Source organism: Talpa occidentalis, unplaced genomic scaffold, assembly GCF_014898055.3.
Source record: "Talpa occidentalis isolate TD23 unplaced genomic scaffold, MPIMG_talOcc4v2.1 talOcc4.18, whole genome shotgun sequence".
NCBI classification, from domain to species: Eukaryota; Metazoa; Chordata; class Mammalia; order Eulipotyphla; family Talpidae; genus Talpa; species Talpa occidentalis.
In genome coordinates, this window is record NW_023601851.1 from 454085 (window position 1) to 598263 (window position 144179).

Below are 144179 nucleotides of genomic sequence, written 5' to 3' on the forward strand. Positions count from 1 at the left end.
ATCAAAATCTCAATGGCATTCTTCAAAGAAATAGAACAATTATTGATGAATTTCATATGGAATCACCAAAAACCCCGAATAGCCAAAGCTCTACTGAAAAAAAAGAAGGAAATGGAGGCATCACACTCCCAGACTTCAAACTATACTACAAAGCCATAATCATCAAAACTGCATGGTATTGGAACAAGAACAGACATACAGACCAATGGAATCGAATAGAAAATCCAGAAATAAACCACACAGATTTATGGTCAACTAATCTTTGACAAAGGAGCAAAGACTATGCATTGGAGCAAAGAAAGTTTGTTCAATAAATGGTGCTGGGAAAACTGGGGTCGCTACATGCAAAAGAATGAAGCTTGACCACTACCTCACACCATACACAAAAATCAACTCAAAAATGGATTAAAGAACTAGACATAAGACCTGAAACCATAAAATACATAGAAGGAATATAGGCGAAACACTACGGGATTTACACATCAAAGACATCTTTACAGACACATCACCCAAAGCAGTGATAGTGAAGAGAAATATAAACAGCTGGGACTACATCAAATTAAAGAGCTTCTGCACAGCAAAAGAGACAATAACAAAAACAAGAGAAACCCCACCAACTGGGAGAACATTTTTGCACCCAACACTAATGATAAAGGACTGATCACAAAAATCTGCAAAGAGCTGATGAGACTCAGCAACAACAAAGAAAATAATCCAGTCAAAAAATGGGCAGAAGAGCTAAAAAGAAACTTCTCTGAAGAGGAAATGCAAATGGCCAACAGACATATGAAAAAATGTTCAACATCACTTGTAATCAGGGGAAATGCAAATCAAAACTACCATGAGATACCATCTCACACCAGTGAGAATGGCACATATTAAAAAACTAGCAACAACAAATGTTGGCGAGGATGTGGAGAAAAGGAACTCTCCTGCACTGTTGGTGGGAGTGAAAACTGGTCCAACCACTGTGGAGAGCTGTGTGGAGATTTCTGGACCTACTAAACATAGAGCTTCCATATGATCCAGCAATTCCACTCCTAGGTATTTACCCAAAGGACACAGAAACATCAATTCCAAAGAGCACCTGCACTCCTATGTTTATAGCAGCACTGTTTACAATAGCTAAGCTTGGAAACAGCCCAAATGCCCAAAAATAGATGACTGGATCAAGAAGATGTGGTACATATATACCATGGAATATTACTCAGCATTCAAAAAAGATAAAACACATGCAATTTGCAGCAACATGGATGGCACTGGAAGGGATCATGCTCAGCGAAATAAGCCAAAAAGAAAAAGAAAAATACCGGATGGTCTCACTCATAGCAGGAATCTAGAAAAACTTAAATAAGGGACCAGGAAAATGAAATATAAGAAAGTGAAATCAAAATCAACAAAAAACTATGAACCAGAGACACTTTTTGGGGGGTGGGGGGCGGGAGGGGAAGGATTGGGGTCAGAATGGGGCGTTTGCAATTGTATGGGGGAATATAAAAATAAAATTTAATATTAAAAAAAAATTCTTTGAATTGAATGACAAGGAGGACAACCGATTTCCTAAATGTATGGGATGCAGCAAAAGCAGTAATAAGAGGAAAATATATACAATAGAAGCTCACATCAAGAAACAAGAAAGAACTCAAAGAAACAACCTAATCTCGAAGCTCAGAGATCTAGAAAAAGAACAACAAAAAAAAAAACGGAAACTAGTAGAAGAAGAAATAATAAAAACCAAAGCAGAAATAAATGAAATTGAAACTAAAAAAACAATCCAAAAGATCAATGATACCAAGAGCTGGTTCTTCGAAAAAATAAATAAAATAGACAAACCCTAGCCAGGCTCACAGAGGGAAAGAAGGAGAGCACAAATAAACAGGATCATAAATGAAAGAAGAGAAATCACAACGGACACAGCAGAAATCAAAAGAATAATCAGTAACTACTATGAACAGTTATATGGAAACAAGTTCAACAATCTAGACGAGATGGACAAATTCCTACAACTCTACAATCACCCAAAGCTAGATAAAGAAGAAATAGAACATCTAAACAGACCAATCACAAGCAGCGAAATTGAAATATAATCAAAAACCTCCCCAAAAACAAAAGCCCAGGACCTGATGGATTTACAAATGAGTTCTACCAAACATTCAGAGACGAATTAGTGCCTATCCTTCACAAACTCTTCCAAAAAATTGAGAAGGAAGGGACAATAGCAAACACGTTCTTTGAAGCCAATATTACACTAATACCAAAACCGAACAAGGACAACACAAAAAAGGAAAACTACAGCCCATTCTCCCTAATGAACATGTATGCAAAAATCCTCAATAAAATTTTAGCTATCAGAATCCAACAATGTATCCATAAGATAATTCACCACGACCAAGTAGTATTTATTCCAGGGACACAAGGATGGTTCAACATCCGAAAATCAATCAACATTATCCAACACATCTACAAAAAGAAATATAAAAACCATATGGTAATAGCAGTAGATGCTGAGAGAGCTTTCGACAAAGTGCAACACCCATTCATGATAAAAGCCCTTGAAATTCTCGGGATACAAGGAACATACCTCAACATCATAAAGGCCATCTATGACAAGCCAACAGCCAGAATCATTCTCAATGGTGAAAAGCCGAAAGCATTTCCATTAAGATCTGGAACAAGACAAGGATGTCCACTCTCACCACTGCTTTTCAATGTAATACTGGAAGTCCTAGCCAGAGTAATAAGACAAGAGAAAGACATACAAGGAATCTAAATAGGAAAAGAAGAAGTCAAACTATCACTATTTTCAGATAATATGATAATATACATAGAGAACCCCAAAAATTCCACAGAAAAACTAATTCAACTCATCAATCAGTTCAGTAAAGTGACAGGATACAAAATCAACACGCAAAAGTCAGTAGCCTTCCCATACACAAACAATAAATCTGAAGAAGAAAAAAAAATAATCCCTTTTATTATCAAAACAAAAAAAATCAAATACTCGGGAATAAATCTAACAAAAGAGGTAAAGGACCTATACAAAGAAAACTATAAAACGCTGTTAAAAGAAATAGAAGAAGACACAAAGAAATGGAAAGACATCCCCTGCTCATGGATTGGAAGAATAAACATTATTAAAATGGCCATTCTACCAAAAGCAATATACAGATTCAATGCTACTCCAATCAAAATTTCAATGTCATTCTTCAAAGAAATAGAACAATTGTTGATGAAATTCATATGGAATCACCAAAATCATCGAATAGCCAAAGCTCTCCTGAAAAAAAAAAAGGAATGGAATGGAAGCATCACACTCCCAGACTTCAAACTGTATACTACAAACCCATAATCATCAAAACTGCATGGTATTGGAACAAGAACAGACACACAGACCAATGGAATCGAATAGAAAATCCAGAAATAAACCCACAGATTTATGGTCAACTAATCTTTGACTAAGGAGCAAAGACTATACATTGGAGCAAAGAAAGTTTGTTCAATAAATGGTGCTGGGAATACTGGGTCACTACGTGCAAAAGAATGAAGCTTGACCACTACCTCACACCATGCACAAAAATCAACTCAAAATGGATTAAAGAACTAGACATAAGACCTGAACCCATAAAATACATAGAAGGAAGTATAGGCGAAACACTATGGGATAAGCACACCAAGACATCTTTACAGACACATCACCCAAAGCAGTGATAGTGAAGAGAAAGATAAACAGCTGGGACTACATCAAATTAAAGAGCTTCTGCACAGCAAAAGAGACAATAACAAAAACTAAGAGAAACCCCACCAACTGGGAGAACATTTTTGCACACAACAGTAATAATAAAGGACTGATCACAAAAATCTGCAAAGAGCTGATGAGACTCAACAACAAAGAAAATAATCCTGTCAAAAAATGGGTAGAAGACAAGAGGGAATAAACAGATAACATTCAAAGGAAAACCAATCAGACTGACATCAGACTTCTCTGAAGAAACACTACGGGCAAGGAGAGAGTGGAGGGACATAGTCAACAGACACCAAAAAAACAGATGCCAATCAAAAATACTCTATCCCGCAAAGCTCTCCTTCCTCTATGAAGAAAGAGTAAGGACCTTCCCAGACAAACAGAAACTCTGGAATTTCATTACGACTAAACCCCCACTCCAAAAAATACTACAAGGAGTCCTAAAACCAGAACCTCAGAGGGACGAATAACAACGAAAGAAGGCCAAAAAAAAAAAAAATGGGCAGAAGAGCTAGAAAGAAACTTCTCTGAAGAAGAAATGCAAATGGCCAACAGGCTTATGAAAAAATGTTCAACATCACTTGTCATCAGGGAAATGCAAATCAAAACTACACTGAGATACCATCTTACATCAGTGAGAATGGCACATATTAAAAAAACTAGCAATAACAAATATTGGCGAGGGTGTGGAGAAAAAGGAACTCTTCTGCACTGTTGGTGGGAGTGAAAACTGGTCCAACCACTGTGGAGAGCTGTGTGGAGACTTCTGGACCTACTAAACATAGAGCTTCCATAGGATCCAGCAATGCCACTCCTAGGTATTTACCCAAAGGACACAGAAACATCAATTCCAAAGAGCACCTGCACCCCTATGTTTATAGCAGCACTGTTTACAATAGCTAAGCTTTGGAAACAGCCCAAATGCCCAAAAATAGATGACTGGATCAAGAAGATGTGGTACATATACACCATGGAATATTACTCAGCATTCAAAAAAGATAAACACATGCAATTTGCAGCAACATGGATGGCGCTGGAAGGGATCATGCTCAGCGAAATAAGCTAGAAAGAAAAAGAAAAATACCTTATGGTCTCACTCATAGCAGTAACCTCGAAAACTTAAATAAGGGACCAGGAAAATGAATAACTATAAGAAAGTGAAAATCAAAATCAACAAAAAACTATGAACCAGAGACACTTTATAGGGGGTGAGGGGCGGGAAGGGGAGGGATTGGGGTCAAAATAAGGGGGTTGCAATTGTATGGGGAATATAAAAATAAAATTTATTTTTAAAAAATCATCTACATATTGTAATAGGAAGCTCTGGTTTAACTGAACCTTCCTGAGATCCCTGGCTGTTATTTCCCTGAAAATAGTTGGGGAGTTCTTAAACCCCTGTGGAAGCACAGTCCAGCAATACTGGAGAGTGCTTTTGGATTTAGGGTCTTGCCACTTCCCTCCACCATTAGGATTGCCTTGCCTGATGTGGCACCTGCATGTTTGTAGGGGCAGGATGGGCCACTGAGCAGGTTTTCTATGATGGGAGCAGACCGAATAAAGGAGAGTCGTGGAGCTCTCAGTGGCTTTCTCAGGCTTTTACTGAGCTTTCACATGTCGTGTGGCAAACAGGTATACGGCAGACAGGGGTGCCAGGCGGGCCAGGAGTCCAGTAGGCCTCCAAGCCCCTGGCAAGTCTTCACTCTGGGCTTCTCTGTGGTCTTTGTCCCCTTCTCTCTCAATATTGAGTCATGGCCCACAGAAGAATATCTCAATATTGAGTCATGGCCCACAGAATTAAGTAACACAGCTTATAACAATGTAACAACTGCTGGTGCCCCATTAGGTAGAGCAATCCTAATGGTGGGAGGGCAGAAAAGCCTGAAAACCATTTACCTTACAATTCACCCCCTCAGGGTTTTCTGCTATACAGTCTATCTATCTAGCTTAGCTAGCTAGCCATCCATCCATCCATCCATCCATCCAATTTTCCCTTAGTAATCATAAACATTTGCAGCCATGGCCCACAAAAGAATATATAACTGAAAAATACAACAGAACACAAAAGGGTCCAGGCAGGGCACCAACTGAGTGGCAAAGGATGATTATTGGCACCAGCAGATGATCCACCACTTTTGCTGCCAAAGGCACTACTCATATGAGGGAGGGGAACCACTCAGGCATGCCATCACACATCAGGAGCTGTGAGGCTTGCTGGCCTTCTCCAGCTGTGGTTTTGGCCACAAGCCACAAACTATATCCATACCCAGGATGCACTCTCTTGGATTGGCGATTCTGTATTCTTTGGGGGTGATAACCCAATCCTCAGGGTTTCTGTCTGTGGTCACACCAACCCTCGGCTTTCTAGCCACCAATGCAACACACAGACCCTGGCACTCGGGCCAACCCATTGCACAAGCACATGGGTCATGGATCTGTGGACATAAGCTCCATATGCAGCCTCTCTGGGGTCCCCTCTTTGGCTGTGGGCTCCACCGCAAGCCACAACCCCACCTGTCCCCCACCTGTCCCCCAAAGACAGGTTCCTTAGCTCCTCACTCTTACTCAACAATTAGCAGGGCATCACCCACAGGTGATTTTGAGAGACTCACTGCCCTTCTTCAGTATACTTAGGTGGCTTAACAGCTTCTCAGGGCTTCTTAATCTCAGAACCAGCTTTTGCCTTTCTAACTGGGCTTTTTCTCTGCCTGACTGCAGAAAAATTGACGGGAGCTTCCTCCCTCAGCCCATCTTGGGCTCTTCTCAAGTCCAGGCTGCTTTTGGCCACAAAAACCCACTGGCCACCCCCAAACCCTCATCTCCAGGGGTGTACAAACAATATCATCCTTCAGCAGGGTCCCCAAATCATAACATCACCCTGCCAAGTTCCTCTGCCTTCCAGCCGGATTGTCAGTTCAAGTCCATCCATCAGCTTTTTTCCCTGCATCAGCACTGGCGAGCTCCGAATCATGGTCCTTTCTTCCCTGAGATTCTGCTGCTGCAGGGGCATCGGCTGGTCCATTTTCTCTTCCACTTGAGGTCTGTCCCATAGCTCCTGGACCTTGTTTACCTCCTGTGCTCCTGCAGCATCTTTATCTCTTCTTGCAGCTCCTGAATTCTGATCACCTCCTGTGCTGCCAGATCATAGAAACATGCTCCATGCCCTTCTTGGCACTACACCATTAAAAGGCAAAAAGGAGTTGATCCTGGACATCAACTGGGATACAGAAAAAGGCATGCTTGGGCCTCCCAGCGGTTGAGCGCTGGGTTGTGAAGCTGCCCGCAGCCTCTGCATCGATGGTTCAATCCCCGGCCCCTGGGTGAGGGTCTCACATAGCACACAGAACTCTCCTGCTGCCCACTGCTCGCCTCAGCAGTGTACTTTGTCAGTCTGCCTGCTCTGCTCTGCACTCTGGTTCTGGTGAATTCTCTCACCCTCCCGCGCTTCTGACTGTGCCCAGTGCTTGTATAAATAAATTAATAAATCTTTAAAGATATATATATATATATATATATATATATATATATATAAGAAAAAGTCACCTTAAGGTCTTAAACCGAAAACCACCCAAATTCACCAAGTATGGCAGCTAATAAAGTGTAGGGATTAGGCATAATGGTACATATATCCTGGACAATGTCATTAATAAAATCTTGAACAAAACAGTACTTGCCTGTATGGGTGTAGCGGCAGGACAAGGACAAAGCAGGTTCTCTATGATCCAGTGGATGGGTAAAGGAGAGTCCTGGAGCCCTCGGTGACTTTCTCAGGCTTTTATTGAGCTTTTACATGTAGTGCAGCAACCAGGTGCACGAAGGTATGGGTGCCAGGAGGCCAAGAGGCCTGCACGCCTCCGGCAAGTCTTCACTCAGGGTTCCCTGGCACTCTCTCCTCTTTTCTCTCCTCTTCTCTCCCTATCTCTCTCCTCTATCTGCTTCTCATAGTGAATATCTAAATACTGCAGCCATGGCCCACAGTAGTGAACAAAATAACTAAATATAACAATGTAATAAAATGCCAGAGCCCACCATCAGGCAAGGCAATCCTAATGGCGGAGGGAAGAAAAGCCTGAAAATCATTTAGCCTATGATGGGGTTTCTTCACTGGCAAAATCAGAGTGTTGCACGATGGGTGGCAGGGCCCAGTGAGTCCAGATGGAAGGAAACTTTTCAATATTAGTTCAATTCCCTTCAAGGCCTCCGCCTTTAAGGGGTATTGCTTCCTCCTGGGTGTTCTGCTCCCCTCTATCACTTCTGTCTTTACAGTCTCGCATTTTTCGCATGTCCTGGGGTTCCATCAGCCCATACTTGTTTACTTACTCATTCAACAGTTTCTGAAAGTAAAACATCATCTTTTGGTGGAACATATAGAGTAAGTAACATCTGGAACCGCAGAGCATGCTCTGGAGGTAACTGTGGGTGAAGTTTCTGCTTTTTGGTGAGAACATAATTCTTGCGTTAAGCTTGCTTAAAATGTCATGACCAAGCCGAGAGACTGGACACTCTTCCATGTACTGGAATCTGTCCTGGAGCTGTGTGGTGCCGAGCTGGCACTCCAAAGGTTGTAAGGTGGCTTTCTGTTGTGGCCTTCCTGTCATCCCAGTGACTGATATTGTTCGGGGGAAAGGATGTCCTGAGAAAACTCCATACAGGCTTTGTGGAGTCCACCCCAACTCCATCAAGACACTGGGAACCACAAATCCCATGCTCCCCAAAGGGAAGGTTGCGAGGACCTGAGAGTGGAGTTAAGCAACTAGGCTCTCAGTTTGAGTATTTAACTGGCCATGTGGCCGGGGGTTGCTCTCCTGGCTATGCAGCATGCTGGTGTGTAACCTTTTATTAGTCTTTGTGTATATCTGCAGTTTAGCAATAATTAGCCCCCTCTGAGCACACGGGTGAGGACCTACAGTCAGGCAACCCGTTTTATATTGAGGTTTGCCCTGTAACAATATGGTCTCTTTGCTCACTTTAGTCTATTTAGAATTCAAAACCGAGTATGTCGCTCCATTGTCCACCAAGAAATCAATCAGGTCCCCCACAGTGAGTGTTACCTGGGGCTCCGAGGGGATTATTCTAAAGGGCTTCTTTAGATCAATTGGAGCCCCTGGGCACCACTATCCTTCATCTGAACCGTCTCTATGCACAAACATTTGTCTCCCTTCCTCTGTATTTGGCTCTTGATTCCTTATTTTTGGTCCGTATTCCCTCCTATCTTCATCTGAATCTCTACTCTGTGCTACCATTTGTCTCCTTTCCTCTCTCCTTGGTTCCAGGTTCCTTGTACTCCGTCTATATGTATTCTGTCCAGTGACCCCTGCATGAATCATCATGTTGTGGTGTCCTCAGTCTTCTGTCCTGTCTCCTGTAATTATTTTGTCTTCTGTTTCCCTGTAATCTGGGACAGCTGTACCTCCAATGTCACTCTTCCCTGCAGTGAGTGCACTGATTTCTCTCTTCGGTTCACTTCTCATGGATTTACTTCTCATCCTGTTACTGTTTCCCTGCAACCCTGTCCTGTGCTCTCTTTGTAGGTACACAGTTGCAGGTTTCAGTCTCGTGTCCTTGCTATTATTATAAACCTGGAATGCCAAGCCCACTACCTGGGACAGACTCATCTCTGTGACACTGTCCACCTTTGCTAACTTTTCCCTTATGTCTGGGGCACTATGTGTAATGAACACCATAGTGATCAGACGAGCATTTTCTGGGGCATCTGGGTTTATGTCCGTGAGATTGGTATACGTCTGAATAATTCTTTCAAGGAACTCTGATGGATCCTCATCAGCTCCTTGTTCAAGTTGTAGTATTTTGTTAAAATTTCTTTGTTTGGGGATTCCCTACTGCAGTCCTACCAGTAAACATTTTTTTGTACAGATATAACATCACCATTCCCCCATTGTTGGGGTCCCACCTGGGATCTACCACTGGGACATACTTCTGAGGTGAGCTGTGCTGTATTTCAGAACACTCCTATGGTTCTGGCTGATGGCAATAGGGTCAGGGTTGCTTACCTGAGAGTACCTAACGTTCTCAGAAGGAGTGTAAGACAGTCCCTGGGGCCTGGACTGCCCATGGAGAAAACAATTTTTTTGTTGTATGAAACTACATTTTTAAGTCTTTTTAATTATTCATTTTATCAATGTATACTGTTGTTTTACTTATTGAACAATATTAATACTGTCTAAGAATTTAATTGATGAAATAGTGCTTAGAGTAGAACTTAAAATAGCTAAAATGATTCTAAAATCCAATAATTTTAGAATCATTAGAGTTCAAAAGTTTATTTTCCATAAGAACTTTGAAAGAGTTTGTAAGGAACATGAGTTAAAATCAGGTTATTTTTTGCCTTCCATGCAACAGCCAACCAATACCAAAAGGTTGTTTTTCACGTCTCTGACATCTAGCAAACAAGAGATGGGCCTTGCATTTGCAACAATGCATCAGTTGTGTTGCTATGGCACTTAACAGTGTAAGGGGGACCAGGCAGGGGACTTGCTGTGCTTGGACTTGCTGCCCTACCTCTGTCAGTGTTGGGGTCTCTCTTGCTGTGGCTGTCTCCCTGTGTATACAGTCCTGTCACAGCATGAAAGGCCTACAGAATCCACCAAATGAGCCAAATTAGCTTATCATCTGTGAACCGACAATAAAACTACCCAGCCTGGGATGGCTGCATGACAAGTAGTGTAGTTGGCAGGATGGCTCAACACAGGCAGATATGGAGTCCTCTGAGACCTGGGAGAGATTGAGTGGTGACAAGCCACAAGCAGGTAGCCAACAGTATCCAGCCTTCTCACCCAGTAGGCACTTACCCATGAATGGACACTTACCCATGAATGGCAGGAGGTAGATGTGTCCCTGTGGCAGCTGGCACAGGCCCAGTGCAGAATAGAGAGACCTTGGACAGATATAGTGCCTGTGAGGCAGCAGGAATTATGGGATGGTTGTTTCTCATGGCTCTTTAAGAGTGTACATGGAGTGGAAGCCAACACTTGGATGTGTAGAGAGAAACACAGGCCCTGCAAGTATATGTGGAGCAGCAAGAGGAGGAAATTCAAGATAGCAATTCACTGCTCTGGAGGTGCCAGTCTCCCCCTATGGAGAAGAGAGGGAGGTTGGTCCCGAGTTGTGGGCTCCCCCAGTGGTGACAAAGAATATGAAGCATCAGCAGCCCTAGAGGTCAGGCTGCTGGGCCACCACAGATGAGGGAGTTCACCATGCACCCCCCCATACACCCGAGCAGAACTGGTGGACTTGGGTAAAGTGTTCCATCAGAAACCAGGAGAGTCCCTGGCAGCCTGGCTTCTGTGTTTGTGGGACTGGGGTGGACGGAACTGTTTGCACAACACAGGAGATGGAAAAACAGGTTTCCGTGACCCTGCACCCATTGTTGAGAGAGAGGTTGCAGAACAGACAGCAGGATGGCCAGGGTGATCATGCCCTGTTGGATTGGATAACAAGTGCTGTAGGAATAGAATGGTTTCATGTGGGAGGTGAGCCAGAGTCTGTGAGTCAGTGGCAAAAACACCCTGAGCTTCAGCAGGTACTTTGGGAACTGGGGATGTGGCAGGCCATGTTTAAGGTAAACACTCATGGTCCTGACAATGAGGGTCTTACTGCTGGGATGAAGGATTTGGTATTGCAAATGCTCTTGTCCTCATTTGTGTCCCTTAGGGCAAGTCTGGCATCCTGTGTGAGATGCCACATAAATGGTGTGACCACAATGGCAGCAGGCTTGAATGAAGCTAAGAGCCGGACCTCTCAGAAGGGAATATGGGTAGTTGTTAAGCAAAAAGAATGCTGAGAAAGACAAATAAGGCTCTTAAAGTCAGCTGAGCCCAAATGTGGGTGGGTCTACTAAGATCGGATGTAGCTTGAACAAAAATGGATGCACAGATCAATGCATACTTGCTAGAGTTACAGAGAAAACTGAGAGAGGACCAGAAGCTGTTGCAGAGGACAAGAGGGGCTACAGTGAAGGGGAAAACTGGGGACTCCAGGCCCCAGGCATGTGCACTGGTGCTGGAGGACCATTTGCTGCCAATGCTGGCTTGGGGGAGGTCCTGTTTGCTGTTGAGTGGGATGAGGGCTAAGGGGTTAGGTGGGGACCAGAGGCCACATGTGAACTTACTATCCACAGGTCCCAACACATGTGGCCTTAGTAGATTCGGGCACAGAATTACTCTGTTCAGAGAAGTTCCAGGGGTCTGCTTGTTATACTGATGACTATGGAAGCCAGCAAGTCAAGGTGGCAGCAGTGAGACTATGGTGGGGATTGGTCGTACTACCCAAGGGAATATTAAATATATGTGTCACCAATCCCAGAGTACATACTGGGGGTGGATGTACTAGGTGACCTATGTCTACATGCCATGAGTTCACTGGGTTCCAGTGTTGATGCTGCAGTTGCCTTGCACTCACTCACATTCTTCTCCAGCCTGCACAACCCTTGGGCTTCATGCCCTGCTCTCTCAAGTCCATTCCATGATTTAGAGGTTCATCTCAACTGCCACCCCCCTCCCTGCAGCTCTCAATCCTGCTCATGCAGCTGTGGTGTAAGTCTCTTTTTAAATGTCCATAAAAACGTGTGCCATTAGTAGTTTATATCTAGCACCATGCCTTCTTAGTGTGAGTTCCACAGTTGAAACAACTGAAGTCAGCACAGGCTAATGCAAAACCAAAAGAAGTTTTTGGGAAGGACATGAGGGATACCAGCTGACATCCATGAAGGATGTCATGGACAACCTTCAGAGTGTTACCGTGGTAAGCTCTCCTCCCAGCTCAAGACTGTCTTGATTCAGGGCAGTGGTCACCCCGTGGTCAACGGGACACAGGCCAACAAGCTAGTGTCTTATGAGGTTAGGTGAGTCAGTCACTAAGATTGCAGTCAGGGAAAAGGCAAGTGTTGTGGACAAAGAGAGGATGGGCATCAGCCACATGCAGCCCGCCTGTGCACTACTTGCTATTTGCTGGTATTTGGCCAGAGAAGCCAAAGTGCACACCTACATCACAGATATGGAACACCTTGGTTAAGTAGTTCCTGGCTGCCTGTCCCTGTGGGTAAACCCTGAAGAGTAGCAACTGAGCCATGTGGTACCCTCACCCTCCTGAACCTGACATCATTCTGTGCAGCCCCCCAGGGGCATCATCCCAGGATTGTACAGTGCCATGCATGGAGGAGGAAGGCAGGCCAGTCATTCCTCTCTATCCATCAGTCAATGCTGCCCTTGACAGGGGACCTCACTTTGCTCCCCTGGCATTTCTTGCATTGGATGGACTCAGCATCTTTTTCTTTTATATCAGCAAGTGTCTTTTCCCTGTATTTATATTTCACTCCCAGCCCACAGTGAAACTGTTAGCTCCCCAGCAGGTAGAGACTTGTGAGGCTGTAATTGTGGTACAAGGTGCAGAGCCCTAGTCGTGGTCTCGTGATCCTCACCCTTCCACACTAGGCTAACCACGTAGCAATCATGAGTTGGGGGTCACAATTACATCCTGTATCTCCTGACTGCATCAGCCACTGTCCTCTGTGCCCCTGTCATGTTAGACCCATGGAGTGAGGGTTGGGTTGTGGCAGACCCAACCCACAGTGCCTGCTTCCTCCCCCACTCCCCCTCACTGCCTGTGTCACCTCCTATGTCACCTGAATTATGTCTCTCTTACTTCCTATATCCCACAAGACAGGGAGGTCTACTGCACCATATGAGATTAGTTCCCTGGCCCAGGATTCACTTCCTCAAGGGTGAGATTTTCCCTCATTTATTTCAGTAGAGGGCACCACTTCACTCCCTCTGGAAGGGTGTCTGGATTCATCTACCCCAGGGGTCAGCACACTAAGTCCCTTGAGCCAAATAGGGCAGCCACTGCACATTGTCTGTGAAAGGCAATCCTTTAAACACGAGTGGCTCTGGGCCTTTCTCGCTCAGCAATTAAACTAGCTCTCTTCTGCTAAATCCCAGTAATTGTGTCTTTCAGTGGGCTGTCCTGTCCTGGAGTAAACCCAGTCCTGGCTGTTTCTGGAATCCACAGGTGCTGTGGCTGAGACTCAACTGCACTCACTTTAGAGACTTGGTCACGGCCTGCCCTCAGGGACACAGCCACAGTAGGGGAATTCGGGTTATTCCAGGGAGAAGCAAATCAATTGCTGCCCAACACAGAACCAACATGCCTAGGGCCATGCAGGCCTGGTCATCTCAGAGCTGGCCATCCAGGTGCTTTTCACTACAGTGGCTGGCATGTTTTAAGAGACTATTTAACTGTTTGCACAGTGATATGCAATAATGAAAGCATTGGGGGAAAACAAAATCATCACCAAAACACCATCACAGCAGAGCTAGACAAACAACTTGTTTCTTCATGAATCAAGGGGGTGGGAGACAGGAGTAAAGGTGGGGGGAGGGGTAGTCCAGCTTTACTGCCTGGAGGCCTGAGGACCAGAGACTGAGCCTGACAGGGGACAGAAGTGGAACTGTCATGTCCTGGCTGTAACAGCAAACCGTGCACCTCTTTGAATGGACTTATATTCATATTGTTCCTTCTTTTCTTTTTATTTATTTATTTATTTATCTGTTTATTTATTTATTTTTAAGATTTTATTTATTTATACAAGAAACTGGGGTACAGGTCAGAGGGCAGGAGGGTGAAAAATTGACCAGAGACAGAGCAGGGAGCAGAACAGGCAGATGGACTGAAGACACTGCTGAGGGGAGCAGAGGGTGAGTGAGAGGAGGTCTGCTGCACCATGTTGGATTCTCCCTGGCCAGCCTGGAATGAACCCATGCTGCAGAGGCTGCGAACAGCTTCACAGTGCTGCGCTCAACCCGCTGCATCACCAGGGAGGCCCTTTATTTTATTTTAAACATGGAGAGTTACTCTCTGTGGAGTGTTAACATTATAATTTCGGACCCTAGATCCTGAAGAATGAAGTGAGGATGAAAATAATCCAATGTGCTGTGTCTCCATCCCCTAACACACATGTGTGCTCTGTGGGTTCAGATGAGGAGAATGGAAGGTCCTGCCTTGTCAGCAAGTTCCAGGTTCTGGCCCAAGCTGCGCCCCACTAGCTGGGGATTGAGTCAGGACACTCTCCTCCCTGCCTGGCAGGGACAGCTGTGTGGGCACCTCCTGTCCCACACCAGGCAAGCCACAAGGCCCCTCTTCCAGCTACAGGACCTTAGACATAGCACAGGGTCCCTTGTTCAGCACATTGTGAGGTCTGATAAGATCCATGAGGGTTTAAGATAAAATGAAGTGTTTCTCCAATCAGTCGTCCAAGCAGGTTTGACCCTTTGGCCAGACCTTTCCCTTCATAGAATGAGGTCGCAGGTAGGTTAACATAGAAAAACCCCAAAGTTACCGACAGTGATGATTTAGGACCCAATGGGTTGGAAATATTGATATTTTGTGACTTGGCAGCACATCGAGGAGACACCACCCTGGGGTGTGCATTTTGGACAACTGGTCATTTTTAAGATTTTGGAGAGAAGCCTGTGGCAGGGGAGGGGAGACAGAGTTTTCCTCCTGGCTGAGGACCTGGTGGTGATATGTTTCACTCTATCTGGATCCTTTGAAGATAAACAGTGAGTGTGTTTGTGTGTGCGTATTTGTATGAATGTGTGTGTGTGCTACCAAAAAGTGAATAATGTTTGTTTTCATTACATTATTTTTTACTGAGTGGGTTATTGGTAAAATTTGGGGGTACAGGTTTTTACCTCCTCATATGTATGTGACCACACCACACCCTCCACCAAGGCACTGATAGTATTCCACCACAGCCTCCTGGGGCCCCTCGGGACATTGGTTCTGCAGTCTGAGTAGTGGGTTTTGTTTTGATTTAGTCTTATCTGTTTCTTTGTTTTTTTTGTATATTCCACTTAAGTGGCATCATTTGGTCTTTGTCTTTCCAACTTATTTCATTTAGAATAATCACCTCAAGTTCTGTCCATTTTGTTCCCAAAGACATCCTTTTTCATGGCTGAGTAGCACTCCTTTGAATATATATCCCATAATTTCTTCATCCAATTCTTGATTATTAGGCATTCAGGTTGGTACTATGATTTGGCAATTGTGGGCAGCACTGCTCTGAACATAAATCTCTTGGTATTATAGAATTTTCATATTTGTGTAAACACCTATCAGAGTTATTGCTGGATCCTTCAGGATTTTTGTTTTTGCTTTTATAAACTCTCTCCTTTATGTTTTCCACAGGGGCTGCACCAACTTGCATACCCAACAGTGCATGAGCTTTTTTTTTTTTTTTTTTACCTCCACATTCTCCCTACATTTTTCTTCATTATTTTTGATGTGGACCATTCTCACAGGACTGAAGTGAGGATATATCATCAGAGCTTTGATTTACATTTCCCTGATAATATGTGGGGTTCAACAATTTTCCATGTGCTAGTAGGCCATGTTAATGTCTTCTTTACTAAGCAACTAAGTATGTCTTCAGCCCATTGTTTCATTGGGTTGCTGGTTTCTTATTTGTTGTTGGAATGCATTAGTACTTCATGTATTTTGGAAATTCATTTGGTGTGTGGTGTGCCTGCCTTTTTGATTTTATGATGGTTTCTTTTGTGGTACAACACAAAGATTTTTACAGAGGACTTCCCCACTACAACATCAGTATAAGTGAATGTTCATTGAGGGTGGTAGTAATGGGATGGGAGTAGAGCTGTAATTTCACACCTTTTCAGTGTGCTCAAGAGATAGACATGCTGGTTCAGATTGTTTCTGAAAACCCTATAGGGGGAGGAAACATAATTTCTCCTTAACCATTTGGATTCTTAGCAGATCCTATAATAAAAGGCAAATTAACAAAAGTATGGCAAATAGAAGCTTGCTAACGGAGGCAACATGTTTTCCTTATGTACAGGTTCAATGTACCTAGGGAAAATGAGGACCACAAACAAGGTGGCATAGAACTCTGGTGGATAGAGCTTCTTGAACAAAGACCAGTAAACTTGTTAGAAATGGCAGGCCAAAGGAAGGTGGTTTGAGGATCACAAGGGTGGAGATGAAAACTATTTAGCAGAATTTGTTAGCTAGATTCCTCTGGTGCCTTCTGAAGACTGATTTGTCCTTCCTGGCCTGCATGGCGGAGGGACACTTCAAAATGTATGTTTTGCTTTTAGTCAAACAGTAGGAGAGCAGGGAATTTTTTCTGGGGTTACTGCTTCTCTGTTGCCCTCAGTTCAAATGTTTATGCTGAAGTATTACATTTGGGGATGACATAATCTGCTGACTGATAATGGAAAATATGCAGAGTGTCTGAATTTATTTTGACTAACTATGACATTAGGTTTTAAATTGGATGGCAATTATTTAAAAAGAATAATTTCCCTTTTCAATACAAATGAAAAATCAAAATAAAATGCTGACAGATTTTATCAAGTGTAGTTCCCAAAAATAATAACCTATAATGAAGTTTCAAGATTGATATCAATATAATTCATGATGATGAAATTTGAAAAAGAAAATTCCAAGTATATAGTCCTTACAAGATAATTCTAAGTGAAATGGTAAGGAAAGTGCTTAAATACATAAATATTATTATCTAGAAATGACTGATCAGTCTAACTGAGATGCCGGAAACTTTGTAGCCTTGTTAGGTGCAGGTTGGAGACATAAGTTTCATCACCCTTTTTAAACTCTTCAGTTTAGATATTAAAACACAAATGAAGATGGTAAATTTATTCAACATCAGAATAATTTCTATTTGCAGACTGGTTAAACTAAACTATTACTAGCAAGCCTTATCTAGATAAATTACTATTAATATATGTTAAGTATATAAATCAAAACTGTTTTCTTTGAAAACAATAAAAAGTCAACAAATAATAACTTGAAAATAAGTTATCATAGAAATAAAGGAAAGTTTAGCATTTATACAATTTATATAATTTATACAAGAAAATTTAGGAATTTATACAACTGCACAAAATACAAAATACTTGGATAAAACAAAATACTTGGGTATCTTATGTAGCTATAACCCATTGTTGATGATTTTAATTAAAACACAAATATGTAAATTCACTGCATTCCAGTAAAATACCAGTTAGTGGAGAAAGGATGATACAGTCCTCATATTCCAATAATAACCAAGGATATTGTGCTAAATTTTGTGCAGTGATTTGTGTGTGCACACAATAGTGTAATTTACCAGAAATTAAAACTAGCCATAAAATTCTTGTAATTAAAATAGATAAAATTGGTGAAGTGATGGATAAATATAGTAAAGAGTAGAGATTACTGCTAGAGGTATGCATACACATGCAGGCCCACACATATTAAATACATCACACATAACTCATGTACATTTGTAATCAGTGAGAAATGAACTATAGTAGCACTTTTTTTTAAACTAGAGAGAAGTTCTGTTATTTAAAGATTTATTTATTTATTTATACAAGCACTGGGTACAGTCAGAAGCATGGGAGGGTGACAGAATTCACCAGGGTAAGAGCAGAGAGCAGAACAGGGAGACTGATGAACTACACTGCTAAGGGCAGCAGCGGGTGTGGCAGGAGAGGTCTGCGTACCATGTGGGACCCTTGCCCATAGCTGGGGATCGAATCGATGCTGCAGAGGCTGCAGGCAGCTTTGCAGCCCAGCACTCAACCACTGCACCACCAGGTGAGCCCCTGATAGTAGCACTTTAATTAATGTTCTGTCATCATTGAATATATAGAATAACAACAATAATATTACATTTCTATGTCTTAATACGTTTACACACAAATTTCAGATAGATTTACTAATTAATTTTTACTAATTTACTAATATGCTATTGGAATGAAAACTGAGCAGATTATTGTGTTGATTCTGGATAATTTATTATCCTTATTTTTAAGTCATTTTGTATTGGGTTAAAAACAATTTCATTGAGCACAAAGAAACATCTACCTCCCAGAGCCTCCAGCTCCCAAAATTTTAATGCTAGTTTTTATAATAAAAAAAACTGTAAATTTCATATTTAAGAAGTTCCAAACACAAATTATTCAGGTACAATTACATACACATCCATTTAGGATAAAAATGAGAGACAGTACTTCCAAGTCAGTTGATAGAGATGACCTAACTAATTCAATTCAATGTACCTTGATTCTGAAGAGGTCTCAGCTATGTGATTTGTGCCTTTAACAAAAAAGCACACAAAACAGAAAAGTGATAGGTGAGGGATGTTAATAAAAGCATTTGTGAGTAAGTAGCCAGGAAAGATACAAATCACAGCAGGAAAGGCAATTTGCAACTTGACACAATGCAGAAAAGAATTTGAATGTCCACATCAAATTCAGTAGACCAGGGAAAGGGGGATGAATAAAAGGATGGGGATTTAAAAACAGGAAAATCCAAAGCTGGATGCTGTCAAGTAAATTTATACCCTAACACATCTCTCAGTGGCTGCATAATATTCCCTGAATATACAGAGTGTGGGTCCAGATGCTGAGGGAGGTGGTGGCACAGAACAAACAACATCAGCCAGTTTTGTGGCTGTGTGTGTATGGGGAGCTGTGGGGCCAGAACAAGACCAAAGTGGTCCTTCTCTCCAAGAAGAGGGTTATGAGGGGGCATCCATTCAGAAGGACAGAGTTACCACATTGGTCGTCATTTGTACATGAAGAGCAGCATAAAGATGGCTGTGTGTATACTTTTTGAAGGATTACTTGCCAAGGCAATGGACACTCAGTGAAAAGCATTGGAAAAGTGGAAGCATGGCTTTGAGGACTTGGCCCGGTGCTGATTAGGTGGTTGATTACTTCCCTGTACTGTTTCAGTCATTGTCTGTTTTTCCTGGACTTATCAGCCATCAACTGTTTTGCCGCGGACTAAATTTGTCAGCAACTATTATGCCCCAGGCTGCCTCAGCCATGAACCCTTTACCCTGGGCTGACAGGACCTCCACTACTTGGCACTTGCCTGTGTCTGTCAATCCCTTTTCTCCCTGCAAGGCCATTCCTGGACTGACCAGTCATTGACAAGTTATGCCTGGACAGATTAGTCATCGGCAAGTTAGTGTTAGACTGACTCTTTCATGGCTTGTTTTTCCCTAGACCACTGTGGACTGCAGCCCTTCTCCTCTGCTGTCAATGTGTTTTTGCCTGGAATGACTTGCTCATTGACTATTTTTCTCTGTATTGAGTCAGTCATGGATTGCTTTCTAGTCTAGAAAGGCGGGTATGACTCATTTGAGCCAGAATGCTCGGCCATTCCCTGTTTGCCCCGGACAGACTCGGTCACCAACAAGTTTCCCCGCTAAGACGGGTCGCCCACTAGTCACTCCTGGACTCGGCATCATCAACCAGGCTGGACTGGTACCATCAGTCTCCAACTAGCTGGGCCTGGACTGATCACTGCTGGACTAACCGGGCCTGGGCTGCCTCCGTCTTCTCGTGCACTGCCCGGTCCAGTGGGCCCTGTGCGTGAACAGGGTCACCCGCTGGTTATGGCTCCGCTGAAGCAGTCATCGCCCTGGGCTGCCAAAGATTGGAGTACTTGCCCGGTGTTGCCAGCGGGCGCTTGGCTGGGATGGCTTGCTCATGGGTATTTTTCTCTGCATTGATTCAGTCATGGGATATTACAGTCTTGAATGGGGGCTGGTGACTCATGGGACCCAGAATGCTCGGTCCCCTGCTTTTCCCTCTCTGGACAGACCATCAGGAACTAGTTATGCCTGGTTGCATCGGTCATCAATTAGTTGTGCCTGGCGTGATCAGGCCTGAACTAATTATACCGCTCACCGTTAGGCATCGACTAGTCATGCCCGGTTACATCGGTCATCAGCTCACTTGCCTGGCCTGATCTGTCCTGGCCCATACCTTCAGCAAAGAGTTCATCCCAGTAAAATTGGTCATCAACGAGTTAGGCCTGGACTGCTCTGGCATCAGCTGTTTATGCTTTGTGAGATCGGTCATCAAGCATCTATGCCTGGTCACATCTGTCATCAACTAACTGGGCTGGAAGTGACGTGACATCATCAAGTAGGTGCCCGCATAACATCGGTCATCGACTCTTCGTGCCTGGCCAGATCTATCTTCAACTTGTCATGCCTGGTAATATTGGTCATCAACGCCTTAGGCCTGGTCTCCTCTGTCATCAAGAGGTGCCCGGTAACATCCCGCGTCAACTAGTTATGCCTGGCAACTTTAATCCTCCCCGAGTGCTTCCTGACTGAGCTGCCATCAACTGCTTATGCCTCCCGAGCTTGGTCACCCGGAGTTATGTCTGGAGAGGGGCCTCGAGTCCTTCTGGCTGCCTGATCGCTCTGGGTTGTTTGCCCTGGGCTTCCCGGGCCATGAGCCGGGTTCCCTGATGCTGGGCCCGCCACAGCGTGCAGGGCGAGGGGCCCCTCGCCTGCTGGGCTTCTCAGCAGCGGTGCCCTGGCCTGCCTGCTTCTCAGGCTGCTTGCCTCCTGCGCGGCTTGCCCCCGGCTGGCGGGGCTGCCGTTATCTTCCCGGGAGTTGGGGGGCGCTGGCCCATCTCCTGGGCTGGCTGGGTCAGCGGCCGGGGCCCTGGTGAGCGCTGGGCTTCCGCTGGCGCGTATTCCCAGCAGGGGTCGCCCAGGATGTGAGAATCTATGCGAAGCCCCGTACTCGGTTGCAGTCCTTGCTGTCGGCTGGGCTGGGCTGAGCTTGTGGCGTTTTGGTTGTCCCGGGAGAACTATTTAAATTACACTGGCCGTGTGGTGACGGGTCAAGCGGGACTTGGTGGAGGGGATTTTGCAGGGGCTGTACCTGAGAGGAGACACAAACATGGCTCAGAAATGAACCACGATGCGAAATGTAAATACTTAAAAAAACACACTCCACTGGCAAGGTGTCGCTCTGTGCTGCCCTTGCAGGTTTATTTACAGCCCACAATGCTCCAACCAGGGTGTAGGAAAACCTTCCGTGTAAGTAACTACACTCTTTGCAAGGACACAGGTTGTGGAACACTATTTAAAATGAAAAGGAATCTTTCTGTGAGACAACCTGTAAGACAACACAGCACAGCTGACATGATGGAATTGGGTCTTCTAGTGTCTCCGTATCCCATTACCTGAACTTTCTTGGAAAGGGGACAAACATCACAGATGCTTCATGAGATGTGGGTATCTTTTCTGTGACCCTTCTCATCCATAGTCTGTGATGCTGTACTGTCCCATTCAGGGAGAAGCACGAGAAGAATCTGTTACTTCTCATTCCTTTCATCTGCCAAGCAAAAAAAAAAAAATCCATCTTCTGTTAAAAAACAAACGAAGAAACAAATGAAATTCGCACACATATTTTTTTTTTTAATTCCCACCCCATTCAACACAATGGGTAAGGCACTGTGGTGGCAGAAGAACAAAAAGCCTCACACTCATGATGGTTAATTTGGCGGTGTGGTTTTCTCGTTTGAAAATCACTAGAAATGCTTCAACGTGTTCATCAGCACATTTTAATACTAGCGTAAATTGGGAAAAAGTCAAAACAAGTGCTTATCCAAACACTGGAGCAAGCTGTAATTCCCTAAGACCCTCAAGGGGAGTGTGCCACTGTCCCGACCCATGGGATTCCAGAGGCACGGAAGAGGGACTGGGGATGAAATGAGAGGCTTACACACTGGACGAGAAGCTGCAAAACGGGGGACCTTTATTTCTTCTAGCACATGCCTTATATACCCTGTGCCTCATGTTCAGGCTACGTGCTTCTTTTTGGTTGGTACTTTACCAGGATGCCTGGCTCGTGCACGTATCATGCTGTACACATGTGTTCATCCCATTGGCGGCTTTGTCCCATTGGCTGCTTGCTTAATGATACACATTCTTACTGCGCCACAGCTCGTGGCCGCTGTGGACATGCCACCTGTAGCAGGATGGAAAGTTCTGTTCAACAGAACTTTGTCCTTCCAGCAAGGCAAATGTCGGAGATACACTTAACATTTTGTGCCACATACACTCAGGCATTCACATCATGCCTGAACAAAATGACATTTCCCTGGAGGGACAAAGGGCGCGCTACTATCACAAGCATGAACTTTATTTTCCTCTGGCACGTTCTTGACTCTGGTGCAGTACATCCAAAGCTGGTCTCCAGCAAGCTGCACTACCCTTGGTGTCACCAGGAGTATTGATCATGGATCAGTTGACATTTCTTACTATTGCATGCATAGTGCATTCCCCATTCTCTCTAACCCCTGGCTATTCCTTGTAGAATCGCTGTGGGGATGTTTTAAAAAGTGTTAAAAGGAGTTTGAAATTAAGTGGAATCTTACAGATTATTGCAGCAACTGATAATTATCCATCTTACCAAGTGACAAAGATTTCAGATACCCATGGCAGTGTCACACGGTCTTGAGCAAACTTAGCACTTTGCATTTCTGAGACTGGATTGACAGTGAGCCAAAGGTCTGATGGTGAAATTAATGCAAAACACCAATTCTTTTTTAAGTACATTGCTTTCAAGGCAAAGAGATTCCTTTACAACACATTGTCATGAGCAACTCAATAGTCCAAGTAAACAGTCACTCAGCAGCTGAATTAAAATGAAAATTTTATGTTATAAGTGTATAATTTTCATATTAAAGCTTAATCTGAAAATCCCCATAACAAATTTATTTTCCCAATACTGGCATTAACTATGTGATTGTGCCGTTAGCATGAAATACCACAAAAATAGAAAAGTTATAGGCAAAGGCTGTTAATGAAAGCATTGGTGAGTCGGTCCCTAAGAAAGAAACAAAACATAGCAGGAAACACAATTTACTACCTGACACAATGCAGACAAACCTGAATGCTCACATCAGATGCAGTACATCAAGGGAAGGGTTGTCAGTGAAAGGATGAGAAATTGCAAATGGAAAAATCCATAGCTGGAATCTGACAAGTTAAGTAATATCCTAGAACAGCTCTCAGAGGCTGCATAACATTCCCTGAATGTCCACAGTATGGGGCCAGGGGCTGAGGGAGATGGTGGCACAGAACAAACATTGTCCAGTTCTGTGGCTGTGTGTGTGGGGAGCTGCAGGGACAGTATAAGATCAAAGTGGTTCTGCTCTTCAAGAGGAGTATTATAAGGTGGCATCCACTCAGTAGACAGAGTTCCAACTGGTTCCAGTGCAGCTCTCCTTGCAGTTGGCCTAGCCATGGTGGCTCCTGATAGCTGGGATTGGAGAGCTCGATGCCTTCTCTCCTTGGGCTACCTGATGCTGGTTGGGACATAATTGTCTTTAAATGCCTCGTAAAATTAACCTGCTTGTCAATATTCTCTTAAGCTTGTTCTTCTCCCTCCCTTCCATATGTTGGGTCTTCTCCTCTGAACTCCAGGTGACTGTGGTTTGAAAGTGGAGTTCTAGGGCCTCCCCGGTGGCACAGCGGTTGAGCACTGGGTTGCAAAGCTGCCCACAGCCTCTGCAGCACTGGTTCAATCCCCGGCTGCCAGGCGAGGGTCCCACAGGTGCGCAGACCTCTCCTGCCACGCCCACTGCTCCCTTCAGCATAGTGCTTCGTCAGTCTGCCTGCTCTGCTCCCCACTCTGGCTCTGGTGAATCCTCTCATCCTCCCGCACTTCTGACTCTACCCAGTGCTTGTATAAATAAATAAATAAATCTTTAAAAATAAAAGAAAGTGGAGTTCTAGATCCTTCCACAAAACCCTTCCACCCTTTGGTGTGGCAGCCTCTGCCACTGAACACCAGTGAACTTACTGAAAAGAGGGAGGCTTTCACTCAGACACATCTGAGTGAGTAAGACCCCTTTCCCCTGTACGCTGGACTGGACAGTCAATGACGGGTAAGATCGGGGGCAGACTAAAGAAGACACTGGCCAGCCTCATGTCTGTGACTCCTGATGACCTAAGACAGGCGCAGTCCCTGAGGGGCTTCATCATGATAAACTTTGGCGTTCAGATCAAACAAGGTCTACAAGCCTATAAGCCTAATTTAGGCAACAAGCCCGCAGTAAATAACCCCTCCTTTGATGGAAATAAGGCTGCTAAGAGCGTCACCTGCAAACAAGCCTGATGGAATTACCTACAAAGCAGTTTAACCATCAACCAGATAGTCATTGTTTCAGAATAAGTAGCAACCTAGCAACCTGTCTATAATCATACTACTTTTTCGCTTATTTTGCTTTTTCCTTATATGTGTACAATCAGTTTCAGGAAATGCATGATAAAGAAAATAGTGTGTGGCAATAGTAGTTTTATAATAATCACAATACTTCTCACATGAGACAACACCATAAAAATCAAAATGCTTACGTAGAGAATATATTGCTCGTGATCACTAAAAGTAGAAGGTGCCAGTCGGTAAATATCAATGTTTTTGATCATTGTGGTTTTGGGATACGAATCAAGAAAAGCTAGCTTAAAGAATGCTGTTCTGTGTAAACAAAACTGATTGTGTAGATTCAGTACTTTGAGATTGTTTGCTGTGCCATGTCATGGAACGGCGATCACATGAACATGAATAACAAAGTAGATGTCTTATGCTGAGAAAGAATTAAATTGTATGTAATCATCTATTGTTAGAAAAGGTATAAAAGTCTATGATGATTCTGAGCACATTACATTCAGATCTTCACTCTTGAAGTGTGTCTGTCTGTCATTTATGCGCCAATTCCTTGAGCATCCTCACAGTTCCTTAATCCTGAGACAATCCTGCTAGTCTACCGCTGCACTAGTCCGCAGCACTTTGGGAGAAAGAAAGCTCTCTAGTCCAACTCATGACAGGTGGATGCCAGCCCCTTGATATGCAGCAGGACAGGCTCGAGATGTTTGTATTATGGCAAACATGCACCTTTTCTGAGGAGAGATGTATGCATATGTGGGGTCCCACCCCAGAAATACCTGACATGTGCCAACACTTTTGTTCCTTAGAATGGGAAAACCCAGAGCACTGAAAGAGAAGGTAGATATCACTGCTCACTAAAGCCCCTCCCTGACTTCCCTTCTGATGTGACTGTACCTAACTGTACCTTTTGCTGATAACTGGTCAAAAATCTAAGCTCCAGGGGGCCTCCCCTGTGGCACAGCGGTTGAGCGCTGGGTTGTGAAGCTGCCCGCAGCCTCTGCGGCGCCGGTTCGATCCCCGGCTGCTCCCCGGCCACTGGAGGAGGGTCCCACATGGCACGCAGACCTCTCCTGCCGCCCGCTGCTCCCCTCAGCAGTGTACTTCGGTCCTTCTGCCTGCTCTGCTCCCTGCTCTGGCTCTGGTGAATCCTCTCACCATCCCGCGCTTCTGACTGTACCCAGTGCATGTATAAACAAAACAAACAAACAAACAAATAAATAAATAAATAAATAAAACATGCGTCTATTAAAAAAAAAAAAATCTAAGCTCCAGATCCTTATCCAGTTCATAAGCATGATGATTGGGTGTTCATGCAGCTATGTGAGATGTGCCTCCCTTAAACCTTCTTACAACGTTGGCACATTACCCTTCTGAAAAAAAAAAATCTAAGCACCACCATGTGCATAACCAGTATCATGCTCCAACTAGGTCTGATGAACTTGCCAAGACATCCTGTGGTTACCTTCATGATTAAGTCTGTATTCATACCCATACTGACACTAATTCCAAAAAAGACAAAGTAACAACTTGGTCTTCTGCTACCTTGGCCTTCCCCTGATCTCTCCCAACAAATGTGTGTGTTCCGGGCATGATTAACGCGTTGTACTCAGCTCTTAGCCACTCCAGTGCAGCCCTCACTTCCGACTGCTGGATCTGCATGAAGCCAGGTCCTGTCTGCTATACAGGAGTCATACTAGACCAACAAGTGTTTCCTCCACAAAGACTTTACCTAACTCCCCTTCAAATCCTGTCCTAGGTCCAGTGCTCTTGTTGGGAAACACCACAACTCCTTTAACTCATAGGTCCTGGATCTGTGCACCAAAGGGTACTTTCCTAGCTGTGCTCAGGGGATACATCAGTGCATTATCCCATGTAGTTGGTCATGTTTCCTTGTCACTCTGATGCCTGACCCATTGTCTTAATGTGGAGGGACGCAACTTGGTATAGAAACCCCATCATCATACAAAAAGAGCCCCCATGGCCATCACACTAGTAGGGGGTCTGCTGACTGCTTCCTGGGCTACTATGAAGCTGGATTAGAATCATCTGAGGTGTGTTATACCCAACTCACGTCAAACTTTGACCCTCACCCAGTCAGCTTTAGCCCTCCAGCAGCACCTTGACGCCCTGGCATCTGTGGTACTCCTAAATCAGCACCACTTCCTAAGGAGATACCTGTCTATAATACAAGAAGAATGTTGTTTTATGCAAAATTGGTCTGGGGTGGTTCAGGAGAGACTCCACCAGCTCCAGGACTGAATTAATTGAAAGCGGAAAGCCCTACATCAGTCAACCTGGTGGGATTCTATCACTCAGTGGTTCCTGTGGCTGATGCTCTTCACTGGGCCCTTGGCTTCACTGTTCCTGGTGCTCACTTTTGACCCCTGTTTACATAATATGATCACAGAATTCGTATCTGTGCAAATATAAAAATTAATCTCCAGTTGCTTCTCACCCCATACCAGCCACTAGGCAACAATGCTGTTACCCCTGAGTTGGAGGATGCCTTATGATATCCTGGGGCATAAAGAGGTACCAAAGGAGGGAATGAAAATGTCCCATCATGCCGGGGACCAGCCTCCATCAAAATGTCGTGTCAGGGGTTCCTGAAATAATGAGACAGCATCGGTGAAAACAAAAGGGCTGAGGGGAAGGGGATGAGGTAGAATGAGGAGACACTGACACTTGGTGAGGTGCTGGTATCTTCTGCCAAGAGACTCAGCAGGTCTTTATTTATTCATTATTAGTAATAAAAAATACATTATCATGTGTAAAGCAGAAATAATTAGTGTATTATATTCCCATAGACTACTGGCTCCTACAGGTCCCAGCTAGACAGTAGCCTTCAAGGTTAATAGATAAAAAGCCAGGCTTAACACTAAAACTTATTATTTCAGCTAGACAATTACCTAAGACAGTGGATAGCTGCCAGTGCATCCCTATCAGCTAAAACCTAAGCATCAAGAGACTATTCTATTCACATGGCCTTCAGCCGGAGACCAGGTGCTGCTCAGCTATCAGAACTTTTTCTACCTAGAAACTCCTAACTCAAATAGCTACATTTAAAAACTTTCCCAAGAAACTTCAAGGGAAGGCAAAAGAAGGACCTACTATAACTATTGTACTGTAATGCTTGTCAGGCATGTTCAATAAATTGTCTCCCATTGTCAAGTGGCCCAAATTGTTTAATAATTAATTTCTAACAGATAATTTTCCATGCCGTTTATTTGCAGTATACTGATGCATATAATGTAGTGCCTAATGTACTTTTTGGGAAATTTTTCTCCTTTTATGACCAAGAACAAAAAGTGAAGGAATGTTAGATCTTCAGCCCCACGGTGTGAGGCACAAGGAATCTCCGGCCCCACAGTGTGAGGCCCTTTAACTTCAGCCCCAAGGTGTGAGTCCCTTTACCTTCTCTGCTTGCCAGTGTCTTATCTGGCTGGGGCAACAAGGCCTGCTGCAGCACCATCAGATAAACATTCCAACCCCAGTGCAAGTAGCAAGTTTGCTTTCCCTTTCGCTTTCAAATTCTCTTTTTGTCTGATGGATTTATGACTGGTCTTTATCTAGCAAGGCTGCATGCTAAGAGGAGGGTCATGATAGCAGGGCCAGCCTGCTCTACTACTCTTCTGCTGCCCCTTCCCCCTTCCATGTCACAGACCCCTGGACTCCCCTTTGCTCTTCCTCCATCTGAAGGATAAATAAACATAAATCAGTTGAACCTACCAATGTAACCTATGTTAATGTGAGTATAAAAGGAAGCCTTGATGTATGTTCTGGGCCCAGATCTTTCCAGGAGAACCCTCCTGGAACTCGCTTGTTCTTGGAGAGTTGTGTGCTCCTTCCATGCTCAGGCTGAACATGTTTTCCATAACAACCTGAACCTGGATATTGGCATGTGGGCAGGTGGGCTAATCTCTCAATGCTGAGCCCAATCTCCTCAGACTGAAAGGCGAGTCCTCTCCTCCTCCAACACTGCAAAGCAGTTGACCTTCACTGCCCCAAGCACTTAGACTTCCCATCTCTCACAGCACAGGCCTGCCCCAGGTCACACAGCTGATCGGGTCAGGGCCCTGGGATTGCTGTCTGGGTTATCTGTAATGCTTCAAACTTCCTGTCAACTGGAAGGCAAATTCTGAAGCCAAAAAGAGTAAAATTGAAGTCTATTTCTCAGTAAACTACATCACATTTATTTGAATCTGTGTCGCTCAAAGGGGTGGCTTTAAGACTGATCAGTAGTCACATCCAAGGGCAAGGACTTAGGCTAAGGGCTTATTTGTGCACACACCAGCCTGGGCCACTGACCCCCAGGTCCTGGGGCCATCTCCAAGGGGGCTCAGATTCCACTGGAAAACAAAGAGAGGAAGACACTTGGAGCCCTTGAATTCCCCATGGAATTCAATTCCCCATGTGTGGAGTGCCACAGATGCCATGCCGTGGGACAGTAGAGGGACTGAGGTCTTCTTGCACAGGGTGACACTTGGCCAGTAAACTCCTCTAGGGACACCCATGTGGGAGCCCTCATTCAGTGTTGGTGGAGATGTGGGCAGCTCCAATCCCCGTGGAAGACACTATGGAGGTTTCTCAAAATATTGAAAATGGATCCCAGCATTTTTCTTTGGCTCAAGGCATCTATCTGAAAATACAAACCAATTAATTAAAGGGGTATCTGCAAGCCTGGGCTCTCTGCAGCACTGTTGACAACACCCAATTTATGGAATCAACCAAAGTATGGAGGAAAGGTAAGTGAAGTGGACTCTATAAACAGAGTAATACTATGGAGCTATTAAAAAGCTGCAATTTTCTTGCCAAGTGTGACAACTTGAGTGGAACTGGAGGGCATGATGCTAGTGAAATAAATGAGAAGAAGAAAGAAAAATATCAGATGGTTTTACTCATACACGGAATATAGTGAGACAAAGCAAAGGGGTGAGTATAACTAACGGCCACGAACCCTAGAAATGTGACAATAGAATCATGGCTACCAGAGAGCATTGGAGTTGTCTGTGGGAGAGGATTCTAAGGGCTTTGGTGATAGGTGTGGTGTGGTCACAATTTTGAACAGGTTTGAACCTATAACTCTAAAATGTCTTGCATCCACAAAACGCAGTGTTAAACAGAATTAAGTATTTTGAAAATTCCCCACCGACTGGGAGAACATTTTTGCACACAACACTAATGATAAAGGACTGATCACAAAAATCTGCGAAGAGCTGATAAGACTCAACAACAACAAAGAAAATAATCCAGTCAAAAAATGGGCAAAAGAGCTAAAAAGAAACTTCTCTGAAGAGGAAATGCAAATGGCCAACAGGCATATGAAAAAATGTTCAACATCACTTGTCATCAGGGAAATGCAAATCAAAACTACCATGAGATACCATCTCACACCAGTGAGAATGGCACATATTAATAAAACTAGCAACAACAAATGTTGGCGAGGGTGTGGAGAAAAAGGAACACTCCTGCACTGTTGGTGGGAGTGCAAACTGGTCCAATCACTGTGGAGAGCTGTGTGGAGATTTCTGGACCTACTAAACATAGAGCTTCCATAGGATCCAGCAATTCCACTCCTAGGTATTTACCCAAAGGACACAGAAACATCAATTCCAAAGAACACCTGCACCCCTATGTTTATAGCAGCACTGTTTACAATAGCTAAGCTTTGGAAACAGCCCAAATGCCCAAAAATAGATGACTGGATCAAGAAGATGTGGTACATATACACCATGGAATATTACTCAGCATTCAAAAAAGATAAACACATGCAATTTGCAGCAACATGGATGGCGCTGGAAGGGATCATGCTCAGCGAAATAAGCCAGAAAGAAAAAGAAAAATACCAGATGGTCTCAGTCATAGCAGGAATCTAGAAAACTTAAATAAGGGACCAGGAAATTGAATAACTATAAGAAAGTAAAAATCAAAATCAACAAACAACTATGAACCAGAGACACTCTATGGGGGTTGGGGGGCGGGAGGGGAGGGATTGTGGCCAAAATAAGGGGGTTGCAACTGTATGGGGAATATAAAAATAAAATTTATTTTTTAAAAAATTGATGCAAAAGAAATAAAAAAATAATAAAATAAAATGCCTAGCCATCAGGGTTGGAAAACAGCAGCATCACTGAGGCCTGGGAGTCCTGACCAATTGTAGAGCACCTCCTGCTGGGACCCAGAGGAAAGGGACAGAAGGGAACCAGCAAGTCTGGGACAGAAGGAGCACAATCAAAATCAAATAAAAGCTGCCCTTATTAACCTCCCCATGTGACCCTCAGGCACATCTACTTCAACCAACACCTGTTTCAAGACCAGGAAGCAAGTGCAGCTTCTTCACTGTTCTCTCTGCTCCATGTTCCTCCTCCAGGTCTCCCTTTGCTCCCCATCTTTCTTCCTTCCTTTCTCTAGTCCTCTCTGCAGCTTCTCCTCCTCCTCAGCTCCATCCTCCGTAGTTGATGTTGAGAACCTGGAACCTCCCGTTTTCCTGGGGACTTCCCTGTTACAACATCAGTGTGAATGAATGGACATTGAGGGTGGCAGTAATGGGATGGGAGTAGAGCTGTAACTTCACACCTTTCCAGTGTGCTCAGGGTGAGAAGTACTGGTTCAGATTACTCTAGAAAGATTTGTAGGGACAGGTAGCATCATTTCCCCTGAGCCCACCTGAGTTCTGGATGACATCCCTGTAATAAAAGGCAAATTAACAGAATAAATGGCAAGTAGAATCTTGCTAACACAGATGACATGCTTCCCTCATGAACAGGCATGCCAGTACCGGGGAAAAGGAGGACCACGAAAGATGTGGCTTAGAACTGGTCTTCAGAAATGCTAAGTCAAAGGAAGGTGGGGGCCTTCCCTGTGTCACAGGGGTTAGAGATAGCACTATCAAGCTACTCCCAGCCACTACAGCACTAGTTTGATTCCTGGCCCACCAGTTAGCTTACCCAGATGGCCCAGCTGACCTCTCCTGCTGCTCCTATCAGCAGCATATTTCAATACATCTGCCTGTTCTGCTCCCTCCTCTCTCAGTGAATCCTCTCAGCCCTGCACCTCTGGCTTATACCCCAGTTCTTGTATGCATAAATAAATAAATATTTAAAAAAAAAATAAAGTAGGGTCCTCCCTGGTGGTGCAGGCGGTTGAGTGCTGCACTGTGAAGCTGTCTGCAGAGTCTTCAGGCTGGGTTCGATCCTGGCTGGCAGGCAATAATCCCACATGGCACAGCAGACCTCTCCTGTCTCACTCGCTGCTCCCCTCAGCAGTGTACTTGGTCAATCTCCCTGTTCTGTTTCCCGCTCTGTCTCTAGTGAATCCTCTCACCCTCCCGCACATCTGCCTGTACCCTGATTCTTGTATAAATAAACAAATTAAAAAAAAAAAAAAGAAAACCAAAATAATGTGGTTTTAGTTTTGCAAGGGTGGAGATGAAACTTTAGCAGAATTTGTTAGCTAGTCTCCTCTGTTGTTGTTTGCAGGCTGATTTTGCCTTTCCTGGCATGAGTCGAGGAAGGACACTTCAAAATATAAGTTTGGCTTTTAGTCCAAAGGAAAAAAAAGTGGAAGAGCAGTAATTTTTCCTGTGTTTACCACTTCTCAGTTGCCCTCATTTCAAACGTTTATGCCAAAGTATTAAATTTGTGGATGACATAATCTGCTGACTGACCACGGATAATATGCAGATTGTCTGAATTTATTTTGAATATAAGTTTCACATTCCATTTTAAATTTGATAACAATTTTTTAAAAAAGAGAATAATTTCCCTTTGGAATGCAACTGAAAAATTCTAAATAAATGTTGACAGATTTTATGCAGGTCTACTTCCCCAAAACAATAAGTTATACTGAAGTTTTAAGATGTATATCAATATAACTCATGGCAATAAATTTTTTTATAATAAATTTTATTTTTTATATTCCCCATACAATTGCAACCCCCCCATTCTGACCCCAATCCCTCCCCTCCCACCCCCCACCCCCCAAAAAGTGTCTCTGGTTCATAGTTTTTTGTTGATTTTGATTTTCACTTTCTTATAGTTATTCATTTTCCTGGTCCCTTATTTAAGTTTTCTAGATTCCTGCTATGAGTGAGACCATCCGGTATTTTTCTTTTTCTTTTTGGCTTATTTCACTGAGCATGATCCCTTCCAGTGTCATGGCAATAAATTTTGATAAAGACAAATCCAAGTAAGACAGTCCTTAGAAAGTAATTCTAAGAGAAATGGTAAAGAAAGTGTTTAAATATGTAAATATTATCCAGAAATAACAATGATCTCTCTAAATGCAATGCTGGAAAATTTGTATTCCAGTTAGTGCAGAAATAAGACAAACTAGTTCATCACCCTTATTAAATTCTTCAGCTTAGATAATAAACACCAATGAAGATTTATTTATTTATTTATTTATTTATTTATTTCAATATTAGAATAGAAGACAAAATCATTTATATTTTCAGACTGCTTAAACCAAACTAGTATTAGCATGTCTTAGCTAGATAAATTACCATCAGTATATGTTAAGTATTCAATAAATAGGTAGTTTTCTTAGAAAACAATTAAATAGCAAGTGATAATAACTTGAAAATAAGTTATCATAGAAGTAAATAAAAGAGAAATTAGCAATTACATACAGGAATTTTTACAACTGTACACACAAAAAAAACCTTGGATATCTTATAGTGATATAACCCATTGTTTGTGATTTTAATGAAAACACAAATATGTAAATTCCTTGCATTCCACTAAAATCCCAATGAGTGGAGAAAGGATGAAATAATCCTCATATTCCAATAACAACCAAGGATATTGTGCTAAATTTTGTGCAGTGATTTGTTTTGTGTGTACAAAGTAGTGAAATTTACCAGAAATTAAACCCCAACATAAAATCCTTTTTAATTAAAATAGATAATATTGGTGAAGTGATGGATAAATACAGTAAAGAGTAGAGATGACTGACAGAGTTATGCATATACACATACAACTATCCAGACCCAGACACAATAAATAAATCACATGTAATATATAGCAAGTACATTTGTAATCCTTGAGGAAAAAACTGATAGGATCACGTTCTTTAATAATGGTCTGTCATCATTGTATATGTGTAGAATAATTTAAAATGTATTCCTACATCTAAACACATGTACACACAAATATCAGATGGATTTAATAATTAGTGAATGATATATGCTTTTGAAAGAAACACTGAGTAAATAAACATGTCTGCATGACTCTTATCTGGCTCATTTTCAAAATTAGTTTAGTTTAACCGGACCTCCATAAACTGTCTAAAATGTGTCTTTCTTATCTCCCAGAGTCCTGACCTTTATTCGGTTTAATCCTTCTCTTCAGTTGTTTTGCTTGCTCTGTGTTGGGGCATTTTTGTTATCCTGAAGTAACCCTTTAATTATACTGTCCCAACCAGGGCTATAGGAAAGCCCCATCCAGGGCTATAGTAAAATCCATGTTTGTAAGTAAATTATACTGTAATGCAAAGGAGCATGTTGTAGAGCACAATAAAAAAAATGTAAGGGATCCTTTGTTGGTGTGAATATGACCTAAAAGAGGAGAAATCACAGCTGAAATGATGGAAATGTATCTTCTAGGTGATTCATATCTCGTTATCCTGAACTTTATTGGAAAAAGAAATTTAAACAAATATAAAGAGGTGTGACCTGTGGGAAACAAAAATGAACTTTTTTTTAAGATTTATTTATTTATGCATACAAGACCTGGGGTACAGGCCAGAGGTGTTGTGGTGGGAGTGAGAAGATCCACCAGAGACTGTGTGGGGAAAGAACAGGCAGAGTGACTGAAATACATGTCTGAGCGGAGCAGCTGGTGAGATAGGAGAGACAATTGCACCATGGGGGTAGCTCCCTGGTTGGGGGTAGAACGTGTGCTGCACTGGCTGTGGATAGCTTTATAGGTAGCTTCTTAACTCTTTGTGCCAACAGGGAGGCCCAGCAAAAGTGAACTTTTATGCACCTGGAAAATATTTAAAATATCAACATGTATGCCACTCACAATATTACTGAAAACAAGAAAACTCTCAGGCAACAGTGATGGAGCCACATTCAAGTTGTTAACTCACAGAGCAAGGACAGTATAATTACAAGGTTAAAAGTGGAGGAAAACCAAAAAACAGATGATTTCATTTCATTTCATTTGGTAAGATTTATTTATTTATACAAGAACCCGGGTATAGTCTAGATGTGTGGGAGTGTGAGAGGATTCACCAGAGATGGCATGGGGAACAGAACAGGCAGACTGACAGAAAATACACTGCTGAGGGGAGCAGCGGGCAAGACAGGAGAGGTTTGCTGTGACATTAGGTTGCTCCTTGGCCAGCAGGGATCAAACTGGCATTGTAGAGGCTGCGGACAGCTTCACAGCTCTGCACTCAACTGCCTGAGCCACACGGGAGGCCCCCCAAAAACACCAGATGATTTTAAAACCACATTTTGGTTGATTTAATAGAAAATTCGTAGAGATTACATATAATATGCAAATAGTAACTATTCTATCACCAGTGTTAACACATTAAAGGGATGAGAGTTTGTGTGAGAGAAGCTACCTCTGAGAAAAAGTTAAATTTGAAATCTAATAAAACTGTAATGTGAACCCCATAGATTTCACAACTGAAATCGTCCTAAGTATAATTCCAAATATCATTATTCTAAATAAATATTTCTCAAAAGAGTTTCTAGGAATGGGAAAAGAAGGGTAAATAAATTTGTTACATATCAAAGCCAGTGAGATCCCACAATCAAATAGAGGGAAATTTATAAACCAAAAGACTTTGATTAGGAAAACAAGGGGAAAACGTTTTTAGGAAATAAAATGTGTAGAAATGAATGAAATAATCAACCAATATAAGAATAGAGAAAATAGGGCCTCCCCGGGTGGCACAGCTGTTGAGCGCTGGGTTGAGAAGCTGCCTACAGCCTCTGCAGCGCCGGTTCGATTCCTGACCTCCAGTGAGGGCCCCAGATGGCACGCAGACCTCTCCTGCTGCCCACTGCTCCTCTCAGCAGTGTGTTTCGTCATTCTGCCTATTCTGCTCCCCGCTCTGGCTCTGGTGAATCCTCTCACCCTCCCTGGCGTCTGACTGTACCCAGTGCTTGTATAAATAAATAATCTTAAGAAAAGAATAGAGAAAATAAATAAGAATGAAGTGAAAACTAAGGACTTTGGGATTTGAATCTTTCCTGCCCACTTTGCAGGAATGCATGTGTTTATCATATGGCTTCTCCTGATGGGAACTTATGGGGATGGAAACGAGTGATCCAGAACCAAAGGCCAAGTTGTGAAGAAGGAAGCACCCAGCCCTTCTTTCCCTGACCCCCAAGCAGTTGGAAAAATGGGCCAGGCAGGAGGTTTGTGTCCTCCCCAAATTCACTTATTTCCCACTGCATGACTGGCATGTCTGGAAGTTTGTCTAGGCAGCTGAGCATTTGCCAGGGGTGGCTGAATTTATCTTGCAAAGATATTAGCACACCCAGGCCCATGCGAACGCCCTGTGCACAAAGGACAGATTGTCAGCTACAGGGAGGCCAGAGGCCTAGGTGCCAGAAAGGAGGTGTTTCTGCACCTCACTGTATGTCTATAGCCTGGCCCTGGCCCTGGATCTCCACCTGGCAGATGCACATGCACAGGTACCCAGGCAGAGGAGATCAAAAGGAAGAGAGAACTCTGTGGTGGTGGCAGTCAGGATGGAGGGACCTGAGTGGGTGGAAACCTAGAATAAAACAGAAGAGGAGCTTGGGGAGGAGACAGATGGCCAACAAGCCTCAGCGGAGGAGTGGGTAAAGGACACTCTCCAAGATGAAGAGCAAGGCAAGCCGAATCTAGTTACTCTGTGGGTACCTGATGTCCAGCCCTGCAGTGACCTGGGGGGCTCCACTGGGGGTGCAGGTCACTGAGGTACTGCCTCTGATGTCAGCATTCATTTTTCTCTGTATTGTGTCAGGTAGCAAATTGTGTTTCCTAATGTGTTTTGTTTCTTTCTAGGGATTGACTCACCAATACTTTTATTAACAGTGCTTAACTATTACTTTTCTGTTTTGTACTACTTCATGCTAAAGGCACAAATCACATACCTGAGACCTATTATAAAGCAATAAAAAATTAAATGGTCTTTTTAGGGAGGTCATAGTTTATCAACTGACTTTGAAGTAGAGTATCTCATTTTTATCCTACATGTACATGGATGTGCTTATATGGGAACAATTTGTGTTTGATTAATTATGAAATTTAGTTTGTTGGCTCTGAAGCTTAAACATTAAATTTCTGGGCCCAGAGGCTCTAGGAGGTAAATGTTACTTTGTGTTCAAATGAAAGGGCTTTTAACCCAAACAAAATGTCTTAAAAATAAGGCTAATATTATTAGTTTATTTTCTAAAGTCTACTAATAAAGTGGCTCCAGAATCAACACATTTATTTGCACACATACACTTGGGCAGCCATCCCCCAGGGGAAGCTCAACTCTCCTCATGGTTCCTTCTCTGTGTGCCTTCCTCCTCAGGTAGTACTGCAGGAAATCTGGCCACAGGCCCTGGCAAATGATCTGCCAGGGGCAGCAGGACAGTGATAAGACCAAAACTCCACCCTGATAGTGAAACTCACCCAGGCTATCCAAGGCTTTTGCTAGGGAGGAACCACCTGGCAACCCTGCTAGAGCCTGCAAAGTTGTGTTCTGAGAGCCCGCTGAAGAACTTAAGAAAACTGTTGTCATTGCCTGCGACTGTAGTCCTCCCATCTTAGGCCTGGTGCCACTGAATGGAAGTGGAGTGAGAGGGCCTGTATCCTGCCAGAAGAGGTCTGTCTGAGAAGGCACCTGCCTGCTGGTTCCAGTAATTCAAGGTCAGTCCTCCCCACCTACTATTGCCCACCTGGGAGGTCCCTTACATGTGCACGAGATACCCCTAGACAACCATTTCATCATGGATGTAGGGGTTGTTCCAAAAAGCAAGGAGAGCTTGCAGCAATCTGCCATCATGCACCTTGCTGCAGACCAGCTTTCGGCAAAATGTCAGGTTAGAAGTCCTTGAAAGGAAAAGACAGCCTAGGTGCAGCTTAAAGGACTGAGGGGAAGGGGATGAGGTAGTGAGGAGACACTGACACAGGATGAGGTGCAAGTATCTTCTGCCGAGAGACTCAGCAGCTCTTTATTTATTCATTTTTAGCAATCAGAAAAAAATGCATTATCATGTATAAAGCAGAGACAATCAGTGTATTTTATTCCCATGGACTACTGGCTCCTACGGTTTCAGCTAGTCGGTAGCCTTCAAGGTTAAAAGATAAAAAACCAAACCTAACACTAAAACTAATTGTTTCAGCTAGACAATTACCTAAGACAGTGGATAGCTGCCAGTGCATCCCTATCAGCTAAAGCCTAAGCATCAAAAGGCTATTCTATTCATGTGGTCTTCAGCCGGAGGCCAGCTGCTGCTCAGCTATCAGAACTTTTTCTACCTAGGAACTTCTTAACACAGTCAACTTCATTTAAAAACTTTCCTAAGAAACTTCTAAATAAAAAGGAACTTCCAAAAAAGCAAAAGAAGGACTTACTATAATAGTTGTGCTGGGATGCTCGTCAGGCATGTACAATAAATCATCTCCCATTGTCAAGTGGGCCAAATTGTTTAATAACTAATTTCTAAACAGATAATTTTCCATGCCATCCACCCACAGTCTGGTGATGCGTACAATCCACTGCCCAATATACTCTCTAATAAATTTTTCTCTCACTATGACCGAGAACAAATAGCAAAGGGATGCCAGATCTTCAGCCCCACGGTATGAGGCCCTTTCTCTTCGCTGCTTGTCAGCATCCTATGTGGCTGGAGCAACAAGGCGCCCCACAGCAGCACCCGACAGTATGGAGTGGAGGAGTGGGTGAAGACCTCCATCCAGGGGAACAACTCTTTCCTCACCCTTACCAGGGATCAGTCCTTTCCCTGAAGCTTCCCCGGCCCCACAGACTCCCTCTCCCTGGGCTCACCTTCAGGTTGATCATGTAGCCCAGCATGTCTTCATCTAGGTCACTCAGCCAGGCTGACATCTGGGGGTGGTTCACAAACTGGCTAAGGTCATGGAGTGCCGCGGACCAGCACAGCAGTAGACGATGAGGCCACCTCAGGGTTGAGAGAAGCGTGCAGGGTGGTCAGGGCATCGGTGAAAGAAATGACAAACAGACACACTTCAAGAGTGAAAATCTGAGTGTAATTTACTTTGAGTTTGTGACCAATATATATATATGTTTTCCAAAAGCACAGGGACAATGAATATCAATGAAATCAGCTTGCTCATGGGCTCAGTCTATCACCATCAGGGAGGTGATCTACATAACAAGCAATGACCATTATAGAAGAAGGAAGGAAGTTTAGAAAGACAATAAGGGATTAAAGTTTGTAGTTCTAGAAAGACAGGATAAGATTTTTAGCATTCTTGTAGTGGTTCCTGGTGGTCGTTATCTTTTGATAAGCTTCTGCCTTTTCAGGGAACTTCCGCTGTACTTCCTCTGCTTCAGGGTGTTATGCTGTTCACCCCCTGCGCGCTGGTTGCCCAGCCGGACCTAGGGACGGTTAACCCTAAAGGTCACTGCAAGGGGAGGTGCAGCAATGGAGACTGCTGCCACTGAGGAGGATGGGGCTGGACCAACAGGGCAAGGGTGGTTAAGGTCTATCAACTGACTGAGAGACCTTCAAGCCGCCATGAAGGGGAGATCACCAGAGTCTCTCCACTGCTGCAGCACCAGCTACAGGCAGGCCCACCCTACCCACCTGGGTGGTGTGTGTCCCTGAAGCAATATAGGCAGGCCCTGCTCCCTGGGAGATCCTCATCCCCACTCCCATCAGCTACCCAGTTGCTGAGGACCAGACACAAGCAGTCTCTGGGGCTGTGTCTGTGGCTTCACCCCCAGGGCCACCTGTTCATTGAACATGAACTTTGTATGGAAAGCATTTCTTCAGTTACTCACCCGGTTTGCAACAATGACTCCCAAGTCTCCTCACTAATTCCCTCCTGCACCCATCCATCCCTCCCAAAGCATCCCATGTAATCAGCAAGGAGAAGATCCAGGCTCTCTGCCAAGGCTTCCGGGCCAGCAAGGTATGAGTGTGCTCAGAATCTGAGCCCTTTGGTCCAAGAGGACTACTGTGTGGCCTGAGTAGTGTCCACACCTACCCTCTCCCCCACGTAGCACCCCCCAAGTCTTGCCCCATGAAGCCCTTGCCACAGGCCAGCCACACAGTGACCCTGCCAGAGGAAGCAGCAAGAATGCCCTGAATAATGGTACCTTGGCAGCAATGCTGATGGGGCTGTGATGCTGGCCGATTCTGATGCCTGCAATTGGCGCAGCTGACTTGCCAGTTCATTGGTTCAAACTCTAAGTGAAGGGCCTGCAGTGCCTCCAGGAGGGATGGGGTGATGTCTGCGGGTTTAGGCCCTGGCTGCTCCCCGTTGCCTGCCACAGCCACTGCCACCACCAAGTCTCTGCCCTTGCCCAGGTCTCTATGCTGTCCAATGCCTCCCAGAGTCACCTCTTCCTCAGCCACCACCTCCAAGGCATGCCCAGTCACTAGCACCAACCCTTCTCTGCAACCTGCCTGCACACTCTGGGGCCAGGCCTCAGTTGCCTGTCCACCTGTCTGCCAGAAGAGGGGGGTCTGCTCCTGAATGCCAGCATCCAGGGTCCTCTCAGCCAAGGGGCCTCCCTGGGCAACACTGCCCTGAGGAGTGTGCTGCCCCAGATAACCTCCAGCCCCTGCCTCCTCAGGACCACTCGCCAACACCAGGACAACTGCAGAAGAATCCCTGGGGACCTGGCCCGGACCTTGCCTCACCCTCCATGTGTTGTGGGTGCTGTGTGAGGGGCATCCCCACCAACAGGTGTGATGCAACAGGAGGGCACAGGAGGTGGCAGCATATGGGCTGGGGCTACCATTTTCAGGCCCAGCAGGAAGCAGTAAACATGTTCAGGCAGGTCTACCCCTGCAAGGCTGAACTCTGCAGTGGGCAGAGGAGTACCTGCTCACAAGTTGGGTGTGACACCTGTGGGGACACTTGCTAGGCACACCCTTGCTTCTCAGAAACAATCAGGGAGAGGCCGGTGGGCGGTGGTCTGACTGGTCCACACTCACTGCTGCCAAATGGCCTAAACCACACCATCTCCCAAGATCTGGGAGCCAGCATCATGGTGACCTCCAGCCTTACGCCACCAGGCAGCAGTCTCCAGGTCCCAGGGCCGGCCTGTCATTGGACCCCTGGGGGATGCCATCCTGAGGGGTCCCCTGCTCCCACTGAACTGCAACCTGAATCCCTTGGGAAACCCCCACACGGCCAGAATATGGCTGAACGGGAGCCTGGGTGCCAAGGCTTTGGGTGGAAAGCCACTGATGCAGGGTCCACAGGTCCAGGAGGGCTTTGCTGGGGTCTCTCTCTGCCTCGATGCCTGTCAGTTTCTCCCTCAGCCTCACATCTGGGTCTCTGTTCTCACCTCTGCAGAGGGGCTGGGCCTCACTCCCTCTGGCTGTCAGGCTGCCCTTCCTCTATATCCCTGACTTCCCCAACACTGTGTCAGCTGTGACTGGGTGGGCACCTGCACATGGCCTGCTGTTTTCCAGCAGAGGATGTCCCTCCTACCAAGCAGGTGACCCTTGGAATGCTGACTCTGTGTGCCCACAATTTTGCAAGGGTGTGGAGTGAGGAAGGAGTGAAGATCTGGTGCTTTCTCCTCAGCCAAAGAGAGCAGCGAAGGAGGAGATAACCCCCCTCCTGCACTCCTGGCGTGACACTGCAAGAGACCGAACTTAGGATCCCCTTGAGAAGCTCCCTGCTGGGATGCTCCCTGGAGCAGTCTCTGTGTGCTGAGTGTGTCTTCTTGGCCTGCCAGGGCTGTGCAAGACCCCCAGCCACAGCCCTGCCACTAGCTCATCCTTCCAGATCTCCAGCCTCTGAAGGCATTTAGGACCCAGCCAGGGCCCTCCATGTTTTTAACTGACTTGCCAGGTCAATGAAGGGGCACAGGTTGCTTTGTTCCTCACTAGAGATCCCAGGAGCGGGCACGCCTACGATTTGCCAGGCTTCCAGTCCAGACCTAAGACCAAGACAGGCTGGTACATCAGCTCTGCCCTCCCTCTGTCCTAGGGCAGGTGAGATAGGAGGTGGTGTGGGAGGCAGGGTGGGTGCTGAGTGTCTTTCTATGGGGACTGCAGCCCCAGCGGCTCAAGCCATCTTTCTAGGTCCAAGGCCACTGCCACGACAGAATGTTGTATGATAGCTCTAAGCCTTCACTATGCCAAGTCCTTACCCTTTGTGAGAGAACAGCGCTGAATTTAACTGGGCCAAATGCTTTTTTCTATTTCTTTGCTGGTAATAGCAGAGAACTATAATTTGGTCTACACTTTTCATAACATCTTAAAGCGTGTCCTAAGGAAAGAGAAAATCAGAGAGCTTTTATAGAAAGGGTAAGGAAAGGAGTGGTGGGGCTTCCCTGTTGGCTCAAGGGGTTAAGCACATCACTACAAAGCTGTCTGTGGCCTCTGCTGCAGGAGGTTGACCTCAGGCCTGCCAGGTAGCTCTCCATGTGGTGCAGCCAACTTCTCCAATCTCACCTGCTGTTCCCCTCAGCAGTGTATTTCACTCAGTCTGCCTGTTCCACTCCCCACTCTGATGACCCTCTCACCCCCCACACTTCAGTTCTTGGATGCATAAATGAATGAATCTTCAAAAAGAGAAAACAAAGAAAACAAGGTAAAGAGCAGTGGGATCTACAAGGTAAAATGTTGACGAGGGCACAGGTGAAATAATCAGGTGAAGGTGCCACAAGTTAGCTTTAGGTCAGCACTGCCCTTTCAGTCCTTCTCAACCTGATGATGTTGCTGGTGGGCTAGGTTCTTGTGTTCTACTGAAGGAGGAATAATCACCAACACAGGCTGAAGATTAGCAGCTCAGCTTTGTTGCAGGAGCGACTCCTGACAGCAGGAGGGGGTGCTAGAGAGGAGCAGGTTACTGAGGGCATAGATGCCCTTTTGTAGGGCCCTTAGGGACTCTCTACTGTTCCTCAGAGCTCCCCATAGTATTGTTCCACTCTGGGGAACAGTGCTTTTCCACTGCCCCACTTTACCTTGTCACTTTCCTAATCACCAAAAGGTGTGAAGAAACTGCAAGCTCACACCTGCCAGCCTTGGGGTTATCAGCTTTTCCATTTGAAAACTGTTCTCTCCTTACTTTTCCCACTGTTCCCTCAAGATCTTCCTCTGAGCACCAATGATCAAGTATAGGAAGGTGCTGCTGGTCACTAATTGGACTGTATTTCCTCATGTCATTCCTCATGTGTCCATCCCACTTTGCAGGGAAACTGGCCTCCTTGTGAAATGTTCTTTTTAATAAGGCTGTATACTACAAAGCTGATAGGCCCCTGAGTTAAATTACCTGAGAGAGATAAAAACATGATTAGAATTTGACAGTGACCTATGACTGAATAGAAAAGAACCAGGAAACCTCAGTGGGCCAATATCAAGCAAAAAAGTTGAAACAGTTATCGGAACTATTTGAAGAAACCAAAGTGCAGCAGATGGCTTCACAAGTGAATTAGAAAATGAACTAACAGTTTGTTCTCAGTGCTTGGTCGTTTTGAAAATGAGTGAAATGGACTTTGCTTTGCTGAAGGATGTGCGTGAGTGTGCACATGAGAAGGCAGCTGGCCGTTTTTACAGAGACTGCAGCATCTGGGTGTTTGCACACGCACCCGTGTCTGCATTCACATTCTCACGTGGTACTTGTGTGTTCCGTGTTCCTGCTGTTCTTGAAAGGTGTCTGAAAGTGTTTCGGAGAAGGTTTTCAGGAAACTACCAGGCAACATGTATAATGCAATATCCTCCTGCATTTCACATGTCCTGAAGATTTATGGAGTGAGTGTATAATAATCATGATTTTAACTTGTAAAGTAAGTGAAGATTTGGTGTAGGTGGATAACTAGCTGTCGTGTTTCTTTTCCATGCCAAACTAAACCTTTGAGGATGGAGTCTGTGAGCATTTTTTATGATTGTGTTGCATAAAATATTCCATGAATGTAACAAGGGGACATCTTTATATTTTTGTCATGCATAGTGGAAAAAAGATTTTATACTTTGTCTCTCTCTGTCTGTCTCTGTGTGTCAGACACACACCTACCAACAGTGTTTGCAGGGGTGTTATCAAAGATGCGGTAACAAAAGGTACACAAGTGCTTGCTGAGAAGAGGACTGGAAATTCCCACATGCGGTGGGAACATGTGAGGCTTCTGTCGCTTGTCTGGAGAAACCCCTGGGAACATACACACACTGACTGCTGTTGCTCCCCCAAAGTCTGTCTTTGCATTTTGGAGCTTGGGGAGCATCATATTTTGTGTGGCTTTCACCCGGAATTTGCTTTACTCTTGTACCGTTGATTGCCACCCTGTGGTGTACTTTGACATCGAAGATCTGGAGCAGATGCTGCCCATGTACACTCCTGGCTTCTTCGTGTGTGGGTGATGGACAAGCCTATCTTTCCCCCAGTTCTGGGCACACTCATGTGTCCCAGCTGGCTTTTTCTACAGCGGCTTGGAGAGCCGAGCCTTTCCTGGGAGCTGGGAGATTCCCTGGCTTCTGAAAACCTGAGGTAGCTTTTCACTTTTGAGAAAAAAAATATTTGCAGATGACTGTGAGTGATTCCTTCCAGTTCATGGCACATTTTCACAGGTACGTTGCGGGCCTCGCTCTGCGGGTCATGTTATAATTGAGCTGGGGCTTCCATAACTGGTCCCCCTGCTGGTTCATGGCATGCACCTGCAGGTGGCTGGCCACTGACTGCCAGCTCAGACCGCCTCTGCTGCAGAGGCCCTGCAGTGAACCAGTTCAGGAGAAGGCTGGTACTAGACACCAGCACAAGTCTCTCCTCTCCCTCCCTGTTGTACCAGCATGCAGAGCAGGTGAGGAGAGGCACAACAGCATGGGTTCCTGGGCTCCTGGGCGGAAGACTACTTCTTTGGCTTGGAGGACGGGACTCCCCACCGGCATGGCGGTGACTTGCAGGTGGACCAACATTTTCTCAGTCACTGCTGCTGCTTCCACAAAACTAGGAGTTTGGATTAAATGATTTCCAAGGTCCCTCTAGGCCATAATAGTTTCCAGTTTCCAGGAAGAGAAGCCAGGTATGTAAATTCCCCTGGCATCCAGCCACCTGCACAGGTGTCTGACTCTGGCTATCAGTCTCCCCAGGAACGAAGACGTACCTCTGAGCCGGCTGGATGGCTGTGCTATCTTTGTGATTGGTTACAGATAAAATGAACTCCTCAGCCATCGTGGCTTCCTGCCTGCAGGTCTGTCGCGGTGCAGTGACACCCCCCCCTCCCCCGAACGCTGAAATCCACTGGGTGCTGTGGCCAAGCCTCGTCAGGCCAGCTGCTGACAAATGAGGCTCTTGGGTATAACTAGCACGAATTTTCTCTTGAATGATCATGTTAAAGGTCTATCCCAAGGCCTTTAAACATGCTTGGAGGCCATCCAAGGCAGAGAAAGGAGAAACTACAGGATGATTTTAACATCTCTACCCTCACGTGTGTATGCATACATCTGCGTGTGCAGTGTGGACACTTCATTCAATGATGTGGTAAAATTTCAGGTGCAGCTGAATTTCTAAAGCCTGTTGGGTAATAATCATTGCCAAATGTGGATCCACTGGGTAATCATCATTAGCCTGGAAGGTGTGCGAATTTTAAGACTTATGGGTCACATGCAATTGTGCTATGAAGAACACACTGGAACCAAATTATTTTCTCTTCATTGGCGGAGAAGGCAGACTGCTCAGACTACATGTGTTTTGCCACAGGGTTTACAAAATCCAAAATAGTTCAATATTTCATAAGCTTGATGTGTTTTTGAGGGTCAGGAGATATACTAACCTTGGGTCACAGCTCTGTAGACTGTGGGATAGGGTTCTTAACATTTTGCTATTTTTTAAAATATTTATGCATACAAGAACTGGGTTATAGGCCAGAGGTCCAGGGGGTGAGAGGATTCAGCAAAGACAGAATGAGGAACAGTACAGGTGGGTCTGCTGAAATACACTGCTGAGGGTGATACCAGAAAGACAGGAGAGGTCTGCTGCACCATATGAGTCAACTCCCTGGCCGGGGATAGAACTCATGCTGCAGTGGCTGCCAATAGCTTGATAGCACTGAGACTTTAATCCCTGTCCCACCAGGGAGGCTCCATGTTAGACATTTTCAAAAGCATGTGATGTGACAGGCCAAGAGAGGCATTTTTTTTTTACCTCCATTGCCTTGGTGAGTATCTGGTATCTGTACACAAGGGGGTCCAAGCAAGAGAGTAGAACCTTCTCGTGTACCCTCCAGCCATTGGTATTTCTAGTTTTGTGCATTATCATTCACTTTCCTCTTAAGGCTTGGCCCTTTCTTTCTCCAGCATTGTTCACATGGCAAATCGATCCTGAAGTGGGTTGTGTGCTTTGTAAAGGTCGCAGCTGGTGCAGGGCTCTGTCTGCCTATGCATGTTCTTATTCTCCCCGGCGAGGTGCCTGGGGTGCTGAGCACTGGGTCTGGCAGCTGTGGGCATGTAGCAGTGCGGGGTTGGAGATTCCCTGGACAGGCAGGCCCTTCCCCTGAAGTACTCCCCTACATTTGCCAAGAAGGTAAAGCTGCTGGGAAGAGAGAACACAGAGCTTCACAGAAGCATTGTTGGCATCATAGGGAGAAAACTGGGCTCAGACCAGGGACGTCAATCCCTTGTTTGGGTTCTTGGGCTGCTCTCGTGGGCTCCCATCCTTGGTGTCTTTGTGAGGAGCTGGCTTGCTTGGGGTTGTTTCTGCTATGTGAGTGGAGGTCAGGAATCCTTGTCTCCCCTGAAGATCCTGGAGCACTCCAATTTCCAATAACACCTACTTAACCCTCCCTCCATGTTTGCCCTGCTTGCCTGGAAACACGACCTCTCTTTGGAGGCAAGACCGTGGAAACTGCGCACTCTAGGAGGTGCTGTTCTGGACGCTTCCCTGCAGACAACTGTCCCTGTCTGGGTCTGCCGGGGATCAGCCTCCGGCAAAATGTCGTGTCAGGGTTCCTGAAAGGATGAGACAGCGTCGGCGAATACGAGTGATCTGAAACTTAGGGACTGGGGGGAAGGGAATGAGAAGACACCGACACTTTGTGAGGTGTTAGTATTTTCTGCCCGAAAGGCTCAGTAGGTTTTTTATTTATATGTTTTTTGCAAGCATTGAGATTACATTATCAAGTTCATAGAAAAAAAGCAGAAACAATTAGCGCATTTTTTTTGGTGCTCTCAGCAAGAAGGCAATAAAAAACTAAGTCTTACACTAAAATTCATTGTTTTAGCTAAACAATAACCTAACACAATTGATAGTCACCAGAACATTTCCATCAGCTAAAGCTTAAGTAAAGAAAGAACTTTTTTTATTTTTATGGCCTTCACACCAGGGGCCGGCTGTTACTCAGCTATTAGAACTTTTTCTACCTAGAAACTTTTTAACTCAAATAGTTTTATTTAAAAACTTTTCCAAGAAACTTCAAGAGAAGGCAAAAGAAGGACCCACTGTAATTATTGAATTGTGATGCTTGTCAGGCATGTTCAACAAACCGTCTCCCATTGTCAAGTGGGCCAAACTGCCAACAACTAATTTTTAAACAAACAATTTTTTATGCTATTTACTTACAATATGTTGATATATATAATTTATTGCTTAATATACTTTTTGATAAATTTTTTTCTATGACCAAGAACAAAAAGCAAAGGAATGACAGATCTTCAGCCCCACGGTGTGAGGCCCTTTCTCTTTGCTGCTTGTCAGTATCCTATCTGGCTGGAGCAACAAGGCCTCCTGCAGCATCTCCCCCTTTTTTGTTTTTGACCATTATTTCCATGGTGATGAAGATTGAATATATGGATGTTGGAATGCAGTCTTAGATGAAAATTTAATGGGTTCCAGTGTGAAAGAAAATCAGTCCCTCCAGGTATTGTCCATTGTAGAAAGCAAAAGTCCTTCATTTCTGGAAAAACAGCTCATTAGTCCAAGCAAAAAAATTCGGAGGCATTAGCCAAAACAAGACAGCAAATATGTCAAAATCTCAGAAAAAAAAATCTTGAAATGGTTTAATTTATGTAAAACACAAATTTTCCCAACCTTGATTCCAAACTTTAACAGCATAGCAAAAGTTTGTAAACTAAATCTACTTTTAAACCGTATTACCTATTTTTGCATACAATCACAGGGCAGGATAACTAAACAGCAATTTTAGCTGGCTTTGTTGGAACACTCCATATACGATCAGAGCAAACTGTTGGCATCCGGTCCATGTAGGCTTTAGGAACAAAGTTGGTCTCATCAGACTTCACCTGGGCTTTTCTTTCAATGAGGGTACCAGGGACTTTTTGTTGGCTGGGTTATCCAGTCCTGCCAATGGAGGCAAGCTTCCTCACCTTTTTTGGAGGTTTCTGGAACCCTACGAACAAAGCAAACAGGTTTTCCTCTTCTTGGTTCAGCTCTGTTTTAACTTTTGAAAGAACTCCACACAAAGCCACACAATGAAACTCATGTCCAATTTTTTTTTTTTTTGTTTAAGCAGACAAAATCCCTATGGAAGTTATGCAAAAACAGACTCTGAGATAAGTAGTAAAAGATTACTACCATTATTTTTATGCTGTGTTGGTATTAAGGGGAGAGAAAATGCAAACACAAGTTAGCTTTGCTGGAAAAAAGAATTGCAACTTTGCTGCAGATCATGGTCACCAAAATAAGAAAACTTTGTGGATTCAGAACAAAATGCAAAAAAAAAAAATTACCAGTATTATGTCAAAAAAAAAAAAAAAAACTTAGAAAATATCAGGTATATTCAGTCCTTTGTAGGAAAGTTATTTACTCTCAACAGTTTTATCAATAGGAATCCATTGAGGTCTCTTTTTCCCCTATTTTACCAGAAACAATTTTTGTAATAACAATCAATAAACAATAAATAATAAACATCCGAAGTATACAATATTACAAGGTGACAATTACCACTGACAATTTGTATACATATCAGGTACTGAGAGGTTTTATACACATTTTAGAAAACCAGTGTTAACATTTCTGTACATGCCAAAGTTTTATTATTATCCCAAATGACAGTGCTTTCCTTTCAGTTTTACCAAATAGAACAAATTCATCTAACACCTTTCCCAGAGGAAAGGGAGAAACCTTGTGGAGTGTCTCAGGAGCTCTAATGAGGTTCCACAAAATTTCCTTGCATCAGCCAAATGACAGGCTACCAGATTTGAACTTGAATTTAGATTTCTGGGAAGCTTTGTCATAAATATCAGAAAAACAACAGAAACAACAACACAAAATTTTCATGAAGGCACCGGTTTAGTCCAGCACCACAATGTTGATAACTTTTAGTGAAATGGCCTGTGTGGCCACACGAAAGCAAGATTTAGTATTAATTAGTCTTTTTTTCATTAAATGAATAAATTGATCAAATAATGTAATACAGCCAAATTTCCAACACATATCATTGTTTTTCTTTAAACCCATTATTTGCAGGTTTTATAAATCAAGGCAAATAATATTTACTTTCCTTAAACCTTTTACAACTTACTATATACCCTTAATTTTAGGGTTTTTTTTTATTTTTTTACATTTTGGCACAACCAGACATTTTAATTTTAAGACAAAACTACTTTTTTTTACCTTTTTTTTAATTAACCATTAGTCATCAATTTTCTTTTTCTTTTTTTTAGACATTACTGAAACTTTTTTTTTTTTTTACACAAATTTTGTTTTGTTTTTTTTTTAATTTTTTTTTATTTTTTTTTTATAGAGGCATGTTTTATTTATTTATTTGTTTGTTTGTTTGTTTGTTTGTTTGTTTATACAGGCACTGGGTACAGTCAGAAGTGCGGGAGGGTGAGAGAATTCACCAGAGCCAGAGCGGGGAGCAGAACAGGCAGAAGGACTGAAGTACACTGCTGAGGGGAGCAGCGGGCGGCAGGAGAGGTCTGCGCGCCATGTGGGACCCTCCTCCAGTGGCCGGGGAGCAGCCGGGGATCGAACCGGCGCCGCAGAGGCCACGGGCAGCTTCGCAACCCAGCGCTCAACCGCTGCGCCACCGGGGAGGCCCCATTACTGAAACTTTTAACAAATCATGATGGTGTTTTTTTTTTTTTTCAGTAGTCCAGAACATAAGGAGGTGCTTTGTGTGTTCACAACCCCAAAATGTTACTCTAAACATAGCAGATTACTAAAATTGACTTAAAAACAGTATAGCTTAGTTGCACTTAGTAAAGTTAATATGACAAAAAAATTTTTACATATACATACATATATGCATATATATACGTTTTTAGTCAAGGAAAGAAAAATACTTTAAAGATACATTTACACAAAGTAGATTATTAATATTTAACATAACTTTAAGGCATATATGTTTTGAATTATATCATAAAATTTGAACTAGTTTTTGCATATTAAAAATTTTGGAAGATGATGTCAAAATTTGTTTTTATGAGAATTTATATAGGCGCCATTTATTATTAGTCCTCCGGAGGTAAAAAACAAAACAAAACAAAAACACAAAGACAGACACAAACAGACACAGAGATTTCTTGATATACATATAAATTTTTGGCCATGTGTATATATTTTAAAATATAGTTATTTTACCAATATGTGTGAAGATACTGAGGTTTAGAATTTAGCTCAAAAATGTCTATATTATCACTTTATATTTTACCAGGTTAGTTAGTTTTAACAAGAAACTTAACCTTTTACAGTTTCAATAAGTAAATTTAAAAGCTTTTATTCAACCAATAAGTATTTTGTATAGCTTGTTAGCAAGTCAAAAGTAACTCAACAGTTTTTGCCTAAGACAATTTAGACTTTAAAATCAGAGAAACACAGGGAAATGGAACTTTTTTTGTAGAATGAACCAAAATAATTTTTTAAGGTGGACAATATAAAAGTTCAGTCCCCCACAGCAGGAAGGCAGTAGAGATCTGCCAGTGATCCCAACACTGGAGAAAAAGTCCAGGCAGTTGCTTGCTGAGATCAAGGGCAGCCCCCACCAGCCCACTGCAGTGGGTTTATACTATTTTAATAAAAACCTTTTAGTCATATTATAGTCATATAATCTTACATAGTTTTTCTGTGGAGTTTTTGGGGTTCTCTATGTATATTATCATATCATCTGCAAATAGTGATAGTTTGACTTCTTCTTTTCCTATTTGGATTCCTTGGATGTGTTTCTCTTGTCTTATTGTCTTATGTGTTTCTCTTGTCTGGCTAGGACTTCCAGTATTATATTGAAGAGCAGTGGTGAGAGTGGACATCCTTTGATGCTTGTCAGTATCCTATCTGGCTGGAGCAACAAGGCCTCCTGCAGCATGGGTCAAAATTTCTCATGACACCGTCATGTTACCTTTGGTACTCCTGTTGGCTGCCTTCCCTGGGCAGACCACTGTGAACACTTGACCCCTCTGCCCATACATTGACATAAAAGAGCTGGAGGCATTTAACTATAACTGTAAATACGGTCGCAAGAGGAAAAGTCTCCACAACTAGTTAATATATTTTTTTTAGATTTATTTATTTATGCATACAAGCGCTGGGGTACAGGCCAGAATGTGGCTTGAGAGGATTCACCAGAGACAGAGTGGGGAATAGAACAGGCAGACTGACCCAAAGACCCTGCTGAGGGGAGCAGCGGGCGAAACAGGAGAGGTCTGCTTCGCCATGCGGGTTGCTCTTTGGCAGGCCAGGGATCAAACTCATGCTGCAGAGGCTTCGGATTGCTTCATAGTGCAGTGCTTAACCCCTTGTGCCACCAGGGAGGCCCACGAGTTAATATTTTATATGGTCATCCCTTTATGGGAAAATAAGTGGCTTCAAATTGCCTTTCAGGGCCAAGTCACCGTAACTGAACCTGTGGGCTGCATCTTGTGTAGCGGCTGGAAGTACCATGTTGAGTTGCAAGGGGGATGAAGCGATAGCTGTGGGGGCCATCTGCCTCCTTCTGGGCCCTGTTGCGGCCTTTATGCCCCAGCACTGGCTGGCCAGGGCAGGCGCCCCTCCCTCCCACGCTGTACTTACTGCCGTGTCGGGAGAACTGTGTGTGCAGTGGGCAGGACTTTGGGGTATGTCAGACAGTTCTCTTGTGGCTGACGATCTGTGTTCACTAGGGAGATGCCCAGCATGTGAGGCTGTGAGGCAAAGGGGGACCTCCCTCCAAACTTAGCCTCTTTTCCCTAGCGATAAATTCAGCTTTGCCAAAAGGACCTCAGACTGGGCGCTTAGGCCACAGAGGCTAATTTTCACAGTGTGGGAGGCTGGAAGCCCAAAACTGCGGTGCCCCCACTTGGGTTCTGGCAAGGGCCTCTTCCTGCGTGCACATGGCTGGCTTCTTGCTGTGTCCTCCACCAGACAACAGGGAGAGAGATAGTGGTTGTCTGGGGTCCCTTCTGAGAGCTGGTACTTTACCCTGGGGGCTCTACCCTTGGGGCCCAATCACCTCTCAAGGGTGGAGTCTCCTGGCACCACCTGCAGGTCAGGACACTACGTTGGAGCCGTCCAGAAGATGGGGCTGTTTCCCCTCTTGCCTGCAGAGGCTGAATGTTAACCCTCTTCACAAAGTCACAGTCAGTCAGTCATTTTGGAGCAGGTGCAGGAATGGTTAGTGACACTGGAATGTCACAAGGTTCAAGCCCTTTGGAGGTGAGTTGGGCTCACATCCCACCTGCATGACCGATGTTGCCTCACCTTGCTGAGCTGCAGACCTGTGCCATGACAGACCTGCTCCAATCCATTGGCATTTTGATTCTGGGGTCTCTGGAGGCACCAGTCATAACTGGCCAGGGCTCTCACTAGGTGGGCACTTCCAATCACTGTGCTGTGTCCCAGCTAGGTGACATGGGGAGCTAAGGTGACTCCCTGAGATGCACCTCCTCACCCATGGGGAGCTTAACCTGGGGGTGGGGTGCACGGCAGGCCAGGGAAAGGCAGGCAGAGATCTCTGGAGAGGGCCAGGAACAGCTGATGTCAGCACGCAGACGTACAGTTGCCACAGCCCTCGGCTCGGGTGTAGAGGCACGAGGACATTGTGATTCTCTAGCCTCAGTGTCCAGGGCAGACAGGGTAGGTGCAAATCACTGAACCACTGAGGGTGTGATTCTTTGTGCCCTGTGGTGCAGGCTTGGGGAAGCACAGGTTTCCAGGGACAAGCTATTAAGGTGACAGATGCAGAGTCAGGGTCAAGAGGCTGCCTTCGTCCTTCTAGACAGAAAGGGGACACGGCTGCGGGGGTCCTTGCTGCCCCAGCCAGATAAGACACTGGCAAGCAGCTAAGAAAAGGGCCTCACACCATGGGGCTGAAGAAAAAGGGCCTCACACAGTGAGGCCTAAGACTTTTAAAGAGCCTCACACCCTGGGGCTGAAGATTCCTTGTGCCTCACACCATGGGGCTGAAGATTAAACATCCCTTTGTTTTTTGTTCTTGGTCATATAAGTGAAAAACTTCTCAGAAAGTACATCAGGCAATAAATTATATGCATAGAATACTGTAAGTAAATGGCAAAAAGAAATACCTGCTTAAAAATTAAACACAGTAAATTTGGCCTGCCTGACAATAGGAAGGAATTTATTATACATGAACATGCCTGACAAGCAACGCAGGACAACAATTATAGTAAGTCCTTCTTTTTCTCTTTTTAGAAATTTCTTAGGAAAGTTTTTAAATGAAGTTAACTGTATTAAGAAGTTTCTGCTGGCTGATAACCAGAAAGCAGCTGGTCTCTGGCTATAGGCCATATGAATAGAAGAGTCTTTGATGCTTAGGCTTTAGCTGATAGGAGTGTACCGGCAGCTATCGGCTGTCCTAGGTAATTGTCTAGCTGAAATAATGAGTTTTAGTATAGGGCTTAGTTTTTTATCTATTAATTTTTTTTAAATAATAAATTTTATTTTTATATTCCCCATACAATTGCAACCCCCCCATTCTGACCCCAATCCCTCCCGTCCCGCCCCTCACCCCTCAAAAAGTGTCTCTGGTTCATAGTTTTTTGTTGATTTTGATTTTCGCTTTCTTATAGTTATTCATTTTTCTGGTCCCTTATTTGGGTTTTCTAGATTCCTGCTATGAGTGAGACCATCTGGTATTTTTCTTTTTCTTTCTGGCTTATTTCGCTGAGCATGATCCCTTCCAGCGCCATCCATGTTGCTGCAAATTGCATGTGTTTATCTTTTTTGAATGCTGAGTAATATTCCATGGTGTATATGCACCACATCTTCTTGATCCAGTCATCTATTTTTGGGCATTTGGGTTGTTTCCAAAGCTTAGCTATTGTCAAAAGTGCTGCTATAAACATAGGGGTGCAGGTGTTCTTTGGAACTGAAGTTTCTGTGTCCTTTGGGTAAATACCTAGGAGTGGAATTGCTGGATCATATGGAAGCTCTATGTTTAGTAGGTCAAGAAATCTCCACACAGCTCTCCACAGTGGTTGGACCAGTTTGCACTCCCACCAACAGTGTAGAAGAGTTCCTTTTTCTCCACACCCTCACCAACACTTGTTGTTGCTAGTTTTTTTAATATGTGCCATTCTCACTGGTGTAAGATGGTATCTCATGGTAGTTTTGATTTGCATTTCCCTGATTACAAGTGATGTTGAACATTTTTTCATATGCCTGTTGGCCATTTGCATTTCTGTTTCAGAGAAGTTTCTTTTTAGCTCTTCTGCCCATTTTTTGACTGGGTTATTTTCTTTGTTGTTGTTGAGTGTCATCAGCTCTTTGCAGATTTTTGTGATCAGTTCTTTATCATTAGTGTTGGGTGCAAAAATGTTCTCCCAGTCAGTGGGGTTTCTCTTTGTTTTTGTTATTGTCTCTTTTGCTGTGCAGAAGCTCTTTAATTTGATGTAGTCCCAGCTGTTTATCTTTGCCTTCAATATCACTGCTTTCGGTGATGTGTCTGTAAAGATGTCTTTGATATGCAAATCACGTAGTGTTTTGCCTATATTTCCTTCTATATATTTTATGGTTTCAGGTCTTATGTCTAGTTCTTTAATCCATTTTGAGTTGATTTTTGTGTATGGTGTGAGGTAGTGGTCAAGCTTCATTCTTTTGCATGTAGTGACCCAGTTATCCCAGCACCATTTATTGAACAAACTTTCTTTGCTCCAATGCATAGTCTTTGTTCCTTTGTCAAAGATTAGTTACCATAAATCTGTGGGTTTATTTCTGGATTTTTTATTCGATTCCATTGGTCTGTGTGTCTGTTCTTGTTCCAATACCATGCAGTTTTGATGATTATGGCTTTGTAGTATAGTTTGAAGTCTGGGAGTGTGATGCCTCCATTCCCTTCTTTCTTTTTCAGGAGAGCTTTGGCAATTTGGGGTTTTTTGTGATTCCATATGAATTTCATGAATAATTGTTCTATTTCTTTGAAGAATGCCATTGAGATTTTGATTGGAATAGCATTGAATCGGTATATTGCTTTTGGTAGAATGGCCATTTTAATAATGTTTATTCTTCCAATCCATGAGCAGGGGATGTCTTTCCATTTCTTTGTGTCTTCTTCTATTTCTTTTAACAGTGTTTTATAGTTTTCGTTGTATAGATCCTTTACCTCTTTTGTTAGATTTATTCCCAAATATTTGATTTTTTTTGTTTCGATAATAAAAGGGATTTTTTTTTTATTTCTTCTTCTTCAGATTTATTGTTTGTGTATAGGAAGGCTACTGACTTTTGTGTGTTGATTTTGTATCCTGCCACTTTACTGAACTGATTGATGAGTTGAATTAGTTTTTCTGTGGAGTTTTTGGGGTTCTCTATGTATATTATCATATCATCTGAAAATAGTGATAGTTTGACTTCTTCTTTTCCTATTTGGATTCCTTGGATGTCTTTCTCTTGTCTTATTGCTCTGGCTAGGACTTCCAGTATTATATTGAAGAGCAGTGGTGAGAGTGGACATCCTTGTCTTGTTCCAGATCTTAATGGAATTGCTTTCAGCTTTTCACCAGTGAGAATGATACTGGCTTTTGGCTTGTCATAGATGGCCTTTATGATGTTGAGGTATGTTCCTTGTATCCCGAGAATTTCAAGGGCTTTTATCATGAATGGGTGTTGCACTTTGTCGAAAGCTTTCTCAGCATCTATTGATATTATCATATTTTTATATCATATTTTTATATTTTATATTATCATGTTTTTATATTTCTTTTTGTTGATGTGTTGGATAACGTTGATTGATTTTCGGATGTTGAACCATCCTTGTGTCCCTGGAATGAATCCTACTTGGTCGTGGTGAATTATCTTATGGATACATTGTTGGATTCTGATAGCTAAAATTTTGTTGAGGATTTTTGTATCAGTGTTCATTAGGGAGATTGGCCTGTAGTTTTCTTTTTTTGTGTTGTCCTTGTTCGGTTTTGGTATTAGTGTAATGTTGGCTTCATAGAACGTGTTTGGTATTGTCTCTTCCTTCTCAATTTTTTGGAAGAGTTTGTGAAGGATAGGCACCAATTCATCTCTGAATGTATGGTAGAATTCATTTATAAATCCATCAGGTCCTGGGTTTTTGTTTTTGGGGAGGTTTTTGATTACCATTTCAATTTCGCTGCTTGTAATTGTCTGTTTAGCTGTTCTATTTCTTCTTTATCTAGCTTTGGGTGATTGTAGAGTTGTAGGAATTTGTCCATCTCCTCTAGATTGTTGAACTTGTTTCCATACAACTCTTCATAGTAGTTACTGATTATTCTTTTTATTTCTGCTGTATCCGTAGTGATTTCTCCTCTTTCATTTCTGATCCTGTTTATTTGTGCTTTCTCCCTTTTTTCCTTTGTGAGCCTGGCTGGGGTTTGTCTATTTTATTGATTTTTTCGAAGAACCAGCTCTTGGTTTCATTGATCTTTTGTATTGTTTTTTTTTTAGTTTCAATTTCATTTATTTCTGCTTTGGTTTTCATTATTTCTTTTCTTCTACTGGTTTTAGGGTTTTTTTGTTGTTGTTCTTTTTCTAGATCTTTGAGCTTTGAGATTAAGTTGATTCTTTGAGTTCTTTCTTGTTTCTTGATGTGAGCTTCTATTGCTATATATTTTCCTCTTATTACTGCTTTTGCTACATTTAGGATATTTGTGTCCTCCTTGTCATTCAATTCAAAGAATTTTTTAATTTCTTTGATCTCCTCATTAGTCCAGTGGTCTTCCAGTAGTGTGGTTTTTAATCTCCATGAGGTAGGAAAGTTCGTTGCCTTCTTTTTATGGTTTATTTCTAGTTTGATGCCTTCATGGTCAGAAAAGATGGTTGGTATGATTTCAATCTTGGTGTATCTGTTGATGTTTGTCTTGTGCCCCAGTATGTGATCGATCCTGGAGAATGCTCCATGTGTGCTTGAGAAAAACGTGTACTCCGTTTTTTGGGGGTTTAGTGTTCTATAGATGTCTGTTAAGCCCAAGAGCTCTAGGTCCTTATTTAGAGCTTTAGTTTCTTTGCTTATTTTTTGTCTTGTTGATCTATTCATTGTTGATAGTGGTGTGTTGAAGTCTCCCACTACGTATGTGTTTTCTCTGATGTCTGTTTTCAGAGATGACAACAGTTGTCTGATATATTTTGGTGCTCCTTCATTTTGGTGAGTATATGTTAATGAGTGTTATTTCTTCTTGAAGTATTGTCCCCTTGATTAAAATGTAGTGACCATTGGGGTCTCTTTTTATTTTTTTGAGTTTGAAGTCTGTTTTATCTGATATAAGTATAGCTGTTCCTGCTTTCTTTTTTGGTCCATTTGCTTGTAGGATTGTTTTCCAACCTTTAACTTTGAGTCTATTTTTATCTTTTGTAGCTAAATGTGTTTCCTGGAGACAGCAAAAGGTTGGGTTTTGTTTCTTAATCCATGCTGCAACTCTGTGTCTTTTTATTGAAGAGTTTAGTCCATTCACATTTAGAGTTAATCTTGATATGTTAGCATCTGTATTTGCCATTGTTTGTCTTTCCTTTGATTTTATTTATTTATTCTTTTAATAACTATTTTTTTTTTGGCCTTCTTTCATTGTTATTCGTCCCTCTGAGGTTCTGGCTTTAGGATTCCTTGTAGTATTTTTTGGAGTGGGGCTTTAGTCGTAATGAAATTCCAGAGTTTCTGTTTGTCTGGGAAGGTCCTTATTCTTTCTTCATAGAGGAAGGAGAGCTTTGCGGGATAGAGTATTCTTGGTTGGCATCTGTTTTCTTGGAGTCTGTTGACTATGTCCCTCCACTCTCTCCTTGCCCGTAGTGTTTCTTCAGAGAAGTCTGATGTCAGCCTGATTGGTTTTCCTTTGAATGTTATCTGTTTCTTCTCTCTTGTCAGCTTCATTATTTTTTCCTTGTCCTGGATTCTTGGGAGCTTTACTATTATGTGTCTTGCTGTATTTTTCCTTTCGTCGTGGAAGTTTGGTGTTCTTCTTGCTTCTTGCATATCAATTTTCAGCTCCTTCTTCACATTTGGCAAGTTCTCTTCAATTATGTCTTTGAATATTTTCTCCATCCCTACATCTCTCTCCTCTCCTTCTGGAATTCCTATAACTCTTATATTTCCTTTCCTCATGGAGTCAGATAGTTCCCGAAGTCTTTCTTCATTCTTTTTCCTTCGTACTTCTCTTTCCTTTTCTGTTTTGGTTCTTTTTATTTCTGTGTCTTCAAGAGTACTTATTTGTTCTCCCATTTCATCTATTCTGCTTTCATTGCTTTTCCCAGAGTTCTTTAGTTCCTCCATTATTCTTTTAATCTCCTGCGTTCTTTTGCTTCCCTCTTTAGGGACTCAATTTCATTCTTCTGACCATTGTTTTCCCTCTTTAGGGACTCAATTTCATTCTTCTGATTGTTGATTATTTTTCCCTTATCATTGTTTTCCTTTATGAGTTCTGTCAGTTTTTTAATCACAGCAATTTTAAATTTTCTTTCTGGAAGGCTCAGAAGTTCTTCCAAGTTACTGTCTTTGCAATCTGGGGCGTGGTTTTCTTTTTGTGGTGTGCTTTTTTTCCTGAGGAGTTGTTAGGTTGCATGTGGTTCTTCTACTCCCTACTGTCTGTTTTCTAATTTGTCGTATGCATTGGGACACTGTGTTGCTGGGACTGGCCGGCATCTTGGGTGAGCTTCTCAGCTCCCCTCTCGCCCCTCAGGGGCCATCTGTCAGCTGGCCTGGGGCTGTGTGCGGGTTTCCTCCAGGGGTCTCTGTTGTTCTCTAATGGTGCCCGGAGCCGTTCGCTCACCACCGCGGTGAATCCTGAGCCCCTGAGATACTTCACAATCTTTCTCCCTTTCTTCCTGGGAGAGGCTTAGATAGATTTGTCCTATTTGATTTACCTGGTAAAATTACACTAGAATGGAAGCCTTGTCACTTGGGAAAATGGTGAAACTTTGGCATATACAAAAATGTAAACGTTGATTTTATAAAATAGAATCTTTCAGTACTTGATATGTATGTAAATTGTTAATGGTGATTATTGCCTGCAACATTGTACACTCCAATGGTTTGATGCCTGCAGAAATTGTTTCTTCAGAAAATAAGGAGAAAAGGCCTCAATAGATTCCAACTGATGGAATTTTTTGACAGTAAAAATTTCCTAAAAAGGACTGCATAACCTGATTTTTACAAAGTTTTGTTTGACATAATAGTGGTATTTCTTTTGCATTTTGTTCTGATTGAACAAAGTTTTGTTTTGACTGACCAGGATCTGCGCAATATTGCATTTTTTTCCCCAGCAGAGGAAACTTGAATTTGTATTTTCTCTCCCCTGAGTACCAACATAATATGAAAAATAGTAGTAGCAATTTTTACTATTAATGGCAGAGTCTATTTTTGCATAACTCCATAGGGATTTTGTCTGCTTTAACTAAAAAAAAAAAATGGGCATGAGTGTTATTGTGTGGCTTTGAATGGAATCTTCCAGGAAGATGAAACAGGGCTGAACCAAGAAGAGGAGAACCCGCTGCTTTGTCTGTAGGCTCTAGATAACCCCATGGAAGGGGAGGAAGTTGCCTCCATGGCAGGACTGGACAACCTGGCAAATGAAAAAGTCCTGGTACCCTCAAGAAGAGGAAAGCCCAAGTGGAGTTTGAGGAGACCAACTTTGTTCTTGAAGCCTACATGGATTGGATGTCAAGAGTTCGCTCTGATCCTATATGGAGTGTCCAACAAGGCCAGCTAAAGCTGCTATTTAGTTATTCTGCCCTGTGATTTTATGCAAAAATAGGTAAATTGGTCTGAAAGTAGATTAAGTGTGGAAATATTTTGCCATACTGTTGTATAAAATTGGGATCACAGTTGTTACTCTGATATTTGGATTTGTTTTTAAATAAGTCAAACCAATTTTCAGATTTTTTTGGTTTTCTTCTTTTTTCCTGTAATTTAGTATATTTCTGTTTTGTTTTGGCTAATACCTCCTGATGCTTTTTTTTGGCATGACCTAACTATTTTCCAGTAATAAAGGAATGTCATAGTAGACATTCCTGGACGATACTAATGACAGATTGCTATTGTCTATCATACACTAAAACCCTGGAAAAAAACTATTTTCTAAGACTATACCCTGGGATCTGTGGTTTAAAAACAAAAGAGGGGGAAATTCAACTTCAGGTCTCTGACTCAAGAGATGAACAGCTTGAGCCTGAAAGCAGTGACCAAGCCCACCTGAAACACCAAGAAAGCAGATCCTCCGACGGGGGGACAACCAAAGAAGCTGGTGCAACAAACTGAGAGTCTGGTGGCCAGTATGGGGAAACCTCAAAATTCTGTGACTTTGTTTTTAGCCATGATGGCCATTGTGGGGGCAATTGGTGCAGAATATTTTTATTGGGGCTATGTTCCTAGTCTCCACTGTTGCAGACAGTGAGCTGGAAGGATGAGTCCCCACTTCTTTTTACTAATGATACTGAGTGGCTCCCTGAACATTGGGAGCCCAAGACCCTAACACACCGGGAAGAACAAGGTAGAGAAATAAACTTAACAACTGGATATGGGGAATTGCTAATATGTATGGAATATTGTAAACGTGTGATAAATTGATTTACCAGGAAAGGCTGGCAGCAAAACCAAATAGCACTACTATTAACAAAAGTCATGTGAAGTTATATTTATTGTCAGGATATACCTTTAATTATTCTCAAAAGCTAAATTATTCCTTTTCTGACCTACCCAGGTACAAGCAGTCAGTCAACAATGTTAGGAGAGTCCTGGATTCACTAAGAAGTGTGTATAAGTTTTGAGGCATGTGTTACTTAATACTTCCTATGGAAGAGTCATTGATGTGAGCCCCAAAGGGGCAGCATGGGATGACCTCGGACATCTGGATTGGAATGGAAATCCACTGCAAGTGGCAAGGTCATTAGTACCAGCACAGACCTGCTAATACACTGGAAAGGGATTGGGATAGTTGCACCCCATTCTCTGCTGGAAGGCACCATAGGCCAGCCTTTAATCTGGAAAATACAATTAGCATTAAAACATGTGAATGGATGGACAGTACAAGGTTGTGCAGGCAAACACATCCACAATCAAAGATATAGTTTAACCTTCACTAAAGAGAGAGTACTAGGTTTGTTCAAACCTGTGCTAAACCTCCTTATGTTTTCTTCCTTGGTAGGGGGACAGATATTGATAACGTGTTATAGCAACAAGGGAAATTGTTTGTGTTTAAATTCCAGTATACATATTGATCAAACAAGCCAAAGTGTTTATATTTTACACACCAGAAAGCCTATCTGGTTACCAACTAAGATGCATAGAGAATGGTAATAAACCTCTGTAATATATGCTGTACATTAAGTCTTGCAAAAATTATTACATAGAACCAAGTGGTTCCTGGGCACAATTGTTACTGATAATTGGATTTGTTATGATATTAACCAGTGCTGCAACTGGTGTTGTTTTACATCAGACTATAGAGACTACTCATTTTGTGCAAAATTGGCATGAAAATTCCAGTAAATTCTGGAACATTCAAATGCCAACTAAATAAGGAAATTTTAAGTGAAATTGCACATTTGCAATTTTACAAATTTAAGTGAAATTGCAAATTTACAAGCAGTATAATGACTAGGAGATCAACCGGAAATTGTGCAAACCCCATTGTCTTTGCCTTGTGATTGGAATTATGCTTCAATCAGTGTGACTTCACTTGTATATAATCATACTAATGTTTCTTGGGAGCATATCAAGCTACATTTACAGGGAAATGTAAATACTTCGGAACTATTGTAATGCTTACAACAAGATATACAGTCTACATTTGCTAAACATTTATCCGTAGGGGGAGGGGAAGATGTTATAAACTCAGCGATAGGGGGGTTAACCAATTTAAATCCATTGAATTATATAAAACCTTTGGGAATTATCTTAATATTAATTGTACTAATCCTTATTTTTGCATATCTGTTGCTTTGTATATTCTTCTACAAAAACAAAGGAAGAAGCATGTGGGAGAGTAAGCAACTGAATGCTGCCTCTAATACTGTCATGACTGTGTTAAAAAACAAAAAATGGGGAGATGTTGGACATCCCTAAGGCCTTCATTGCTGACACAAAAGAAGACATCAAGGTCATGGCTGTACAGACTGGGATATTCTTTCTTGTGTCTGTAAAGCTATGTCTGGGGGACAAACTAGATTAGAAAAAGAAACAGAATACCTGATGGCACAGAACCTTGGCAGTGAATGTGTGCCTGGCAAGGCCAAATGCTAAGAGAATACTTCATTATCTAGTTACTAACCCAAGGTGGGGGTAGCTGTTTGTACCAATAAAAACAAGTTGCACTGGGCACTAGGGAGTCTTGAGCAAGAATGAGAGTCCTTGTGTCGCCTGGGTCCCACTTCTTTTAAACTCTTCTTGAGTCTATCATTTCTTGATAATTTCCTAGGTTCAATCGGATTTTTCTCTCAAACCTGTTCACTGGAGCTAGTCTCCGGCAGTGTACAAATCCATATAATGGAGATTGTTATTTCATCGATCACAAACAGATATTTTGAGATGGTCTCTGACGTGTGCTGCTTCCTGTTGGGTTGGAGAGAGAAGCAGCGTGGTGGCCAGATTGCCACTTCAGAGAGCCAGAAGCCCAGGGCGACCTGGTAATCTCTGTATGGTATAGATTTGGCCCCTCTTCATCCCCATAAGGACCTGGGGACCCCTTCTCAGCACTCAAAATGCATTCGTGCAACAACTACTAATCAAACACCTCCCCTGGCACAGGCTCTGTGCTCTGAGGCACATGGGGCTGCTGGTTTTGGGGAATCAACATTGATCCAATATACTCAGTTCTGAATAAGTATAAAATCTCAAATTAAGATAGGAGAAAGAAGGAAAACTGGTAAGAAGGACTCTGGGGAGGGTGGTGCCACTACTAGGAAGAAGTGATGAAAAGAAGCTGTGCTGGAGGTAAGATTTGAGCTAATAAGATCTTTGAAAGGAGTCTAGGGCAGAGGTTGCAGGAAGCGGGGGGTGAGACTGGGAACAAGTTTCAGGGAGAGTGAGCTCAAAGTCCAAGGAACAGAGGAAGTCAGTGTGTCCATGGCAGGGACAAGGACAACACTGCAAGGAAGGGGAGAGACAGACTGATAGTGAATTCCCAGTAATTACAAGTATGCCAACAAGGCTGGTGTTCCCTGTAGACATCCTGAGGTGGCACACCCAGCATCTGCCTGGAGTGCGTTGGGGGGCAGGTTAGATGTGGAGAGCTGCAATCTTGAAGAGATAATGGATACTTGTGCAAGCCCATTATCTCCAGAGACCAACTGGAAACTGAAGACACAGTACAACCAGGTCTGTAGAGTTTTTGGATGTTGACACAGCATAGCTAAGAGGGTCTTCAGAAATGTGCTAAATGTGCTCTCCAGTAGAGGGTTTACCAGGCAAATGGATTGAATAAAATTGGATTAAAATTGAATAGGATTCCTCCCAATCTTGGATTAGTGTATGCAGGATGAAGTTCTGAAACCAGAACAGTGTGCATAGCCTTTCCCAAATTTATTTGAACAAAGAAGCATCTTCTTTTATTTGGAGCATCTTGAGGGTAACTGTTTCATGATAATCACATGGGCAATGCTAATGTAGGATAATTGGAGACCCCCAAAGACAGGCAGAGGAGGAGATGGGGTAGGTGGTAAAGTGGGTAGAGGGCTCAAAAGCATTACCTTTTCATCTTAAAAAAGCTGTCATCTACATGATAGACTTGGGTTGAGGACCAAATAGCTTGCCACAGACGGTGGGCTGCCCAACATTCTAGTATACTCTTCCTGGCTAAGAATGGCTCACCTGGCTCACCTGCCTCCCTAGTCATGGTGAAAAGGTAATTTGCAGGCCCCAGGGATGGTGCTGTGGTTGGCTACCCCACAGAGGCAAAGACAATTCACCCTCATCCTGCTGATTAGTAGCTGATTGACCTGGAATTTGGCCCCATGGCTTGGCCTTATTCACATTGTATTTTAAGCTACAGTGTAAAACACAAACCAGGACTAGTAACTTATAGCTGGACCTTACAAAATGGCTCTGAGGGAATAGTCCACAGGCAAGGAGCCTCACCCTGGCTTGGGGAGCAGCCCCACAACAGGCCTTCTGCCCTAGCATCTGTTTGAGCTCTGCCTTGAAGCTATGCCATGAAAAGAACCCTGGACAGAGTCCAAATATCCACCCAACTGTGCTGGATGCTGCCCGGCCCTGTGAGTGACAGGGCATACCTCAGGGAAGGACAAAGAACACACAGAGGGCAAGCAGCCATCAGCGTGCTACATCAACAGAGTAATCACAAACCCCAGCCCCACCCCAGTCAAAGGCGGGGTGACTTTGAAGAGGGACAAGGGGCACCAAGAGATGCTCACCCAGTTGGAAGCTGGGGAAACCCCTGGCACAAACCCCACAGCACAAATGGCCCAGAGATCACCCAGAAATCATGCCTGCTGGCACCACTGGCACACTGGCCCTACATATAGGACAAATACACAAGGAAATGATGGGGAGGAGAAATTTAAAAGGTCAAGAAAGCCCTCTGGGGAACACATACTACCAAAAGAAAATCAGCCCCAGAACTCAACAGTATGGTCACTGAAGAATTCCTCTGCCTGACAAATAAAGAATTCAGAGTCAACATAATTTGAAAAGCTAAAAAATGAATAAAAGGAGAAAAATGGTATGATAAATATAATCAAGAAACTGAAAAGTGAGAATGAATCTTTAAATAAGAAAATAAAAGAACTGGTGGCTGTTAAAAGATTAATTGGAGAGCTCAAGATTTCTGGGAAAATGGAGCAGATAAATGGAAGAACAAATAGTATTCTTGAAGATACAGATATAGAGGGAATCATAAAAGACAGGGAAAGAGAGGTACAGAGAAAAAAGTATTAAGAAACACTTTGAGAACTATCCAACACCATGAGGAAAGCAAATATAGGAGTGTAGGGTAAATGATTTTCAGGCTTTTCTGCTCCATCCACATTGCTTCAATGGCATGATATTATGGAGGAATAGGGAGAGGGGATCAATTTGATAGTGGAGAACTTCGGTGATATAGATGGTAAGGTTTATACATTTATTAAGAGATGAAGGGATACTGTGAAATTCATATACTTTTATAAACAATGGTATATCAGTTTTAAAAAGTCTAGTTTTATCAAAGCCACAAGAAGATACCACCTTATAAAACTAACAACAGATGTTGGAGAACACATGGAGAAAAAGGAATACTCTTATACTACTGGTGGTAGTGCAAATAGGTCCAACCATGATGGAAAGCTGTGTGGAGGTTCTTCAGACTAATAAAAAAGGAGCTACCATATGATCCAAAAATTCCGCTTCTAGGGATCTACCCAAAGGATACAATAATATTAATTCAAAAGGAAACCTGCACCCCTATGTTTATGGCAACTCTGCTTTCAACTGGTAAGATGGAAACAACCCAAATTCCCAAAAACAGATAACTGGATCAAGAAGATGTGGTTTGTATACACAATGCAATACTATTCAGCAGTGATAAGATAAACTCATGCCATTTGCAGCAACATGGATGGAGCTGGAAGGAATTACGCTCAGGGAAATAAGCCAGAAGAAAAAAGAAAAATGGCAAATGGTTTCATGAGTAGAAGGAATGTAGAGGAACCAAATAAGACATCAGAAGTAATAATAATAATAATAATAATAATAATAATAATAACAAATTAACAGGGAACTATACATAAGAGACATGCTGCAGGAGAGGGAAGGAGAGGAATCAAAACAGGGAAGGGAAGATCACAAATGACTATGGTGATGGTGCACGGGTGAATTCGTGGTGGGAATTTTACAGCAATTATATCTGAAAGAAGGCAGCAAACATTGCACAAAAATGAACAATGATGTTAAATATGTATAAATAAATAAATTAAAAAGATAAAAAACTAGTTTACATTGTTGCTGAATTTCCAAAACTGTCCATGATCAATTAAAGTTTGAGAAAGTCAGTATGTTATTCCCATCTTAAATGTTCATACTCAGCAATTACAAAGGAATCTTTGAGAAGTCTTACATGGGGAAAAATGTAATTTAGAATATCTCCTAAATGCATTTGTTATCTTTTCTTTTTTTTAAATATTTTATTTTATATAATTCTTACATCATTTTTCATTTTTGCACAACGTATGCATTTTCATTTTGGTTATATATTCCCCATACAATTGAACCCCCCCTTATTTTGACACAAGTCCTTCCTCTCCCCGCCGGTCACCCCCACCCCTGGAGTGTGCCTCTGATTTATAGTTGCTTGTTGATTTTAATTTTCACTTTGTATTACTTAGGCTTTTTCCTGGTTCCCTTATTTAGGTTTTCTAAATTCTTGCTATGAGTGAGACTATCCAGTATTTTTCTTTTTCTTTCTGACTTATTTCACTGAGCACGATCCCTTCTAGCTCCATCCATGTTACCTTAGTAAAGTGGCAGGATACAAAATCAATACGCAAAAATCAGTAGCCTTCCTATATACAAACAATAAATCTGAAGAAGAAGAAACCAAAAAACCATCATTTTTATTATTGAAACAAAATAAAAATCAAATACTTGGGAATAAACCTACCAAAAGAGGTAAAGGAACTATACTAAGAAAAGTATTAAAAAAACTGTTAAAAGAAATTGAAGAGGGCACAAAGAAATAGAAAGACATCCCCTGCTCATGGATTGGAAGAATTAACATTATTAAAATGGTCATCCTACCAAAAGCAATATACAGATTCAATACGTGTCCAATAAAATTTCAATGAGGGCCTCCCCGGTGGCGCAGCGGTTGAGCGCTGGGTTGCAAAGCTGCCCGCAGCCTCTGCAGCGCCGGTTCGATCCCCGGCTGCTCCCCGGCCACCAGAGGAGGGTCCCGCATGGCGCGCAGACCTCTCCTGCCGCCCGCTGCTCCCCTCAGCAGTGTCTTTCGGTCCTTCTGCCTGTTCTGCTCCCCGCTCTGGCTCTGGTGAATTCTCTCACCCTCTCGCGCTTCTGACTGTACCCAGTGCTTGTATAAATAAATAAATAAATGTTTAAAAAAAAATTTCAGTGACATTCTTCATTTATTATATTTTCATCTCCAAATTTGTTCTTTCAGAATTCTTCAGTTTCAGAGTTGCCAAAACACAGTTTGCAACTTTGAAGTAATCTCTCCTGCTCAGTTGAAAACCTAAAGCCCAAAGATGTGACTTTGGGATTTTATAACAGACACAACTCTGAGTTCGTATTACCCCGCTGGAATTCAGAAAATATGACATTTTGTTCTACTGATAAAGTTCAGACTCTAGTGGTAAAATCTACTGAAGGATACCCCTGGAGTCCCAGACTTGAATGTTGAAAAGGGACCCCATCCTCTAAGTGCACAAGGCCAAAGCAAACTCATATTGTGAAAGCACTCTAATAGAATTGCACATTTAGAGAGGAGAAGAAAAGATATTGTTCCTAATAAATCACTCAAATTACCTATCCCCTTGTTGGCAAATTCCCAATCTAACAGAATTAGGTAGAAGGACCTCTGAGATATGGAGGCTTGCCATAAATCTAAGGCATCTTGGGGCTGAGAACGTATGAAAGGGAGAGATGGGACCAGGCAAATCTGAGATGAAAGGAGCAAAAGCAAAACAGAAGTCAAGATAAACACTGCCATTTTCAGCCTCCCCGTGTGTTTGATTAATTAGTAAGAAAGGCTAATAATAGCCTTTTCCTATCTCGGTGTTCAGTGTTCATTACCAATCAATCAACTGTTGCTAAAAGGAAAAAAAATGAAACTTTCATCTCTTTCTTAAACAAGTATCAAAGATTCTCAACAGATTCACAAAACTAATGGGATTTGTTCTCTGGCATGTCATCTTTCAAGAATATCCTCACTCTAGAATGATATACCAGGGGGTTTATGCCTCAAAATTTCAAAGAAATGTTGGTGGTTTATTGCACCTCATAAGGACAAGGCTACTTCTCTGTGGTTGAGTTTGGGCAATTCCATTCTGCTAAATCTTAAGGAGAGCTTATCACGAGATCTGAGAGGATGAAATGATTCATCTGGAAACATAAAAACCTAAAAATCGTAGAGAGTACCAGGATTGCTTCTGCTGCCCAAATAGTTTCTGCTGACCAGTGTCATGGGTGTGTGATTACATCTAAGAACTGCATGCCACTGTCTGATCCTCAACATTCTCTGCTGACTGGCAACCTTGGCCACTACCCAATGGCTGTAAGAGCTCATCTTTGACCAGTGCCTAGACATTTCCTGGTGACTTGCCAGTGTGCCTGTGCCTGGTGCCTCTAAGAACTGGCTGTTGCTGCTACCTGATCTTTAATATCCCCTGCTGACCAGAAGCAAAAACTGCTGGCCACAAAACCTGTTACCTTCAGCATTGTGTGGTCTAACTTCCAAACTGGTGCTGCTATTGTGCAGCCTCAGCAGTGCCACCTTGAATACCTGCAGCTGCCACTGTTCTTGGGTCTGCTTTCCAGCATATAACCAACTCCAGTCTATCATCAGAAGGACAGCACCATAATTTATAAGAAAGTTATGATTTGGACAACCCCGTTGTTACACTCAGAATCTGAGTCATGTCTTGCAAATATGAGTGCATGGTGTGGACCCACCAACCGTTTTATTCCCAAGGTTGTATGGTTTCAATTTGATACTTCTGGGTGGGCCTGGATACATATGATTGACCAACCAAGATCTTGTCATTGCATTTGTCACCATAAGCATAGTACAATTGCAAACTATATGGCAGGATTTGATTTAGAGTAACTGTTTTTTAAAAAGCTTTATTTATTTATGCATAGAAGAACTAGGACACAGGCCAGAGGCATGGAGGGTGAGAGGATTCCCCAGAGACAGCCGGGAACAGAACAGGCAGACTGACTAAAATACACTGCTGAGGGGAGCAGCGGGTGAGACAGGAGAGGTCTGCTGCACCATGTGGGTTGCTCCCTGGCCAGCCGGGGATCAATTTTTTTTGTGCTACAGTGGCTGCGGACAACTTCATAGTGTTGTGACCCAACCCCTTGTGTCACCAGGGAGGCCCTAGGGTAATTTTGAATAGACATGGGTTCAACTTTCAGTTTGAGTGGCATTGCTTTTCCTCCTCCTCCTCCTCCTCTTCTCCTCTTCCTTACTTCCTCTCTTATTCATCTCTTCTGCTTCTTTTTTTCCCCTCCTCCTCCTTTTCTGTTTGCCTTTGTCCTCCTCTTCCTTCCAATTCTTCCTTGTCTCTGTATCTATTCCACCTTAGGTTTTGGTTTCACAAATCTAATAAGATCTGGTGTTATCAAATTGACTTTTGTTTTGGGGAAGATTCTATTTTCAATAGACAGGATCTCTGGGCACATAATTGGTGCTCATTTACAAGCTCTAATTTAAAATTTTTCCTTCTGGAAAATAATGTCTTTTTTAGTTTGAGAGGAGGTGAGCCTTCTGTTTTTATTGAGCATTTTATTGAATTGCAGTTGGAAAGACAGAGGTATATTTGATGACATAAAAAAACATAAATTACCATCTCATAACCTTGAGTGGTAATGTGGAGGTTGGAAAAATGAGGACTGACACTTCCTGATAGCCATGAATATACTAGTGGATTTAAATGCCTCTTATGGGGAGGCTGTGGAGTCTCCACGGAACTCCTTTTCCTCCTAGAATAGGAACTGAAAGATTTTTCCTCATATCATGTAGGACACGTAATATGACCAAGGAAACTCCCAGAGGCAGCACAGTTCCTTCTTCATAAACACTCAGAGAGTATTAATTAATAGTATCAGTCTTCTAGGTTATATTGCCTTTTTCCACTCTCCTTTCCTACCAGCAGGAGTAAAAGGTCGAAAAATATATTTACATCTACTTTTGCCTTCCATCATCCTACTTAGGAAGATATACAATTTATGTTAAATACATAATTAGCATCTGATGTTAATTTGGAGAGTTGGTTTAGGGAAGGCTAGTGAAGAAGCTCATCATCTCCACCAGGAGGCTCTGGAAACCCAGACCAGAGGAATCTGTCCCAGTTGTAGACCCTACTGGGACCCCAGTGAGGGGGCCAGGCAAGGGCACTGTCAGGACACCTATTAGTAGGACCAGGGCAGGGAATTCTGAGCAACGTGCTTTGGAAAGAGCTTCAGCAAAAGGTTGAGGATCTGCTAGAGTTCTGTGAAAGTATTATGAAAATGTATGGTGCCTACCCTAACGTGAATCTTGATGCTCCAGAAAATGCTTGGATGACTAACATGACATTCTTTGCGCGGATATAAGATATCAGTACCCCAGATGTAAGGAGGAAGTAAACCAAAACAGAGGATGCTGTAGAGATGAGTCCTTCCAACTGGTGGAAATAAGCTTTAGGCTCTATAATGGAAGAGAGGGAAGGGAACATATGGTATACCTGTATCAGTATTGTAGGGAGGGAGACAGGACAGCATTCAGGAGGAAGAGAGAAGGGACAAGGAGACACAGGAGGATGAGAGAACCTCCAAGGAAGAACCATATTGTACGGAAGAAGGTCACTGAAAGAACAGGAGTCCCACGTTGAGGCTGTAAGTGAGAAAGGGAAGCATGAATGAGAAAGTGAAGAAGCAAAGGTAAGCATATGACACCCCCACAGGGTGGGGTCTTGGAAAATCTTTGTAGGGCAGAATACAGGAAAAGGCCTGAAGGGGCAAAGAGAGAGGAAAGAAAGGTAATGCCGGTAGTCCAGAATGAGGAGTCGTGGGGGCCCCGGGATTCCCCTTGATCTGAAATCGGCTTGGATCCCCGGTAAGTCTTAACAAGGGGGAGAGTTTGATTGGCTTTTCAGTGGACACTGGCATGACCTATTCAGTTTTATCTTTAAGGTAGCTTGGATCAGCAAGAAACTGTGCCATTCACTGTGGCTATGGGAAGCCCACAACAGAAAGCCTTCCTACAACCTTTGAGTGCAAACCTGCACACAGTTTCCTGTACACAGAAGTCCAATTCCACACCCTGGTCATGATCTCCTTAGCAAACAAGGGACAGAATATTTTTTCACTCCAGGGCCACTGGTTGCCCTAAGGGTGCCACAGAACATGCAACAGCAGATGGTACTTGCAATAACAGATGGTACTCAAGATGATGCACCAGGAGGTGAAACACAACCCCAGAGATTTATGAAAGGGTTAGTAAAATGTTCTGGGCTAATGGCTCTCCAGGACATGCCAAATATATGGAATCTGTGAAAACAGCACTGTTGGAAGGGAGCAGGACCCTAAGTAGAAAGCAAAATCCTCTGAAAGAGTAAAATTGACTGCACCTGTCTCCGGCCCTACTGCTGTGAGGGAGTAGGAGGAGACCCAAAGGCCTAGGTGAGGGTCTGGTGTCTCACTGATAAAGCACTGTGTCTGATCATCTGACATCATCTCCCAATGCTGCTTCCTCCACTGTGATCTGTTTCAGCGTCTGGTACTGTCCATCCCAATCTTCAGACTGTGTGGCTGGGCTGGGGCTGCAGCATCATCTTAGCAGACTCCGTGAACACTTCAACTGCAGTGAGTTGGATCCTTGCTCTCTGTTTGAAGCTGCCATATGCCTCATTGGCAGGACAGCACCATCTTAAATGAGCAAGATTTTATTTGGAACTTCTGGAAAGTTGGGCATTACCTAAGGTGAGATAGCTGGTCAGTTGTAATCTTAGAAACTCTTTGTTTCATCTGTTTGTTAAATAAACCACATTGTCATTTCCTGAAACTGAGTGGCCTTACAATTGTGTGTGCAGGTGAGAATCCACAGACAATGACCTGCCCACTCCTCAGTACTGTCCTCCGGTGGGTATAGCACCCCAACAGCCCTATTTCATTATGCAGATTATATTATAAGCCCCATTTTTAAATGACAAAACTGTGACTCAAGACTAGCTAAGTACCTTGTTGGAAGAACTAGACCCAAGATGAAATTGTTGTCAGAACTCTATTAAACCTAAACTCTCAGCCATTATGATGTCACTTTTCATACTGTTATCTTGAATATGTAACACATCTCTCTGATAATGCATGAATATTAAAAAGTTTGTAAATATTGCTTAATTGTATTTGAGCTCTTAACTGATCTAATGAGTTTTATGAAATCCAACATTCTTAAAACAAGATAGAGAGGTAAAATAGTGAGAGTTAAATATTTTGGCCATGGTTCTATTAAATAGTAATACGACTTTGATTGTTGTTTGGGCAAAGCAGAGACTGGTAATAAAATGGGAATATTGCAAATAAGTACACATGTAAGAGACTCTGGAAACTAAGGAGAAAAATTTAGGTTACCGTGTAAAAAAAAGCAGTACTGGTCTAGAATGCATGGGAGAAAAAATAAACATAATTCTAAGAAAGGCTGTTTTTATGGTTATTATGGAGTAGACCTGTCAATATTTCTGGTGGTGTGTGAATATGTGTGAATGCGTTTATAAGAAACATATATGTAAATGTTTTATCTGTTGTGCGATATTTTTCATATCATCAGTATAAAGTATTGGTAGTATAATTTACAATTTGGTTGCTTTGATGGCAGAAAGATTTCAGGGTAGGGTTAAGGAGGATAAATTTTACCACTTTCTTGGATCAATATGACAATGTTGATAAAGGGGTAACTACAAGAATCTGATGACACACCCTAAATGAAAGCAGAAAATAGTAGTGTTGAATTTTGAAATTATAACTCTGACACAATGATACAACAGGTTCTTAAACGTATTTCTGAATATGTCAGCATGTGCAGTTATCTAATTTACTGACTTAATAATAGTCTTTTGTAACTACTTTAGTATGTTAAACTTACTATTGCCCATAATGAAAGACTATAGTTACTAATCACAATATACCATGTTAAACTTGACGAAGGTTGCTAAACTTGCATGATATAAGAAATTTTAGCTATATACAACACATTTTCTTGAGGAATTTGATTGGCTGTTGTAGATATAAAACCAATATAAATTGAGATCATATTTGAAAGAAAACTAAAGGATCAGTCATCCTGGATTTCAGGCAATAATTTTGGCTAGAAACATTCAAAGGTATGTAGAATTTACTCATATTAGTATCCTTTCTTTGATACAATTTTCTTCTGTATTTCATGTGTTAACATATGGAGATGTATTATACTTTCTGCTATCCAGAATTAATTAACTTTTTCAGTTGGGTCATAACTAAATTAGACTTTAATTAACAATTTTCCTTTTAGCAAGTTTCCTTTTTCTTGCAGCAAAGTGTTTTTTCTATGTTTCTTTCAATTTTAGTTTCAGAATACCAAATCACTTTCTATAACCACAGCGGGTTGAGTGCCCTGCTGTGAAGCTGTCCACAGCTTCTGCAGCACCAGTTAGATTCCTGGCCCTCCAGGGAGATTCCCGCATGGAAGGACGACCTCCCGTCTCGCCCGCTGCTCCCCTCAGCAGTGTACTTTGGTCCTTCTGCCTATTCTGCTCCCCTTCTGTCTCTGGTAAACTCTCTCACCCTCCCATGCCTCTGTCTTGTACCCCAGTGCTTGTGTAAATAAATAAATCTTAAAAAAAAAAAAACCTAGAGAAAATACTTTAAATTAATTACAAATAAGTTAATATATTCTCAGCCTGTGATTACTTTGTAGAACATTTTCTGTAAGTATATATATATATATAAAACAATTCATTTTAAGACATAATCATTACCTAAATGATTGCTGTATATTTTTCTTATTAATTGGAAAAAATAGACGTAGGTTATAGGTAAACTTGTGGTGCTTCAGAGAGCATTACTGCACATTATTCACTTCCATAAAAATGTTTAAGGTTTTCAACTTACAACTTTCAAACTGAATCGGTAATTTGGAATGTGGAATAATGTGCAAACCCTAGGATATTTGAGTTTTGCTTAATAATTCATGTGACTAATTTGTGGAGTAATTAAATGCAATTTTTTATGAATTTTTTTATTTTATATAGTTGTTACATCATTTTTCATTTTTGCATAATGCATGCATTTTCATTTCAGTTATATTTTCCATATAATTCCCACCCCCTTTTTCTGACCCTAATCCCTCTTGTCCTCCCCTCACCCTCCACTATATTGTGTCTCTGGTCTATAGTTGCTTGTTGATTTTTATTTTTACTTTATTGCAATTAGTCTTTTTCCTGGTCCTTTATTTAGGTTTTCTAAATCCCTACTATGAGTGAGACCATCCTGTACTTTCCTTTTTCTTTCCGGCTTATTTTGCTGAGCATGATCCTTTCCAACTCCATCTTTGTTGCTGCAAATTGCGTGAGTTTATCTTTTTTGATTGCTGAGTAATAGCCCACTGTGTATGTGTACCACATCTTCTTGATCCAGTCATCTGTTTTTGGGCATTTGGGTTGTTTCCATAACTTAGCTATTGTAAATAGTGCTGCTATAAACATAGGGGGCAGGTGCCCTTTTGAGTTAAAGTTTCTGTGTCCTTTGTGTAAATACCTGGGAGTGGAATTGCTGGATCCTATGGAAGCTCTATGTTTAGTAGGTCCAGAAATCTCCACACAGCTCTCCATAGTGGTTGGACCAGTTTGCACTCCCACCAACAGTGCAGGAGAGTTCCTTTTTCTCCACACCCTCGCCAACATTTGTTGTTGCTAGTTTTTTTACTATGTGCCATTCTCACTGGTGTAAGATGGTATCTCATGGTAGTTTTGATTTGCATTTCCCTGATGACAAGTGATGTTGAACATTTTTTCATATGCCTGTTGGCCATTTGCATTTCCTCTTCAGAGAAGTTTCTTTTTAGCTCGTCTGCCCATTTTTTGACTGGATTATTTTCTTTGTTGTTGTTGAGTCTCATCAGCTCTTTGCAGATTTTTGTGATCAGATTTTTGTGTTATCATTAGTGTTGTGTGCAAAAATTTTCTCCCAGTTGGGGTTTCTCTTTGTTTTGGTTATTGTTTCTTTTGTTGTGCAGAAGCTCTTTAATTTGATGTAGTCCCAGCTGTTTATCTTTGCCTTCATTATCACTGCTTACAATGCAAATTTTTAATGAATGGAAGATGCCATTCATTAAAAGTAGAATATTTTAAGTATTAAAAAAAGTTTAAAAAGCCATTAAAGAAAAAGGGATATTAGAATGAAGGAAAATTGGAAACCCTTTTGAGAAAGAAGTTTTGTTCAGCCATATAATCTGAAACATAGACCTCTATAGATCAGTCTTGCCAAGTTCCTACCATTAAGAAGTTTTGCAACTAAATCCCACTCATCCCTGAATCTATATTGACAACTGCCTTGATAATCTTTTCTGAACTATCTAGTCTGCTTTAACAGTAACAACACCTTGTAGATAACACAAGAAACATTTCAATTACTTCTTATTTTAAAATATGAATACCAAGTAATATCTTCATGATTTCTGAGTTCCTAGAAATACTAATTCCTTATTAATTATAAATTACATTTAATTCTATGACTCTGGGGGAGTATACATGAAGAAAAGGGAAGAATATCAAATTATGTAATGAAAGAAGATTGATATGTTAAACCTTGATCTAGCGCTCAAGTTAAATTTAGAACATCTAGTACCACTGAGATTCAGAAACACTGTAATGATATGACAAATGGTAACTATACGCTAAGAAGTTATCTCACAAGGAATATTCCCAATGTCTTTTACTAGCAAACAAACTAAGTGTGTTATGTGTATTTCAGTAAGCACTAAAGATGTGTGCAACAGGTATTAACTTGTATTTCAGAGTCATCAAGAAATGGGGACCTGGATTTTATTTGCTTATTTCCTGGGAGTAGCCTTCAGTATGCCTGTGAGTATAAATCAATGTCCAATTTTACAGTCTTGTTCACAAAAAAAGAAGATTCTAAGATGCCTCCTTCAAAGATTCTGATTAGTATAGTTGTGCTAAGGCACAGGACAGTACATTTTAATCAGCACCTTTTCCCCACAATTTAACACATGTATCTAGAAAGTATAGAAAGGCAGTTTCCTGTATAAAATAATTCATGATCAGTTGAGAGTGAACAAGCCCTCCTATAAAATACAAGAATTTTTTTCAAAAAATTAGTTTTTTATGCATACAAAAAGTGGGGTAAAGGCCAGAGGTATTGGGTATGAGAGGATTTACCAGAGAGAGTGGGGAGCAGACCAGGTAGATTGACTGAACTACACTGCTGAGGGGAGCAGCGGGTGAGATAGGAGAGGTCTGCTGCACCATATGTGGGTTAGCTCCCTGGCCCAGAATCGAGCTAGTGCTGCAGTGGCTGTGGATAGCCCCACAGGTTGCATCTGAACCCCTTGCACCACAAAGGCGGCCCATTTTTGTATTTATTGTTGGTGTTCAGTTATTTTACATGCTAGTTCAGTTACTTTACATGCTAGGTACTTAATACTTAGGTACCTCCTTTTCTGGAAAGAAATTCACTTCTCTTTGGCACTTCATAATTGTGTAAGCATAGAGTAAATTTCATCAAGAAGTAAAGAGATAGGTGAGATGGGGGGTAGGATTAATTGACAACATGGGGAGGGGGAAGAATTGTACAAAGATCACAGAAAATAAATAAGTGCTGGTTACTGTTTTTGCTCTCTACCATAAGAATATAATCTACCCCCTGGCAGCCCTCTCACAGAAAGTCATTTAGGTGTTATAGAACTCTTTAAAATAAAAGGGCTCCTCTCACACACAGTATGCATGTTCAAACGAAAGGTAGACCTCAGGTATATTCTGCTCTATATAGATTTATTGTTAAAATAGCTTTAGACTCTTGAAAGCAAACAATTGCTTTTTGACTCAATCTCTTCTTTTCTTCCTCCCCTCCTCCTCCTTCCCCTTCCATCCCCCCACAACTAATCTCTCTCTCTCTTTTACTCCCTTGCTCCTTTTCTCCCTGCCCCCGCTCCTTATAAAAGCTACCACCTCATCCTGGACACCCTGGTTATATCAACTTCAGTTATGAGGTAATTTTTGTCTTTACTCATTTTGACCATTATTTAAGTTAGAAATGATCTGTACTTTGTAAGACCATGGTGTTTTGATTCTTAATCAAGATATTTCTCAGTCATCAGTTCCCACAACCAGCTTCTCAGTTTAAACCCTAATCAAGTTTGCATTGCTGCTGCACACTTGGGCCAGATCTCCTTGAGTCTTATATGGTTATATCATTATGTACTGTGAACTACAATTCTGGGGAGACTGATTGGTAGGACAGAAACTGAACTCTGACTAAAAAGCTTTTATTTACCTTGACCACTAAATATGATGTTAGCTAAAATGTAAGTTAGGGTTCTTTCCAGTTAGACAACATCTGAGTCTAAGATCTGTATGTTGTTCACACTATAAGTGTCTTCTTCATTTATCTTTCATGAAAGATTAGTGAGCAAGTGATTAGTGAGAAAGCTATAGGAGGCAAGATATTTCTAAAAACTAATTTGAGGTTCTCCTAAATCCCTCAATTTAAACATGTGACGTTGGGCCAATCATTTTTTCCTCAAACTCTGAAGAAGGGAAATAACTATAAAACTCACACTTCACATTGTTTTGTCTGGGGAACAAAATAGTTAAGAAATATAAATATGTTTTCTAGTGAACAGGATTAGTAACTGTTCATTGTATTGATTGTACAACATAAAAGAAATGCCTAGTTTTGAGGTTAACCAACTATATATTATTTAGAAAGGAAAGAACCGTTAACTTGTCTGATAGGTATAGATGAAAGCGTGTGAGTCTCATACAAGCTGAGGATAAAATTTTAGAATTTGAGACATCATTTTCTGTTAAGCATTGAAAGACTGATATCTTGCACCAGAAAATCTGTGTTTTTAGGTAGAAGTGTTTTTGTGTTCTTTATTTTTTTATTGTGATATCAAATCAAATAGGATATAATTAGTTATGTTGCATATCTTGTCTTGTTTTGGATTTGCAAAGAGCAGGAGCTACAGACTAAACAGAATTATCACTTTTGTAAACTCATTTATACTCATAAACTTCTTAAATGCTCGCTCCATAACCTTGTCTGTAACAGTATGGGTGGTGCCTGGAATGCCTAACATAGGAAGAAGGTGGTGTTCACTTCTTTCCATAGAAGTCATATTTTTAGGCTATCAATGTCAACAGGACTGCACTGATGAATCTATATTTCATGTAACAAAATTAAAACAGATGGTTCTAATGTCTCTGTCTCTTAAGGTGCTTACTCCTCTGAAATGGTACCAGAACATGATAAGACAACCGGTATGTAGATTCTTTGTTCTTGAATTCTTAAAATACTAAGCATTTATTTCAACTCCTTTTCCAGTGAATAGCATCCATATGCCACATACAGGCACTAACGGGGAACCTAGTTGTGAAAGCTCATTCTGCACATAGAAATTTTTGCACAGAAAAAAAAAAAATCAGTGAATAAATAAAAGACGACACAGCTGGTGCTCCAGCTGGAAGTCGATGGAGCCGATGGTAAAACCTGACTCTTTGTTTCTCACCAGTACCCTTCCTATGGTTACGAACCCATGGGTGGATGGCTGCACCACCAAATCATTCCCGTGCTGTCCCAGCAGAATCCCCCGAATCACGCCCTGCAGCCTCATCACCACATCCCCATGGTGCCAGCTCAGCAACCCGTGGTCCCCCAGCAACCAATGATGCCCGTTCCCGGCCAACACTCCATAACTCCAACCCAACACCACCAGCCCAACCTCCCCGCACCCGCCCAGCAGCCCTACCAGCCCCAGCACGTCCAGCCGCAGCCTCACCAGCCCATGCAGCCCCAACCACCCATGCACCCCATCCAGCCCCTGCCGCCACAGCCACCTCTGCATCCGATGTTCCCCATGCAGCCCATGCCCCCCCTTCTTCCTGATCTGCCTCTGGAAGCCTGGCCCTCAACGGACAAGACCAAGCGCGAAGAAGTGGTGAGTAGACCTTGAAGCCACTGCAACTCCCATGAAAATGATAAAGAAAAATTGGCTCTCAGAGTTTTAAGTTCTCAAACAATGCAGAGTTTAGAGTTTCAGTAGCCATAGCCAGTGACAGCAATACAACAATACAAGCTTGTTTGATCCTTTATTTTATGAAAGAATTTATGTATGTATGTGGCATATTTATGTTGAGTTCAAAACTATAGAAATGTTGAGTTCCTGTCGTGATATACATTACTGAAAGATATTTATTTTAAGACCACTACATAGGGGAATATCAGCTTTCTTTATCTTTCAATGGTTTGGCTAGCAAGATTAGATTAGACTAATTTTGAGAGTGAGGAAATGCAAATGTCAGAAGAGTTTGAAAGAACAAAGTAACTGGAAAATCTTCTAAAATACCCAAGTAAATACCTGTTAGATTTTTTTTCTTTTTCTATTAATGTAAGGTGGAGGCAGACTTTTAGATTCCCTTTCATTGTTAGGGTTAAATAGATTAAATTTTTATTAGGACTTTTTCACAATTCATTTCAAAATCTGTTAAGAAGTTTTTTCTAACAAATGAATAATCGATAAGACTTCATCTTATTGGCATCAGTACTCAGTGCTTTACATGTAAATTTATTTAATAGTACAATTTATTAAAATGGTTTTTTACCTAGAAGCAGTGAGAGATAATGTAGAAATATCTTGCATGGGTAGTAAGGACAGATGGAGTCTCCTGTTAACTTTTCCTTAAAGAAGAAAATGGTATCATTATGCAAATTATTTCAAATTTATGGGTGTCTACTCTCCCAGCTCAAAAAGTGATGGAGTCAGGTAATTTTAAAGGTTTGTTCAGGCATTTATGCTTAATGAGTTTAATAGAAAGAGGAAATACTATTAGTAAAATAGTTCTCCAATCCAAAGTTTGTATAAGCAAGATATATATATATATATGAGCATATTTATGAGGCATATAGTACAGAATTTTCAAAGATAAATTGTATCCCAAATAATGACAGTTATGCAGTTATTATTCTAGTTGAAGATTAATATTTTCTCAACATATAAGGAAATACATTTCTTTATTTGCTTATTGATAAGACCATGGGCTTCGTAATACACTCATACCATGTCAAAGCCATTTATGAAGGTATGACTTCTTCGGATAGTCATTACATAAGACATCAGGGTAAAAAATAGTGACAGTACAAAACACAACAAAGCAAAAACAGACAATTATAAATCATAGAAACACTGCAAAGGTGGAGGAAGGAAAGGGATCAGAGGGAGGGAGAAAGAAGCACAGGGGACTGAGTTGATGGTGCACGGGTGCATTGGGGAAGGAATCTCCAGGGGTACTATACCTGAAGGGTTGGGGAAAACAAATACTGTTTAAAAACGAACAGTGATGTAAATTTTTTTTTAATTTTTAAGAAATTTAGAAATTAAAAAAAGTAGTCATTACATGTGTAAAAGTAAGCATATAAGTGTACACCTTCTTAGAGTACATTTTTTCCTTGAAACTGAAGCTATGTGTATTACTATACTTAGTCCTCTCTAGGAAAATTGTTAAATAGTTTAAATATGCTTTTCTGTTTTTTTTTTCTTTTCAGGATTAAGGGATCAAAAAGTGGGAGAACTAAGCTAGATATTTTAGTTGCTTTAAAGAAAACACAGAAAACAGTGATTTGTGCCTACAATGTGTTTAATAATAAATTCTGTAACTCAAGATAAATACCAGTAGAAGCCAATAAAAATTGTCAAAAATATCTATGTATTGTTTTTTAATCAAATGTAAACATCCATGTCACTAAAAAGAACATGCAAACTTACAACTTGTAGACAGTTTGAAAAGCAAATAAAAATATTTTGTTTGGCGGAATTTAAATTATAATACCCCAAATCATTTTTTGGTATGTATTATTTTATCTCTTAGTTGTATTAGCTGATAAAAATCTGAAATATGATAATATACTATCACTGAACCCAAACTTGAAAAATACATTTAAAAATGAACTAGGACTTGGTGCATTATAAATAATGACAATTTTTATAAACTGGACTATTCAGACCACCGAAAAATATTTTAAAATAAATTATAATGTTTTGTTAAATTTAAAATTTCTAAATTTTTTAGAAATTTAGGGGAGAGATTCCATACTGTCAAAAACTTAGTAATATTGAACAATAGCACTAATTAAAACATCTAAATTTTTACAAAATAAAACTAACAAAATAAAACTGATTTCTAAATTAATTTTCAAAAGAAAATCTCCATTAAATGGTGTCACAAGAAATCTTCAAATAAATTTTTTATTCAAGTTATTTATTTTACTTCAGAGTCTTTAACATGATAGGTTCTACGTGCTACCATATGCATGTAATAGAGTGAAATAAATTTTCTTTTCCAGTCATCATTGTAACCACTCTTGCAGAATTTCTATTACATAGCAAACACAGTACCTTTATCCAAGTATCTTCATGATTAAGTACACTTAGTGGTGTTAATGCACAAACTTATTGTGGGGAGATACACTTGGGTGAATAAGACAGGAAGGAAGTCCAATAAGAAAGTCAGCATGGTGTGGTTCTCCCCAGTTTCTGTGGTCCTGGCCCACAGAGCTATGAGCAATGCCAGAATGGAGCCATCAGCATATACCACTTTCAAGGATGACCAGACCCCTTCAAGTTTCCCCACCCTGTTTCCTGATTTAGCAGAGATAGTTTATCCCAACAGTGGCATCTCCTGAAAAAGTGGCATTCTGCTCCATGAGGATACTGCCATAAATAACATCCTAGAAAGCTACAAAAATGCAGACAGAAAAATACAACACATGGCATCTTGAGTCCTCATGGAATACTTCACAAGGAGAACTCATAAATCCAGTCACAAACACATGAGTATCTTTCATTTCTATCAGATACAGAATACAAAATTCATGTTAAAGAACTTAAAAGAAATGGATGAAAACAGAAAAGGTGAACAATTTAGAAAAGCAAATGCATGTCTTTAGTGATAAATTAATTAATCAAAGTTAGAAACTGAAGTTTTAAATAGAAAATAACAGAGATGCCAGATGCAAAAGACTAACAGTGGTGATAAAAAATTCTGGGGAAAACTATGGGTGTGGAATAGATCAGAGGAAAGACTGAATCTGTGATGTTGAATATAGTAACATACAAAGAATCCAAGTGAAATAACACAGAGGTTGAGTATGAGCCACACAGAAGTGGCAGTGGCACCAGCTTGACATGGATTTTGGTGATTGCAGCAGTGAGACAGAGGCCAGTGTAGGGTGTTGGAGCCCACAAGAATTGAGACAGTGACTCCCACAGAAAGGTGCAGTGATTGGTAGTGACAATGAGAGACTGACTATATTTAGGGGAGATCCAATGCATTTATATTAATGGTGGAAGAACAAAATTCCTCTGTGTCAGAGAAGTGAAGGAAACTGGAAGTAGCCATGTAGTTTTGGATTAGATTTCAAGCATTTGTATGTAGTCATGACTCACAAGATATTACTATTTGGAATTCCACCCTAGGACATGCTTTCCACTCACACCATCATTTATATTAGTAAAGATTCACATTTCTAATTCACTCAGTATATTATAATTCATTATTCTCATGCATTTGGCTATTGAGATAGGGTTACCAGATAAGATACAGACTATGCAGGTAAATTTGAATTTCATCAAAACAGAGAATGGTATTTAGGAATGCCAGGGAGGAGGCTGACTGTCCCCACCAATGGGATGGAGAATCCCTAGAGCCAGAGATGGTTGTCCCAGTGGTAGATCCCCTGAATAGGACCCCAACAATGGAGGAATGGAAATGTTACAGCTATACAAAAATTGTGCATTGGATGAACTGCAGCAGGGAATCCCCAAATAAAAAAAATTTAACAAAATATTACAACATGAACAGGGAGCAAATGAGGATCCATCAGAGTTCCTTGAGTTACTCAGAAATATACCAACCACAAGGACATAAACCCAGATTCCCCAGAAAATCCCCATCTGATCACTAATGCATTCATCACACATAGTGCCCAAGACATAAAGAAAAAGTTAGCAAAGGTGGACAGTGTCACAGAGATGAGTCCATCCCAGGTGATGGATTTAGCATTCCAGGTTTACAATAATAGAGGGGACAGGAGGCTGAAACCTATGACCATTTTTGTACAAAAGCACAGGATGGGTTTCAGGAACACAGTAACAGACTGAAATGTGAACCCAGGGGAAGTGAATCCATGAGAAGTGAACCACTAGGGAGAAATCAGTGTGCTTACTGCAGGAAAGAGGGACATTGGAAGTATAGCTGTCCCAGATTATAGGTAAGCAGCAGACAAAATAATTACAGGAGACAAGGCCTCCCCTGGTGGTGCAGCGGTTGAGGGCTGGGCTGCGAAGCTGCCTGCAGCCTCTGCAGCGCCAGTTCGATCCCCGGCTAAGGTTCAACATGGTGCGCAGACCTCTCCTGCTACGCCCGCTGCTCCCCTCAGCAGTGTATTTCTTCAGTCTGCCTGTTCTGTTCCCTGCTCTGTGTCTGGTGAATTCTCTCACCCTCCCACACTTCTGACTTTACCCAGTGCTTGTACACATAAATAAATAAATCTTAAAAAAAAAATAATTACAGGAGACAGAAGACTGAGGACACCACGACATGACGATTCATGCAGGGGTTACTGAACGGAATACAGACGGAGTACAAGGAAACCGGAACCCAGGAGAGAGGAAAGGAGCACAGAGTAGAGGCTCACGTGATGATAAGAGAGAATACGAACCAAATATAAGGAATAAAGAGCCATGTACAGAGGAAGCCATTTACAAATGATAGCACACAGAGAAGGTTCAGATAAACAATAGGGGGCCCACTAGATCTAAACAAGCCCAGAAGGAACTGACCCAGAGACAAAAATCCCATTGGTTTTGTGATCTCATCAAGGACTTGAGACAGTGATTTAAGAAAAAGACAAACAGTTGAATGCTACTGACTTCTTTTCCAGTTATTGTTGTAGGATACCCAAGGATTTGAAAGGATTGGTGCAGTAAAGAAAAGGAAAGGCAGGCTAAGTTTCTTACAGGCAAGAAATTTATTGAGCTCATGTGCAAGGTTCGCCGACCCCCATAGGGGCGGGAGAAGTCCCACTCTTTGGGGTATAAGGGCAAGCTTTTACAGGGCAGGGTCTGGCCTTGGAAGGAGGTGGAGAATGCTGAGCGGAAGTTGCTTTTCAAAGAAGTTTTTGCTCTCAGAACTGGTTGTTCTTTCAATACTGCTTATCAGGGCCTGTGCAAACCAGGCAGAGCTGGCTCCCAGGATGCGATGGCAGCAGTTTGACCCCCTTCTTAACCCCATTTCTTCCCTAGCCTCAACTTTACAGGATTCACTTTTCTGAAGAAACTCTGAGATGATTGACATGATCTAACCAATATTTTTCCTTTCAAAATTTAGGAGACATGAAATAACATCTAGAATCATGCATGTGCCGGTAGTTTTTTTTTTTTTTTTTTTTCATACAGAGAGACTTTCAATCCCGATTTTGGTATTTTCTTTCAACTTCATTTTGGCCTATGAATGGAACTGCAGTTGTATAAGATATCCCATGCGTGATAAATGATAACTAAAGAGCTCTTTGTGTCTGTATGTAGTATTTATGTATGTCATTTCCTTGTATCCTTCTCTTGGCTGCTAGTGGTTGACAAAATGTTATACATGTTATCTATAGACACTGAAAAGAAAGAAAACAAAACAAAAGTCTCCACTTATGGAAAAAATACTAAAGGTTATGGTTTGATTGTCTACATTGCATTCCTGATCTAAGCCTTTGCTTTTTATAGAGATTGAATATTGTTGTTTCTGCTGTTTTCTGATATTTATGGCAAAGCTTCCCAGAAATCTAAATTCAAGTAAAATTTGGTAATCTGTCATTTGCTTGATAGAAAGAAATCTTGTGGAACCTCAGTAGAGCTCCTGATACACTCCACAAAATTTCTCCCTTTCCTCCTGGGAAAGGCATTAGATGAATTTGTCCTATTTGGCTTACCTAATAGAGTAAAATTAGATGGCAAGCACTGTCACTTGGAAAAACGTTAACAGTTTGACATGTACAGAAATGTTAACATTGGTTTTCTAAAATGTGTATACAACCTCTCAATACCTGTTATGTATGTAAATTGTCAATGGTGATTGTCACCTTGCAATATTGCATACTTCAATAGTTTGATATCCATAGAAATTATTTCTGGAAAAAAAACAGGGAGAAAAGGCCTCAACAGATTCCTATTAATAGAACTGCTGAGAGTAAAAATTTCCTATGAAGGACTGAATAGACCTGGAGATACACCTGATATTTTTTACTAAGTTTTATTTGACATAATACTGGTAATTTTTTTCTTGCATTTTGTTCTGAAACCACAAAGTGTTCTTGTTTTGAGTGACGAGGATCTGAAGCAATGTTGCATTTTTTTTCCCCAGCAAAGCTAATTTAACTTGTGTTCACATTTTTTCTCCCTTCAATACCAACACAGGATGAAAAGAATGGTAGTATTTTTATTTTTGCTATTTATCCCAGTCTGTGTTTTGCATAACTTCCGTAGGGATTTTGTCTTCTGAAACTAAAAAAAAATTGGCCATGAGTCTCAATGTGTGGCTTTGAGTGGAGTTCTTCCAGAAGATGAAATAGAGCTGAAACAAGAAGAGGAGAACTTGTTGCTTTGTTCGTAGGGCTTGGAGGTCCAAGGAAAGTGGGGAAGTTGCCTCCATGGGCAGGACTGGCAGGCTGGCTAACAAAAAAGTCCTAGTATCCTCGAGAAGAGGAAAGACTAACTTTGTTCTTGAAGCTTACATGGACCAGATGTCAAGAGTTCGCTCTGATCCTATATGGAGTATTCCAACAAAACCAGCTAAAATTGCTGTTTGCTGTTCTGCCCTGTGGTTTTATGCAAAACTAGGTAATATGGTTTAAAAGTACATTTAGTTTGCAAATTTTTGCTATGCTGTTGAAACAAGGTTGAGAGAACTTGTTTTTATATAAGTTGAACCAATTTTAAGATTTTTTCCCCTGAGATTTGATATCTTTGCTGTTTAGTTTTGGCTAATGCCTCTACATGTTTTTTTTTGGGCTTTTTGGGGAGCTTGGATAGATAAACTATTTTCCAGGAAAGGAGTAGTTTTGCTTTCCACAGTGGACAAAACCTGAAGACTGGTTTTCTTTCCAATGGGAACCCTGAGAAAAATTTTCATCTGACACTGCACCCCAGCATCCATATGTTTGATCCTCATTACCATGGAAATAGTGGCAAAAAATGAAAGGGGGGATCGTTAGAGGGAAAGGATGTCCTGAGCAAATTCCATACAGGTGGACAAAGCCTTTAAGTCCATCCCCACTCCATCAAGACACTGGGAACTACAAATCCCATGGTCCCCAAAGGGAAGTTTGTGAGGACCTAAGGGTGGAGTTAAGCAGCCATTTTCTCCATTTGTAAATAAAACCAGCCATGTTAGTGGGGTCTTAGACACTTCCCTGTGCTCTCAGCCAGGCAGGTTTGGTCTCAGTGGGTCATTTCAGATTCCAGGTTGGTGGAATGGGTAGGACACATTTAAGAATTTAACTCCCTCTTTTCTCCCTGAGTTGTACATTTACATTTCCTCATTCCCCTTTCCCTTGTAAATAAACCTTTTGTTAACCTTTTGTGTGTGCCTGCACTTTAAGTCCCTTTTGAGCTCACAGGTGAGGACCCTCAGTCAGGCAACCCATTTTAGCAGTATGACCACATAACAAAGTTCTCACCTAAACCCTTTCCTTAAGTCACAGTGAATGCCTACTTCATGCCTTGACTCCTTCCCGTTAGATGCTAACTGTTGGTGTCACAGAAGCCCTCTAACTACCTAGAGACCATGAGCAATAACCAGCTTTCTTTGGTTCACCGTTGTGCCAGCTGGGTTTGAAATCCATGGCTCGTGAACTATGGCAGGGTCAGCCTGGGCAATGCTGCAACAGCTCCTGAGCGACCCAGGAAGTTCCCTCCTCAGCAGTCATGATAATTTCCTTGTTCTGCCTTTGCCTGAGCCTCTGGTGGTAAAACTACCCCTAACCCAGTGTGAACCACAAAGAGAAAGTTCTGCGGCTATCAATCTCCCAATTACATGCTCAATACATGATTATCAGATTACAGGCAACAGTGGAAGTAATGACCAGTGAAACAGCCAGAGCCCTCAACTTGTTCAGTCCAAGATCAGAAACACTATCTACCGAAGTTGACAAGCGCTTGACTATCTGCTGGATGCTGTGGGAGATGTTTGTGGTAAATTTAACCTGACTAACTGCTGAATCCTGAATACTGAATGGGGGCGGGGGGCAGGAGGGAGGCTGCTTCTGCAGTTCCTTGTATTTCTTTTGTTTTTTAAAGATTTTTATTTATTTATTTATTTATTTGTTTATTTATTTATTTATACAAGCACTGGGTACATTCAGAAGCACGGGAGGGTAAGAGAATTCACCAGAGCCAGAGCAGGGAGAAGAACAGGCAGACTAATGGAGTACACTGCTGAGGGGAGCAGCGGGCACGGCAGGAGAGGTCTGCGCTCCATGTGGGACCTTCGCTGGTGGCCAGGAATCGAACCTGTGCTGCAGAGGCTGCGGGCAGCTTCACAGCGCTGTGCTAAACCACTACGCCACCGGGGAAGCACACACACTTGTTCACATTTCCCTAGGGCTATCCATCCTCACCAGCACTCCCCTCTTGAGGGGCCAAGTTGGGGGTAACACCTGTAACAGTCTTTGGTGTTAGCCACAGGTTATACAAACAGAATAAAGAGACTTAACTCTTAGCTCCAAAGGCAGCAGAGCAAAGCCAGTATCTCCTATCAGCAAGATAGTGTGCCGAGTGTGTACTAGAAGCAAGACTCATTAGGAGGACAGCCTTAACCAATCTGGGAGACACCTTGGATATGCAGCCAACTACCAGCCATAGGAAGGCAGGCTGCCAATCAGCATCTGTGAGAATAAGAGTCAGATCACTTCTAGCATCAAGATACCAGGTGCAGGATACCAGCCTTCAGTTAATAACTGGGAGAACCCTGTTTTCATACACTGATAGTTATAGTCAGATAGACTCTGATATCCATTCCTAGCAATGGAAGCCTAGCTACCGAGAGTGAAAACTAGATGGCCATTTGTAGTAATCCAGTTTTCAGTCACCAAAGTGTCAGCAAAAGCTGGGATGCTCCCAGATTCCAATCACCAGCTGACAGAGCCTGCCACTCCAACCTCCTAACCTTAGCCAGGAAAGCACTTCCTTCATTAAACAGATCTGAGAATAGAGTCAGGCATCTCCTCATCTCTAGCTGTCAGCGGTGACATTGAGGGCCCCAGCCTACAGTTACCAGACACAGGGGACTAGTGTTCACTTACGAAGTTTGCAAATAATAGCCAGGCTACTGGAGACCCCTATGTTGCCACCTGCAAGAGCCCATTGACCAGTCACTAGCCACCAGTTTTGTGTTAATGTGTTGGATCACATTAATTGATTTTCAGATGTTGCATCACCCTTGAGTTTCTGGAATAAACCCCAGATAGTGTATGACCCTTTTGATGCATTGTTGTATTTACTAGAGTTTCATTGAGGAATTTTGTATCTGTGTTCATTAGCGAGATTGGCCTATAGTTTTCTTGTTTTGTGTAGTCTTTCTTGGATTTTGTTATTAGTGTAATATTGGCCTAATAAGAAGTATTTGGCAGTATTCCTTCTTTCTCTACTTTTCGAAAGTGTTTTTGTAGGATAGGCTCCAGTTCATCTCTGAACATTTGGTAGAACTCACTTATGAAACCATTGGTTCTGGACCATTTTTTACTGGGAGGGTTTAGATTACTGTTTCAATTCGTTTGGTGAATTTACAGTTCTGAGAATATTTCCATCTCATTTAGATTGTTGAACTTGTTTGTATTTAAATGTTCATGGATCCAGTAGGTCAGGCTGGCAATAAATCACTGCTGTGCCGCCCAAACCCAGGCTTTAGCAGAATGTCTGAGGCCTGTATTTGCAGTTGGATGGGAGCAGCTGTGTAATGCAGCAATGCCTCCACAGGAGCCAGGCCACCTTTTCTGCTCCTCTCTTTAGAGTTTGCAGCACATGCCACTGGTGTACCAATGGCCTCTCTCATGGGCCCAAAGCAGCTGCCACTGGCCTGTGGCACAGAGTAGGGCTATACAGGTACCCCTGCAGAAGCATAGTGAAGGTTTACTGTCGGCCTTCCCACGTGAAGGCAAACTGGTCTTCATTCTCCGATGCTAGAGCAGTAGAAAAGAAAGTGTTAGCAGATTAGCTACACAGAGATATGTGCCCAGGTCGAGGCTCAGACGATCCATCACGTCTGCCACTGAGGGCACTGCTGCATGCACAGGGGAACCACTTTATTCAAGTCTCAGTAATCCGTTATATACCACAGGCCATCAGGCTTCCTCACAGCCACACAGGTAAATTACACGGACTGTGGGTAGCATGCACAATGCCCACTATCTCCAGCTTTGCTACTGGGCCCGCAATCCCTCCATGGCCACCTGACAACCTATACTGTTTAGTATGGGTAATACACCTAGAAACTGGCAGTTGTGTGGGTGGATGCAGAGCATGTCCACACACTACTGCCTTCATCACATGTTCCCTACGGCTAAACTCTCTGGCTGTGGTTTCAAGCCACAGCCACTTAGTACACCCACTCCCAGGAAGTACTCTGGGAATGGTAACACATATACTTTATACTCCTTTGGGGAAAATCGCCCAATCCCCAGTATAGTCTCACTGCTGTCACCTTGACACTCTGGCCTCCATGGCCATCAGTGTTAACAAGTACTTGTTAACAGGAACTACTCTGTTAATAGAGTAGTTGTATGCAGACAGAGGAACTACTTGTTAACAGGAACTACTCTGGGTTCCCATATAACAAGAGTAACTCTGTCCCCGAATCTACTAAGGCCAAACTTTTTGTACCTGGGTTGGGACCTGTGGATAGCAAGTTCACATGTGGCCTCTCATCCCCACCTGACCCCTTGGCCCTCATCCTATTCAAAAGCAAACAGGACCTCCCCCTGGGCCAGCATTGGCAACAAATGGTCCTCAAGCACAGCACACGTGCCTGGGGCCTGGAGTCCCCAGCTTTGTCCTCTGCAGCTGCCTTTGTTCCTCTCCCAGTTGTCTCTGTAACTCTAGCAAGTACACAGTGATCCGTGTATCCATTTTTGCTCAAGCTACACCTGATCTTAGTAGATCCACCCACATTTGGGCTCAGCTGACTTTAAGAGACTTATTTGCCTTTTTTGGCATACTTTTCGCTTAACAACTACCCGTATTCCCTTCTGAGAGGTCTGGCTCTCAGCTTTACTCAAGCCTGTTGCCATTGTGGTCACATCATTTATTTGGCATCCCACACAGAATGCCAGACTCGCCCTAAGGGACCCAAATGAGGAGAAGGGTTTTGCAATACCAAATCCCTCATCCCAGCAGTAAAACCCTCGTTGTCAGGACCATGAGTGTTTACCTTAAACATGGCCTGCCGCATCCCCAGTTCCCAAACTACCGGCTGAAGCTCAGGGTGTGTTTGCCACTGACTCACAGACTCCTCCCACATGAACCACATGTGAGCACACCTCCCACATGAAACCATTCCATTCCTATAGTACCTGTTATCCAATCCAACAGAGCATGATCTCCCTGGCCATCCTGCTGTCTGTTCTGAGACCTCTGTCTCAACAATGGGTGCAGGGTCACTGAAGCCTGTTTCTCCATGTCCTGTGTTGTGAAAATGGTTTCATCCACCCCAGTCCCACAAACACAGAAGCCAGGCTGCCAGGGACTCTCCTGGTTTCTGACGGAACTATTTACCCAAGTCCACCAGTTCTGCAATATGTGATGATCTCTGTCATTTGTAGTAGCCCAGCAGCCTGACTTCCAGGACCATCGGCCCCTGGGGCTTCATTTTCTTTGTCAGCACTGGGGGGTGGGGGGTGGGGGGTGGAGGGGTGGGGGGAGACTTGAGTTTCAGGTAAGCCTTGCCCTCCTCTCTAGAAGGGAGCAGGGTGTCTGTAGAGTGGCAGGTTTCTCTGCCACCAGTAGAGCAAGGAGCCCGCCTCCTTTTCCCTCTCCTCCCTGAAAGAGGACTCTGGCTTCTCTTGAGTGATGGGTCAGTCTCTCTAGATCTCTTCCTCCAGAAACCTCAAGGGTTTTCACAGAGCCTGGGTCTCATCCAGCAGTTTCCAGATATTGGCTTCCTCTATCTGCATACATTCTCACAGAGCCATGAGAAACACCACCCCACAGCTCCTGCTGCCTCACAGGCACTGTATCTGTCCAGGGTCTCTCCATTCTGCACTGGGCTTGCTCCAACTGTCAAAACCAAATGGCATGTTTTAAAGAAACAAAACAAATACTGCTAAATTCATATGGAATCACAAAAAACTATGAATAGCCAAAAGAGAGAGAATGGACTTTCAAACTCCAAACTATCCTACAAATCCATAATAATTAAAATGGCTTCCATATAACCCAGCAGCTCCACTCCTAGGAATTTACTAAAAGGACATAAAAACACTACTCCAAAAGGATACCTGCACTGCTATGTTTACTGCAAAATTATTCACAATAACTAAGCTATAAAAACCTAAATGCTGATAAACAGATGACTGGATCAAGATGATGTGGTGGGCCTCCCCGGTGGTGCAGCGGTTGAGTGCTGGGTTGTGAAGCTGCCTGCAGCCTCTGCAGCACCTGTTCAATCCCTGGGCACCTGTTTGGTTCCCCGGCCACTGGGCGAGGGTCCCATATGGCACGCAGACCTCTCCTGCTGCCCGCTGCTCCCCTCAGTAGTGTACTTCATGAGTCAGCCTGTTCTGCTCTCTGGTCTGGCTCTAGTGCTTCTGACTGTACCCAATGCTTGTATAAATAAATAAATAAATCTTTAAAAAAAAAAGAGAGAGATGATGTGGTATATATACACAATGGAATACTACTCAGTGACCAAAAAAAGATCAACTCATGCCATTTGCAGTAACGTGAATAGAGCTGGATGGGATTATACTCAGTGAAATAAATTAGAATGAAAAAGAAAAATAACAGATAGTTTTGCTTATAGGTAGATGGAAGGTAAATGATTTTCAGGCTTTTCTGCCTTGCCAGCCATCATGATTGGTCTGCGTGCTGTGGGGCACCTGCAGTTGTGATATTGTTGTAAACTGACTTGTTCACTTCTGTGGGCCATGGGAGGAATATTGATATAGTCAGGAGAGATGCAGAGGCAGGAGAGTAGAGAGGGAGAAAGAAGGCCAGGGTGAAGACTTGCTGAGGGCTTGGAGGCATACCTGTCTCCTGCCCCACTCTTACCCGTGCTTGCCTATACCTGTTTGCTAGGAGAGGAATTGCTGGGTTTATGTGGAAGTCCCATTTTTCGTAGTTTGAGGAATTACCACACAGCTTTCCGAAGTGGTTGTGTCACCAGACAACCTCAACATGAAATGGGTTGCCTGAGTGTATGTCCTCACCCACCCCTTACAAGGGGCTATTACAATTCAACTTCAGGCATATATAATGAGGGCTCCAGGACTCTCCTTTACCCATGTGGTCTACTGGATCATAGAAAACCTGCTCTGTGCCCATCTTGCCATTACAGTGGATTATACGGAAACTGAATAAAGAGGAAGAGGGGAAAGAGGACAAAGCTAGAAGGGTGTAGGGTAAATGGCTTTTCAGGCTTTTCTGCCCTGCCACCATTAGGATTGCCCTGCCTAATGGGGTATCTGCAGTTTTTTACATTGTTGAATGTCCTATTTAGTTTTGTGGGCCATGGGAGTGTTATAGGACAGGGAGAGGGGCAGCCCAAACCCCGCAAACCTGCCTATTTTAAATGGGTTCTGCCATCCGCCGCATCAACACAAAACATATGAGATTTTAATGGGAAGGAACTTTAATAAAACTAGGAAACAATACAGGTAAGGCAAAGAGTCTAGTTTCTAAATGAAGCACCCAAAGTTACCCGTCCCCTCGTGGGTAAAAGTCCATCCATATGGGATCGGCCCAGAACAAGGCCCCAAAGCCTGCTACAAGTCTAAAGCATCTTCCAGTGGGGACCCACAGAAAAGGGTCACAAACAACCGGACAAGCCCGGAAGGAAAAGAGCAAAATCAACATCAAGATAAAAGCTGCCATTGTCACCTCCCCACGGGTCTCACCCACATCTGTGTCACCCCGTCCACGACCAAAAGACAAGCGCAGTTTCTTCACGTGTCTCTAGGCTCCATGCGCCTCCTCCAGGTCTCCTGACTCCATCCTGCTTCCTTCCTCAGTCTCTCCTGCAGCTTCTCCTCTTCCTGCTCAGCTCCACCCTCCCTTGGGTGGGGCAGGGAACCTGGAACTTCCCCCTTTCCTGGGGACCGCCCTGTTACAGGAGGAGTATTAGAGATAGTCACATACAGAAGCAGAAGAAGAGGCAGAAGACAGAGAAGGGGAAAAAAGAAGTGGGAGAAGCCCAGAGTGAAGACTTGAGGGGAGGGGGGTTGGAGGCATACTGCCCTTTTGGCCCCCTGACATTGCTGCCTGCCAATGTACTTGCTTGCTGCTGAGACAGGGCAAGCTAGGGTTATTAGGCAGTTTTAGGGATAGTGCAGGAAGGACCTCTGAAAAATTTAGGGAGGCTTCAGAGATAAGGACAAGCAAAGGAAAGTAACCCATTCCATTAGGAAAAACAAACATACCAGGACCAAGGACAACATTGTTAATGCTGGTCCTGGTTTCCTTCAGGTGGTAAAGGGAGGCAGAGATTGGAGAAATGGAGAGTGGTTTAATTTATGGTCACATTAGAAGGGCAGCTGTTTAACTTCAATGCAGGGAGGCCCATCCAGAAGACTGGGCCATAAATTTAAAGATGCAACAAATGGGGAAAGAGAAAGCTGTTAGATAAGGAATGTGAAGATCCCCACTCAGTAGCAAATTAAGTGAGACAGCCAGAACTAACCAATCACAGAGACTGGTGGAGCTTTAGAATAATGAGGGAAAAAAGGTATATATTCCCTGAGACACGACTCCACTTTCGCTTCCTTGCCCCTTCCCTGGCCTGGGAGTCCCACTTTATTTCTGCTCTTTTTCTCCTCAATAAACTTTTTCTTTCTCTAAACAAACTGCCTCTTCTCGCTTGCTTGCCTGAGCGTCTGCGAAGTTCCTGCTGCGGCTTCGTGAGACACCCACCCGTGGGGGTCTAGCGGCTGGGGCTCAGCGCTGCCCTGCAGCCTGGGATCCGATCCCGGCTGGGAGACTAGGCCTGACAATTCCGGTATCATTTTGGGGGCTCGTCTGGGATCTCACAAGATTTTGGGTAAGTCAGCCGAGAGGCACAAATTGTTCTATCTTCAGCTTGTCCTAAACTACTCTCGCTAAACATTTTCTTCCTCTCGGAGCCATCAAAGAGGCCATAAAAAGGACACAGGACAGTCAGTAAATGCCAAAGGGCGACTGCCTTAAAGACTCCTGTGGAAGGATAAACTGGTGACCAGACCAGGTAAGGGGACTAGCCCATCTGCCAGTCAAAGAATAAAAGTCTGGTTGTCGTCGTATGAGGGACTCCGGTCTCCGAAGAGCTAGGCACATACGTCATGTAGAGGCCGTCCGGGAGCTGCACATAAGGGGCTGATCTCCCAGCAGCTCGGGCCATCCTCCCTTGCCTTCAGCAGAGGGGGAGCTGCCGAGACCCAGTGGAGGATGATTGGTCCCAATGTGACAGTTGGGAAAGTCATTCCTCACTAAGCACCACACAGGATCCGACACAGAACCCTACCCTGGCCTCAGATCCCTGCTAGGATTATTTGAATGGCTCCTCTTATCTTTCTTTGCTCTCTCTCTCCCTTTCCATTCTTCCTTCTCTTGCAATGCAACTGATTTACTTCTCTATTACCTGTGGGCTTCAGACAGGCAGTAGACATTTCACAAACCTTTTCTCTGTCCTTTATTTGATTACAAGAAAATTAATGGGCACCCGTCGGCCCGGTAAAAGCGACTAGCGTGAGGCCGCCATTCTTAAAGTCTCGGGTGACAGGTTTCTCAGCTGGCAAGGCTTCCTGATCCCCCACTTGCTGAGTGGGAATGTCGGGACTCTCTTGTCACTGATTCCTACTGTCCTCTATCATCCGTGGACTCCGAGGGTGCTCAGAACGACCAAGCTGTGACCCTTGGAACCCTGGACATCCAGGAGATCCGATGGCTCAGACAAGGCGTTCTGCTAGGTCGGCACCTAGGCGAGAGTCACGGAGGCCAAACAGTAAAAAAAAAAAAAAAAAAAGGGACTTCTTGATCCCTCCCCTATAGCACGGACTTCTTTCAGCTTCAATCAAGACAACTTATAAACATAAGGTACAAAGGTACAAAATGGTCTTATAAAAATCTTGAGACACCTCTGGGAGCCTTTTCCCTGGTGTCGGTTTTAATCCTGCTGGTTGGCACAGGCAGGAGAGGCTGATTTCATAGTATGACAGGAATGTATGTACAAGTTTGCCTCAAATCCTAGGTCCACCTAATTAATTATACCTTTGGTATTATAAATTTGTTTCATGGCAGTTTTTCAAAAGGGAGTTTAAGACAAGTAAATATCAGGTTCTGGGCTACTGCTGCTTCAAGGGCTATGACTTAAGGAAAAGGAATCAGTTTTGTTGTCTGACAAATGGACATCATTAAAAGTTAAGTCATAGGACTTGGTCTGTGGCTTGTGTTAAGTCTCTACTGTTCAGGTGTTTTCAGGGTCTCTCTCATCAGATGAGGAGAATGGCTTAAGCTCTCTAGAAGCTTGGAATAGGTGCCCTTTGTACAAGGACTGGATTGGGAACTCCGGTAGGATCCCACAAAGTCCGGTACCCCACGCCTGTCTGTTCGGTGGGAGACAGACAGTGCCAAGATCAAATTGGTCACGCTGGTAAGGGAGTGATTAAGTCCAGTAGACCCTATGCGAGGAAACTGTTGATCACTCACAGTTAGAGCTCCAGATTTAAATGGAGGGACGCCTCCGGTAATTTAACCTGTCTATAGATTTTCTCCTATAGATAGAAGGGGAAAGAAGCAGATGTTAAATTCCTGCTTTCATTCCTTTTTAATTTAACCTGTCTATAAGTTTTCTCCTATAAATAGAAGGGGAAAGAAGCAGATGTTGGATTCCTGCTTTCATTCTTTTTTGCAGATGGGAGCCTCCTCGTCAGCCTTGCAAAGGAGACACGTGTCTCTCCTGCATCTTAGAATTGAGACCAATTTTCAGGAGTAATTGTCTCCTATCTCACCTGTTGCTTCTCTTAGTAAGTTACTTAGACCCAAGTCTCGACATTTCTCCTGCATCCTAGAGTTAAGAGCCAGTCAAGAGACCATGATATATGGTCCTGGTCGAATGGAACGACCTCTGACTTAACTGCAGGAATGTCCCTGCTTTGTCTCTGGCTGCTACTGCGGGTACCTTTCTTTTATTGCTACAGAGACCATAAAAATGCTCTATCTCAATTCCATGGGACATGCCCTTAAGCCACATTTTTAAATTAAAAAAACTAGCCCAATTTGGCCATAAATGGCATCTTCTCCAGCTAACCCTCCTTGGTCACAGTCAAAACAAAAAGACAAAATGCTGGAGACTAATAATTAAAGGGGTCCACTACAGCTGGCTGGTAAAAAAGACTGCCTTTGCTCTCAATAAGCAGCTGCCTGGATTATTTTTTCCAGTGTTGGGATCATTGGTATGTCTCTGCTGCCTTCCAGTTGTGGGGGAACTAGACTCTCCCTTTGTCCACCTTAAAAAACTGTTCTGGTTCATGCTAGGGAAAAAGTTCTATTTCCCTGTGTTTTTCTGATTTTAAAGTCTAAAATGTTAAAGGTAAAAAAAAAAACAAACTGCTAAGTTACTTTAGACTTGCTAACGAGTTATAAAAGGTGATTTTTGGTTAAGTGACAACTTCTAAACTGCTTATTGGACCTGTAAAAGTTTAGTTTCTTATTAAAACTAATTAATTTCTAATAAAAGTTTAAAAACAGGCAAACTGTAAAAAAAGATTTTATTCTTCCTCTTCTCCTGTCCTCCCCATACATGGTTCTAAAAAAAAAAAAAAATGTCTTTTGTCTTAAAAATGTGCTTGGTCTCAGTGTGACAAAACTAAAACAATATAAAGCCAATTAATAATACTTAAAAATACAAACTTAAAATGTTTTTCTTGTCTAAGAAAGTTAATACAAACTGCTTGACTTTAAAATTGTTGTGGTTTTGGTTGGACCCTAGGTTTTAAGTAAGGGTTAAAATTAGATACTTATTCTATGTAAGAATTCTAACTTCTATGTCATTAAAAACCTGCTTGATATAAAAAAGATATTAAAAACTTGGTTAAATGAATGTGTCAAACAAAAAATTGTTACTAAAGAAGGGGAGTTTACTAACCAGTCATTTCAGGCTAAATTTACTAATCCAGTGTCTTTACAAATATTGGTAAAAATAACTGTTTCTTAAAATTAATGCACATGGCCAAAAGTTTTAAATGAAAATCAAGAGATCTCTTTGTTCTTGCTTTTTGCCTCCGGAGGATTAATTATAAATGGCGCCTATAAAAAATCCTAAATTTTGAGATCGCGATCTAAAATTGTGGTAAAGAAAAAACTAATTCAAAATTTAATGGTTAAAAAAAAAGCACCATGCCTTAAGGTTTTAATGTTGGGTATTAATACTTTACTGTGGTTTAAATGTGTTTACTCATTTGTATGCTCTACAAAGGGAATAATAATTAATCTGGCCTATGCAAACAAACAAAACTTACTTCTAGGCTTTTATCTAAACTTCTCTTGAGAAGATCTTGTTCCAGGAAGACTGCTCTACTTGTCTTTCCCCTTGGAGAAAACAATATATTCTCCCAGTAAATAACTATATTTCTTTACAGAATTCAAGGTAACATCTAATGCCATAAGGACAAGTTACTGAAAAATGTTTATGGTATCTAATTTTTTTCTTGCTTTTATCAATCTATCTAGTGCTTGCCTAAGAAAACTTGGTATATAAAATTGTTACAATGGCAACTCTGCAGTTGACTTAAAATTCCAGTTCTAAAAAAAAAACCTAAACTAAGGTTTTTGCTAAATTGAGTAATAAAATTTGTTAACCAATCTCTGAAATTTCAGATTTACATTTTGCTCCTTATTGTAAGGAAACTAAAGTTTAATGTCATCTCAACAACAACAACAAAAAAAAAAATTGAAAAATGTGTCTGTAAGTTGTGTAGTCTGAAGAGATGATAGTGTAACGGCTATTGTGGTGTCTTGCAATGCAGAGATTGGAAACTAAGGTGTGATAATTCTGGATACAAGTACGGTGTGCTTGTGTTTTAAAAGAAAGAAAAAAAAAGGCAAAGGAAAATGTTAAAGGTCTGAGTGAGGGATTTTTGACAGAAAACTTTTGTGTTCTCAAGTGACTTGCCATGAAATATTTTGGTTAACTTAAGTGTCAGTTGTGCACCTGTGTGGCACCAGGCTTTAGTTATTTTGATATATAAAATTGTTTCTTGTTGTGAAAACAAACTGAGTCAATTTGGGTATATTGATACCTCATAGACAGTATTCTCATAAAATTGTTTCACCTTTTCAACATAAATGTACACAAATAAAATTATTCTGAAATACATAAGACTTCTTAAAAACCTAATAAGCCAGTCATTTCAGGCTAAATTTACTGAGGCTATAAAAATGTATACTAATCTAGACCCTAAAAAAGGACAAACAATTTAAGGGTCTCAGTCTCCTTCATTAGTCAGCCTTCCTCTAACATCAGGTGTAAACTTCAGAGACTAAGTCAAGGGTCTAAAATCCTTTTAACACTTTTAAACACGGCCTTCAAGGCCTATAGTAATATGAAGGGGACTAACTAAATTAAAAAAAAAAGGGAGGAAGGCAAGAAAAGGGCCAGTAAATGGCAGTTGCCATTGTTAGTACCCTGCCACCTCAGACTCACCCAAGGCCCCATGCGCCCTAGGGCATTTGGGACCTCAACCTCTTAATGGGCTGCCAGCTTGCTTCCACTGCCTGCAACCAGGACATCTCAGCTGCAAAAAGCTGTCCCCAGGGCCAAGCCTTCTGTGTCATCACACGGGGCACTAAAAAGGGACTGTCCCACTCTCCAGAGAGGGAGGGGCCAGCCCTAACCACGGGCCAGAATGGGAGGACAGACTTGACCGTCAGCTGCCTCTGACTATGAAGAACCCAGTGCAGGAGAAGATCTTCTCTGAAGAAGCCCGGAGGTGAGAGAAACTCCCCTGTTTACTGTTTATATGGACAAGCCTCGGTGACCCTAAAAGTGGCAGACATAAAAATCACCTTTTTTGGTAAATAAGGGCCACTTACTCTGCCTTACTCCAATTCTTTGGACTGACCTACTGGTCAATTGTCCCCCTCACTAGTACAATAGGCCAGCCTAAGCCAGAATACTTTACAACACTGCTACCTTGCTGGCTACAAGGCTACTTGTTTATACATTTTTAGTTTTGTTTTCCTAACTATTGAAATGGAGAAAATTGTAAGTAAATTCCAAACTAGCAGCCTCCACAGCCACTATTGGCTCTCCTAGCTGCTACTACTAAATATAAAATGGTACTGAAGTCCTAGGTCTCACTAATTCTGTCATTTTGGCTACAACACCTCCAGGTGTTTGGGGCACTAGCCCAACATTACTCCTTAAAATCCCTAGTCTTAGTGGTAATATAAAATCGCAGAACCCTAGACCTGCCAATGGCTAAAGTTAAAGGAGTTTGTGCCCTCTTAAATAAAACATGTTGCTTTTAAATAAATACTTCTCATGAGGTAAAAGAAAATTTAAAAATACTGAAAAAAAATATATGAATTGTGGATGATGTCAAAAAACAGACAGGGCAAGGGCTTAGCTGAACACAAGCAATCTTTGCTTCTATAAAAGGACAACTTCTGTCCTGGCTACTGCCTTTTCTCGTTCCCTTACTAAATAATTCTCTTTATTGTTCTTTTGTTTGGGCCCTGCATCCTTAATACTCTCCTCGGAATCATCTCCGCTTGCCTGGAGGCCATCAAGCTCCAAATGGTCCTGCAAATGAAACCCAAAAAGACGTCTCCACGGTCCATCTTCCGGGGTCCCTTAAATCGTCATCCTGCTGTGGAACCCTAACTGTATCCCCACGTCGCCCACTCTCAGCAGGAAGCAGTCATTGATCAGACCTACGTCCCTTTTCCCTAACTGCAGTTAGGGCTCCATTTGTAAAAGGGGGGAATGAGACAGGGCAAGCTAGGGTTAGTAGGCAGTTTTAGGGACAGTGCAGGAGGGGACCTCTGAAAAATTTAGAGAGGCTTCAGAGATAAGGACAAGCAAGGGAAAGTAACCCATTCCATTAGGAAAAACAAACATGCCAGGACCAAGGACAACATTGTTAATGCTGGTCCTGGTTTCCTTCAGGTGGTAAAGGGAGGCAGAGATTGGAGAAATGGAGAGTGGTTTAATTTATGGTCACATTAGAAGGGCAGCTGTTTAACTTCAATGCAGGGATGTCCATCCAGAAGACTGGGCCATAAATTTAAAGATGCAACAAATGGGGAAAGAGAAAGCTGTTAGATAGGAACGTGAAGATCTCCCTACTCAGTAGCAAATTAAGTGAGACAGACGAGAACTAACCAATCTCAAAGAGACTGGTGGAGCTTTAGAATAATGAGGGGAAAAAGGTATATATTCCCTAAGACACGACTCCACTTTGGCTTCCTTGCCCCTTCCAGGCCTGGTTCCCTGGCCTGGGAGTCCCACTTTATTTCTGCTCTTTTTCTCCTCAATAAACTTTTTCTTCTAAACAGTTTGCCTGAGCATCTGCGAAGTTCCTGCTGCGGCTTCGTGAGACACCAACCCGTGGGGGTCTAGCGGCTGGGGCTCAGCGCTGCCCTGCAGCCTGGGATCCGATCCCAGCTGGGAGACTAGGCCTGACAATTCCGGTATCACTGCGATGCATGTAAAGGTCAATAAAAGCCTGAGAAAGCCACCGAGGGTTCTAGGACTGTCCTTTACTGGTGTACCAGATCATAGAAACCTGCAACGTGCCCATCCTGCTGCCACACAGGAAATTATATATATGTGACATATAGACAGAGAGTGTGAGGGTGGATTCAAAACAGGGGTGGGAAGGGGAGAAAAGGTTATGGTGATAGTTCATGGGGTGCTGCTTTGGTGGGTTTTTTAGAGGGACTGGAGTTGGCAGGGAGAAATCAAATGTTGTAGAAAAGAGAACAATGATGTAAGAAAATTTAAAAAATCATTAAAAGAAACAGTAATATTGGGAATACGGGTAAGTCATCAGGAATTAGGTTTGTATTTATGTAATGTCATAAAAATAAGTTATTCAAACACTGAGCTGTTTGTACAGAAAAAAATCGTAAGTCAGTTTTCCCCCTCCACTATTTTGTAAATAAAAAGTAAGTACAACTTTGCTATATATTAGTAACTACTTCAGAAATTGTGCAATTTCGTCTTTTTAAAGGAGATGAAAGGTCAAAATTTAAAAGGGAACTTGTATGTTTGGTCTAAAGTTGTGTAGGATGTGATGTATATCATAACAACTTGTAATTTTATACGATTTAACAACATCTATGCGAAACCCATTCTGTGAGGATGAAAACAAACATTTCCTTTTCTGTAATTTTAAGACGTTAGACACTTTCAGACCTCTGAGCTAATAGCTCATTTCCGCAAGAGGTCGTCTTCCGCACAGTGGCTGGGGGTGCACATCATGGTGTCTTCCAGCGTTGGATGTGTTGCCAGTCAAGAGCGCCGTAACAACAGAGCAAGAATCTGAGTTGACTTCTCATTACTAAATTATGGATAGCTAGAGAAGAGGCCATTATGCTTTCACTCTTCACATACAATTACTGGGGCCGGTAGTAACCCCCACGGGAAATGGAAATGTCTTCGAGCTAACGGATTATTTGCATCGTTCTCACTGCTAGGGGCCTTTTATGAGGCTGTCCCCAGCCTTGCCTGCACAAATATCCAACAAATCCGGTACAAAAGAGAGAAATGAAACTTTGTCTCTTATTTTCTCCTTAGCCTGTTAGCACGCACAATAGAAGACAAACAGAATAGTCCAGGCAGTGAGGCACTTGTTAAATTAGTTACCTTCTTTTCTAAGGCCGTGACCCTAGTCGGCCCTCCCGCCTCCGCTTCCTCCCGCCTCCTAAGATCAGGCAGTGACGAGGACCACTTTTTTCGTGTCTAACAAAGATGGCGGGAGTCGAGGCGGGAGTGACGCTAGGGCTGCCGCATCTTTCTCGTCAGGATCTCTCCACTTTGGTAAGACTTTCTTGGGGGGGTGAAGCGACTGCGGAGTGGGCTTAGGAGAAAGAATGACCGAACCTTCCAGTCATTGGTTCAAATGAAGCCGTCTCCTTTGCCAGACATAGTACAGAGTTTCGTAGCCTGACGGTTTTGCGCTTGTGCCGCCACTTACGCGGTTAGGTAAATTCGCTGCCTGGGTGTTGGCATGTGCGATCTATAAACATAAGACCCACGTAAGGTTCGACTGGAAAGTCTAACTGCTATTAAAATCTACTTCTGAAATGTTTAGGACAAGCATGTGTTAAGAATGTCACATCTTTAGAACTCTGAAAGGAGCTGTTTACATTCTTCTCCGTGCTAATTCTCCTTCACGTCCAGATCTGCAGACTGCTGAGAAAATTGGTAGTCCCTTTTGTAAGTGTGAACAAGTTTTAGAGTACTTACCCCAAGCTTTTGCACAGAAATAAAAACTGCTCTTACAGGAAAACCACTTTTGGTAAGCATTGGACGACTCAAAGGAAGTCTGCCAGATAATATGAAATTATAGTCCTGCTTTGTATTACATACGGCGGCTTAAAATAAAGTTTTCATTGCAGGATGTTACCAAATTGACTCCACTGTCACACGAAGTTATCAGCAGGCAAGCCACAATTAATATAGGTAAGAATAAATAATTCCATGGATTCTTACAGTTCTGCTGATCTTACCTCACTGCTTTTCAACAGTTACTATTTTTTTAATACATTATCCAGATTATAGGAAGATTCAAATGTGTGTTGAATGTAATTTAGTCCCAATGAACAAAGAAAGAACCGGCTACATTTCTTCGAAAACAAATAATCTCCAGTATTGCCTTACAAAGATGAGGTGTGGTTGAAACACATAGACATATGAAAAGAGGGTATGCTTAATGAGTAACAAATTGGAGAAGACACAAAAAGACACTCTTGCCATTTTTTGTGGATTCCTTTTTATCTTAAATTGGGTTTTTATATATATTTACCTCATTCTAGTTACTGGAAAAGAGTTTTGGAAATATTCCTGGAAATTTCTTAGCCTACAAAACTTTGTGTTTTCAGCTTAACTTCAAGAGAATTTAATCTTTCCTGAGCTTAAGAGCATATAGGAGAGCATGATAATACAATCAGGATGGCTGTGGGGAGCAAAGGGTTTGAGTGTAGTTTTTAAACATGGTGGACAGGTAAAAATAAGTTTTCTTCACTCATGTTCCAGAGAAATATTTGCTAGAAAAGGATATGTGAATGGAAAACATGTAATCACTATTACTAGTTATAGATTGAATTACATACAGTAACTTCCAGCATTGTTTTTTACCTACAAAAATGTTTTGTGTATATTATCTGCATATATATAAATTTTTCTGTTCCTTGTAGGTACAATCGGTCATGTTGCTCATGGAAAATCTACAGTTGTAAAAGCTATTTCTGGAGTTCATACTGTCAGGTTCAAAAATGAACTGGAAAGAAATATTACTATCAAACTTGGATATGCCAATGCCAAGGTACATAGGCTACTGGGGAAGTAGATATCTCATTACTTTGTTAAATATGTAAATTACAAATTTAGTCTTTTCACTGAAACTAGATTTATAAACTTGATGATGCAAGTTGTGCTCGGCCAGAATGCTATCGATCCTGTGGAAGTAGTACACCTGATGAGTTTCCTACAGATATTCCAGGCACGAAGGGGAACTTCAAGCTTGTCAGGTGATTGTTTTTGTTCTGAATATACTTTTGTTGCTATGTGCTTGTGGCTGTGTAATTATGATAAAAATTTTTAACTCTAACCAGATGCTTTTGTGACAATTTAGTAAAAAACTAAAATTACAGTATTTCTTTTATTGCACCTTCATTACCCAAAATTAAAATACTTTATCTCAATAGTGAATTTGAGCCTTTTATTTTCTAACAAACTCTGCTATATATTATTTATATTTTTTATTTTAAAATGACTGTAAACATAGGAAATTGGAAAAATAGCATAGATGACCTGTAGGCTTAGCCTATTTTTAGTCAGCATTTTGATATTATACTTAATTATTGTGTGAAATTATAAGTATAAAGTCAAGACAAGAACTTGAGTTTGATAATAAATATGTTTGTACATTCATTTTATTTTATCATGTGTCCATTCTGTAACTAACATTGCTTTCAAATACAAAACTTAGATCACCCTCAGAGATCTTTCTGTCTCTGTTTAGCTGCCTAACTGTACTCCCTCATAACTCCTTTAATTTATGGCAACAACTCCTTTAATTTATGTCTGTTTTCTAAACAGACATTTCTTGGAAATGTTATATATATTGATTACAACTTGTTACCTTTTGAGATGGGTTTGAGAGTGTCACTAGTTTCTGTTTTTATCTTTTGCTGTTAATGGACTTAATTTTTAAAGTGGTTTTATAGTAACAGTAATAGTAGTAGAAGGTACAACAATGTCTCAAACACTTCTAACATTTGCATATAATTAGTCTCCTCCATTTTCAACACCTTTTATTAGAATCTTATTTCTGAACTTCAGTGAACTTACGTTAACACATCATTGTCAAAGTCCATTGTTTATATTAGCGTTCACCTTGGTAATTATAAGTTTTATGGCTTTGGACAAATTTATAATGGCAAGTGTTTGCCATTATTGTATTACCCCGAATAGTTTTGCTGCACGAAAATGCTCCTGTATTCCACTAATTTCTTTGTTGGCAATAGAGATCTTTTTATCTCTATGGTTTTGGGATTTCAGACAAATATATCTGTTTATGTAGACGTATTTGATACTTATATGTGAAATTGTAGTTCTTGGCCATTTTAGGTGGGCTTTTTTCATTTAATAAACATTAAAATTTTCTGATGTGAACCTCAATTCATTTCTTTTTAGTACTGAATAATACTCTGTTGTCTGGATTTATCATTCACCTGGTGAGGGAAGTCTTGGTGGTAACTGCTGAGTTTTGGCAATTATGAATAAATTTGCTAAAAAATCTGCCTGCAGGTTTTTTGTGTTGAATGTTTTCAGCTCATTTTATTAAAATACAAGAGTACCCTTGCCACATCATAAACATAAAAATGTATGTTTCATTTTGTAAAAAAGAACTATATTCTTAAAATAACAGTACAGTTTTGCATACACATTAATAACGAAGGTGCTCATTATTCCACATTTTTTGCAGCATTTGGTATTTCAGTGTTGGATGGACCTGTTGGCCTTTTTAATTGAGGTGTGGTGATTTTGTTAGTTTGTTTTTTTTTTTTAAGACTTTTTATTTTCCAGTGACTTGAAATGCAACGTTTTCTCATGTTTATTTGCCATCTGTAAGTCTTTGAGGTGTCTGTGAGGTATCTGTTAAAGTCTTTGACCCATTTTCAAGCCAGGTTGTTCCTTCTGTATTGTTGAGTTGAAAGTTCATGTGGGTACTGCCCTTTGAGACATACGTCTTTTGCAAATAGAGTTCCTAATATGTGACTTGTTTTTTCATTTTCTTCAGTGTTTTTTCAGAGAAGCGTATACTTTTTTTTTTTTTTTTTAAATGTTTATTTATTTATTTATACAAGCACTGGGTACAGTCAGAAGCGCAGGAGGGTGAGAGAATTCACCAGAGCCAGAGCGGGGAACAGAACAGGCAGAAGAACCGAAGTACACTGCTGAGGGGAGCAGCGGGCAGCAGGAGAGGTCTGGCTCCATGTGGGACCCTCCTCCAGTTGCCGGGGAGCAGCCGGGGATCGAACCGGCACTGCAGAGGCTGCGGGCAGCTTCGCAACCCAGAGCTCAACCGCTGCACCACCAGGGAGGCCCAGAAGCGTATACTTTTAATGAAATTTGGTCTAATAGTTCTTTCCTGAGTCATTCATTGGGTGTTACGTGTAAGATGTCATTGCCATAACCAAGGTGATCTAGATTTTCTCCTCTTATTTGTAGAAATTTTATACTTTTCAGGCCTCCCTGATGGCGCAAGGGGTTGAGACGCAACATATGAGGCTGTCTGCGCAGCCACTGTAGCATGAGTTCAGTTCCCGGCCTGCCAGGGAGCTACCCACATGATGTAGCAGACCTCTCCTGTCTCGCCCACTGCTCCCCTCAGCCGTTTATTTCAGTAGATCTGCCTGTTCTGCTCCTTACTCTCTCTCTGGTGATTCCTCTCACTCCTCACACCTCTGGTCTGTACCCCAATTCTTTTATGTATAAATAAATTAAAAAAAAAAGAAATTTTATACTTTTCACATTGAGGTTTGTGATCATTTTCAAGCTATATTTTATCTCTTTGAAGACGTGTCTTTTTTTTTTTTTTTTTGGTGTTTTTTTTTTTTTTTTTTTTTTTGATACGAGTAGTTTGAACACAATATGTTGTGCTCCATTGTATAGCCTTTGCTTGATTGTGAAGATCGAGTTAATTGCATTTCTATGTGTACATTCAGTTCATTCAGTTAATATATTCACTTGCTAGTATCTACCGTCTTGATGACTGTGTCTTTTTTTAAAATTTATTTAATTTTCTTAACTCAGTGTTCTCCCATCAAGTTTAGTCTCTGGTTCAACTATCACCATCTCACCCTTGAACTGTCAGCATAATCTCATGTGTTCTTTGTCCCCTCTTTTGACACCTTTCCCTTTTTCTTGCTGTTTGCCTCAAATCTATGGTAAGATGAAAGTTTTGTCTTTTTGCTGACCCTTTGTTTTATCAGGGTCTCCCTGATAGAATTTAAGAAAATTTATTGTGACATCATCTAATAATTATCTTTTTCTCCAGACATCCTCCACCCCTGGTTTAGTGTAATCCCTTCTCACTCCATCTATGACTTTTATCTTTTTTCACAAAGGACATGAGTTTATATTTTTTGATCACTCAGTAGTATTCCGTTGTGTATATATCCTACCTCTCTTTGGTCAAGTTACCTGTTTTGGGGCATTTGGGTTGTTTCAATAACTTTTAAGTATCTTCCACAGCTTTCCACTGGGCCTGTTTGCGTTTCCACCGATAGGATAAGAGGTTTCCTTTTTTACCACATTCCCACCAGCATTTATTGTTGCCACTTTTTTGTTTTTGTTTCTCTGATATGGGCCATTCTCACTGGCATGAGGGGATACCTCACTGTGGTTTTGATTAGCATTTCCCTGATAATGACTGGTGTTAAACATTTTTTTATATGCCTATTCATTTGCATTTCCTCTTTTTAGAAGTATCTTTTAGTTCTTCTGTCACTTTTTAACTGGGTTATTTGCTTATTTTTATTGAGTTTTGTAAGCTCCCTTGGGACCTTTGATACAAGAGCCACAAAGTCCACAAGTTTAGCAGGAGAGCTTTTGCTATTCCAATTTTGGCAATATTTGTTCCATTTTTTGAATAGTGCCACTGAGATTTTTACTGAAATTGTATTGAATCTCTAAATTTGGGTAGGATAACCATTTTGACAATATTTCTTTCAATCCATGAGCAAGGAACATCATTGTACGTAGCACACATATTTTCTCCTATTCTGTAGGATGTCTTTGTTTTGGTTGTTGTCTCTTTTGCTGCACAGAAGCTTTTTCAGTTTAGTTTAATGTAGTTTTAGTTTAACATCATCGCAGCTGTTTAATCTTTTTTCTTTCATTTACAGTCTTTGGAGATGAATTCTCAAAGATGTTTCCAAGATGTTTGTCATTTTGTGTTTTACCTATGTTTTCATCTACATGCTTTTTGATTTCAGGGTTTGAGATGGTTTTTGTGTGTGGTGTGAGGTAGTAGTCTATTTTAATTCTTTTGTGTGTGACAGTCCAGTATTCCCAACACCATATATATAGAGCTGTCTCTTCTTCCAGTATATTTTGTTTGTTCATTTGTTGTACATTAGTTGATCATACATGTGTTTGATCAACTAATTGTTTCTGGACTTTCAGTTCGATTATATTGACTGTCTTTTTGTTCCAGAAACATGCTGTTTTAATTATGTTTTTGTAGTGTAGCTTAAAGTCAGGATATATAATGCAACCATTCTTCACATTTTTAGCAGGAGATCTTTAGTTATTCCAATTTTGGCAATATTTGTTCCATTTTTTGAGTAATGCCACTGAAATTTTTACTGGAATTGCACTGAATCTCTAAATTTGGGTAGGATAACCATTTTGGGAATATTGATTCTTTCAATCCATGAGCAAAGAATGTCTTTTCTTTACGCCCTTCCTTTATTTCTTTTAATAAAGATTTATTTTTATTTACTTACGTATACAGGAACTGGCTGGGGATTGAACTCATGACACAATGGCAGGTGATATCTTGAAAAAGCTGAGACTTTAACCCCTGTTCCACCAGGGAGGACCCTTCTATTTTGTGTGTGTGTGTGTGAGAGAGAGAGAGAAAGAGAGAGAGAGACCCTTGCCAGCAGCTGGGGAATGAACCGGCGCTGCAGAGGCTGCGGGCAGCGTCGCAACCCAGCACTCAACTGCTGCGCCATCAGGGGAGGCCATATATTTTTTTTAAGATTTATTTATTTATGCATACAAGATTGAGGTGCAGGCCAGACATGTAGGGGTGAGAGGATTCACCAGAGACAGGGTGTGAAGCAGGACAGGTGGATCTATTAAAATACACAGCTGAGGGGAGCAGCAGGTAAGACAGGAGAGGTGTGCTGCACCATGTGTTCACTTTCCAGGCCTGGGATAGAACTGGTGCTGCAGTGGCTGCAGATGGGAGGTCCCTCCTTCTGTTTCTTTTAAGAGTGTTTTAACAGTTTTTCTTTCCATAATAATTTGTTAGGTTTATTTGCAGCAATTTTTTTTTGTTGTTACAGCTGCCATTGGGATGGTTTTCTTAATTTCTTCCTCAGAAGATTTAAGAAGGCTACTGATAATTGTATATTGATTTTGTTATCTGCTCGTTTACTGAACTGGCTTATTGTTTTAATTAGCATTTTCATGGATTTTTTGGTTTTGTTTCTCTCTGTATTGTCACATAACATGCAAATAATGACAGTTTTTTTCCTTCTTTCTCTATTTGAATATCTTTTGTGGCTTTTTCATGCCTAATTGCTCTAGCTAGGACTTCTACTAATATATTGAAAAGCAATGGTGGAAGTGGATGTCAAGTCTAGTTCCAATTCTTACAGGGAATACTTTCTGTTTTTCACTATTCTGTTTTTCACTAATTAAGAGTGATTGTAAGGTGTGCATTTACTATATGTGGCTTTTATTATGATAAAACTTACTCCTTTTTGCAAGGGCCTTCAAAAATAAATGGATGTTGCAATTTATCTTTCTTGGTAGCTATTGATATGATCATTGGTTTTTATTTTGCCTTTTGTTGATGAGATGAATTACAATAATTGATTTTCAGATGATGAACCATCTTTGAGCTCCTGGTAGAAATCCAAGAAAACTTGGTCATGGTATATAACCTGTTTAATGCAGTGTTGGGTTGGGTTTACTAAGATTTTATTGAGGAAATTTGCATTTGTGTTCATTAGGGAGATTGGCCTACAGTTTTGCTTTTTTGTGTCATCTTTCTTTGGTTCTGTATAACTGTAATGTTGGCCTTGTAAATGCATTTGGTAGTATTCCTTCTTTCTCAATTTTGGAAGACTTTAGCAGGATAGTTCCTCTTTGAACATCCCATAAAACATCGGTTGTGAAACCATTTGGTCCTGAACTATTGTTTGTTTGTTTTTTTTTTTTTTAAGGGTTAATGCTTTAATGCTGACTTTTATTTTATTTTATTTTATTTTATTTTATTTTATTTTATTTTATTTTATTTTATTTTATTTATATAAGCACTGAGTACAGTCAGAAGCACAGGAGGGTGAAAGAATTCACCAGAGCCAGAGCGGGGAACAGAACAGGCAGAAGGACTGAAACACACTGCTGAGGGGAGCAGCGGGCGGCAGGAGAGGTCTGCGCGCCATGTGGGACCCTCGCCGACCGGGGATCGAACGGCGCTGCTGAGGCTGCGAGCAGCTTTGCAGCCCAGCGCTCAACCACAGTGCCACCAGGGGAGGCCCCTGAACTATTGTTTTTGAGGAGGGTTTTGATTATTGTTTAAATTTACTTGCTTGTAATTGCCTTAAGTTTTTGTTTCTTCTTTATTCAGCTTTATACGGTTTTAAGAATTTGCTTATTTCACCTAGATTGCTGAACTTGTTTGAATACAGATGTTCATAGTAATAGCTAATTATATTCTGGATTTCTTCTGTCTGTTGTAATTTCTTTCATTTGTGATCCTGTTTGAGTTTTCTCTCCTTTTTTCTTTTTGAACATGGCGATAGAGTTTGTCTTTTATTTGTTTTTCAGAGAACCAATGTTTGGTTTCATTGATCTTTTAGGATTTTTTTTAATTTTTATATCATTTATTTCTTTCTGAATTATTATTATTTCAATTCAACTGAATTTGGGGGGTCTTTTGTTCATCTGCTGGTTCTTCGAGATGGGAAATCAGGTTGGTTTGGGGGGGAATTCTTTCTTGTTTCTTGATGTGACCTGTGCTACTGTATACTTTCTTCTTGTTATTGTGCCCATTGTACTTCATTTCAAAGTATTTTTAGATTTCTTGTTTGATTTCCTCATTAATCCAGTTGTTTTCAGCCTCCATATAGTGGGGGGATTCCTTGCTTGCTTTTCAAAGTTGATTTCTAGTTTGATGCCTTATGGTCAGAGAAGATACTGGTTTAATTTCAGTCTTCAAATTTGTTGATATTTGTCTTGTAACCCAGCACGTGATTAATCATGGTGAATGACCCATGTATACTTGAGCAAACTGTGTATTTGGTTTTTAAGAGGTACAGAGGTCTTTAGATGTATGTTTGATGTGGTCTAGATCTTTATTTAGGATTGCTATGTCCTTGTTTTATTTCTGTCTTACTGTTCAGACCATTGGTGAGAGAGGGGTGCTGACGCAAACATTTTCTATCATGGCTGTTTTCAGAGGTGATAGCAATCCTCTAATACATTTTCGTTCTCCCTCCTTTGGTGAGTGTACATTGATGAGTGTTAGGACTTCCTGTTGTGTCGTCCCATTGATAATTGTGTGTCCAATTGATCATGTTTCTTACAACCTTTTTTAGGTGAAGTCTATTTTTTAAAAAAAGTTATATATTTATGCATATGAGAACTGGGGTACAGGCCAGAGGTTCAGGGTTGTGAGAGGATTCACCAGAGACAGTGGGGAACAGAACAGGCAGACTGATTGAAGTATACTGCTGAGGGGAGCAGCAGGTAAGTTAGGAGAGGTCTGTTGCACCATGTGGGTAGCTCCCTGGCAGGCCAGGGATCGAACTCGTGTTGCAGTGGGTGGGGATTGCTCCCTAATACTGCATCTTAACCCCTTGTGCCCCCAGGTAAGCCACTGGTTTGAAGTCTATTTTATCTAATACTACAAGTATGGTTGCCATTGCCCTCTTTTGGGGACATTTGCATGTAGAATTGTTTTTCCAATCCTTTACTTTGTCTTTAAGATCTGGTTGGATTGTGTTCTGTAATTCAGCATGCTACTCTATGACATTGAGGAGTTTTGTCTTTTACCTTTTTTTTTTTTTTAAAGATTTATTTATTTCTACAAAAACTGGGGTACCGGCCAGATGGTGGGAGGGTGAGAAAATTCACCATAGACATAGGGAGCAGAATAGAGGCAGACAGACCAAAGACACTGCTGAGGGGAGCAGCAGGAGAGCTAGGAGAGGTCAGCCATGCCATGTGGGTTTCTCCTAGGCAGCCAGAAATTGAACCGGTGCTGCCTGGGCTGTGGACAGGTTCACAGCGCTTCACTCAACCCACTGCACCATCAGTGAGGCTCCTTACCTTTTTTTAAAAAAAAAAAATTATTTCTTTATTTTTGAATAGAAGACCTGGAATGTAGGCCCGAGATGTGGAAGGGCACATCAGACACACTGGGTGGGGAGCAGAAAAGTCGGATCTACTGAAATACACTGCTAAGGGAAGCAGTAGGTGAGAAAAGTGAAGTCCTGCTGCGCCTTCTGTAGGTCAATTCCCTGTCTAGGGATCGAATTCTAGTGGTAGAGGTGATAGTGCCCAGACTCAATTCCTAGACCTCAGGGAGGCCTTAGTCCATTTACCTTTAAGATGATCATTGACACATGAATTTATTATTAGCATTTTGTAATTGTTTTGTGCTTCTGCTCAATACCTTGTTCAGTTACTCCTGTTCATTCCTTCTGTTGGTTTAGATTTTGTGGCTTCTTGTAAAATTTCTTGGAGCTGGAGTTTAGTAGTAACAACTTTCTGAAGATTTTGTCTGTCTAGGAACATCCATATTGCTCTCTCTCCCTTAAAGGAAGGAGAGCTTTGCAGGCTAGAATATTCTTTGCTGACATTTTTGTCTTTTTTTTTTTTTTTTTAAAGATCTATCCATTTTTATATAAAAGCTGTGGCACAGCCCAGAGTTGCTGGAGGGTGAGAGGACTCACCAGAGACAGAGCGGGGAACAGCACAGGCAGACTGACTGAAATATACTGCTGAGGGGAGCAGTGGGCCACACAGGAGAGATGTTCCGTGCTATGTGGGACTCTCCCTGGCCAGCCAGGAATCAAACCCACACTGCAGAGACTGTGGAACAGCTTCTCAGTGCTGAGCTCAACCCACTGAGCCACCAGGGATGCCCAGGCTTGGTTGTTTTTTTGTTTTTTGGTTTTTTTTTTAATATATCACTCCATGTTCTTGTGGCCTGTAATGTTTCTGCAGTATAGTCTGATGTCAGCCTGATTGGTTTTCTTTTATAGATTATCTTTCTCCTTCCACGTCAGCTTCATTATTTTTCGTTGTCTTGAACTCTTGGAAGCTTTGCTGTGATGTGTCTTGCTGTAGTTTTCCTCTGTTATGGTAGTTTGTTGTCCTGTCTTCCTATATGTCTGTTTTCATTTCCTTCAGTTTTGGGAAGATCTCTTCACTTTTTTCCTTGAATAGTTCCTCAATTTCCATGTCTTTTCTTCTGGGATTCCTATGATTTAATCTTTCCTTTGCTGTTGGTGCCTGATAATTCTTGAAATACTTCCTCATTCTTTTTCCTTTGTAGATCACTTTCCTTTAGGTTTTGTTATTGTTGTTTGTTTCTTTTTTCTTTTTTTGTAACTTCAGGAGTACTGGTTTATTCTTTCATAGCACCTATTTTCATGTATATTTCCAGAATTTTTTAGCTCTCCTCCATTGATCTTTTAATATCCTATAGCTCCTTCATTTTTTTAGTTTCAATCTCATTTACCTGTTCGTTGATTGTGTTTCTCATAGCTGTCTTTTCATTTTATATTCTTGAATTTTTAAATTGTTAGAATTTTGATTTCTTCAAGTGTCAAGCAGAGAAATTCTTCTATATCAGTGTATTGGGTACTAGAGATTAATATTCTGTCTATGAAGTATCATTCCCAGGAGGGTTTGCTTGACAATTTGCATTTTTTTTTCTCCTCATTGTTTGTTTTTGGGCTTGCTCTGTCCAGTGGAGGTTGTCCAGTTGGGTATGTCCTTGCTGTTGGGACTGTTTGGTGTCTATCTGGGTAAACTGCTGATAAGTGCCACAGATGACTGTATAAGATTACTGCAATAGAGTACTCCCTGACTTTACCTGACCAGGCTATGGTTTGCTGAGTTCTATGGAGGTTTTGTTTCTCTATGCTGTTGTCCCTCCCAGAGGTGCATCCTGTCCTTTACCACACGCTAGTGTAGCTCTGATTATTCTGACTTTTGCAGTAAATGTTGAAGTGGGTAAAGACAGAATTATCTGTCTTTAAACTTTGATATTTTCAGTGACCACTGTGTTGGCTATGCTGAGTTTTAACTCTTTGTATCATTTTAAAATAAGTTTGCTAGCACTAACAAAATAATAGGGTATTTGATTGGATGTCAATGAATCAGTTCGTCAGTAAAGAACTGACATCTTAACATTGAGTTGCCTACTCATTGGTTCACCAATTGTTATTTCATTTATTAGACTCAAGATTTTTCTCTTACAGATCTTGTACATTTTTGTTAGATTTGCACCTTTATTACTTTACTAGGGGTGCTAATGTGTAAATGGTTTGTGTGATTTAATTTCACGTTACACTAATTATAAGAAAGTAATTTATAATTCATGGTCCTCAGGGACTATAGTTTTCAGACATACTCAGTCATCCTTGCATACTTAAAAACAAACTTGTCACCCCTACTTAGGTTAACCGTTTAGGGTTGGGCTGCTTGAGCAGTTTTTAAATAGTTTGCTAAGGTTAATCCTTAGAAGAAAAAATTGGTAGTTCATCAAAGTTGAAAATAATATTTCAGCAAAAGAACCTGTTGGTAATCAAAAGATAAGAGACTGACCCAAAGGAAATATTTATAAATTACATGAACTCTCAAAAACTCAACAACAAAAGAAATGCTTCAACTAGAAAATGGATCACGGACTTGAAGAGTATCTGTAACCAGCAAATAATGTAAATAAATGTCATTTTGTTCATTAGGTTTGGCTCTCAAATATATGATATTTAGTATATATTCTATAGTCTGTCTTCACTTTGACTGAATTTGGACGTTTCCCCAACTTTTTTAAGAGCCTTGTTTTTGGGTAAAGTACATCTGCAAAATGATCTTCAGTCATCTTGATTTCAGCTAGTAATGTCACTTTGAAATTCTGGGACTCTCAAGTTTATAGCCATTTTACTTTGTAGCAAGATTGTTTTTGAAATGATTAATTTTCAAAAGTCTTTTTTTGTATATGTAAATATTTATTGAAGCTAATTAAATAATTATTAAAACTGGTTCTTGATTATTAGACATGTTTCCTTTGTTGACTGCCCTGGCCATGATATTTTGATGGCAACTATGCTGAATGGTGCAGCAGTGATGGATGCAGCTCTTCTGTTGATAGGTAAATAAATCAGAATTGGTTTGGACAAATCTTTGTGAAATTAACCAAGATGAGATGTTTAAAGGGAAACACTGATCTCTATAGTAGCAATTAATGGAAACTACCAGACCATCTAAATTAGCATGCATGGCATGTATGCTTATCATCACAAAATACCCAATAAGGGGAACTAAACACCCATAACTTTTAAGTCAACAGTCCATTTTTCCCACTGTTCTTTTATTTAGATTTTTGTATACAAGTGTGTAAGTGGTATGGAGGGAGTGTTTTGATTTTTTTTTTTAGAATGGCTCATGTTTCTTATTCAAATGTTTAGAGGTGTTTTTGGTAAGAGGCTGCACAGAATCCAGGGGAAAATATAAAATTAGAAGGCACTGTTGTTACACAAGGTTGCTTTACTGCTGACACCAACTGTAAGTTTAGAGTGTTGGCCAAACCGCTCAGGTTTGTTAGATTCAGATATCACTAACAGCTATTACACTTGTATTGAGTCATTATATTGAGTTTAGTAAAAGGAGGAAGAAGGACTTCAGGAAGATTCTAAAGATGAAACTTCCATTGTTATCTTTGTGTAAAGAAGAGTTACTCTCCTGGTATCAATGGTGACATTCCATACAAAAATACCACCAAGCAGGGAAGCTACGCAGTTTCAATATTTAGAGTTTTTATTGCATTTCCTGCAATTGAAATAACACATATGGTTGATTTCATCTCCATATCTACTGAGACTTCATGTCATCACTCTAAATCATATGGTATGCCTTTCAGGCATTGTCTCCCTTTACCCTACCATTATGGATGTGACTGTCTCACCCTAAGAGCTGGTATGGTAAGCCCCAATCTTCTCTTTGCATGACAAATGTTTTGAGAGAAACAACAAACTTCTCAGATAGAAGCCAATCTTGTAACCTTACTTAAAAAGTGACATCCCATCACTTTAACACTGCTCTCTCTGAAGTAAGTCTTTAGTTTCCTCATATTTAAAGGAGGGAGTAACAGTGGTGTTGAAGACTGAGAGATAAGGCCAGGAGTGATCTTTGTTGGTATCTACCTCTAAAGCTTTGATAATAAGGTCACTCATATGAAGGATGATATATATAGGTTATCTTCAGAAAGTCCTAAGACAAAGACCATCCCTGTTTAATATCAAGACCAGATGGTTTACTATAGAAGATTGTGGCTTTTATGACGTATGAATGTGGTATGAATGTGGTTTAGCAGAACTATTCATTGATGTATTGAACACATATCCTGCTAGTTATTTTTTAAGATGTTTTAAGACAATGTTTTTAAGACAATGTTTTAAGACAATGTTTTTCCTTTTATTAAAAAAAAAAGTGAATTGTGCTTGCTATTACCATGAGGCAAAGACAAATATATCCCACTTTCGAAAAGCTTTATTTATGTGACTGATTATTTAAAAGACCTCAATTAGTAACTGAGTTTACTAGCCAAAAGAAACCGAGAGAACTTTTGCTTAATGAGGAGGTAACAAAACAAAAACAATGTTTAGCTTTTGCTTGAAGGTTGCAAGTCAATATGAGAGCAGTGCTCCACCTTGACTAACAAGAGTATCCCTCCAAGTTCCTTCCCTGAGAGTAAAGCTATGGGTGGTATATTTGCCATATCATTTCTGCTGTTGGTATATGTTGGTGGTTTTTAGGACTTTTACTATATGTTGTTGAGGTTGAGCACACTGAAACTTTTTCCATAAAAATGGATGATAATTATTTCTTTGCTTTATGGGAGTCAGCTAACAAAAATGCTCAGTTTTTTAACTGGAGAGCCCCATAACGCAAAACTTAATTTTGAGCATAGCAAACATTTAATTGCTATTTTTCTGGCTTAGAGGTTTTTTCCTCTGGCCCAAACTGATTACCATAATCTGTCAGGAAATCCTACAATTACCAAGATTTGTCTGAAGCTGAAGAATTGGCTTATAAATTTACGTATTTCCTAGTTCTTTCTCACATGGGGTTTTTACGTAGTTGCCCCAGTCTTCTCATTGCATGACAGATGTTTTAGAGAAACAACAAACTTCTCAGATAGAAGCCAATCTTTGTAACCTTGTTTAAAAAGTGACATCCCATCATTTTAACACAGCTCTCTCTGAAGTAAGTTGTTAGTTTCCTCATATTTAAAGGAGGGAGTAACATGGTGTTGAAGACTGGGAGATAGGGCCAGGGGTCATCTTTGGTGGCATCTACCTCTAAAGCTTTGATAATTATAGTTCTTGTTAGCTATTCTAAACATACAGCTAAACACAAACCCCCCTTACCGCCCACTCCATCCCCCCTGGGAATCTAATGCAATCAGATTAATGGAGTTTAAACAGGGTATCTAGGAAAACAATAATGTTATCCAGAAATTTGTTTTCAATTGGACATCCAAAGTATTTATTAGATATAACCTAATTGTTATTAGTCCTCTTCATTTTTTGTTTGTTCTATTTTGTCTTTAATTTTTCATTATCAATTTAGCTGGTAACGAGTCTTGTCCCCAGCCTCAGACTTCTGAACACCTTGCTGCCATAGAAATTATGAAGCTAAAACATATTTTGATTTTACAAAATAAAATTGATTTGGTAAAGGAAAGTCAGGCTAAAGAACAATATGAACAGATCCTTGCATTTATACAAGGTAAGAAGCTGTAATATTTAGTGAGTATCTGTACTGCTCTGAAAAGCAGATTAATTGAAAGATGAAGTGAATTTCTGGGTTGTAAACCTTGCTTACTAGTACTTACTTAACATATTTGTTGCTTTTAGCCATTGTTTGAACAGCATCACTGAAGCCTGTTTCTGAATTTGATGTGTTCAAAGAGCACTGTAGACAGAAAAGAAGTGATTTTATTACTGACCAAATTTTTATCCTTTTCTTTTTTACTTTTTTTTTTTTACTAATTTTTTTTACTTTTCTATCTTTTTTTAAAAGATTTATTTATACAAGAACTGGGGTACAGCTCAGAGGTGCAGGAGGGTGAGAGAATTCACTAGAGACAGAGCGGGGAGCAGAACAGGCAGACTAACCAAAAATAGTGCTGATGGGAGCAGCGGACGAGAAAGGAGAGGTCTGCTACACCATGTGGATTTCTCCCTGGCCAGCCTGTGATAGAATCTGCACTGCAGAGGCTGCAGACGGCTTCACAGTGTGGCGCTGAACCTGCTGCACCACAAGGGATGCCCCTACTTTTTCTTTTTTAATGACATAATAGCTTCTTTATGATGATAAAAATTCTGAAGCTTCACAGATTTGCACATTCTGCATGGGCATGCACCATGCTAATCTATGTTGTTCCTGCTTTAAAGTATGTGCTTCAAAGCAAGCGCCAGTCAAAATTTTTTAGAACTCTTTCTAAAAAGCGTGGGAGTAAAACAGATGAAAACTGCATTCATTTTGATGTTTGGCTATTCTGATACTGTTTATTCTCTGAGTTTTTCTTGAAGTAGGACTGATAGTGATTTAATTTTTTTTTAGACTGACTTATACATACAAGAGCTGGGGTACAGGACAAAGGTATGGGGGGTGGTGGGGATGAGAGGATTCACCAGAGACAGAGTGTGGAACAGAATAGGCAGATTGACCGAAGTACACTGCTGAGGGGAGCAGTGGGTGACTTAGGAGAGATCTGTGCCATGTGGATTGCTCCTTGGCTGGCCAGGAATCAAACTTATGCTGCAGTGGCTGCAGATAGCTTCATAGGTTGCATCTTAACTCTTGCACCACCAGGGAGGCCCAAATTTGTTTAATTTTTAATGTCCCTTTCTTTAAAACATTTGGGCAAGATATGACTTATGTTATATTTGAACATAAGGAGCAAACCTTGCTCTAGCAATCTTTGATAAGCAGATGGTCTGAAATGTATTTTACGTGTCATTGGAAATCTTTCGAACTAGTGATGCTAGCATTTTATTTCTTTAACACTTAAAAATGATTATTTTTTTAATCTTTTTGTTATGTTTATTTACATAATTTCATAATTTTTCACTTCAAGAGAATAGTGTCCCCTTTCAAAGGGAAAAAAAATACTGTCATCTTCCTAAATTGAACATTCACTCTCCACATGTTGGTGGTATTTAGATAGCAATTGTGATCTTAACCATTGTTTTATGTAAGAAATTGAACACTTTCTGTAAAACTAACAAATTTTGATTGTCATACAGGTACAGTAGCAGAAGGCGCTCCCATTATTCCAATTTCTGCTCAGCTGAAATACAATATTGAAGTGGTGTGTGAGTATATTGTAAAGAAAATTCCTGTACCTTTAAGAGACTTTACTTCAGAACCCCGGCTTATTGGTAAGGATTGGCTTTATGAAGACAGTGCATTTCATTTTCAGCTTCGTGGCATGAAAAGGTTTATACATTATATTAAAGTAGACTAATTCCTAAATTGTCATTTCTATGCTAAATTGGATAAGAAATAGGATCCTGAGTAAAATACAAGTGTTAAACATTTTTCCTGTGAATAAGGTTTATCATGTAATTGAGATTAGAGAAATATATTTTTTTCAATCAAGAACAGGATATTCGAGCTGCTATACAGATGATATGGGAATGCTTCAATGAAGATTTTTATTTTCCCTTAATTAGGTTTATAATAATCATCGTAATAGTATAATTTGATTTGTTTGAGGTTCTTGTGTACAAATTACTAGAAGCCTCTCCAGAACATTTTACATTACTGCTTTTTTATCCAGGCCTCGTATGTGGTTTGAGAAATATTGTGATACGTTGTCTTTGTAAGAACTATTGTTACATGATTTATAAAATTCCACAATTATTTTCTAATTTTAAAAATAGGTTTTATTGGGGAAGTCCTAAAATACAGTGGTATATAAAGAAAAAATTAATTTTTCAGTACAGATGCAAACATGTTTTCCTAGCTTTCTGTCCATATAAACATGTGCACATGTACAGTCTCTTAAAAGGTGAAACATTTATTTGCTCTAAAGAGAATCCAGTACAAATCTTTTTAAATGAAAGTAATCATAGAAGTGTTTTTCCTCCCCCATTATAGTAAGGGTGAATGTTTTTCTTTGCAGTGGGTGCCATAACAAAATACCAATCACTGGGTGCCTGAAACAGTGGAAATCAATTGTGAAAGAAATTGGAGATCAGGGTATCAGCAGAGTGTTGGGTTCTTCTAAGGTCTATAATCTTGAGTTTTAGATGACCGCCATTTTACTGTAGCCTTGTGTTTTCCTCTCTTTAAATCCAAATCTCTACTTACTAGAAAGCCAGTTCAAATTGGATTATGCCCACCTCCCCTGATAAACTCTTTAAAAAACTCTCTCACTCTCTAAATAGTCACTTTCTGAGGTTTGAATATCAGCATGAATTTTGGGGAAGAACATAACTTATTCCAGAACAACTTTCTCTTTACACAGTTATATACCTAGTATTATTTAAAAAAAAAATTGGGTTTTTTTAGAATATTATTAAAAGAATTTTTTTTTTAATTATAGTTACATTGTCCTCCAAAGTATACATAAAGCATTTGCAGTCAAATTAATCAAGTTTTTCATTTTTTTGTTAGTAAGTAAGAATATGGTAAGTATTGTGAATAACATTTTACCACAGAGTGAGCTATATCATACTGGTCTCCTTTATGATAGAATTAATCAGTGTTAGAATTTGAATCAATATTTCATCTAATTAAGATAACAGTAGCTTTATATTTCTTTTCTTACCTACCCCTTCCAAGTTATTAGATCATTTGATGTCAACAAACCTGGCTGTGAAGTTGATGACCTTAAAGGGGGTGTGGCTGGTGGTAGTATTTTAAAAGGAGTATTAAAGGTAAACTGAATGTTAAATTCTTTTTTCATTTTTAAGATTTATTTATGCTTACAAGAACTGGTGTATAGGCCAGAGCTGCGGGGGATGAAAGGATGAACCAGAGACAGAGTCGGGAACAGAACAAGTGGATTGACTGAAATACACTGCTAAGGGGAGCAGCAGGAGAGGCCTGCTGCACCATGTGGGTCACTTCCCTGGTGAGGGAGCGAACTTATGCTGCAGTAGCCGTGGACAGCCTTAGAGTGCTGCATCTTAACCTCTAGTGCCACCAGGGAGTCCCTGAATGTTAAATTCTTAACCAGAAAAAAATACATGGTAAAATGGAATCTAAAATTCATATTTTTTATATTGTTTTGTTTTCTATTTTGTGTTTTTAAGATTTTATTTTTATTTATACAAGAGTTGGGGTACAGGTCAGAGGTGCGGGAGGGTGAGAAGATTCACCAGAGAAAGAACAGATAGCAGAACAGGCAGACGGACCAAAAGCATTGCTTAGGGGAGCAGCGGGTGAGAGAGGAGAGGTCTGCTGTGCCATGTGGGCATCTCCTTGGCCGGCCAGGAATCGAACCCGTGCTGCCGACAGCTCCATAGTGCTGCGCTCAACCCCCTGTGCCACCGTGGAGGCCCTGAAATAACATTTTTATTTATTGAGCACTCATTTTTAAAGTTAACTGAAATTAAAAATGGTTGTGATGCAATGATGTTAAAATCCAGAAGTGTTAGTTGATTATTAAGTCTATAAAAAAGTTAACCTGTGTATAATCTTAATTGATTTTTGACCAACTGTGTATATATGTACTGTATAGTGAGAGCTGTTCTTTTTATCAGAGCATACTTTCCCCATCAGAAACAGAAATGTGAAAGTAACAGAGTTACTTTTTTTGTTGTTCCCAGTATAAAATTCTAGTTACTGTAATTCTAGACTCAAACTTATTCACACAAATGTAATGTAATGTGTGTGTGTGTGTGTGTGTGTGTGTGTGTGTGTGTGTGTGAGAGAGAGAGAGAGCGCGAGAGAGAGACAAGAGAGGTCTGTTGCACCATATGTGTATTAGCTCCCTGTGTGAGACTTAGCTTGTATGCCACCAGGAAGGCCCTCGTCATTTTTTCTTGCTCATGTCAAAAGGGCTTTTATATATTTTATAATTTTTCTTGGAATTATGAGAAAAATAAGGACTCTTTAATTTTTATATTAAGCTTACAATATTTGTAAATAACACATTGTTGCTATACACATTCAAGTAATATTTATTTGCATTTGTGCTGTGTGCTTATATTGTTTTAAATATGGAAATTGAGTTGCTGTCCTAGCCTTTTTAGCTATTTTTATGCATTGCCATCAGCCTTGTAATTTTTTGTTGTTTACAGGTTTATCTTTATAATCTTACAGATTTATCTTTATAATCTTAGTACTGTTTTCTCTGCTTTTAAAGTTAATATATCTCTGACTTTGAAATACACAGTTTGTTTTGTATATCATTTGCGGCAGTAGAATCTAGTAGCGTTGGGATGGATCATTTCTGAATATTTCAATTGCTACATCACCTTATTAGCTGCTTCTAAGGAATTTGTTAACATTCTGCACCTCTTTATAGTTTGAACAGAATATGATTTGACTTTGCTATGTGTTTTTACATGTACATGAAAGTTTAAAAGCAGCATTTGTAATATAACAGTGTTATTAGAAAGTACAGTTCTGAACTGCCAATCAAAATCCTGTAGCTGTGCAGAAAAAATATCAACTATTTTTTGCAGAAGAACCTCATTATTTTTCTTTCCTGCTTTCCAAGCATTTCACTGTTTATTTGTTGGGGAAATGACCTCGCCTGATTGAATTACTAAAATATCTTTATCATCAGATGAATTTTTACCCTCCATAACTTCTGGAACTACTTCCATTCTTTTGAGTCCTAAGCAGTGGTAATCCTGGATTCCATCCATTGTTTTATGAGGAAGCTTCGCATTTAAATCAGCTGGATATTTTGCAGTTTCCTTTTCTGTTCCATGTCTGTACAAAAGCTACTAGGCTATATTTTTAAATATTTGTTAATATCTAATCATAGTGGGGTTTTTTTTTTATTTTTTAGGTCATATTTAACAATCAGATGATTGTGGTTTTTCTGTATTTTTAAGCTTTTTTTTTTAAGATTTATTTATTTATATAAGCTCTGGGTACAGTCAGAGCGTGGGAGGGTGAGAGAACTCACCAGAGTCAGAATGGGGAACAGTACAGAAGACTGATGAAATACACTGCTGAGGGGAGCAGCAGGCGGCAGGAGAGGTCTGCGCACCATGTGGGACCCTTGCCAGTGGCCGGGGAGACCAGGGATCAAACCGGCTCTGCAGAGGCTGCAAGCAGCGTCGCAGCCCAGCGCTCAACTGCTGCACCACCAGGGGAGGCCCTTAAGGTTTTCTTTTTAAAGTAATTGAAATCATTCTTGCAGATAAAATGAACCTCATTCCAGTTAAGCAAGCTGTCTCTTAGAACTGTTTACTTATCATCAAAATTGTGTTCTTTCAAGTATTTTAATTTCTCACTTACATGTTTCAGGTGGGCCAGGAGCTAGAAGTTCGACCTGGTATTGTTTCCAAAGATAATGGAGGAAAACTTTTGTGTAAGCCAATTTTTTCCAAAATTGTATCACTTTTTGCAGAACATAATGATCTTCAGTATGCTGCTCCAGGAGGTCTTATTGGTAAGAATTTCACTTTGATCTATAAGCTTTTATTGGTAGCTATTCATGTTAATTTTTGTGTGAAATTAGCTAACTGTATATTATGTTCCTAATTAGATATTTCAACCTTTGGGAGAAGAGAGAATCTAACCTTCACAGTTGTCAGGATTTGATTAAAGTTAGATGTATCCCAGAAATTTATAGTCTCCCTTTTTTGCTTGTTACTGGAGACAGGACCTCAAAGGTGTTTCTGAGTTAGTCTTTTGCCTAGGTTTGCTTTTGTATCTTTTGCAATTTTATAGACAAGTTTTAAGCCGTATGGGGTTGACTTTTACACATTGTGTGAGAAAGTGATCTAATTTAATTATTGTGCGTGTTGCAGTCCAGACCATTTATTTATTAAAGTGACTTTCCTTAGTCCAGTATTTTTTGTTTCTGTGTCATAGATTACTTGTCCATATGTGTAGCTTTATTTCCTGACTTTCAGTTTCCTTCCATTGTACTATTTGTTTGAGTTGCACTACTATTCTGTTTTTATTAACATGGCTTTGTAGTATAGTTTGAAGTCTGAGAGTCAAATAACGACCTCCCTGCCCTTCCCCTTTTTGATCAGCAGAAATTTAACTATTTAGGGATTTTTTATGAATCTATTTATTTATTTATTTATTTATTTATTTATTTATTTATACAAGCACTGGGTACAGTCAGAAGCACGGGAGGGTGAGAGAATTCAGCAGAGCCAGAGTGGGGAGCAGAACAGGCAGACTGACAAAATACAATGCTGAGGGGAGCAGCAGGTACGGCAGGAGAGGTCTGTCGTGCCATGTGGAACCCTCGCCAGTGACCGCGGGGGATCAAACCAGCATTGCAGAGGCTGCAAGCAGCTTCGTGCAGCCCAGTGCTCAACCACTGCGCCACCAGGGAGGCCCAATTTTTTTTTTTGTGATTTTAAATGAAATTCAGTAATATTTGTTCTGTTCTCCTCTAGGATGCCGTTGGCTTTTTATTGGAATTGCATTAAATCTTCAAATTATTTTGGGTAGGATGGCCATTTTGGTAGAGTTGATCTTTAGATTCAAGAACAGGGAATACCTTTTCATTTATGCTTTCCTTTTATTTCTTTTTACAGTGTTTCTTAGTTTTCCTTTATATAACACTTCCTTTTTTAGGTTTATTCCAAAAGTGTAATTCTTGTTGGGGACAGTACTTAAATAGGATGATTTTCTTAATTTCTCCCTCTGTGGATTGATTTTTGCATATAAGAAACCTACTGATTTTGTGTATTGATTTTGGTTTTTTTTTTTGAGATTTTCTTTTCTTTATTAATTTAAAATATTTTTTTACATTGTTGTTCATTTTTAAACAATATTTGCTTCCCCTTACGCCCTCAGGTGAAGGTCCCCATGGAGTTTCCTTCACCAGTGCACCCATGCACCATCATCTCAGTCCCCTCTGCTCTCCCTCCCTTTGATCCTTCTCCTCCTCCTCCCCTGCTGTATGTCTCTAATTTATAATTGTCCCTTTTTGCTTTGTTGTATTTTGTACTGTTATTTTTTTTTTTACACTGATGTTTTATTTCATTCCCCTATATTCCTGCTATCAGTGAAACCATCAGGTATTTTTCTTTTTCCTTCTGGCTTATTTCACTGAACATAAATCCTTCTAGTTCCATCCATGTTGCTTTTTTGATTTCTGAATAATATTCCATTGTGTATATATATGCCACATCTTCTGATCCAGCCATCTATTTTTGGGCATTTGAGTTGTTCCCACATTGTTGTTTTTTGGGTTTTTTTTTTGAAAGATTTATTTTATTTTATTCATACAAGAACTGTGGTACAGGCCAGAGGCTCAGGAGGGTGAGAGGAGTCACCAGAGACAGAGGGAACAGGCAGACTGACTAAAATCCACTGCTGAGAGGCGCAGTGGTGAGACAGGAGAGGTCTGCTTCACCATGTGGGTATCTTGCCGGCCAGCCAGGTTGGAACCTGTGCTGCAGAGGCTGCGGACAGCTTCACAGCATTGCACTCAACCACCTGCTCCACCAGCGGAGGCCCTGTCTCTGGGTTTTACCTATTGTAAATAGACATAGTTGCAATAAACATAGGTGTACAGGTGTTCTTTGGAGTCAGTGTTTTTGTGTCCTTTGGGTAGATCCCTAGTAGTGGAATTGCTGGGTCATATGGTCGCTCCAATTTCAGTAAACTGAGGAACCTCCAGACAACTTTCCATAGTGGTTGGACCAGTTTGCATTCCCACCAGCAGTGTAGGAGAGTTGCTTTTTTTTACCATATCCTTGCCAGCATTTGTTGTTGCCTTTTTTTTTTTTTTGATAAGTGCCATTCTTACTGGTGTAAGGTGGTATCTCAGTGTGATTTTGATTTTCATGTCATTTCATTGTTGACTGTGGTGACTGATTTTCTTTTTGTGGTGTGTCCTTCTCCTGCAGGCTTGCTTGGTTATTTGTATTTTTCCTTTCTCCCTGCTGATTGCTTTCTAATTGGTTCGGTGCGTTAGGATGTTGTGGTGTTGGCGGGCATCTCTTTGGATTGCTCCTTCAGGGGTGTTGAAAACTGTTTACCAGACTGAGAGCAGCAGTGGTAGGCCAAAACTACATCAGGGTGTTGATGCTGTGGCTGTGCTGCTGGGCACTGTCTCTTAGAGTTTCCTGCCTCCATATTTACTCAGTTCTAGTAGGGAATCAGTGGTGATTTTGTTCTGGTCACTAGGCGCTAGAGACCTGTACTTGATGACCTGTGCTTTCCCCTTGTAGTTTCTGAGAAATGGAGAGGAGGAGGGGAACACCTCGACACGGGCTATTGCTCATGCTGGGCGCTGTGTCTGCCCCATGTTCACCGGGTGCTGTGCCTGTGGCTGTATGCATCCCGTGCTCTGAATTCTGTGCTCTAGTTCTCAATTTCAGGGTCTCAGATCCAAATTGACAGCTGTCACCCTGTGCAGTGCCCACTGTTACTGCACTTTCCATACCCCTAATCCTTTGCCTAGCTCTGAGTTCCAGAATGGGGTCTTTCTCCACTTTTTGTTTCCCTTCTTACCTCCGTTTGCGAGCCCCACCCCTCTCAGAGCCTGAGGGTGGTTTTGGGTTCACTGGCTTCCAACTATTAAGAAGTTGGTGATTTTGTTCTGATAATTAAGTGGCTCAAGATATCTTTCCTAGTATCCTTCCAGAGCTGTGCTTTTTCCCCCTGGGTCTCCGGGGAACCGAGTGGGTGTGGCATAGAATGGCTCACAGGCATGGGATGCTGTGTTTGTCCTGTGCCGTGTGTCTTGGGGATCCCACGCCCCAAATTTCATCCTCCGGGTCTCAGTTCCGAAGCCCTCAGATCTGCGACGCTGGCAGTAGCCCACTCAGTGTCAGCAGAAATGGTGCCTTTTGCACCCTGCTCCCTGCCTGAGAGCCTGGTTTTTGTTTATTCATTGAGGGTCATTCACCTCAGTGGCAGTTCCCATGAGTCTCCCCTGGAACCAAGGTCGTGGGCGTGGGAGCCTGGGGGTGGGAGCCTGGGCGTCTATGATCTGCATATACTTTTCCACTACAATTCCCGTTCTCAGGGTGCGGTGCCTGTTCTTTCCACTCACATTCTCACTTGATCTATAGTTTCTTCTTATTGTTGTTTTGTTGTTGTTTTTCTTTCTTTGGTAGAAGTGTGTAGGCTTTGTGGAGGAGGGAGGGTAGCAGGGTTCCAAGCTTTCCTCTTTTTTCGTCCTCTTGTATGGCACCTTTCCTCTTTGGGCAGTTAGCCAGAGTTGCCCTTTTATCTTCTGTGTCCTGGTTTTTTCAGAGACCCGCCTTTTTCCCTCCCTATTAATTTATTTTTTATCGAGGACTTAACTCGCAGCATTTCCCTGCTGCCATTTTGAACCAATGTCTTGTGTGTTGGTTTTGTAACAATTCTTTGTTGTTTAGCTAATTGTCTTCATTAGTTTTAGTGTGTTTTCTATGTATATTGTGTTGTTTGTACATACTGTCATAGTATCTGTAATAATACAGCTCTACTTCTTTTCAAACTTGGATTTCTTTTTTGTTTTTCTCTTACCTAATTACTCTAGCTAGTGATACCGGAATTGTCAGGCCTAGTCTCCCAGCCTAGAACGGATCCCAGGCTGCAGGGCAGCGCTGAGCCCCAGCCACTAGACCCCACGGGTTGGTGTCTCACGAAGCCGCAGCAGGAACTTCGCAGACGCTCAGGCAAGCAAGCGAGAAGAGGCAGTTTGTTTAGAGAAAGAAAAAGTTTATTGAGGAGAAAAAGAACAGAAATAAAGTGGGACTCCCAGGCCAGGGAACCAGGCCTGGGAGGGGCAAGGAAGCGAAAGTGGAGTTGTGTCTTAAGGAATATATACCTTTTTTCCCTCATTATTCTAAAGCTCCACCAGTCTCTGTGATTGGTTAGTTCTCGTCTGTCTCACTTAATTTGCTACTGAGTGGGGATCTTCACATTCCTTATCTAACAGCTTTCTCTTTCCCCATTTGTTGCATCTTTAAATTTATGGCCCAGTGTTCTGGATGGGCATCCCTGCATTGAAGTTAATGTGTCCATAAATTAAACCACTCTCCATTTCTCCACCTCCCTTTACCACCTGAAAAAAACCAGGACTAGCATTAACAATGTTGTCCTTGGTCCTGGGATGTTTGTTTTTTCTAGTAGAATGGGTTACTTTCCCTTGGTTGTCCTTATCTCTGAAGCCTCCCTAAATTCTTCAGAGGTCCCCTCCTGCACTGTCCCTAAAACTGCCTAATTTCTAGCTTGCCCTGTGTCTCACTAGGACTTCCAATACTCTATTTGAAAGGCCAGGGTGAGATTGAACACTCTTCTCTTATATCACATGTTAGTGAGAAAGCTTTCAGTTTTCATCATTGAGAATAGGTTGTCATCTGTGTGTTTTGTTTTTTTTTTTAATAATTTAAGATATGTTCTTTTATATCCCTAGTTTTTCAAGGAATTTCATAAGTGAATGTTGAATTTTATCATATGTACTGTAGACATCTGCTAATGTGATCATCTGGTCTTTATTTTTCTTTTTGTTGATGTGGTGTATTACATGAATTGATTTTCAGATGTTGAATCATCTTGTGTCTTGGGTGTGGTGTATAATGCTTTTGATGCACATTGGATTCAGTTTGCTAAGATTTTGTTGCGGATTTTAGCATCTGTATTTATAAGGGTGATATGCTTGTAGATTTCTTCTTTTGTTGTATTGTTGATGGTTTTGGTAATGTGTATTGTTGGCATGATAAAATATATTTGAAAGTACTCTTTTTAAATTTTATTTAATTTTGTATATACTCTACATCATTCTTCTTTTTTGTACAGTGCATGCTTTCTCCTCTCAGGTGTAGTCCCTCCAAATTTCCATCACCAATTCACTCATGTACCATCACCAAAGTAAGAACACATTCCCTCCCCCCTTTGAATCCCTCTCCCTCTCCCTTACCCTCCCATGCAGACTGCCTCTAATAATAGTTGCTTGTCAATTTTTTTTTAATTTATAATTATTTTTTTTTCTGGTACCTTATTTCGTTCCCCTACCTTCACCTGTAAGTGAAACATTCTGATATTATTCTTTTTCCTTCTGGCTTATTTCACCAAGCATAATCCCATCCAGGTACATCCATTTTGCTACAAAGCCTATGAGTTTATGTTTTTTGATTGCTGAATATTTGCCACATCTTCTGCTCCAGTCATCTATTTTGGGGCATTTGGATTGTTTCCATAACTTACCTATTGTAAATAGTGCTACAATTAAAATAGTGGTACAGGTGTCCTTTTGAATTAATGATTTTGTGTCCTTTGGGTACATCCCTAGGGGTGGATTTGCTGGGTCGTACAGAAGCTCCATTTTTAGTACACACAGCTTTCCATAGAGGTTGGACCAGATTGCATTCCCACCAGGAGTATAGGAGAGTTCCTTTTTCTCTACATCCTCAGCAACATTTGTTGTTTTCTGTTTTTTTACTGTTATTCTCGCTGGTGTAAGGTGGTATATGTGAGGTTTTGATTTGCATTTCCATGATTTTAAGATTATATTTTCTCTTATAATTGCTTTTGCTGTGTCCCATACATTCTGGAGAGTTGTGTCTTCATTACCATTCATTTGAAGGTATTATTTTAGTTTCTTCTTTGATCACCTCATTGATTCAGTGGTCTTCCTGTAGTGCGGGTTTCAATCTTCATGAGGGAAGAGGATTTCCTGCTGCCTTTTCATAATTTATTTTCAGTTTGACACCTTTATGATCAGAGATGATAGTTGGTATGATTTTGATCTTAGTGTGTCTGTTGATGTTTGCCTTGTGTCCAGTATGTGATCAATCCTGGAGAATGATCTATATGTGCTTGAGAAAAATGGGTACTCAGATTTTTTTTTTTAAAGATTTATTTATTTATGCACACAAGAGCTGGGGTTTAGGCCAGAGATGCATGGAGTGAGAGGATTCACCAGACACAGAGTGGGAACAGAACAGCAGACTGACTGAAATACATTGCTGAGGGGAGCAGTGGGGAGACAGTAGAGGTCTGCTGCGCCATGTGGTTTCTCCCTGGCCGGCCAGGGATCAAACTCGTGCTGCAGAGGCTGCGGATTGCTTCAGAGTGTGGTGCTTAACCCCTTGCGCCACCAGGGAGGCCCCCGGTACTTAGATTTTTTTGGGTGCAGTGTCCCATAGCTGTGTTTAAGCCCATGAGGTTGATATCCTTATTTAGAGCTCTAGTGTCCTCATTTATTGTTTGTCTCATTGATCTGTCCACTAATGAGAGTGATGTGTTGAAGTCTTCTACTGCATTTGTATTTTTTCTAATGTATGTTTTCAGATATGATAATTGTCTGTTATATTTTGGTGTTCTTCATTTGGTGAGTATATGTTGATGAGCATTGTCTTCCTGATGTAGTGTCCCCGTAATCACAACATAGTGACCATCTATGTCTCTTTACTTTTTTTTTTTTTAAGATTTATTTATTTATTTATACAAGCACTGGGTACAGTCAGAGCGCAGGAGGATGAGAGAATTCACCAGAGCCAGAGCAGGGAACAGAACAGGCAGACTGATGAAATACACTGCTGAGGGGAGCAGCGGGCGCAGCAGGAGAGGTCTGTGCACCATGTGGGACCCTCGCTGGCAGCCAGGGATCGAACCTGCACTGCAGAGGCTGCAGGCAGCTTCTTAGCCCAGCGCTCAACTGCTGCGCCACCTGGGGAGGACCTGTCTCTTTACTTTTTTTAGTTTGAAGTCTGTTTTATCTAATATAAATATAGCTGTCCCTGCCTTCTTTTTTGGTCCATTTGCTTGTATAATTGTTTTTCAACCTTTTATTTTGGATCTATATTTATATTTTGCAGTTTAATGTGATTCCTGCAGACAGCAAAAGGTTGGGTTTTGTTTTTTAATCCATCCTGCTTTTCTGTGTCTTTTATTGGTGAGTTTCGTACATTTACATAGAGTTAATATTGATACACTAGCATCTGTATTGGCCGTTGTTTGCCTTTTTATGATTCTATTCCTTACCTTATTCTGTTCTTCATGTTCATTTCTTTGTTGGTTTTGGCTTTAGGGTTTCTTACATTTTGGAGTGGGGGGGTTAAGAGTAATTAATTTGTGGAGATTTTGTTTATCTGATGTTTTTATTTTTCGTTCATAGAGGAGGAAGAGCTTTCTGGGTTAGAGTATTCTTGATTGGAATTTGTTGAGTTGGAGTTTGTTAATTATGCACCTCCATTCTCTTCTTGTCCATAGTGTATCTTTAGAGAAGTTTGATGTCAGCCTATTTTCATTATTTTTTTCTGTCTTGGACCTTTGGTAACTTTACTATAATGTGTCTTACTGTAGTTTCCCTTTCATTGTGGTCATTTAGTGTTCTTCCAGCTTCCCGTATGTCTATTTTCATTTCCATTTTCATGCTTAGGAAGTTCACTTCGGTGATCACATTGAATAGTCTCTCCGTTCCTTTGTCTCTCTCCTCACCTTTTGGGATTCTTGTGACTTACAGTTTCTTTCCTCCTGGTGTCAGATTTTTTTGTGAAGTGTTTCTTCATTCTTTTTTATTTGTGCTTCTATTTACTTTTCTTGTTTGGTTCTTTTTAATGTCTGTATCTTCGAGAGCACTGATTCAGTCCTCCATTTCTTCCATTCTGTTTTCATGGTTTTTCCCCAAATTCTTGAGTTTCTCTGCTCATCTCTGGATATCATCCAGTTTTTCACTTTTTCCTTCAGTGCCTTGATCATATTCTTAACCTCTTTCTGCACTTTCTCTTAACTCTGTTTTCATTATGGCCTTTTTGAATTCTTTCGTATATTGGGTGGAGATACTCTTCTGTGCCCATGGTAATTGGGTTTTGGAGGTTAATTTTCTTTCTTTGGTGTATTGTTCGTAGATGGGTTTGCTTGAACATTTATAGTTTTCTTTATTTCCTTTGTTTGCCTTCTGCTTTGTTTTGTTCAGTGTCCCTGTGCCTGTGGTGCTGGTAGGCATGACTTATGATTTCTCTTGCTCAGGCATGGATGTATCTGTCTACTGTCTGAGCTGCCATAGCTGGATACATGTCTGGATACTTTTCTGTTATAGTAGGTGTTGTTCTGAGCTGTGCTTTTAACCAGGAGTCCTTGTTTTTCCAGCCTCCACCACATTGGATGGGAACGGATGTCTCAGTCCGTGGTAGTTGAGTCTCTCATGCAGAGTATTGCTCCTCCGGACACATGCTGAGGCCAAGTGCACTGGGAGGTGCCTGCAGTCTGGGTGGGATGTATTTCTCTATTGAACTACTAGGTCCCTCTAGGTCCACAAAAAGGGGCTCACTACCAGTGTTGTTTGTCTGTGGGGAGGCCCTGCTTTTCATTGTCCAGGCCCTTCAGATATCTCAAGCTTTTCCTCTCTTACTTCTAGATGTAGTTGGCTGGCTTTGTGGGTAAGGGAGCGGGGATGGATTCCAATGATTTTCTCTTTTCCCTTCTCATCTTTCCAAATTTCCTTGGCAGTCTGAGGGAATCACAGGTGCTGCCTAGATTGTCTATCTCATGTCCGGGTCCTGCCAGGACCTTGCTGTTATTTCTCTCAGATGTTTTTATGGGAAAATTTGATCCCACTGTCCCTTCACTACCATGTTGATGATTTTACCTGAAAGTATTTCTTCTATCTTAATTGTTTGAAAGACTTTGAGCAGGGATAAATATCAATTTATCTTTGAACATTTGCTGAAACTCACGCTCACTTATGAAACTTTCTGATACTGGGCTTTTGTTTTTTGGAAGAGATTTTATTACTGTTTGAATTTCATTGATTGTAATTGGTTTGGTCATGTTTTCTATTTCTTATTCGCCCTTGATTATTGTATTAATCTAAGAATTTATTCATCTCATAAAGTTGTTGAACTTGTTTATATGTAAATATTTATAGTAATCTCTAAGTATCTTCTGGATTTCTCCTTTGTTGTAATTTCTCCTCTTTCTCTTATGATCATATTTATGTGTTTTCTACCCCTTTTTTTTGGTATGTCTAACTGGAAGTTTGTCTATCCTATTTATATTTTCAAAGAACAAGCTTTGGTTTCATTAATCTTTTGGACTTTCAATTTCTGTTTCATTTCTTCTTTGAGACCATTTATTTTAAAAGATTTTACTTATTTTTGCATGGAATAACTGGAATGCAGGCCATAGATGAGGGGTAAGGGATAGTGACAGAATTCACCAGAATGGGGAGCAGAACAGGAAAATTTACTGAAATCCACTGCTAAGGGAAGCAGCAGTAAAGACAGAAGAGATCTGCTGCGCATTATGTGGGCTAGCTCCCTTGCTAGGGATTGAACTCAGGCCGCCGAAGTGGTAGCACTGAGTCTTAACCCTTAGGCCACCAACGAAGCCCTTCATTTATTTCTTAAAGCATTTATCTTATATGGGATTTGTATTGAATTTTGATCATGTAGCTACTTATGGTATGAGAAAAATATCTTTTTGAGACTTAAAGATACATATGGTATACTGCTTTGACTTAGTTTATCCTGAAAGGCATAAAGTTAGAATGTAAATTTGATTTTTTATTAGGAGTTGGAACAAAAATTGACCCCACTTTATGCCGGGCTGACCGAATGGTGGGGCAGGTGCTTGGTGCAGTTGGTGCTTTACCTGAGATTTTCACAGAGTTGGAAATTTCCTATTTCTTACTTAGACGACTTCTTGGTATACGCACGGAAGGAGATAAGAAGGCAGCAAAGGTAAATGCTGCTTTTAACTCAAGAAAACAAAGCTATGTATTTTAACGAGTTTTGATTCTTTTATAGTTAATGTGGAATTACAGAGAAGAAAGCATAATTAAATTGAAATTCCCAATACGACAATCAATCATAAACTGCCAATTTAAAAAAAAAGATGGAAAAATGTGTTACACACTGTATTATTGCTAGTATACCCATGTATTTTATTTTTTTAAAGGTTTATGGTTTATTTATTTATACATACAAGGGCTGGATTACAAACTAAAGGTGCAGGGTTGAGAGGATTCACCAGAGACAGAGTGGGGAACAGAACTGGCAGGCTGACTGAAATACACTGTTGAAGGGAGCAGCAGGCGTGACAGAAGAGGTCTGCTGCAACAGTTGGGTACCTCCCTGGCCAGAGGACATGAAACTCATGCTTTGCTGTAGGGGTTGCAGATAGCTTCATAATGCAGCGACTTTACCCCTTGCACCACCAGGGAGGCCCCTACACATGACTTCTTTAAAAAGGCTTACAATTGGTTAGCAAATGCAAGTAGTAAAAACTTAGGCTTTTTCAAAAAGAGTGTATTTTAATATCTTTTTTTAGATCAGTTGAGTTATAATTATTAAAATTTTTTTGCAAACTTGTCTCAGCAAGTTGTTCCTTATTTAAAAACAATATTGTAAATGCATTTTTTAAAGAAAAATGAGGTATTTACATTTTACATATGACATTAAAGTATTTGAATATAAATAAATGTAGAGAAACAATTTGCAAAAACAGCAGTGTATTTTATATTACACTGCTATAAACAGTGGAATTTTAATTGGACGTTTTAAAGTCTTTCCCCTGCACCATTATTTCTGTTGAATTATTTTTTTCTGTTTTTACATATTAGTAATTGATATGGTTCTTAAAATTTTCCATTTTTGCTTTGATATAAGCTTACATTGCTGTTTGAATACTCAGAAATTTGTTTGTAAACTTATAAAGATCTTTTCATATTAGAAAAAATTAATGTTCACGAAAAAACATTGAAGAAAAATTCATTTGCTGGCACTGATTTGCTTTTAAACCTTATATTCATCCTTTGGGGGAGTGGTGAGTGATTTTCTTTAATTTTTATTTTTTGAAGTCTTACTTTTAAGGAAACAAAATCCTTAAAGTATTAATCTGAACTTGCGCATTAGAGTCTAAGTGTAGACAATTGCTAGGGATTGAACTCAGTAAGTAGCATAGCAGTTAATAAGTATGAAGTAGGTGTTACCAGTTTATAGAGACCAGAAATACCTAGTTTTCATATGGAATGGAATTAGAGGTCCAGCACCGGTTAACTTGTTTTGTCCCTTTTAGGAAATTTTGTCATCCTTTTCTGAATTTTAAGATTTTCCTTGATTGTCTTATATTGCTTACTATATGTAGTTAATATTAATATACTTCATAACGTGTTTTAGAGTTGGACCTTGCATAAATTCACTGAGTACTAAATAGATCTTTCCTTTTTATCGTAACAGCATGGAGGGGTGAGTAAGTTCATGGGTGCATGGATGAACAGACAAGTTAGATAGATGAGATAGATAATTAGATTAATAGAATTGAATATCATTCAAAGAGCACTGTGTTGTCATTTGTGCAAAATTTCATTTTCATTTTACATATTCCAGCAGTATTTTGTAATTCTGACTTTATTTTGAAAAGCATTTTCTTAATTTAACTTTCTGCTTTTTCTTTATCTATTTCATAGGTGCAAAAGCTGTCTAAGAATGAAGTGCTTATGGTGAATATAGGATCCCTCTCAACAGGAGGAAGAGTTAGTGCAGTCAAGGCTGATTTGGGTAAAATAGTTCTCACTAATCCTGTGTGCACAGAAGTGGGAGAAAAAATTGCTCTTAGCCGAAGAGTTGAGAAGCATTGGCGGTAAGCTTGTCAGATTTACCATTATCTAATCAAGAAGAGGGGTATTATTTTCTTGTGCTGTATTTACTTCATCATTGACATACACACAATTTCCTTAAATTCACTAGTTCTTATGGATTTAAATCTCTCAGCCCTATATTGGGTTGACCCTTATTGTAATACTACATACATTCCCAACTGGTATAACAGTCTCTTCTGCAAACTTAAATACAATCTATGTAAACGCAGACAATTCAGGATCAATACTTAGTTGTTGTAGAGCATATATATATATATATATATATATATAGAATTTTTCTGAAGCGCTGAGTAGGTTGCACATTAGTCTTAATATTTAATATCTATTTCCTAACAATAAAGATTTTGTCTTTTAAAACTACATTAGGAGTTTTAATATTAATAAAATTATTAAACCGCACATTATATTTAAATTTTGTCACTTTTCACAGTATTGTCTTTTAGAACATTTTCCTTGCTTCTTACTCAGAATCACACTGTATCTTTCTTATTATCTTTAATGTGGAACCTTCCTAAACTTCCTTTTCTTAAATATGACTTGGTATTTTAAAAATACAATAGAGTTACTTTATAGATATTGCTCAATTTTAATTTATCTGGTGTTTTTCTCTTCTTAAATTGAAGTTATATATTGTGCACCACGATGTTGTATAGATAATGGTGTGTCTTTCAAGAATCACATTAAGTGGCTCACAGTAATAGGCTGTACCTAACTGGTGAGATTATTTTTGTCCATGTCATTAAGACACCTGATTTCTCTGTTGTAAAGTTTCACCTTCTGTGGTTACAATTAGTAAGAAATTAGTAGAAAGCCCCCAGATAATTCCTCGATATTCAGCACATCTGCTTCTCGACAAACTGCCTCCTTTGCCACTTGATTATTCTTGATGCATACTCTGGGTATAACAGAAAAGTATTTCTAATCCTGCCACTTCGTACATATATTATCTAATATTCCTCTTTAATGTTCACTTACTTATTTAGATACTGTAGTGTGGACTCAAAGAGGTCTGCTTTACTCAGTGATTTGTTTTTATTTTGATGCTTATGCTCTATGCTGACAAATAGGATTCTCTTCAAGTTTTTTTTCTGTATTCTTTTAAAATGTCCCCGTTGTTTTTTTAAGCACTTCTTTAATTTCTATTGCAGAAAGTACACGATCATCTTGTATACCATCTGCCCCATTCCTGAATTCAGCCATTAATATCTCCATGATTCGAAACCAAAATCTGGATATTCTCATTGCTCCCCAGTTAGTAGAACTAGGAAACACATACTCACATACATTCTTGACTACTAGCAGTCCTTTTTGCCCTCTCCCAATTTAGTTACTAAGTGTCTGTTTTCCATTCTGTTTGACTGGGTTTTTTTTTGCTGCTGTTATAATGAGGAAATGTTGATTTACATCATAGTACATGTCTTAGAGGTATAGGGGTTTATACCCCTACAATTGCATGTATTTCTCCACACCCACAACCCAAGCCTCAGCAATACTGACTAGACCCCTTTCCCCTTTGCTCCCACCCTACCACACCACCCCTGGCAGCCTCAGTCATAGCCTACTATGTTCTTTCCTCTCCTGTCCTTCCCTCCTGGATACTTCAGATCTATGATCAGCTTTTCAGGTTTGCCTTTGTGTGATTTTGTTCAGGTTTTTTGTTTTTTTTTTTTGAAGATTTATTTATTCATACATACAAGAATCAGTTGTGCGGGTGGGTGAGAAGATTCACCAGAGACAGAGTGGGGAACATAACAGGCAGACTGACTGAAATGCACTGCTGAGGGGAGAAGCAGGGAGACAGGAGAGGTCTGCTATACCATGTGGGTAGCTCCCTGGCCTGCACCACCAGGGAGGCCCTGTTCAGATTCTTTATAGTCCACATATAAGTAACACTGCATGGTATTTAATTTTTCCCCTTTCAGGTTGTTTCACTTAATATCATCCCTTCCAACTCCATCCATATGCCACAAATGATATGAGTTTATCCTTTTTTTTTTTTTTTCACTTTAAGTAATACATCTCTTTTTTAAAAAAAAAAAAAAGATTATTTAAGCAAACAAGAACTGCTGTACAGGCCAGAGGTGTGGGGACTGAGAGGATTCACCAAAGACAGAGTGGGGAGCAGAACAGGCAGACTAACTGAAATATACTGCTGAGGGGAACAGCAGGCAAGTCAGGAGAGGTCTGCTGTGCCATGTGGGTAGATCCCTGGCTGGCCAAGGGATTGAACTCATGCTGCAGAGGCTGCTGATAGCAGCTATATGCTTAACAGTGATATATACTTAACCCCTTGTACCACCAGGAAGGCCCAGATTTATTTTATTTACTAATGCATACAAGAGCTGGGGTGTAGGTCAGAGGTGTGGAGGTGAGAGGATTCACCAGAGACAGAGTGGGGAATAGAAAAGGTGGATTCACTGAAATCCACCGCTGAGGGGCACAGCAGGCAAGACAGGAGAGATCTGCTGTGCCATATGGGTCAGCTCCCTGCCTGAGGCTCTAATTCATGCTGCAGTGGCTGCCGATACATGGATGATGCTGAGACCATTACCAGGGAGGTATTACATTTTTATTTTAAATTAGTCTTTATCAGTTAATTAAAAAATAAATAATTAAAAATTATTTTCTAATAAAATGATAGAATTATTTTCTTATGTTTTTGTAGTCCTCATAGTTCCACCACCATGTCACACATGAACCATCTCCATTTTCCTTTGTGTTCATGTAACCCGTTTTGTCGCCCTCCTGTCCCCACCTTTGCTGTATGTCTCTGTTCTGTAGTCAGCTTGCTACTTTTGACCTTTTCTTGACCTTTTGTTTAGTTTCTCTGTACTCCGCATATAAGTGAGACCATCTGGTATTCATCCTTCTGACTTACTTCAGCTAGCATCATCCCTTCCTTCTCCATCCATGTTGCCACAAATGACATGAGTTTGTCTTTTTTGATCACTGAATAATATTCCATTGTGTAGTTATACCACGTCTTGTTTACCCATTCATTTATTTGGGGGCATTGGGGTTGTAAATAGTGCTGCAGAAAACATAGGGGGGCAGATTTCCTTTAAAAAAATTATTTATGCATATAGGACCTGGGATATGAGCCAGAGGAGCGGTGGGGTGAGGGGATTCACCAGTAAGATTGGGGAGCAGAACAGGCAGATCTCCTGAAATACACTGCTGAGGGGAACGTTGGGTGAGACAGGTGAGGTCTGCTGCGCCACGTGGGTCCAGCTCCTTGGCCACCTAGGATGGAACTCATGCTACAGTAGCTGGTGATAATTTGACAGGGCTGTCTTTAACCCCTTACACCATCAGGGAAGCCTACTTTTCCTTTTTTTTTTTCCTAAAGATTTATTTATGCATACAAAAACTGGGGTACAGTGCCTTCCCTGGTGGCACAGCGATTGAGCGCTGCTGGGCTGCAAAACTGCCCGCAGCTTCTGCAACGCCAGTTCGATCCCCAGCCACCGGCAAGGGTCCCACATGGCGCAACAGACCTCTCCTGCCGCGCCCGCTGCTCCCTTCAGCAATGTACTTCATCGGTCTGCCTGTTCTGTTCCCCCCCGGCTCTGGTGAATTCTCTCACCCTCCCGCGCTTCTGACTGTACCTAGTGCTTGTATAAATAAATAAATAAATCTTTAAAAAAAAGAACTGGGGTACAGGCCAGAGGTGTGGGAGGTGAGAGGATTTATCAGAGACAGAATGAGGAGCAGAACAGGCAAATCGACTGAAACACACTGATGAGGAGAGCAGTGGGCCAGTCAGAAGAGGTCTGCTGCGTCATGTGGGTCAGCTTCCTGGTTAGGGATCGAACTTGTACTGTAATGGCTGCAGATAGCTTCATAGGTGGCGTCTCAACCCCTTGTGCCACCAGGGAGGCTCCAACCTGCTTTCCTTTCAAATTGGAGTTTTTGTGTCCTTTGGGTAGATTTCTGTGAATGAAATTTCCAGGTTCATAAGGTAGATCCATTCTTAGTATTCTGAGGAACCTCTGTACACCTTTCCATAATGACTGGACCAGTTTACCATTCCCACCAGAAGAGTAAGAACATTCCTTGATCTCCTGCATTTGTTAATTCTGTTTTTTTAATGTGGGCCATCCTTACTGGAGGGACCTGGTATCTCATTGTGGTTTTAAATTATATTTCCCTGATAACCAGTGTTGTTGATCATATTTTCATACGCCTGTTGGCCACTTGCATTTCTTTTTCAGAGAAGTTTATTTTTAGTCCTTTTGCCCATTTTTTTGGGCAAATATTTTCTCCTATTCAGTAGGATTTCTGTCTTTTGACTATTGTCTCTTTTGCTGTACGTGAGCAACTTTTTAGTTCCATGTAGTCCCAGCTGTTTAACTTCTCCTTTGTTTTCCCTGCTTCTGAAGTAGAATCCTCAAAGGTGTTTCTGAGGTTTGTGTCATGCAGTGTTTTGCCTTTGTTTTCTGGTATCAGACAGAGTGGAATGCAGATCAGGCAGACTGAAATACACTGCTGAGGGGAGCAGAGGGCGAGTCAGGAGAAGACTGCTGCACTATGTGGGTAGCTCCCTGGCTGTGGATCGAACTGGTGCTGCAGTGGCTGTGGGTAACTTCACAGTGCTCTGTCTTTATCCCTTGCACCACCAAGGAGCCCCAGTCTATGTTTATTTTAGAACTAAAGAATGTTTCATGGAGGCAACTGAGAGTTTATCTTTTTTGATCACTAAGCCGTAGTCCATTGTGTTATAGACCACATCTTCTTGTTCCAGTCATCTGTTCTGTAACATTCAAGTTATTTCCATATTCTGGCTATTGTTAGTAGGGTTGCTACAGTCATAAGAGTTCAGGTTTCCTTTCAAGTTAATGTTTTGTGCTCTTTGGGTAGATTCTTCGGATTGACTACTTGGGTCAATAGCAGTTCACTTTTCAGTGTTTTAAGGAACCTCCTCACAGATTTCTGTAGGGTTTGAGCTAATCACATTCCCATCAATTTCATTGTTACAACCCCTACCATTATCATTATCACACAAGTTGGTAAGTTATGAAAGACCTGACTTGTTTTCCTTCTTCAGTACTTTAATCCACCTGACTTAGGTTTTCCTTCTTCAGTACTTTAATCCATGGTCAATTTCTTCTTACCAAAATATTTTGCCCTGCTTTCCTCATTAATCTGTACTAGTTTCTAGTAAATTCACATTAACCTGATATTAAAGGATTTTATGCTAGTCTGCTTCAATCATTTCAGCATTTTCTCCTTCCATGTAAACCCTCTAACCTGTGGTCTTTTCTGTCCTCACTGTGCCTACAATAATTCAACTCATCCTGTGCTTTCTCTTCTTTTGTCACTACCTGTGTCTTTATTGCATGTCTCTTTAGTCACTCATATTGATTTGGTTTATAGTCACTTGATTTTTCTATCTCTTGTAAATAAACATGGTTTCTACTGTTTAAAAACTCCAAAAGACTTTGTAAGACATTCACCGTAATAGATTGACATTTTATTTTGAAACAGATTTTGAAAACAAAACCATTAACTTTTATCCTCTTACTTATTACAAAAGAATTCTAACTACATGAAATTTCAGGGCACATGATAATTTTTAAATACATTACTTAGAAGAACTAATTGAACAGCTGAATCATCCCCTTATATTCCTTTTTAAAATTTTGTGAAAATGAAAGCTAAAGTTAGCTATGTTAACCATTTTGGTGTAATATTCATTTGTATGTAGTACACTCACATTTTTTGCAAACGTCACTACCCATTTATATTGGGAAACTTTATCTTATAAAACTGAATCTCTGTACCTAATTAAAAATGACTCTAATCTCACCTTCATAGAGTTTTAACAACAACCGTTCTGTTTGCTGCTGTTGACATAGACAATAACTGTCCCCTTGTTAGTAGTTTTTTAATATGATACATCCCCGAGGTTCATCCATGTTTTAACATGTATCAGAATTTCCATCAGTGTTACTTTCTGCTGTATGGAAAAAAAATCATTTTCTTCATTTCTGTGAATGGTTGTTGCTTCAGACATGATCTTGGTTAATGGATTTTTTTTTTTATTCCAACACTATGAAAATATACTGTTCTTGGACTGCTCAGGTTTTGTTGAGAAAGCCACTGATAATCTTGTGGAAACTCCTTACACACTGATGCTGTGTTTTCTTTTGCAGTTTCATAAAAGTCTCTCTGTCTTTGACTTTATTTATTTATTTATTTTTTTAAATAGAGGCATGTTTTATTTATTTATTTGTTTGTTTGTTCATTTTGTTTATACATGCACTGGGTACAGTCAGAAGCGCCAAAGTGGGGAGCAGAGCAGGCAGAAGGACTGAAGTACACTGCTGAGGGGAGAGCGGGCGGCAGGAGAGGTCTGCACGCCATGTGGGACCCTCCTCCGGTGGCCGGGGAGCAGCCGGGTTTCAAACCGCGCCGCAGAGGCTGTGTTCACACCCCAGCACTCAACCGCTGTGCCACTGGGGAGGCCCCTGTCTTTGACTTTACATAGATTTTTCTTAAAGACAGCGTTAAGAACTTCTTGAATTTATCTAATTCTTTTATTAGTTTTTGGGGAAATTTCCCATCATTATTTCTTCATGTATTGCCCCTCAATTGATGATCAGTTTTCGTCAGTCTTCTCTCATTTGCTCTTCAAACATAGTAATTTCAGTGTTTCTGTTGCACTGTGCTGTTTTGCCTACCTAAGTAAATGTTTCAGTTGTCCTTGTATAGCTCTGGATTTTTAGTTTTTCATAAAATGAATCATTTTCATTTGTCTGTTTTGGTCTTTTGTGTCTTCTCCATTAGCTCTTTGAACATATTTAAGGCATTTGTTTTTAAGATATTGAGAATAAAAATACATGGCTTGTGCTTCTTTAAGATTATTCCTAAAAATCAATCTTTTCCCATCTTTGTGAATTTACATCAGACAAGGTAAGACCTTTATTAATTTGGTATGCAGCCTTGTCATTCATAAGCCTTTTCTGGATCTCTCTCTTCTTTTTCCTAGTTCTTCCTATATACACGCTGCTTGAAATGTCTTAAAATATTTCTTTGTTTCTCACTGTTTTTGCTTCTTGGAGACTTCTTTATTCATTTCATCTGCTCATAATCTCTTGGACATAGGCACTCACAGTCTACATTCTTTCTGAAACTTTTGTGCACCATACTTCCACAGTAATGCTTTCAGCATTCTAACTTGGTAGCAGCTTGGGTGTTTTCTCCATATATGAGGTTAAACAAAAACTAGTCCCTGAGAATCCTTCTTGAAAATAAGTTCAGTCTTTCCCTCTCTTCCCTGTGGAGGAACAGGATATGATTGACATTCTCTCAGCCACAAAATTTCTTTGGGTTTTGAGTATAACTTTTTCTTGTTTGGTTGCTGTAGACCAACAAAAATACTTTGGTCAAGATACTTACTTGGTGTTTACAAACAAAACCCAGAAACTTCAAGTCTGCCATTTGCTAAATCTACTTTTAACCCCTTCTTGCTGTGTTTTGCTTTAGAAGTTAAAAATGAAGTCACAATGTAGTCTGGTCATTGACTGCAGGGGAATTTGAAAGAACAAAAAGCCTTGGCCGTTACTGCCCGTGATCATCTTTTAGACTATATTTTAAATCTCCCCATTAAAAACATTGTGGTATTGTCAGATGTTGTAAAAGATATTTTTTTGAGGAAAAATAAGAATGTTTTATTTAGAATGCTGTGTTGTGTCTGTTGACTGGTTCTTCAGGGGAATTGGAAGTATTTTTATTTTATGATTCTGAATGAATAGGTATAATTTTTTTAGAGAAAGGTGACTATGGCAATAACTTCTTTGTTTTTCTTATATCCATGCTATTGAAGACACATGATAAAGACTAGGAATATCTACAAGATAATATATATTTATCATTATAAAAGAACATATCATGGAATATTTTAATATAGAATACAGAGATAGAAAAACGTTTGTCAAGATTTATTATAATGCTAATGAAATAGACTTAAATTCATATTTTATTTTCATTTTGCAGTTTAATTGGTTGGGGTCAGATCAGAAGAGGCGTGACCATCAAGCCAACAGTAGATGATGACTGAAAAATCTCAGTTAAACAGTACATTTGGAAGAAGTTGAAAGTTCATTTAACCTCAGGGTATAATTTCAAAGTAGTACTGGAAAATATATTTCACAACTTATTGCCTTGTAGAAATTGTAGGATTATTCTTATTTTTATGTATGTGACAAAAATTTAACATCTATGAATAAAATAAACAATAGTTTACACACATGTCCAAATTAATATATTGATAGATTTTATTCACA

At 41.0% G+C, this 144179-nt stretch overlaps 2 protein-coding genes and 1 non-coding gene across 6 annotated transcripts in view; all 3 read left to right on the forward strand.

The window, feature by feature from the left end:
- Window positions 1–26040: 26040 nt before the first annotated feature.
- Window positions 26041–26144, forward strand: LOC119250908 (small nucleolar RNA U13). Its single transcript, XR_005126443.1, has one exon. It is a non-coding gene; the product is annotated as a small nucleolar RNA U13 (small nucleolar RNA).
- An 11154-nt stretch (window positions 26145–37298) lies between these two features.
- On the forward strand, window positions 37299–80861 carry LOC119250756 (amelogenin, X isoform-like). Of its 2 annotated transcripts, XM_037518375.2 has the most exons (7): window positions 37299–37631; window positions 71690–71898; window positions 75966–76031; window positions 77132–77179; window positions 78408–78452; window positions 78704–79129; window positions 80734–80861. In XM_037518375.2, exons 3-7 carry the CDS (start codon window positions 75978–75980, stop codon window positions 80737–80739), a joined length of 579 nt encoding a protein of 192 aa, XP_037374272.1. In that variant the 5' UTR covers window positions 37299–37631; window positions 71690–71898; window positions 75966–75977; the 3' UTR covers window positions 80740–80861. The 2 variants fall into 2 exon arrangements, with proteins under 2 accessions (XP_037374272.1, XP_054553613.1); XM_054697638.1 differs by lacking the exon at window positions 71690–71898.
- A 21344-nt stretch (window positions 80862–102205) lies between these two features.
- Window positions 102206–144179, forward strand: part of LOC119250666 (eukaryotic translation initiation factor 2 subunit 3, X-linked-like) — a 61628-nt gene continuing 19654 nt past the window's right edge. The window contains exons 1-12 of one of the 3 annotated variants that reach the window (XM_037518325.2): window positions 102206–102461; window positions 103043–103106; window positions 103841–103968; window positions 104052–104173; window positions 115184–115278; window positions 117759–117917; window positions 119441–119575; window positions 120984–121078; window positions 123630–123774; window positions 133803–133972; window positions 135700–135872; window positions 143890–144179. The exon at window positions 143890–144179 is cut by the window's right edge and continues 125 nt beyond it. In XM_037518325.2, coding sequence (XP_037374222.1) covers window positions 102393–102461; window positions 103043–103106; window positions 103841–103968; window positions 104052–104173; window positions 115184–115278; window positions 117759–117917; window positions 119441–119575; window positions 120984–121078; window positions 123630–123774; window positions 133803–133972; window positions 135700–135872; window positions 143890–143953 — 1419 coding nt within the window. In that variant the 5' untranslated portion in view covers window positions 102206–102392 and the 3' untranslated portion in view covers window positions 143954–144179. The remainder of the gene's footprint in view (window positions 102462–103042; window positions 103107–103840; window positions 103969–104051; window positions 104174–115183; window positions 115279–117758; window positions 117918–119440; window positions 119576–120983; window positions 121079–123629; window positions 123775–133802; window positions 133973–135699; window positions 135873–143889) is intronic. The other 2 variants (XM_054697641.1, XM_037518326.2) reach the window with 2 other exon arrangements.

Bases quoted from the DNA above. Each gene is read 5' to 3' on its own strand.
- LOC119250756 (XM_037518375.2), top strand. From the start codon at position 75,978: ATGGGGACCTGGATTTTATTTGCTTATTTCCTGGGAGTAGCCTTCAGT. The intron at 77,180-78,407 runs GTAATTTTTGTC...CTGTCTCTTAAG, and splicing joins ATATCAACTTCAGTTATGAG to GTGCTTACTCCTCTGAAATG. The intron at 78,453-78,703 runs GTATGTAGATTC...GTTTCTCACCAG, and splicing joins AGAACATGATAAGACAACCG to TACCCTTCCTATGGTTACGA.